The sequence below is a fragment of the Prinia subflava genome, chromosome 2, assembly GCF_021018805.1.
Source record: "Prinia subflava isolate CZ2003 ecotype Zambia chromosome 2, Cam_Psub_1.2, whole genome shotgun sequence".
Lineage (NCBI taxonomy): Eukaryota > Metazoa > Chordata > Aves > Passeriformes > Cisticolidae > Prinia > Prinia subflava.
Genome location: NC_086248.1, coordinates 57,379,852 through 57,502,716, shown reverse-complemented (window position 1 = coordinate 57,502,716; position 122,865 = coordinate 57,379,852). Strand labels below are relative to the sequence as shown.

Sequence of the window (122,865 nt, the reverse complement as noted above, 5' to 3'; positions counted from 1 at the left end):
AGCGTCACAGGACAACAAAAAGGAGTGGAGCAGTTCCATCATCAATCGTTCCTCTGAGAACATCGTGGGTTTCTTCTTTTTGCAGCTGTAGAAGGCAGATTTTTTTTTCTTTCTTCTTTTTTCTTTCCTCACTAGCTTGCAACTTGACCACGTGGGCGCCAGTTATCACCGTGGAGGCCCAACCAGGAACACAGACTGGGGACAGAGATCTGGGTGCAACAACAGCAGCAGGGCAGAAGACCCTGCCCTTAGTTTATTTTTCCATTATATATCTGTGGCAAGGTGACCATGGATTGGAGAAGGGTATCGCCACCTCTCCTGTCACATTGGTCCAGGAGGCTGTCATTCAACCTCCCCTTGTCTTGGAGAAAGTATTCATAACATTGCCAATATTTACAAAACATGGTCCTGTGTTTACAATTCACCAGCGTGAGAAACTGCAGGTTTCTCCTTTAATATGAACGCTCAGCAAACCAGGACAATTCATGGCAACAGTTGCAGACCGTGAAAGACCCCATGCCAGAGCAGAATGCTCTGAAGGAGGCTGTGACCCTGGGGAAGGACGCACTGGAACAGGATCCTGGAAGAAACTTGTACCCATGGGGAGAGAGAGAAGCTCATACTGGAGCAGGTTTGCTGGCAGCACTTGTGACCCAGCCCCAGAACACTGGAGCAGTCTGTTCTTCAAGGATTGTATCCTGTGGAGGGGACCCACTCTGGACCAGTTCTTGCAGCCTGTGGGAAGAATTCACATTGGAGCAGTTAATGGAAGACTGTCTCCTGGGGGAGAGACCCCACACTGGAGCACAGGAGGAGTGTGAGGAGACTTCCTCTAAAAGAGGAAGGAGCAGCAGAAATCACGTGCTGAACTGACCACAGCCTCATTCCCTGTGCTGCAGTGGGGGAGGAGGTAGAGAAAATCTGAGTAAAGTAAGATGATGAAGAAGAGGGGGGTAGGGGGAAGGTGTTTTGATTTTATTTCTCAATACCTTACTCTGATTTGATTTGTAATAAATAAAATAATTTCCCCAAGTCAAGCCTGTTTGCCCATGACTGTAATTGCTGAGTGATCTCTCTCTACTCTCATCTCAACCTGTGAGCCTTTTGCTGTATATTCTCTCCCCTGTCCAGCTGAGGAGGGGAGTGATAGAGTGGCTCTGGTGGGCACCTGGCATCCAGGAGGAGCTGCTAAAATGGACCTCAACAGAAGTAGTGCTGGGCACTTTGTCCATAAAAGTCATAGAATCATTTAGAAAATCATCAGTTTAGAAAAGACCCTTAATATCAAGTTCAACCAAAGTCAAAACACTGACATTGCTATAGAAGAATGGCATGGAAAATACATATTTTCAGATATAACACAAGAAACAAGGCATGCCAGCCCTACAGCTGCCTAAAAAACTTTAGTTACTCCTTGTTTGTTTGCAGCATTCTTTAATGACATATTCTCCTCTTCTTTAGTTTTTGTTTAAATGAGTCTACCAGATGGGCATACAAGAATACTGATCCCACTGACACTCATCTGGCAATTTCATTTAACTTAAGAAGCTTCTCATTTTCTTCTGGCAGGTGTTTTTTTGGTGTGGGTTTATTTATTTATTTGTTTGTTTGTTTTGTTTTTGTGTCTCTACCTAGAAGCTAGATTGGGTAAACACCCCACATATATTCAAGAACACATGCCTGAACCATTTTGTTATTAAAAAACCAGAAATCTTTCTTTTGGTTTAAGCGGGAGGATTAGCAAAACATACAAATGTAAATAATTAAGAGATACATTAAAGAAACTGTTTCCAGGCAAGTAAACCAGAACAAAAGGCAAAATTCAGCAAATAAATTATTGTCTACTTGTGATTTGCCCATAACAAGTATATCTTCTATGCTGTCTTCTTTTTTAAAAATGAGCATTTATTTTACATGATGCAGCTATTTGTGCTTTTACCAACCAATAGGTCACACTAAAATAGGGCAAGCTACAAGGAAAAGGAGTGGTTACCAGGTGCATGTAGTTTTACATTGCTGGAAGGTATTTCCTGGCTCCTTTTCAGCCTCTTTTCTCTCCATTAGTGGCCTCCAACAGAATTGTACACTTCAACTCAAAAGAATTATGTGATTAACATGCTTAAAACTGTTTCTGTTCATTTTGGACTAAAATAGACACTTAGGCTTATGCATTTACATATTCCTTGCATTTTATTTTCGTTGCAGGTTTAGCTTTAAACAGATGCAAAACGTTTACAAGACAAGGGTCTTAGATCATTTAAACAAAATTGTGTGGAACAGTGGTTGCCTTTAGAGTAAGTGATCAGAAACTTTCTTGGCGGTGTTTAATGTGGGATTCCTCCTTTCTTGTGCCTAAGTAAAGCAAATGTCACTGAAATTTAGTAAAAGGCTGCTATGTTTTCACTTGGATCTGAAGCTGTGATTGCAGATTGTGTAAAAGACATTCCACAGCAGATACGGCTTTAGCCAGGGTGCTGAACCCTGCCTGTATGGTAGCCCATGCAGCCATACCTGGGCTGATGCTGGGCTGAATCCTGCTTGTTGTATGCAAGTGAGCTGCAGCCAGTGCTCTAGTGAATTACAGAGGAGAAAAACTCTCTGTACAGAGCCCTTGAAATTGCTCATAAGTATCTGGACAATTTGGCTCACTAAAATTCTTTCTTTATATGTCTCTGTCTGCCTGTGTTTTCCATTTGTGAACCTGCCCCTACAAACTGTTGGGAGCACCATGTCTATCTCGCAGCCTGCAGCTGTCTTTCCTTTGCATCAATGACATTCTAGAAATCAAGAGTCTAGAAGTCAAGAGTCAGTAAGTTTGTTCTTCAAGTGCAAAAAGCTGTTCCATTAGCTGGTATAAATAAAAGAGCTCCACAGAAAATGAAAGGAGGTGGGGCAAGAACTGTGCTAGATTATGCCAGCTGAAGACCTATTGCAGCAGCCCTTGTTAGAGGGTAGAGATGAGCCAAGACACAGACTTCTTGTTTATCACATCATGAAAAGGGTCCTGGTTTATTCCTCTTTACAGTTTAGCCATCCTGACTCCAGCTATTCACTGACTCTGGCTGCAGCAAGCTCCTACTGTAGGTTTCCCATGCAACCTTTGACTGCTGGATATTTCCTGCTGAACTGTGACTGCAGGTATTGGTTTGTAGACTCTGACTGCAGGCTTTTACCTGGCTAGACTGTGACTGCAGGTTCCAACAACAGATAGGTAACACGCAGGACACAAAGGAATCATGATACCAGTGGGGAAATGGCCAGCGTGCTCCTGTGGGCTGTGGGACCCTGAGCAGCTTGGCCAGGAGGGCCAGAGGGGTGAATGGGGCCAGAGTCCCAGAAGCAGGTACATCCAGCAGCAGAGATGTAGCCTGAGACTGTGGAGCCACTCGGTGCCAGTCCTCCATGTACTCAGCCATGGAGCTGTGCAGCAGCATGCCAAAGCCAGTGCCTGGGCAGAAGAGGTGGGGAGCCAGACTCCTGTGCAAAGCATGCCCCTGTTATTTGCCTTCCTTTGATTTGTGCTTTTGTTTGTTGGGTCTGTTTGTTTCTTTGATTTCCCCCAAAAATATGGTGTTTATTTTTTCCAGTATCTTTCTTCTCCCTTCATTGCAGGCAAAACTTTTGTGTCCCTTAGTTTTGTTTTGGTTTTATTTTTGCTTAGTTTCCACAGCAGAGGACCCATTATTAATTGTCCCAGAAATATCCTTCAATTATGCAGCAATGCAGCAAAAAGTAGATGGGGGATATGGGTTGGTGGGTGGTGGGAGAAGCCAGACAAGTCGGACTGCGAAATGCCTGGTAGATCTAACAGGTAGTGCACCTCTCCAGTGCAAGACTACTGAAGCAAAAATCCTGGCCAGATATGGGGTGGAAGTTCAGAAACAAAAAAAGATGATGTGAAGAAGGAAAGACAACCCGATATAGAAAGTTCTGTTTAGTGAACCCTGCGCCCACACAGGACTGAATACCCACCCCAGCTGGGAGCGGGCAGTGCCACAGGGGGAGAAGACAGACGGCAGCACGACGGTGCGTGTAACACGCGTGGGCCAGCTGAAATTCCCCCGGGTGCCGAGGGGCAGCCTCGGAGCTCGCAGTATCTTTGGGGAGATGTTTCCCGGAGGCGCCAGGTGCGCGCACGCCGCGCCAGAGGATGCTGCGGGCAGCGGCCGCCGGGCCGGGCGGGCCGGGGCGCCGGGCGGGCCGCGGGGGGCGGAGGGCCGGTCCCGCCTCCGCGGGGCCGCCCCGCTGCAGTGTCCCGGCAGCCCGGGAGGAGGAGACGGCGGGGCGCGCAGGCAGAGCGGGGCAGCCCCGCCGAGACGATCGCCGGGCGGGCGGCAGCTCCGCGCCCCGCCGCTCCCGCCGCCCGCGCCCCGCGCCCCGCGCCCCCGGCCCCATGGCGGGGCCCGCCGCCCCCCGGGCCGCCCTGCTGCTGCTGCTGCTGGCCGCCCTGCTGCCCGCCGCGCTGCCAGGTACGCGGGGGTGAGGGCTGCCGTCCCACGCGTGTCGCTGCCCGGCGGCGTGGGGCGGGGAGGTGCCGCGGGGTGGTGGACTCAGGGCCGACACGGTGCTTCGGGATGCCCGGCGGCGCCGCTCTCTGCCCCCGCCCGGCACCGGGGACACTCCGGAGCGGGCCCTGCCCCGGCGGAGGCACCTGCCGCTGCCCGCGGTGTGTGCGGGCCCCTCGCCCGGTGCCCCCGGGGACGGAGGGGGACCCGAGCGGGAAGGGGAGCTGCAAAGCCGCGCAAGCCTCGGCACCGGGGGTCACCCGGCTCTCGGAGAGCGGCCGGAACCCTCCGCGGGTTAGCCCGCTGCCGCTCTGCTGCGTTTCGGGCATCCCCGGAGCGCAGGGCTGCAGCCCACAAGGACGCTCGTGGCCAGACGTGAGCAGATGGCACCGCAGGGTGACAGCCTCCCGCTTGTCTTCAGCCCGTGCATGCCTTTCCCCCCTGGAACCGCGTGCTGGTTCCATCGTCCCGCCCGGGCTCTGCTGAGCAGCCCCGCTCGCGTGGTTAGCGGCACTGACAGCGGGCACAGCCCGGCGCTGCATCTCCGCGGGAAGCCGGGAGAGATCCCGCTTTTCTTCCTTCCCGCCGCCCGAGTCCTGAGCGTCGAGCCCCGTGTCAGCCTGGGCGAGGCTGGCGCTGGTGTCAGAGCTCCCCGGGCCCGCAGGCTCAGGTTTAAGCTGCGCTGGAGGTGGCGTTGTGGAAGGCGGTGGCAGATCTGCCCTGTCCTTTCCCTCGTGGGAGCAGCGAGCGATCACTGCAGCCCCCCGGCGCTTTTTGTGCCGCAGGCAGTGCTGAACCGAATCTCGTCAGCTTGTGGTACAAGGTCTGCACCAGAACACGGCTAAAGACAGGCTGTAGACACACACACTGGAGGCATTTTAGCGCCAGATTGTACCTGTTGGGGTTACAGTAGCCAGAGCGGCACAGGGTCACTTGTCCCCAGGCTCCGGATGTGGTGGCTGTCCCATCCCCAGCCCCGTGCTGTAGTCGCAGAGGAGGCAGCCGAGGGCGATGGCATCCTCCCCAGCCCTCCCTGCAGCCCTGGGCTGTGCGGCAGAGCCCGGGACTGCATGTCACCCGTGGCTCCTGGTGAGTTTTACTGTGCAGCCAAACAACCGAACGGAATGATCTGCTTGACCTGGAACTGCCCATCCAGGTTAAGCTTGGGATCACACTCCCGGAAGCGGTTTTATAATAGTGCTCCCTTGTGGCAGTGGTAAATGGAGGGGGAACTGGATCTCTGGGGCTGCCTGCCGGCAAGTGAGAGGAGGAGGGAGGGAGCAGGGGAGTTTGTGTTCTGCTAGCGAGGGAAACATCGTGAGAAATGCCATAGCCTCTGAGGAAAAGTGTTAGCATTGAGTGCATGCAGGCTCTTGCTTCCCTGACTGTGTAATGTCTAAAGTGATTCTTGGAGACTGTGATACCTCACTAAAATTTTGCATGTAATATCCATATAGTCTTTCCTTGTTTTCAGTCCCACACCAATGTACTGTAAAAATTAGGCCAATTTCTGAACAAACCCAAATGTGTTGGCATAGTGCTGCACAGAGCTCTGCGTGCTTCCCAGCTATGGAACTCTGGAGCACACCAAAACCTGCTGGAATGGGAACAACTACGTTGTTAACCCCAGAGTGGCTGGACAGCACTGGATGTGGGCTGCATGTGTGCCCCCTGTCCTTGCTGGTGTGCTGGCCACACTGAGTGGACACCACTTTCCTTCTCCAGTCTAGAGAGTAGTTTATAAGCTACTAAACACAGGCTGTGTCCTGAGCAAGTGTAGTCTCAGGCAGGAGGGCTGGTGTGTTCTGGAGTTCTTTGTCGGGGTGTAAAAGCCACTGCTGAGCATATTTGCTGCCCTTGGTCCTCCTTTCTCACACTCTAGCTTTGTTTGAAATGGTACTGCCGACCACCTTTACTGCATGTGCTCTGTCTGGGGGACCTGTCCCAAACTCACTCTGCACTTTGGAGCCCTTGTCCAAGTACCATGTCTGTGAGACAGGGAGGCTGCCTTGGCTCAGCAGACAGGCTCCAATGAAGTGAAAGAGCCCTTCAAATTTTGTCTGTGGAAAGAAAGGAAAGCTTTTTCCCCAGTAAGGGTCTGGCATTGTGCTGGTGCTGTCATTGCCTATGTTCTGTTTATCAAAATAGAAAGTCAGTGTAGGGCCTGTGCCCAGGATTGTTGTGCCAGTCCTCAGGCTAAGAAAGCATAAGAGAAGGGTTGTGCTGGAGCCAGCTTAGGGGGCAGATCCTATTTGTGTATTGCCGGGAGAGATTTGTTGCTTGCTGCCAGATCCCATGTGTGGAAGAATGGATACTGACTGCAGCAAACAGAAGTTGCCCACCCACCTTATTAGCTTAGACAAACAGTATTCAAGCACCACCTGCAGCCAGTGGGAGAAATTTGGGAGAAACATTAAGAAGGGGTTATGCTCAGCGCAGGAACCTTTCTGACAGCAGCACTCACTCTCATTTTCCTTCCTTGTCTAGACTGTCTGACATAAACAGAGAAAGCAGAAGGGTCTCCAAAGGAATTTTCCACTTCATTTAGCTCTAAGGAATGTATCTTCTCAGTTATTTAGGACAGTGTTGTAATGGTCTTAACTGTATAGCTCTGTACCAGCCTCTGGGTGTGTCAGATGTATGAAAGCTCCTGCGCTGTCCAAGTCTGTGATTCCAGCTCTTCAGACAGCACGTGGACTGATTCTGGCTGGATGTGTGGTTGAGAAGATGCTTGCAGAAGCTGATCTATACAGAAAGAATTTACAGGAGGGGCTGAGTAGATGATGCAGCAAGACAAAGACACGCCAGCAGGGGAATGGGATCTTGTGTCTATGATCTAGTGCACTGAGTGAGCATTCAATTGCCCAAAAATATAGCTCAGACACATGCAGTGATCATATTTCCCATGCAGGACGCTGAAATTTGACATCTGAGCTCTCAAGATAACTTAGGCTGGACTTGATATCTGCTTGATATTGCATGCAGCTGTCTGCAGGTGGGCTGTTGTCTTCTCATGAAGGAAGCATAGCAGTATTTCCACCAGGCTCAGTTTCTGGTGCATGTCTAGGACCCATGGCTTCTCTAGCTGGGAGTTACGTAACACATCTCTGTCTGTCACTGAGGAAGTGCTCAGGAGTGTGGGTAAGTTGGCATTGGAATGTGCTGGCACTAGGCATTAGGTCTCTTAAATTTATGCTGTTGTATAAGTTTAATAGCTGTAGTATAATCAAGATGGGAACCTCTTCCTAACCAGAGACCTCTAGAGTTAACCTGTGTTGAGTAGTCTGGGTGTGATCCCAAATATGCAAAAACTGTAGCCAAATCAACACATTTTTTCCCCCATTAGTTTTGAAGTGTCAGGATCTGCTTATCTTGTTTAACTTGAGTTACCTATCTTCATAAATTAGTATTCCTTTACTCCCCCCTTCGCCTGCCCAAGTGAACCATAGCTAGGTGCATGTATCATGGGAACATTTGCCTTTTGTTGTGCTTTCTGCTGGGAAAGAGGAGGGAGCATGGATGATAGGCGTGTCTCCCACAGACTGCTAATGCACTAAGCAGGAGAAGTGGTCGCTTTTCCAGAGGAAATGGTGTGGACATTGATGTGCCTTCCTCTTGGGAAGCTCCATGCTGCTATTTTCTCACCCCCAAGCTGCAGGTGTACCACACTTTTGTGCAGCCTTGAGAGGGTTCTCCCAGCCCTGCAGACTCTGTACTGATCCTTCAGGCAGGTGCTAGCACTCCCTGTTGTTTTCTTCTAACCCTGAAACTGCCTTGTGTCATTTTTCTTTTACAGCTCCCTAAAGCAGCAATACTTCCACTGGTGTGCTGCACTGTGGGATTGTTTTTATTCCTTTGAATGCACATGAAATTTAATTCACTTGGAACTATTTTCATTATTCCCCAAGATGAGAAAGATGGCTTCACCTCTGCAGCCAGTGTCCCTGCCCAGCATGAGAGGGAGAGATGAACTGTTGGGTTGTGAGGCAGTGAAATCCAGAGGAGAGCAGCAGATACTGAAGCTGGGGAGATCCTGTCCCTCTATCTTGTGAGAAGCCCAAGTATTTTGCTTCCATATGGGTTGAGAATTTGCGTTTTGGCTATGTTTGCACTAACATCATAACTCCTGAGGAGTGGTAAGGCTTACGTTTTCAGGTCAGTAGAGAAGGGTGTCTTGAAGAAATGTGAGGTCGTCTGAAAGATCCTTTGCTGTGCATGACCCAATAGAAAGCCTCTGAAATCATGTTTGAGTTTTCTTATATGTGTTTGCTAGACTGCTGCTTATTCTGCAGCACTGTTGGCTGCAAAACCTATGGTCTGTGTTGAATGTTCAGAAACAGAAGTGCCAAAATGAGCACTGCCAAGATCAAGACAGTGGCTTAAATTGCACAAGATTTAAAGAAAACCAAGATGATCTTCTGCTTTGCTGTCTGTTCTCTTAGTCTTGGGACACACGTTTCTTAACTTTGCTCCACACCCTGAATGCTTAGGGATTTAGAGGAGTGGTGTGCTTTAGTCCTGCATCTGCACTGCTTGCCTGTAGAGGCATTTAGACCAGTGGGGTTTTGCACTGCCCTTGTACCTGGCTACACTGACTATGGACACTGATCCAAGCTCTCACTTTTATTCTTACTTGAGGCAACAGCAGCTTTTGCCTGCAGAACCTCTGTAGTTGGATTAATTTCTTTGGGGGATGTACAAGCACCTGGAAAGTCTGCTTTTCCTGGTTCCTCTTTAAACTTCAGACAAGCTTGTAATGAAAAATAACTTTTTCCACAGTGTACCACATGGTTGAGTGCTCAGCTGCTATACCAGTAGCAGACCAACATCAAACAGTGTTTACACAGCATCCCCTTCATTGTGTGATCTTGATCTGCCTGGGGAGATGAGAGATTGTGCTGGCAGCCTACGTGCTTCTGGTCCCCGGCAAGACCTGTGCAGGCTGCTGAGCTCCCTCTGCCTCCTCTCTGCTGCATGGGACCTGGTACCCACCTCCAGACCTCTTGTCCTGTGTCCTGCCCTCCTAAAGCACATGGCTGCTGGGTCATGTAGCTCTGGAAATGGCAAATTCTTCTCCCCAGTTCCCTGTAAGTGCTGTCTGGGATGTCATATAAGGTCTTTTCTCCTACTCTGAGTTTCTGCAGATGTGAATTTAACTTCAGCATGTTTTTTAGTGTTCACAGCACTTTCAGGGTGGTTAAAAACTCTCTGGGTTAAATTGTACCTTTCTCAAGCAGCAGTCACTGTACGTCACTCTCATTGAGCTTGCAACCTCTGGCCCACTGTTAGCTCTTCATAAGTGACATCTGTGCAGTGGGGCACAGCAGCTTTTCCACACGCCAGGTTGGGTTGTGTACCCTGGCTGTGTCACATCTCTGTGCTGTGGGGAGAGCTGGGCACTCTTCAGTGCCTCTGAAATCAGCCTGCATGTGTCTCCATTTTGGTATAGGTGCTTGCATGTGGCAGGTCTGTATTTAAAGCAAATAATCTTAAAGAGTGGAGAAGCAAGGAAAAGTGGAAGAAAGAACCAGGACATGTAGAAATTGTGTGCTCTAAACAGAGAGCTTTTCCTAAACAAAGAGAAATTGTTAGTTACATCAAATGTAATACTGAAATCCAGTGGTAAGGAAGGCAGTCCAAGCTTCTCCTCATCCTGGAAGAACACATAAAAAGTACATCCAAGTTTAACTATGTACACATTAAAAAGTGGTCTGGAGAAGTGTGCATTTTAAATCACTCCTCTTCAGTGAGTAACTCAGTCATCAAATCAGCTCTTCATTAAACAGAGTAAATTGCTCTTTGAGGACTATGGAGTGTGTTCATATTTCACAGTTCCAGTGCAGCTATTCCACTATTACATAGTTATTAAGTCCTCTTGGGCATCCTGCAATGGTCCTGGTTCCAGCAAATCTTTCCGACTGTTGTATTCTTCCTGCGCTAAACTGATTATTTTTCCATTGGAGGAGTCGGTTGTTCTTAATATATACATTTGCTGTAAAATAAGAGGCCACTCTTCAAATGGTTATTTGTCATGTTTACTGTAGAGTTGACTGCAGTATTTTGGCTGAAACTTCTTTTTGGAAAAAAGTTCAGGACTGCTGCAGCTGGAATGTTAGTGTTCCCTTGTCTCTAAAAAGAGAAACAGAAATAAGAGAAATTGAATAGTCCATGTAATTTGTTCTGGTATTCTGTTATGAAATGCTTAATCCCTTCTTTTAGAGTGGTGTCCTTGGAAGGCTGTACAGAAGGGTTTAGCTGGTATCAGGGAAAAACTACTGAGTGTGCCTTAAAATTCCTGCAATGGAAAGCAGCAGATGTAACTGGCAAAACATGCTGCCATGGCTGAAAGCTTGTGGTACCCAGAGACCAGCCCAAGCTCTTCCACCTGCCTGGCTAGCCCTCTCTGAGCCCCTGGATGCTCCTGCTGCTGAGGGAGGGGACCGTGGGAGCAGCACCCAGTTCCCAATCCTAGCACCCATCCCGCAGCCTGAGAAGCAGCCAGGCCTCATGTTTTCAGCCTCAGGAAGACAGTGTTTAATTTTGCCTTTGCTGCTGAGATCTTGGGGCAGGTCTGAGAGCACTGCAGGACACAGGCTGTAGCCAGATAGATGGAGGGCTGGATTTAGATGCTCTAAGTCCTGCTGGGTAGTGTCCTGCTTCATGCAGCAGCCCCATGGAAGCACCTACAGCATCAGAATCTGCCCGTGCATGAGTAACTGAGCTGCACTTTCACACAGCCTGCATGTCTTTCCCTTTCATCACTTCTGAAGCCATGCCAAGTTTGGTGACACAATTGTGGTCTTTAGCAGGGTGTGTTGCAGATGGCCCTCAGTCACACACCAGGAGCCTACAGCAGTGTGGAGCCAACATCGACCCAGTGACTTGGCAAGGGCTCGCTGCCCTTTGCAGGAGTGGGTACTCTGGGTTATGTGTTTGCAGCCTTGCTGTCTGCATCAGCTGAGCTTCGTGTCAGTCTCTGTCCCAGCTGTGCCATTGGTTTGATGTTTCTGGTCTTCCCAAGCAGAGGTGCCATAAACAATTTAAAACCAAATGGCAGCGATGGAAATGCTCCATTTGGCTTTGCTGGTCTGAGACTTCAGGCTGATTTCAGGTTGCATGTAGTTTTAATATATGTATTTGATAAGTGTCTAAGGTTGTGTTACTGGGGAGGTGGGTTGGGGATCATAAGGCCTGGTTTCATTCAAAAGTGTAAGACAAACTTTGAAAGTGACATCTCACCTTTCCTGAGCTCCACTGACCCTGTTTTAAAAACGAGTTGGATGCTTTTTCCATGCTGCAGTGCTGAAGAACTGCCCAAGCTAAGACCCTACTCTCTTCTACTTGAAATTTTCCAAACAAGAATGACTGATGTCTTGTGAATTGCCCAGTTGCCCAAAGCTGAATGTATGCAGAAGCAAAATTGCTGTTTTTACAAAGAGACAAAGCTAAAAGAAAATTACATAGACCAGAAAAGCTCTTCTGTGATAGCACAGCAACAGTATTGAAAACCTAGAAAGTCTAGATCTTAAACAGCAATATTAGCAAGCCAAATTTCCATGTTAGATGTGTACAGTGATGTATTATTCTGTTTGCAATGCGCTGATTGCTCTGCCAGGGCTCTGAGTTCCTTTTCTTCACTCTTAATGGCTACTGTAAGTCAAACTGGTCCTCCAAGAGCCTGACCACATGCTTAAATGGAGTCAGGGGACTGAATGCTCAGTGGGCACTGTACATGTTTCCATGAAAGCCCTTCTCAGTCAGGTCAGACCTGCTGGGTTTCAGTTGGTGGGCACAGATTTGTTGCCACAAGATGTCTCAGATCATACAGCTCCTCATCTGCCCTCCCAGCAAGTCAGCTCCCAGTGCAGGATGTGCCATGCTCCTTGGAAGTGTTGATTGCTGAAGGGCAGGTCTGCAAACACACTTTCTTTCCTCTGCAGAAACAGCTGTTGAAATTACCCTCAGGGAGGGATGATGAGTGTTATGAGACATTGTGGGATTCTGGTTGTGTTTGGTATCACATCGTGCAGGTCACGCTGGAAACTTGCAGCTGATGATGTGACGTGGGAATGGGAATGAGTGTGAAACCTTGGAGGGTTGGAAACAGATTTCAAACCACTGCTTAAGTGAAATTAAAGGAGAAATGGCTTTTAACTGGCTTAAGTATTTCCTTGTGGTGGTGACAAGCCAGCTGTCCCATGTTATGCTACACAAGGTTGTCACAGGCAGCTTGGTGCGGGCACAGCTGTGCCTGCACAGTGGGAGTGTGTCTGGGAGGGGATGGTGTCCACACTCCCACTGGGAGTGGAGGGAAGGAGCCGTGTGTGTGTCAACAGAGGGAAGGAAAAAGGAAATAAAAGAAAAAACAAGATTCTTCTTCTAACACCAGCAGGGAGAGGGGAAGGATTAAGCCCAGTGGAGAGAGCTGAAGTGAGAGCTCAGATAATTGATGGAGCTCAGGGTCTGGTGGGTTTAAGCGTCAGAGTATCTGATGAGTCAGTATGGATGTTTCTTAAAGAAAGTGATGTGTTTGAAGACAGGGAGTTATTTTTAGCACATGCATACTGTTCTACCTGTTGCTTTCCTTTGGAAGAAGCAAGGCTCTTCTTAGGACTGGACCCTTACAGAACAAGCTGCTAGTAATTGTAGTAAGGGTAGCAGAAACAGACCCTATGACTCCAAACATAAGAGCCTTATAAAATTAGACACAGAGTTTGCAAGATATTTTGCAATATGAAATGAACCATTTGGCTTTTTCAGCAGTTGGACCTTTTGCAAATATATTTTTTCTCTGCTTGTGCTGTACAAATATATTTTTAAAACCCCCAAACTTTTGTTATGCTTGCAAGTAGTCTCTATAAAAACTGAGAAGGCGAATAGTGAGACTTCAAAATGTCTGTAGGAGCTTTTGAGTAATTTGGAGCCCCTTTGTATGGAAGGAAATCACTGTGTTTCAGGAAGATTTGCAGCTTCAGCCAAATGTTTGTGCTACTGAATGGTAGCAGATGGCCAACCCACAGAACGGTAGCAAGTTGCTTAAGCTACTTGTAAAGCAGTGCCTATTTCCTTGCCTTGCTCTTAGCAGCCAGCCTTGGTTTGGGGGATCCAAGCTCGGACCTTGTCCCTGCTGTTGCTGCAGGGCTGCTTCCCCAGCACCGGCTGCATGGAGCACCCAGGTTCAGGCTGCCCCGTAACTCTGTTGGATAACCTGTCCTTGCCATGCAGATCTAGTTAAAGCCCTGTGACAGTAGAGCATACCAGCACTGCCACAGAAGTAGGGGTTGGTTTTCATCAGAAGCTCAGGTTTGAAGAGAGGTGGAATTATTGTTCATCACCACATCCTTCTAGGTCACCAGCAGTGGCGATGGGTGGGTCAGAGCTCACAAGGAAGTGGGCAGTGCTGGGCAGGGTGTTTTGGTATTAGAAACCTTTATTCCTCTGAGCTGCACCAGTGCCAGCTTGGTGTCACAGGTCACTCAGCAGCAGTCAGAGTGGGCTGCAGCAATACACCCTTCCACTGCATCCTTCCTTCCAAATCTCCCACTTTGGGTATTCAAACACCAAACTTGAATAGCATAAAATGAGAGTCCATGTACATTGGTGTATAGCTTTAGCAGGCTATGGCATGTTAAGGGCTCTGGAAGTCCTTCCTGAAACTTGCTCTCATGATTTTTGCAGAAGCTTTGTTAACAGGAAGGTTTGATTTTCATCCCCAGAGGCTCCTCTTGCTGTACATCCCACTGGTCAGGGATATTCTGTGCTCTGTGGGGAGAAGCTGCAAGTCTTGAACCTCAGCATTGAAGACCAAACCAATGTCTTGTGTATTTTCAGTTCTAGATATCCCTGGCCTAACCCAAGGAAGATGGCATAGATTCTCTTGTACAAACCTGCAGAGCTGTGACTGCATCTTTTTTATCTGTTCAGATGCTTTTAAAGGTTATTAATTGGGTAAATCTCTGCCAACTGTCCCAATACTTGACAACTCATGATGAAGCAAATCCAAGTGGCTGCTGCCCTGTGTCTCAGTTGTGTCTGCTCAACTATGATAGAATTGCTTATAAATGTGTGAAACAGCCCAGGGCTTTGCATGAAGACATTGCTTTGAATATGAGTGCAGAAATTTTCTCTTTGGAAAACAAACAAAATAAAAAAGTAATTTATCAGTAATGAAGATCTGTGCCTATCTGAGCCCAGCCTAATACAGGGCTCCTAAGAACAGTGATCACAGTATTCTGTCCATTTCTCTGGCATGCACTTTATCTAGGGTCTATGAGTTTTGCACTTCGGGAGCCTTGGAGGCTTCCCTTTTAAGGGGCAATGCTATATGTGTACTTTTTGAAAGAACTTTTGCAATAATTAATGTGGAATAAAGTTAGAACCAGAGTGGGTATTACTTCAAGACATGAATCATGAACTGTTTTATATTGGAGATAGATAAATAATATTTTAATGGTTTTTATTTGCATTTTCCATTAAGAGGAAGCAACAAAGGCTATATTATTTTAAGGTTTATGTTTTCCAGTCTCTGTAAAGAAACTTAGTCTCTGGGAGCTGCTAATGAAAGCAGAGACTGAAGCTGAGCCTGAGTTTTGTTCTTAGCGAACCTGCACCTTGGGAAACTAACTTTTCTGATTTATAAAAGGCTTTGAAACGTGACATAAAAATGAAGAGTTTTAAATTTTATTTTCCTTCAATGCATGAGGAAGCTTGAATTCCTACTCTCTGACTTTGTAAGTCTGAGGCATTTTTGGCAGTTTCAAATGGAAAGTTGAACATGCACTTCAGCTAGAGATGGAATGGAAAGACTTTACATAAACATATGAATCTCCAGTAGATTAAAAAATCTGTGCTATTTCACGGGGTAAGGGAACAAATTTATCTATATTGAGGGGGTTTTGGAGAGAGGTGTAAATCAACCACCCCAAATGTAAATAGGATGCTTGAGGATGATTTGGTGAAGTCTGTGATTTGCAAAAAGGAATTAACTAAAAGCAGGGCCACAGCATCCAGGTTGCCAACTCTTTGGATTCACACCCAATTTTCATTTCAGAAGTATCTTATGGATCTTATTTATTTATTTATTTATTTATTTATTTATTTAAATACAAAAAAATCAGTTTTCTGAAATTTTCAAAATCCTACATTTCCGAGTAAGAGTTGAAGCCATGAGGTTTTTTTACTAGTTGTGGCTTGGTTAACACTTGTTGCTGTGTCCACAAATGACTGATATAATCCATTTGCTGAGTGTTAAAGTGGCTGAGATTAACAGGTTTTTCAGGGGGGTGAAGGTGATTGAGAGTTGTTGCTTTCCTTCCCCAGTCTGTAACAAACCAATACAGAGTAGGCTGCAGGCTATCATTTGTCTCCTGCTTTGAGGATGGGACATGAAACATCCCAGCAACCAACAGCTGGGAAAAATTTGGAAGAAAATTGGGTGTTTGGATAGAAGTATTTAATTAAGAATAAAATTCTCAGGTAAAGTGAATAATACAGACGAGGCATGCGAAGCTTTGTGCTTTATGGGTGTTGGTAACCACTGCCTGAAGAGGTTGGAGTCAAAGCTGGTGCAGAAAGAGAACTGTGCTTCCTGCTGTGACTTTCCATGAGCCTAGTCCATATCTTCCATCAGGGTAATTACATACAGTGTTTTCTTCAGCTTTTGAAGGAGCAGGGCCTCATTCTTCACTTGGGTGCTTCTATAACATGTCACTGGTTTTAATGAGATTGCGTGGATGTGAAAGGAGAGCAATGGAGTGAAGATTTAGGTTCATAAGAAAAGACCCAGGTGCACAGCATAAAGATGCTGCCACGGTTTAGTAAGCCTCCTAATGAGCAGTGCAATTTTAATAGGTGTGTTTTCCTTACAGGAGATCTATGGCCATAGCTGTGGGAGCAGGACAGAGGTTGGCTCACAGAGGCGCATGCTCTGGCTCTGGCTTGTGTCCCCTGCCAACCCACTTCAAAGCTTCCTCAGGCTGCGGGCACGGGGAGGGAGCAGTGGTGGAAGGGGATGCCTGACAGCCCAGAAACAATACTCTCTCTTTTTTTACTACCTTGCCTGTGGGCATCCTTTGAGGTCCAGCTAGAGGGAAATAAGCTGTCTAATCTGCAAGCCTGGGGGAGGGGGTGATAATAAATATGGGTAAACTGCAATGCAGTAACACACACCCAGGACCCACATCCAGTCTGAGCAGAGCAGCATCATGCAAGTTCTGTGCTGGTATCAGTGCTGGAGAGAAGGGCATTTGTGGGCTTGTAGCCCTGTCATCTTTCCCATCTGGCCGTACCTGTGTGAGCGTCAGCTGTGGTTGGAGTTTCACCTTCAACTTAAAGAAAACTCTGCATGTATTTCCTCATGTGGAAATGAAACATTTCCTTGATGGCAGCTTCACAGAACGTGAGAAAGCCACTGAGGCTAAGTCAGTCTGAGCAAATATTCTGTCTTATTCCAGGTTTTCATGAAACCACCATAAACTTCAGTTAAATGGAACAGTGCTAGCAGCTGATGTTATTTCTTCCTACTGCCATACTTGATTTTACCATGTGCATTTGTACCAGCAGTCAGTTCTTCGTCACAGAAACACACGTAGAGATAGTGTCTCAGAGGTAGCAGCTCTCTGTGTGGGAGTCAGTATACTTTACAAGAGGGATAATAGCCATCCTGGTGCAAGCTTTTTGTTGTCTTCATGCCACCTTCTGCTGTTGTCATGGATAAAATTGCCAGGTTAGAGGAGAATAAGGGTATTGCTGCTCATCATGGGTTGTGCAGCCAAAATCCTGCCTGGATTCCAAGTGGCATTTAGAGTATCCCCATGCCTCTGACAGCCTTTGAAATGTTTGAGGGACAAGCAGTAGACTTGTTAGGGGCGAGCAAAGGGGAGCCCTGCTCTCCAGGAGTTTGCACAGAAGAGCCTATTGAAACCCATGAGTTTGCCCCAGGCATCAGTGGCAGATGGATGTGTGAGTGCCCTTGGATCTGCCCTCAGGAGCCATGGAGTTGCTCAGGGGAACCCTGCTGCCTTTGGAATCTCTCAGGGATTTTTTCTCCTGCCTTCTTGTACAGTCAGAGAGAGCAATATGAACTGTGCTTAAAACCCACTCCTCTCAAGTAAGGAGAGTGTTACCACTTGTGATACCAGTGTGCTTTTTTTAACATTGACTAAGCTGTGTTTCCAGGGACAATGCTGTCAAAGGCCCCAGCCTTTGCAGAGGTGGCTGTGAGGAGTGTAAGGATGGTGCATGCATGCAGGTGGAAGTCAGGGATGTACCAGGGAAGATGTGGCTTCCAAGTGTCCAGGACTGAGTTGTGGGTTTCTCTTCTGTACTGTCCACTTCTCTTAAATGGACAGGGTGTTTTCAATACCTTCTTACAAATACATAGTAACACAAATAACACAAATACACAGTAAAAAGTAGTATGAGTCAGGTGTCCCTAATTTTAAAGATGAAACTAACCAAAATTGTAGGTCTGTTAGCTTTGTGGCAGTGTTATGTTTACTCTTAGCTTTCTTGGCACAGTTTTGATGTAGTGTGTGCTTCATCTCAGACTGTTGGAAACAAAGAAGTTACCACAGTTTGTAGTAAATAAAGAACATGAATATGGTAACAAGAACAAAGTGTAGGTGAAAACAATCTGGTGACTACAGTCCTATGGTGTGGAAAGACATAGACTTTGGAGGGGGGTGTTCTATTCCTGACAGTGTCTGGCCATGGCATGAGTTGCTTGGTGTGGGTTCATGTTCTAATTTTCTCAGGCAGGTTTCCTTCCTGTCACTGAACTTCTGACTAGGGCTAGAGGACAGCCTGCACGAGGATTACCTACAGGAAAACAAGTTCAGTTCTAACTTTATCTTGTGCTTTTGTCATGTCTGTGATTGCAGTCAGATTAAAATCTGACCGCACCATTTAATGCAGCCTCAGGCTCTGATTTATATCAGAAACAGGGCTTAAGATGTTGTAAGTTGGTATTTGTGCTGTTTCTATAATTGAATGTCCAGTGAATCCAAGAAATGTGAGTTTCTTGCACACTAGGAAGAATCTGAGTGTCACAGGAGCTGCCAGCTGAGACAGCCAGGAGTCTCGTGAGGCAGTGTTGTGTCAGCACTGGGAAACCTCAGGTGCATTACAGCACAGAGGCACTAATATTCCCTTTATCCTGCAAATGAGGACTGGATGTATGGATATATTTGGGATCATTTGGGATCAATGGCTTTACCAGATCCATTGACACCTCTAGTTATTCCTCCTTGTTGATTTAAAAGAAATAGGTGAGCTTTGCTATAAACTCGTTTTTCTGTAAAATTAGTGAGCCCCTCTTCTTGCAAATCAAATTTCCAGTAACAGTTTCCTGATAGAGATTTCCACTGAAGTCAGGGAGCTTTGGGTCAAATTGTAATACCACAGGCATCCAGTCCCTCCTTACAGTCTTCCATTTTCAAGTTTAGAAAAGGCTAGACTTGAAGTCAGAAGACAAAGATTGAAAGGATACCTGTATTAACATTTGAAACTTAGTCAAATATTATAGATCTGATTTTTATTTGTTATCAAAAACTTACAGGCTGTAAGCCTAATTCTGCTGACGATACCACCTAATATTCTGCCAGTTTTCTGGACTCTCAAGGACTCTCAAGGACCAGCTGGAGTCAGAATTATGATAGGAAGAAAAATCCTTATGGTATCAGTCATTTTGGCAGTATCTCTGGCTGATACACTTATATGCATGTAAAAGAGAACAATCCACCAGAACCAAAATTATTTTCACCAGATGAAGAACCTTTAAGACTTCAAATGTAAGCAAGCTAATGTTATCGGGACCTTGAAAGGTGCATTGATGAGAATCCCAAAGAAAAATAGACTAATATCAGTGTAAGTATTAGACAGCCAGGTTGAGGAACTGTATCTAGGCAAAGGGGTAGTTTGAGTGACAGGTTTAAAGGCCACCTTTCAGTGCTGGTTTTGGAGTAGTTGGTTTCAAAAACACTTCTGGAATGGGTCTGCCAAACATTCAACTTTTTCTGTATTTTACTTATTAGGGAATTGGGAATAATTAAAGTTTTTATGACATACAAAGTACATTTTTCATAAATGCTACTCCCTTTTTTTAGCGATTGAGGATTTTATTTTAGAAGGGTCACACCCCTACATACTGTGCCTGATTTACAGAGTATGCTATATCCATCCATATCCATCTCAGTGCCTGATGTTCGGAAGCTTTCAGGAGGCCTGCTGCTGGAACAGGTTTTGTGTTTTGCTCTCCCAGAAGTGGCTGCTGAGTTGAGCAGTGGGCTGTATTTCTCCAGGAACAGAAACAGTGGCCTGATGTAAACCATGTGTTCTGGAACCCAGGCCATGCACATTAGTGTGAGTGGCAACAAGGAGCCCCAGCGCCAGAGCTGTGCAGCCAGGAGAGCTTGAACACCACCTGCGCAGTTCTTCTGGACTGTCAAGGGTTTCTGTCCTCTCATTGGACCTAAAGGAGCAGTGACCTGATGCCTCTACCTCTGGAGCAGGAGTAGGTTTTAAAATAAGTTTGTGACAAAGTGTGCTGCTTAGGCTTTAGCTGGGTAGGTTTGAAACTATGAAGGTTTAAGCTGTGACAGCAGTAAAGAGCTTTGAATGCAATCTTGAATCAAAGAACTCAAATGCATGGGGTGAGGGATGTTTTTAAGTGCTCATGAGACTACTTTCAGTCTCCAAGTAACAATAATAAGTGAAAAATGTGTGCTTTAGTGGCACAGCTATGTAAAATAAGCAAGGAGGCAGTTTTTAAGACATAGCTATCCACAGCATCTCTTGAGAAGAATGTGGAAAGAGGAACATGGAGAATGCAAGTTTTAAAATTGTAACAGTGGTGTTCTGGGAGCTGTATGGCACAGAATGGATGGCTTTTGCTGTTACAGCTCTGGGCCCAGTTGGAGGAACTGTTTCCGTAAGTTTTTGTTGCTCGGTTAATACATGCAGCAGAGCACAGCCTACTGAGTCTCAGTTCTCCCTTGCCAAGTGTCATGATTTTACCCGCTTGTCATGCTGGCTGGAGACACTATCCATGTCTCTGTAGTTGTCATTTTAGAGGGAACCACTGGTGGGCCTTAATCCATCGCAGCATTTCTCTGTGTCGTACATTGTTGGCTTTCTCTGGAAGTCTCGACTGACAAACCCTTGCACCTGTGATGCCCGTTCAAGCCAACCAGTCACACCTACAGGGCAGCAGGATTAGAAGACAGCTCTGTCCTCATGGTGACTGACAAGAGGAGGATGTCCTGCCAAGGAATGTGCACAGCCACATACCTGTTGTCTACACCTCACATGTGGTTGCAGTGACTGTGCACTTCATCTGTTTTGATGCTGGAGTTCCTTGTAGTGCCCATCCTTGCCTGGAGAGCAACATGGTCACCGATGATGTCTTGCAGTTTACAGGTTTTGGCTGTATAACTGTGTTAGCAGATGTAGATGAGCAACATCAGGATTAGGGCAAGATACCAAGGGTGCAGTCTTCAGGGAGAACAGATAGACAGTTATAGCCCAATAAGTTAATGGAAAGGAGTCCCCCAGCTCAGCCTCTGGCTGAAGCCTGTAATGATGAGATCAACCCCATACCTTTGCCAGCTGGTTTCACCCTCTCTGTCCCCACAATGAACCCCCAAAGCTGTTGTCACTCCTGTACCGCCTTCTCTCCAACTCAGTGAACAGGCAGGTGTTGGACAAAACCCGGATAGGCACTTGCAGACCGGAGCCATGGCTGCAGTGTGTTCTGACAGCCTTTGTGAGGTTCCTGGGGGCCTTTGCACAGTGGTTTGATCACTGGAGAAGCCCAGATGTGAGGCAGCCAAAGCCAGTGTGGGTGTGAAAGACAGACATAGCCCAGCCTCAGTGGGCTCCCTTCAAAGGTCACTGGTGCAGAAGGAAGCCTGTGTATTGATGTCAATGGGAGAACGTGAAGCCTTCAGTAACTCACTGTTGGTTTTTCCTAAGTCGTAATACACATGTTAATCGTGTACAATTACATTCCTGAGTTTGAAAAATGCCCTGATCCACTGTGCTTAGCATTCAGAGGGCTCTTCAAAGGGAGCAATGGAAACTTCTGTTGACACTGTCAATTTAAAGAATGTCCTCCGGATGCCAGGTAACTCCTCTACAGATGTATAATGAATTGCTTTCCCTAAGTCAGACATTACCGTTGGATACTGGTCCTCTGCCCAAAACTCCTGACCGGAGCCCAGTGAATTATGGCACAGATTCCATTGTGCTTTGCAGGAACTAAAGCGTTCCAGTCCCTGCTTGCTGCGCCAAGCAGAAGTGTGTGGAAATGTGCTAAATGATTTTTTATTTTTTTCTGAAGAAACAAAGGATTTTTATGTCGCTTGCTTCTACTGCTTTAACTGATTAGCTTATTTTCCAGGAGGAGATGGGATGTTGAGTGTATTAAATTAGTGGCATTACAAGAGTTGATCAGCCCACACAGGGAAAAGTTTAACAGTGCATTTTAAAATGCTAGGGGACCTACCAACCCAGTAAGCCTCAGGGTGGATTTGTTTTTCCATTTCAGTCCTACTTTCTCTGGTCACATACTTAGACTTCTACACGTGTTAACTGCTGCAGTACTCTGAAGATCCCCACTAACGCTCCTGTTCTGTTCTCTGCCAGGGCAGGTCTGAGGGAAATCACTGAGCCCCGAGTCTTGTGCTTTTAAAGCAGTCAGCACATCGCAGTTCAGAGGGCCACATCAGCACTGTTTGAGCTGGCTCACCCACTGCAGGAAATATCTTTGCAGAGTGAAATCTTCTTGGGATGGCCCCAATCCAGCCCTCATTGAAGCTGGTGGAATTGCTCACATTTTCTTAACTGAGCTTGGGTCAAACCATCTACTTAAAAAAAATCCAGAAACTCATAGCCAAAGTGACACAGGACATTCATTTTTGGGTGGAAAACAACTTTCTTCCTGTGATATTGTGTTTGTCCTCTTTCTTTCTTTCTTTTCTGTTGATGTGGCTTGGGGATAGCTGTATGGTGACAGGTAACAGTCAGAGTATATCAAGGTGAGGAGGAGAGCAGCCACCCCTGTGTGGATTGCTGCATGAGAAACGTGAGATGTTTTCTTTCCTCTGTGCTTTTCAGTTATGTTAAAAATGACGTTTTTCTTTTCCTGTTCATGAATAATCAACAAAGGTTGAAAGCCTTAAGCTGCACAAAGGACTGCAGAGCTTAGATGCCTGGCTTTGCTGGTAAAGCTCTGCTTTCACCTTGTGAAATACACTGTGTTTCATAATCTGTTTCAAAGCTGGTAAAAAAATGAAATGGTGTATCTGAATTGCCCCACCCTTAAAGCCAATATACAAAGCGATTTGCCTACTGGAAGATGGTAAAGCAGCATGTGGAAAACAGTACCTGTTGGGGGCCTGAAAAAGAAAGAATTGATCATGTTGCAAAGTGTTTTTGAAATCAATAAACCTTTTCCTTGTGACGGTCTCGCCATGGTACAGCCAGTGCATGAACACTGCCACATGAGTGTGAGGCTTTACTCTGACTTCTCGGGTGCTGTCTGCGAGGCTGGCATTCCTCAGTCTTTCTGCACCCTGGGCAGAACCCTGTCTTGGTTTCACAAGGTGCCCAAAAAGGGCACCTGTAGAGTTTCCTTAGGATGTGTTTGCCGTGTGTGTCCTGAGCTTGTGTGTCACCACTCAAGCAGTGGCATTTAGGTGTGGCCAGTACAATAGGTTTTATGAGTACAAATGTTTTACAAAGAGTCTTACCTCACAATTGGAATTAAATTTAGAGTTGCTAGCTGAAGAATTCAAATATAGTGTCTTTTTTTTATGTTCATTAATTAACTATAATTTTTTACTACAACTGACATCTTCATGGAGGTAGGGCTTGGATGCTTAGGGAAATGCATAGAATACAGTCTTGTTTCCCAAAGAAATAGCTCAGAGATCTAAGAATCACATCTGCCTGAGGTACTTTTCTAGTCCTGGTGGTGGTTTTGAGTGGAAAAGTGCAGGGTGTAAACTGAGTTGCTCTGCTCTGAAATTGGATTGCAGATCTGCAAGGTTCTTACTTCAGAGGACAATTGGTTGAGCTTGGGGAGCCGTTAAAGACTTTTTAAGACAGAAATCTACTTTTTGAGAAAGATGAATGAATTGAGCAGTTCAGTACTTTTTCTTTAACCCTTCATACTGTTTTGTCTGGTAAAGTAGTAGTAGTCTCAAGTACAGGGTTCAGAATCAGTCTCATTTGATGCTTAGAACTTAATTTAAAATAATAATAAAAACCCAAACACCACCTTTCCCCTAAAAAAACCCACCAGTTTGCTATTGCAGTGCAGATTCTGATGATTTTTGATCAAGTTGCCCATTGCAGGATTTCATTTACCAGCTACCATTTTTGGCCTTTTCTGATGACTTTGTTATCTCCTAGCAGCTAGAGTTTCTGTCTCCAAGCTATTACTTAGGCCATGGCTGGGTCACTGCACTCAGTCTCCCAGACTTCTGCCTGAAGTGAAAAGAGAATTTGGTAGTTGTTCATAAACTATATGGATGTTGTCTGCTGACTGTGCCAAGTTATGCGTCATCTCTGCAGCAGAACACGTTTTGTAGGCCCAGTTTTCCAGTCCTGAAGTTATGGCACACAAAGTGTAGAAAAGTTTTTGTTGACTGTGGAAGGCAAAAGGAAAAATCTGTACCTAGAGCTGTACATTCAAGTGCCTGATTTTTTTGTGACCTCAGATTTCAACTGCTTTTTTGCTTTTATCTTAATAGGTTTGAGTTGTTTGGTATTTTTTCCCTGCAGTTATAGACTGATTGCTAGGGGTCAGTACTTCCCTTCTTTTTTTTGCAACTATTTTTTGTTTTCCTTTGCTAGATAATTGATGAGAAGTGCTGAAGAATCTGTATGATTTGGCAAGTGCAAGCTGCCTCCTTGTGTGGTATTTCAAAGGATGTTTTACCCTCAGCTTAGACCTTGTGCTTTGGCCTTACATAATTTGTAAATTGCCTTCCTACAGTACTGAGACACAGAGAAGTTTTGGCAATGCTAGTGGACATTTCATCTGTGAAAAGTCAATACCAAGGCTTTAATCAGCCCTGAATCTTTGGGGCCAAGATACTGTACACAGATTCCTGCAGTTTTAAGTAATGTTGGATTTCTAGACTGAGGAGAGTATAAGGGAGTGACTCTTTCTATTTGTTGGAATATAGAAAAGCATTTTATTTTAATGTAATTGCAGGTAGCTCTTTGGGTGCGTTCTGAAGATGATTGCCAGTTGATTTAGTTTGACCAGAGTGGAAGTCCAGAAAGCTGTTAAATCAGTTTTGGGACAAAAGAGAAAAAATACTTAGAGATGTTTACAGGCTAAATAATGGGCAGATGAGGAAGACCCAACCTTGAGTTCAGTCAAGGACTTGCTGGCTAATTCTTTTAAGACTGTTTAAGACTATTGTTCCTGGAGAGTTCAGTATCCCCACGGGAAGGGGCTACATTGGGGGTTGAATGACTTAAATGATGCATGGGATTTATTGCTTCCCATCCCTTCTCTGGTGACTGTAGCTTGTTTAGGACACTGCTGATTTGTGTTGGTGATGATGGTGGTGGTTCTGAGGGATTTTTTCGAATGTGAATGAGCCTGACCAGGAGGACAGAACTCTGGTCTTCAGGATACAGTGAGTTTTTCTAGTTGCTCACTATGTACAGTCCCAGGGTTATCCTCCTTGTGGAAATTCAGGCTTTTTTTTTCAGAGCCAAGATGAGAGCAGGAGACCAGGACAAGGGGATGCTGAGGTGCAGAGGCTGTGACTGCAGCAGACAGTGATGCTGTTGGGGACTTAAGGAGTGTGAAATTTTCTTCTGACTGGGGACATCCGACCCTTTGGCATGGCTAAACCTGGTGGGACAGCAACTTGGTATCTGTGGGGAGGTGTGAACTCAGCCTCATCTTCCCCTGTATGGCTGAGGTCAGGGCTTTCAGCCCTATCCCAGACCAGACTGATGGCTCTTGGGCTGTGGTAAACTCCTGCTGCTGCTCTTCATTTTTAATGAGAAGTCCCTTTCTTGTAAAGCCTGGCACAGACTTCACACAAAAATGCTGGGTTTGATGGATCAGCAGTTATCAGCAATGCCATTTTAACAATTGCTGATAAGTCCATCTTGGGTGCCTTCAGACTTCTGCCGGTCAAACTGTGATGAGGAATGATAAATAGAAACTGGAACTAACTAGTGAAATGGGAACAGTGGGTAGTAGAGTGTGGTACTACTATGAGGAAAGTAATTGAAGCCTTAGAAAGCCGTGGTTTTAAAATCTCAGCTGATCCCCTGCATGCAGCCCTTAGGGTCAAATACTATTCTCCTTGCCTGAAACCACATTTGTTTTAGTTTGAATACTTTCCTTCCATATGGCTCTCTGGCTGGGTTGGTTCTTTTTGTATCCTTCATCCCTTGCAACTCTCTATTTTAATTGCAGATGAAAGCTGCAGCTTTGACTGTGGAAGCTGAGCTGTTGGGCTGCAGTGTTCTTCCCAGAACGTCCACGGCAGCTGAGAGAAAACCAGCACAGTTTGCTTCCACTGCAGCCTGGAAAACTGCAGGCAGCTGGGAGAGCGTGGCTGGTTGAGGGGAGATGTTACTCCCCGTAGCCAGGGCTGGGATGCTCAGGAGAAATGTTGAGATCTGGGGATGCGGTGGCCACCAATAGTGCATGGGCTCCAGTGAGAGCCTAAGGGAGTGGGGCTGGCCCCGTCTGACAAACAGGAGGACAGGGAAACATCTCTCAGCAGCCAGCTATTCCTTGATGAGAAGCTGCAAGAAAGTCACTTCTTGGCGGGAGCAAGGCACATGTAGTTCTGTAACGCTGGACAGCAGCTGCAGGTAGCTGTTTGGGAGGTTTGGGTTGGACATGAGGAGAATGTATGAGAAATAGCATGGCCAGCAGGACCAGGAAAGGGATCATACTCCTGTGCTTGGACTGGTGATAGTCAGCTGCTTTGAGTTCTGTGCCCAGTTTCGGGCCCCTCACCACAAGAAAGACGTTGAGGTGCTGGAGGAAGTCCAGAGAAGGGCAACAAAGCTGGGAAGGATCTGAAACACAGGTCCTATAAAGGAACATTGTGGGAGCTGGAGTTGTTCAGCCTGGAGAAAAGGAGAAAAGGTCTTAGGGGAGACCTTGTTAATCTCTACAACTGCTTGAAAGGAGGTTGTAGTGTGGTGGGACTCAGTCTCTCCTCCCAAGCTGCAAATGACAGAACAAGAGGAAATGGTCTCAAGTTGCCCAAGAGGACGTTTAGATTGGATACTAGGAAATATTTTTTCACTGAAAAAGCTGTCAAGTCTTGCATCAGTGTCACTTCTTAAAAGAACACTGCCCACTTGTCATCAAATGTTAAAAAATATCTAACTTGTATGAAGTACCTTTTACAGTGCTCAAGGGATCATATAATGGGAGTTTGGGAAGTCAGGAGTTGAGGCATGGACAGAACAGACATTTTAGATATGACTCTGTTGGGGAGCAGAACCATTAGAGATGGGTTTAGGAGAAAAGAACTTGCTTTTAACAGTAAAACACTGTTCTGTGCTTCATTTTAAACTGAACTTTAGCTCTTCTCCAAAAAATAATGTACTGGTGTGCCTGGACTAGGGAAAGGGGGTTTAAAAAAAGGAAAAGGAAAAAAATTGAACAGGAAAGCTATAACATCCCCAGTTTCTGGTAGGAGTCCTTGTATTACGATATGTTTTTGTTTTCAAGGTCTTGCACCAGTCTGAAGGGCCTGGGAAAAGACACTGTTGAGTATTGTACATCCTGCTTGGAAAACTTGTTTCTCCAATTTGGGTTTACAGAAAAAGTTAGGAAGCTGTACAATTATGCGCTTTATTCTGATCTTGATAGATGTGCTTGCAACAGACATATGTGGACTGCTGTACGTGTCATGTGCTTCATAGTAACTGTCGTGGGGTTTGTGTGTGTTTGCTTGTTTTGTGAAGAGAAAGACATGCCAAGCAGACCCCTGAGAGTGCGAGCCCAGTCTCCAGATGGCAAGTTACCTTTTCGGTGGAAACCGCCTTATGGAGCAGGCTTGAGAGGTCCACACAGCAGATCCCAAGGTTATCTCCGTGGATATGGAGAGAGCAACCGAAGGATGAGCTTTGCTCCCATGCCGCAAGAGCGACAAAACCAGGAAGCAAGAAAACTAGGTGAGTCAAATTTCCCTGATAGCACCTGGCTTAGCTAGCACACTTCTGTAGTCCCCTGTGGCTGCTAGGTGAGCCCACATCAGATGCTGTCCTGGTTATCAAAACCCCTTCTTCCTATAAATGAAAATACTTGTTACAATTGTGTTCTATATCTTAGAAGGGGGGGGGGTATTACATAGAGATAGGGTAGAAATTGTGGGAGAACTTGATGCTGTGTTAAAAAGACACCATGTGCAAGTTTGTCGTATTAACAGCAGAGGGAAGGAATGGAGAGAAGAACCATAGCTCAGATTCTGCTTGCATGTGGTGGGACCTCTCTGAAATCCATTATTTTTTTTTTAATGAAAAAGGTTACAGGAAACTTTATTTTTTTCCCTGCGTGCACAGCCTCTGAATCAGTACATGTGGTTTCGCTGCCATCACGGAGCTCACAAGGACGGAGCCAACCTGTCTATAGGTCATCTTTAACTAAAAGAAAAGTCACAGGTATGTTTTGTTCACATCTCCTGTCAATGAGTGGAGACAACTGGATGCAAAGAGATAGCTTTGTGATTTTTACACTGGAAGTTGTTTGATGCTGGGGCTACTAGGTTTTTCTCTGTGTGGTAAAGAGCTTGATGGATGTCTCTAATTCTCTAAATCAAGCAGGATTAATAAAATAATACAACTTTGTAACATGGTTGGTTGAGTTTCTTAGGTCCTGTTTGTTTTTGTTTTTTTTTTTTTACTTTAATCTCCTCCTCTCTGTCTACTGACAAATATTATGCATTGCAGTAACTGCATGAGAAGACTTGCTTAAATCAAAGCCGGTATCCCCAAAATACCCGCCTTCTTTTTCACAGATCTATAACCCCTTTTCTGAAGGATTGATTACCAGATGTGTCAGCCTGGTCAGCAGAAGCTTTCACTTTCATTGGAAAGAAGTTATTACCTGCTGCTGCCACGTTTAAAAAGGATGCCTGAGATTCTGAATCATCTCCATGCCAGTGTACTTTTTCACCCCCTCCCACTGTGATGTGAATGGCATAGGAATGGCAAAGTGTTTAGGAGATTTTGATGGTGATGAACACCTATGCCAGAGTTGAGAATTTTATTTGAACTGTATTGAAATCCCATCTCACTCCTTTTCTGGAGAGGTGTTGTTCACCCATTTCTCATGCTCACTTTCTTGCTTCAGGTGCTCCCATTGCAAAACTTTGTAAATAGGCCCCCTAAGCTTCTTATGGTTAGTAGATGGGTCCTCTTGCCCACTTTTGTATAGTAGCTGTTTGGCTTGGAAAACCTGGAACTGTCTGAAAACCCTCTGTGTTAAAAACCTGTTTGGAAGAATGGAAATGTGCCTCCCTGCTGCCTGCCATCTCTGCAGGCAGTGATGGGTTTTGGGCCAATGTGCCATTGGCTGAAGAGAAATTCAATCTCTCACTGAATTTCAGGCATAGATGAGTAAGATCCCTAGGGGATGAGATCATTCTCCAGAGTTTACTGGCTCCTTTCCTTTCATGAGACATCGATATTTTTTCCAATATTACTTGTCTATAAAACTCTGTCTGGAAGGTCATGCCTTGTACATTCTGTGCCTTTGGGAGACTTGGAAATAGTTACTATTACAGCAGTAAGGAAAGTAATAGATCTTTCATTGGCCAGTAGATAGACTAGACTAAAACAACTCTGATGGACAGATAGAAAAGGGAACCTCATCAAAATTAAAAACCTCAAAATATCAAATTGGTTTCACCTAATTTTAAAATATTGTAAATTATTTACAAAAGATACTTTGATATGTCAAAACAGCCCACTTCAATGATTTTTTCATTTTTTTCTTGTATACTATAAAAAAATTAAAGCTGAATTCAAACAACCTGTTTGAAGCACTCAAAAATGTAAAATATACCCTAATTCTCCCTTGTGAAAAGAATTTTGAAGAAGCTTTTATTGTCCTTCAAAATGAAAACTGATTTTAAAATCTCAGAATTTTCTTTAAGACAAAATTTCTGCTCTCCAGGTACCTCTAGCAGTGCATTTTCCAGAGATGGTGAATATCAGTATGTTAATAAAACATTTGCTGTGAATAACAGTTTGGGGATGAATAGAATATTGAAGGACTGTAGAATATATTCGTACTGTCGTCTTGCAGGCACACAGCTAACAAAAAAAAAATAGCGTTTCCATGACATACCATCTGTAATTGATGTAATTAGTTTTCCACTCCCACATTTGCTGTTTTTTATGAGAACTCCAGTATTGTTAATGATAATGCTGTTCTGTTTTGGCATTTCAGAGGAGGAAGAGGTGGAGGTGGCACAAGACATAACTGTTCGAGTTATGTCCTCTCAGTCTGTGCTTGTTACTTGGACAGACCCACTGTATGAAAAGCGCAAGGTCGCAGCAAATAGGTACTTAGCCCTGGGTTTTTTAAATGGGTGCTGAAGGGGAAACTGCTGCCAGTGCTCTACTGAAGGCTTGTGCATTTATTTAATTGCTGTTGGTTATGAGAATAATCTAGCTCACCTCCTAGCGCCCTGCTTGTTAGCTTTTAGTGATCTGTGTGAGTGTTGTGCTACAGGGGTTTACATCCCTTCTGAAACGTTGCCAGCACCAGCTCGGGTATTTGGCTGTTCCAGTGTTGGTATAGCACCACAGCCAGCAAATCCCCAAAGATGCATGGGGAAGGAGGGAATGGGGGACGAGGCACAGCCCACAGAGGTGAGGTGTTGAGTTGTCAAAACAGTCTACAGCTTTGAGATGACCATACTGTGGGTGGAGGAAGCATCACTGCAGTGGGAAAGACACCCATCATTGCACCCTGCGTCCTCTGACCCTCCAAAAGCCCCATGCAGCTGAGGCTGAGCAGGCTGGGGCTCCTGTGAGTGAGAGCTTGGCTTGTGGCAGCGTGCTGCAGCAGTTGGAGACCAAAACAAACAAGGAAATGGGCTGGAAACTGCTGAAGATCTGAAAGCACTGGATTGTGTTGCTCAGCCTGGGAACACTGAAGAGCTGTGCAGACTGGTGCTGAAATACCCTGAGAGTCACAGCAGGAAAACTAGTAACTTTTGATGTTCTCTGTTTTTTAGTGGATGCAGTTATCTAGGCAGAGAGGTGGGAACTGAGCCACTGGTGCTGCTCTGGGAGCAGGGGCCTGCCAGCAATCCTGCCATGCTCATGGCCATGGGGCAGTGAGATGGTGGTGTGGAAACCCCCAGGATACCTGGCTCAGTTCAGGAAATCCTGCAGCTTTCCCCCAGGAAAGAGCGTGTTTTGACTAAGAGTCTTGAAAGAGTGGTCCATTCTTTGGGGTGAAGGTAATCACAAAAAATACGCTGGGCTTTGTTATTGGTACTTTGTTGTTTGCACTTTGGTAGGTTCCTCCCTAAGCCCCAGCAGGCTACTTGAGGGCAAAGCATCCTTGTCCCGCCTTGGTTCTGCTAATGCTAGGCTTCCACTTGCAAACTTTGTTTTTCCTGTGTTCCTGATGCCAGGCAGTACAACGTTCGCTATCGGGAAAAGGGGGAATCGGCGAGGTGGGATTACAAGCAGGTGTCCAACCGGCGGGCACTGGTGGAGAGCCTGGTGCCAGACACTATGTATGAGTTTGCCATCCAGATCTTGGAGGGAGAAAAGGAGGGCAAATGGAGCGTGTCTGTTTACCAGCGGACCCCAGAGGCAGGTATGCATTCAACAGTTCCTTGGGGTTACACAAGTTGTAGGGTTTGAGCTGTGGGATAGGGCTGGCTTGAGGGAAAGCCAGAACAAAACAAGTGACTGCTTGGGACAGCAGAGGGTTGAGAGTGTGGGAAAGGCCTCAGTGCTGCTGCCTGCATCCCTGCAGTAGTGAAGCACAGCAGGGGAGCACACCCAGCTGCTCTTGTGGTGCAAGGAGAACAAGGGGAGGTGGCTCAGGTATTTCTCTGGGACGGGTCAGTGACTTGGACCCCTGCAGCTAGATGTGTCCCTCCCTTTGAGAAGAGCAACCTGGCTTTCATTCCTCTCTTTGAACAGCAAATTTAAATCCTCCCTCCTCCATGGAGATGCTGTCAATCCCCTTTGGTAGAGGGAAGTGGTCCATGATAACCAAATTATCATGTCGTTCCAGCTAAGCCACAATAGCAGTCTTGTGCAGACCTCCTGTTCCTAAAAATGTGGAATAGAATTTCACTATGGCAATCTGAGAGAGAGATGTGACAGAGACAAGCATGGACCTGAGCCATGTGTACTGTTCACATTTATCTTGGAAGTAGCTATATAGGAATCTCTGCTGTGGAGCAAAAGGTGTATGCTGTGTTGATTCTTACTTGCCTCTTCTGCTTATGGCTGTTCCCAGCTCCTGCCAGTGCACCTGAAAATTTGGATGTTTGGCCATTAAAGGGGAAGCCAACCTCTGTAGCAGCATCCTGGGATGCTCTCCCAGAGAGCGAAGGAAAAGTCAAAGGTGAGTCTTCACTTTTGGTTTCTAACTCCCTCAAGAAGCTGATGTTGTCAAAGGCAGACTGCTGCCCTGCAGTAAGCTTGGCTGTGCCAGGAATTCTTTCACTTGATTAAACCCAAACAAGAGTTTCGTGTTTCCAGCCCAGTGTCTCCACAGTGCCACTGAGAAGCCACCGTCACTGTCTGCCTGGGATGTCACACAGGTTCCTGGGGTGTCATGCATGCACATTTTACCTCTTCTTCCGTTAGTAGGCAGGTCAAAATGAGGCTCAAGAAGGAAGTTTTCAGAAAGATTTTTAAGAATTAGTTGAAGAGGAAAAAGTTAGGTAGTTGCCAAGAATGTGAATGAGTTTATGTTGTGTTTTATTTCTAGTTTGTCATTGAAGGAAATCCTCAGTTTAAGACGCAAACACAAATCTGATTTCAGCAGATACCATGCATAAATCTTGTGTACTATAGTGTTATTTTACATAGTCATAAAGGTAATTTGCCAGCTGGCTAAGTTTTTGAATAGAATTAAAGAAAAAGTTCTTTCTGGGATTTTTTTCCTGTTTCCCTCTGAAAATGAGACTGATTTTTTAGCCTCCTGTTCTTCAGTAGTTAACAGGATTGTGTTCTCAAATGACACAAGTTTTTGGAGGACCCTTATCAGCACTACAGCATCTCAGAATTTGAAAAATCATTGGCCTGGAGGGAGGTACACCGTGTCTGCGAGACCTACTTTATGTGTTCTTCAGGGTAGTGGTGGAATTCCTTCCTTTTTTGAAGTCAGTAGAAGTCTGGCCAATTGCTTCAATGGAGCTGCAGTTGTGTCCAAGAATCATTATTTCTGTAAGAAGGGTCATGCAGGGACATTATCTTATATTTCAAGTCTGCTCCTAATTTTGACCAATCTGTAGCCCTTTGTGGAGTTTTCTCTGCATTGTTATTAGGTGATTCATCCTAGGCAATCATTTTAAAGACACCTAATATTCAAGGGTTGAGTGCTTATACTCATCTAATATATCATTTGAGTATGAAGTGTTACAGGAGAGGTCTTATTTTTAACTAAATAAATGGCAAGATATTTTTACTGGCTAACAGAAGTCACTGAATTAGCATGTCATGGTCATTTTGATAGCATGTGGTAATCAGGAATTTCTTTCTTTTGATCCTTTTGTTTTTCAACCCTGTCCTTTTATGTATTTATACCACATATTAAAATAATGACAAAAAATGTTCTCCAGTAGCCATTTGAGAGTTACCAGAAGCTACACCAGTGTCCCTGCTATGAAATCAACTCCTGTGTAAAAAAAAAAGGAAAAAAAGAAACGATTCAAAGAAAAAAGATTCATGCCTTCTGATACCTTGATTTGTTTTTCAGTAGAGCATTAAATATATTTGCATAGAAAATACTTTTTTTTTTCCTTGATTTTGATGAACTTTGCATATGTTTCTTAACACAATGAATGTGGGCTCACTTTCAGAAAAAAAAGATTGTTTTCATGCCATTATGTTTTCTCATTGTGGCATTGTGGCTCCTCAGGTATTATTGTGGGGTTTTATGTAGAGAGAGAAAGCTGGCAGCCCATGAAATATATTCTGAAAATCCCGGTTTTGTCCGATACCTGTGCCTCTTACAGAGGATTTGAAAAGAAAACAGAGCTTGCACGTGTCTGAGATCTCACCTGCACTCCTTGGGAGTATATTGGGAAGATTGCTCTTCATGCCCAGAATTGTTCCTGTAGGGGTGAAATTTCTCTCAGTAGAGAAAGCTAAGACAGAGCACAGATATCACAGTAATTCAAAACTCGAAGGTGAGAGCAGGATGAGCTTCAAAGTGGCAACGAGACCTTGCTTTGCTCTCTCTGCTGTGGTGTTTGGGCCTAGCTCTGGTTAAGCACAGTGTGTCATATATTGATTTTGTTGGACAGATGTGATGTTGCTACCATTTGGCAAATCCGCAGTGCTGATATTTTCTGGTAGAAGTCTCTCTTCTGAATAAGAACAAATGTTCAACTTAACCTACATACATACGTATATCTCTCTCTCATGTCTTTATACTCCAGCTGTTGACTCGGCGTGCATTGCTAGTGTATTAATTTTAGTAATGCACGTTCTAATTCATCCTGCCCATACAGTCTGTCCGCTGGAAACAGGACTGTTTTCAGTTTCCTCCTTCCAACCGTCTGCCAAATCATTTCAGAATACATTCTTTCATACGCCCCGGCTCTCAAGCCATTTGGAGCAAAGTCCATCACCTACTCTGGAGCTACAACATCAGCCATAATAGATGGTCTGCAGGCCGGGGAGCGCTATATTTTCAAAATTCGTGCAGCAAACAGGAGGGGACCGGGTCCTCAGTCAAAAGCCTTCAGTGTGGCCATCCCAGCAGGTGAGCACCGAGCCATGAGCCAATGCTCTGGTTCACCCACTCTTGCCTCAATCCCAGTTGTGTTAATTCTTACTGACACAACTCCTCTGCATGCTGTCTGACCTGTGGGATTTGACTTCCTTAGTATTGTTTCTGCTTGCTCTTTTTATCATTACGTTGTCCAAGTAGGTCTTTGTAACTCTTCAGCATGTAAAAGGACATCTTTATGGACATTTTAGCCTCTTAAATAAATGCATGCCATGATCTATGACAACCTTATGTGCTCTTCTTATCCAGAGGCCAAAGAATGCAATGCTCTGGGTCTTTGGCTGCTCTGTTCCTGACAGCTCCCAATTTTGAAAGGCACCTAGTGTCTTATTGAGATACTACTTCTTGTGTTTGGCTCTTGCCAAAAAATTACTGTTGTAGGAGCAGAATGTTTGCTGGGTTAGCTAAAAAGGTGGGCCACAGCCTTACATGGGGTAACACAGCACCATGCCATCAATGCACCATGCCACCGTGACCAAATTCTGATGATTTGGTTCCCCTAAAAGAGTGTTGCAGTCCCTGATTTGAGTATTTTTGATTTTAATTGGTCTATGTTTTACCCAAGCAAGAGTAATTCCACATAGGTACCTCCCTACAACCCAGGACTTAGTTTGGCTGGACTCCACAGCCTGGTTAATACAGAAAAAATTATTGTCTCATATTCTCATAAGTTGTTTTGTTCTTGCTGCCTGGGTGGTTTCTGCTTTTGCTCAGGTTTTGTGAATCTTCTGTTGTTGTGAATAAACATGTTTCTTTTGCCCCTAGCTGCTCATGAGGATTCAGTTCAGAAAACAAAAATTCAGGATAATTCAGAGGCTAAAAAGACTGGGAACGCTGGCTCATCTCCTTCTCAAAGTTCTTCTGTTTCTTCAAAAGCCCAGCTGTCACCTTCTTCTAAGGAGTTATCTGTTCATTCACCTGGTGTTAGTGATAAAAAGAGTCTTCTTTCTGAATATAAGAACAAAATCTTGACTCGAGGGGCCCTAAGTAAATCTCAGTTACCTTCTAGAAAGGCAGAAGAGCTGGAACCTGACCTCCAGTCCACTGAGGTGACAGATAATCATGATTCCTCCCAGGAAGCTACAGTGTCACCGCCAAAAGCCCAGGACCACAGGAGGAATGTTAAACCCTTGTCCCCTAGCCGGCCAGTGCACCCTGTCCTTGCCTCAGGGAGGATGTCTGTTCGAACCCACACATCTGAGGTGTCAAGCCAGATGAGCACAGAGAAACGTGAGCCACCAGCACTGTTACCGTCGTCAGCACAACATTCTTCTGCCTCATCCGTTCCCACATACACAGATAGTGAAACAAAGCAACTGAGGCAAAGCAACAGCAATGTGCCTTCTAAGACGTCTTCCCATCCTCTGCCCTCCAAAAATAATGGTAATGTGGAAGGGAAGCCTGATCCCATGCTGATGAAAGTGTCTTCTAAAACTTCAGATCCTGGTCGCCAGGTCTTGCCGTCAAATCGGCAATCTGCTGTTTCTCATGAGGGTGTCTTAGGCCATCGCAGTAGGTTTGGCTCTCTAGGTCATTCACAACAACCTGCTTCCAAATCAGCAGATTCCCATGCGCATGACAGCCATAGCGAGTTTGACAGTGAAGAAGCGGAGGACAGAGCAGGACAGCCCAGTTCTAGGTCACAGCAAACAAGACTATCGTCAGCCTCCAGTTCCCGCCCATGGAAGGATTCGAAATCAGCTGCGGCAGCAGTCTCATCGAGGGCTGTTGTTCCTGGTTACACTTCACCTCACTCTCGCTCCTCCACCAGTGCCAAATCCAAGGGAAAGGATGTGGATAAGAATTATAGGGAGGACTCACAAGATGAAAACCCCTTATTTCCTTCTTTGCCCTCTTCCAGGCAGTCTTCTTCAGCAATCCATTCCAAGAGAAGAAATCCTCAGGTTGATTCTGATTCGCACCCCAGAGAGACAAATGGTGAAAAATCACCCCACTCTGACTCAGCAGAACAACAAAGTCAGACAGCTGCTCCAGAAAAACATTCTCTTTTGCAGTCTTCTCTTTCCAAATACAAACCAGAAGAGCAGGGCAATCGAGAGGTAAAAGAAATGCTTGCTCGATCAAAACCAAGCGAGTCTTTGCCTAGAAAGACATTCTCTTCTCGTCTTCCAGTGGAGAAAATCTCCCACTCAGAGCCTCCACAGAGGGCCCAAACCAGTCCTTCCATACTGCATTCAAGGGGCCGGCGCCTCCCATCTCATGTCTCATCCCAAAGTAATGAAGAGTTGCAGGAAGATGATGATGAGGATGGAACAGAGGGCAGTGACAGAGCAAGCAGGCGCTCTGTGTTTCTTAAAGACGTGTCCTCTTCTAGGGGATTATCTGCATCTTTCTCTCAGGGAAGTTCAAGTTCATCTCAATCAAAGCAAGAGCAGCCAGGTTCTCAGGTACCTTCGTACAAACCAAAACAGCCACTCTCCAGTTCTGCCAGTGACACAGCAAAAAGCAACCAGTATAATCAAAGATTGTCACCCACTTTGAGACAAGCTCGTCCTTCGTTACCTACTCGCTCAGGAGTTGCTACAAGAACAGCGTCCCAAACAGGGAAAAAAAATGGCCTGTTGCCCTCAAAAATGTCTAACACTGAACTTCCTCAGAAAGTTCCTTCCCTCTCTTCATCTAAATCTCATCAGTCAGTTTCTAATGAAGAGGATGATTATTACAGTGAATATGATCAAAAAGAACTGGAAGAGAAACCCACATCTTTGGCAGCAAAACGGTCCCCTTCTCTTTCCAGAGGTAACAAAAACGTATATGAAGATACTGCTAGCAATAAAAGAAAATCTATGGACACTCTTCTACCTCACAAAGTAAGTTCTGAAGAAGAAGAGATGGAAAAACCTGCAGTATTAAAAGTGTCTTCTCCTGAATCACCAAGAAGCTCTGCCATGGCATCACAGTCCACTAACAAACACACCCCATCTAAACCAAGCTTTGTCTGGCCACGTTCTTCTGCATCTACCACCACACACACCGTTTCTCCAGCAGTTTCTTCCACTTTGTCTCCTCGTCAGCGGCTACTGAACTCCAGGCTAGGGAGCCCTTCTCAGCGGCAATTTGTCAGACCTCCTTATAGACCAGGTATCCCGCCTTTGATGTATTAATGTCACTAATTGTGTTTTTCTTAAGATCAGCAGTTAGATGAAAAGTCCTCCAGCAGAATGTAGGTTCAATTATTTAGTATAATGTGTTGCCTTTTATTTTGGTGGTTGCTGGGAAGCCCAGTTCTTGAGGACATTGCCTATTTGGTGTAATGTGGTGCCCCAGATGCTTTTTCCTGTAGTCTGATCTTCACAGGATCCCATGAGCCACAGAGAGGGTGACAGAGTTAAGTGCTAAATTAGAAAAGTTCCTTATTGAGCAATGACTTCACTGAATGCTCATTGAAAGCCCATTCGTACTCAGAATGTGACAGCCTCTCAGGAATGAAGCTCTTCATTGTGGATTGCTGAAAGGCCTTTATAGGTTCCATACTATCACCTTGCCCATGCCTAGACAGTGAGACGTTTCCTCATGGTGCCCTGGCATTCCATGTTTTCTTTGATGAGTCTCTAAGCCACTTTCCTCTTTTTTCTAAGTGACAGCTCAGGGTTGCCCGTACCTGTTGAGGACTGAGCCCATCACAGCCAGCCCATCTAATACCTTTGTGGCTGTGATTTACCCTAAAAGTTAGAGACTTGCTTTCTGACAGAATATCTGCTGACCTGGGTAGTGGAATAGAGGGTCCACTACACATCAAGGTATTGGTTCCTCATGTCACCTATGGAAAATCCCTGACAGCCTCAGTGACTTTGCTGGGTAGAAATACCTTTTCTCCCTCCAATGCATGGATATCCAAAACAGTATTTCGTGCCCTTAGTGTTTTAATAAATACCTTCTGTATTATCTGTAGATAGTAATGTTTTGTTTGAAGTGGCCTCACTGTTACACAGTGAGGGCTGTGCAGCTGGGCTGTTGCATCTGATATACTTTAGTCAGACTCAGTGTTGTGTAGAGGTTCACCAGCTTAAAGAGCTTTAAGGTGGGAGTAGACCTTGATTAATACAGGGGATAATGTGGCATGAAAAAAATAACAGATTTCTGTATTGAGGTTATTTAAGGTTAGTACTAGGAATGTAATTGTTAAGTTATAGCAAACAATTGTTCAGTTAATTATTTTTTCCAGTCTATATTTTTTCCCATTATATTTTTCTGGAGGCAAGTCTCTCAGATAAGATGTGAAGATTGCCACCGTTTCAGAGCTGGGGGGCCTACAGCTCAGTGCTACTGCTTCTCCACTTCTGACCTAAGTATGCTTCTGTTTAGGGGGTTTTCAGCTAGAGGAGGATATTCCTTTGTTTTCCAGGTTAAAAAAAAGTAGTTGTAGAGATAATTCCCATGCCCTCTCCTTTCAGTTTGTCAGTACATGTTTGTATAAGGATAGGATTGAACAAGGGGTTGTGTTTCATAATGGTTTCTTTCTTCATCCCACTTCTGAAATGCTTACAAAGATCACACACATTTTAATGACTTTAGTGCCATGAAGAAATATTGCCCTGCTTTCTTTTTTTTAAAAAAAGAAGGAATAGAGAGACCAAATAAACATGATAGAGATGAGCAGTGAGTGTTTAACCTCTTCATAAAAAACAATTTCAGATTCTTGTGTCAGCAGCAAAAATCTGATAGTGTCACAACAGTTGTTCCAAGAGGAAATGGACTGTCTGGTTTGTGGAGTGTGATGAGGTCTTTTTCTGTTCTCATTTATATTCAGATCAGCCAGAAAATGTTTTTACTTGCAATTTAAAATGTGGCTTATAGGTTGCACAGGCTTCTTCAGAACAATGTGTTTTCTTCCCTGTTTCAGGTTATAATGGCAGACCAAATCTTACAATGAAAAATGGAAATGGAAATGGAAATGGAAATGGAAAAGTAATCCCTGGTAATAATGGAAAACCAAGTGGACAGAAAGTAATCAATGGCCCTCAAGGAGCAAAGTGGGTAGGGTGACTTTCTCTCAAAATTCAAGATGTTTTGGCCTTTTATTGTACTTGTATTTTCATTAAGAAAAGACAGGCAAGCAGTGTGCTCAGTCAATGCAGCTGTAAAGTGAAGCTATACTTAGTGGTTTAGTTTCCACTGTCCCACTGAAATCTAATGACAAATTCTGGGTTTTGTTATTTTAACCTTTTAAACGTAAAGCCTGATGGGTTAAATTGTAAACTATAACATTACTCCTATAAAATTTAGAAAAAACATTTTTTCATCAGAGTCAGGGAGATTTGTGCTCCCCAGTGACTCAGGGACTCTTGACACAACAGGCTCTTGTCTGCTGTGCAGTGTGAGTGGAGACTGCCTGGGATAGCTGCTGTGAAAGATGTGTTCAGCAATGCTTGTCCCAGACCCATGCTCCATGTAGAAGCTCCTGAGTAAGACTTTGACATAAAAAGTGACTCCATAACTGTCACGATGCTTTAAATGCACTTATGTAGGTTTTGCCATTCTTACAGCTGTGTTTCCAGAGGTATATGCAGAAGAGCTCAGATGCTATTGATAGGAAAGCCCCACAAGCTGCATGCATGCTCACACCTTGTCTTTTGAAATCCTTTACAATGAGTTTTTAATCAAGGAAAGCAAGGGAAGGAGCTGGTGCTTCCTGCATGTTTTCCCAAGTGCTGAGCAGTAGGAGTCTGTGATCAGCCTCCCTGGCATCAGCAGAGCTGCTTTCACATGGCATGATACAGAAAGACATTTATTTTATGGCCACTTCAATCTTACCATTTTCTTTAGAGGAACATTAAAAAGTGCATCAGGTGTGTCACATTCAAGGGAGGCATTTTGAAAAGCATGCCCAAAGTCCTTCAAATGGACTTCAGAAAGTGGGCTAGAAGGGTCCTTGGAATGCTGTGGGGCATATCTCTGCCTCTTGAGGGGAAGGCGTGGCTGGAAGCAGGAGGAATGCCTTGTAAAGCAAGAGCATCTATGCCAAATCTGGGGCCTGGAGGGCTTCAGAGACTGTTCTCATCATCTGCTGCCCTTCCTGCTGCAGTCTTTACTCAGCACCAGATGTAAGTCTGTCTTGCCAACCTGGAATTGTTGCTTCTGTCCCTCTCCCAGTTTCCTCACAGCATTTAACACCTTTTGCATTTTTGTGTTCTGTGGTTCAGTGTCTGTCACCTCAGGTTAAAGCAGCATACAGTTCAGCTATTTTGGGTTGAAATAGCAACAAGGCCTGAATTTTAACTGCAGGTAGCTCTGGAATTCAGTCCAGGCTCTCAGACATGAGACAAAGGCTTTTCTTCAGTCTCCTACCCCAATTAAAATCTTAGCTACTTTGTTTTCACTGCTGTTTCAATATAAAGTAAGTAGTGTAATATTTAATTTTCTTTTGGTTAGACATAATTCTAAATCCCATTTTCAAAATGACTCAGAGTCATATAGAAATCAGTATTACAGGAATTCACCTTAGGAGTTGCACAGCCCAAGAAAATCAAGGGATTTGCTCATTTCCACACTACAGTAGCTGCAGAGCTACACAGCTACAGTAGGTGGTATGAATATGGCTGTGCAGCTCTGGAGGCCAGTTCCTGGGAATCTGCTTTCTTCAGCAATGATATTTCAGTGATTACTATACACTTAGTTAGTTTTAAAAGTTCAAGTGAGTTGTAGCTATTCCTGAACATCACACTTAGTGTCTGAATTTCCCCAGGATTTCTGTTGCTGTGAGATTTCATTTCACCTCCTCTTGGGTTAGCTAAACTTGAGTCCATCTATTGCTTTTAGATTGTAGATCTTGACCGAGGGCTAGTGTTAAATGCTGAAGGAAAATACCTCCAAGACTCCCAAGGCAATCCTCTCCGAGTGAAATTAGGAGGAGATGGACGTACAATTGTTGGTGAGTTACAACTTCCTTCTTACAGAAAAAAGCAGTTTTTGTACACTTAGGACAAATCTTTGAGCTGTTGAATGCTTCAGGCATCCCCAGGTCCCATGCAAGCCATTGGGAGTTGCTTGTACCTCAAGTCTCCACCAGACAGTCAGCACATCGCAGGACCTGGGGAGGCTTTGAGTCACCCTGTGGGACTGCAGAGTACAAGGCAGAAAGAATCACTCGAGTCCATCTCACTTGTATCAGCATTAGAAAGGACTGCAGAACTGAGCCAGAATAAAAACTGATGATTAGAATTAGGAAGGATGATTGTTTATATCTTTGTATACATAGAAATTATTATTCCCGACTGCTAGCACTGTACCAGCCATATGGATCTGTTTACTTCATTGTTTTTTTCTAGAACTGAGCAAAAATAGTAAGAAACCCTGTTTGTGTTCTCTGAAGACACTGCTGTATGCATGTCAGTCCATCTGTACACATCTCTCGAATACAAATTCAGTGCCTATTGTTAACTTGGCTACCATGAATATTTACAGTACCCAGAATCTGGCACACAAGTTTATCTGCAGTGACAACATCTTGCCATATTTTCCTTGCACTTGTTTGACATTAAGGAGCAGAATATGGATTCATCATACATTTCATCAGCAGTTATGAGAGTGACTTAGATGAAATGTTGTCATTGTCTGTACATTGTGATTCTGAAATGAAACCTCCGTGGAGTCTTTATCAAACAGATGAAAAATGTGAACACCACTGTGGTTTCTCTGAGGTTCTTCAGAACCATTTTCCAGTTTTCTTAGCCATGGCTCTTTCCTAAGTAACACCCTCCTTCTCTGTCAGTTTACTTACAGGAGGCTGTATTCACTGTATTCAGTGCTTTTGTGGCATCTATTGTGATAAAACACAGTAATGCTTAATGCTATAAGCCTGAAGTGGATTAATGGTGAGATTTTTTTTGTTGTTTTGTTCTTCTCTCTTAGATGAAAAAGGTGCTCCAGTGGTGAGTCCTGATGGATTGCCTTTGTTTGGACATAGCAGATTTAGTAAACCTGTAGCAAGTGCACAAGATAAGCCAATAATAAGCCTTGGAGGAAAGCCTCTGATTGGTCTTGAAATGGTTAAGAAAACAACCACTCCCTCAACTACTACAACAACAATACCAACAACAACTACCACGACAACTACCACAACCACTACAACAACTGTTGCTACAACCACCACCACTCCTGAACCCACCACCACTGACCCACCCACCGAGAAACCCGCACCAACCTGTCCTCCAGGCACCTACGGAGAGTATGATGATGAGGGCAACTTGCTCCTGGGATTCGATGGCCTGCCAGAGTGCAACGCAGAAGGTAATTTCCTTTTGTGCTGTTTGGATTTCCATGGCTGTTACACAGATGTGGAACGGTAGGGAATCTACCTCTAAAGATTTTGGTCTGTTTGATAAGGTAGGAACTGAGATGACAGCATATGAAGAAGAGTTTGGGTGTTAAATGGATTTTCACTGAAAAATGCCAACTTCCACCAAAACTGAGGGGTTTTTGTGGAATTGTGTTGTTTTCAGCAAATTTCTTACATTGTGTTGGATCCACTTTTATTGCATATGTTCATTCACAGGGGTTCAAGTATAGGCAGTAGCTTTTCAGTCAAAGCACTTATATCTAAGTTTTTCTCATTCCATTTCAGGACAGCGTAGGACCCAGAGGAGCTATACATTTTGTCTATTTTGTGTTTGCTTATCACAATGAATTCTGAAAAGTCCCTTTTGAGCCCTGTGGAAACAGCATTTGCAAAGTGAGATTCTTGTTCTCTTGCCAGCCCTTAGAGATAGATTGTGTAGCAGGAATGCAGCACAGCACAGATGAAGCTGGTGAAAGGTAACCCAGGTTCTGCACAGATAAGGCAGAGAGTTGTACACTGATTTCTTTAATATCTGAAGATACAAACCAGTTTCAGTGCATGTAATTTTTTCCTGTTGCAGTTATACAAGCTTATGTTGTGGTGCCAAACTGAAATCCAAAGTAAACACATATAGATGCACTACAGTCTTTGGGTGTTGAGCCTGTTCCCTATCACGTTTTGTGCTTTCAACACCTGGATATTGCATTGCAAGTGAGTTAGCTGCTTATTTTGCCAAACCAGATCAAGGAGCACGTGGTAGCCCTTACTCTTCCAATTTGTAGGTAATCCTCAACTCAGTGTACTAATGGACAATAGCAGCACACCATGACTTTACCAGCATGTTGGCAATCAGACATCTGACAACTGCAGCAGCCAATTTTAATGGATAATGAAGCCCCTTTACCTTTCTTCCATACACCTGTATCTCTTAAGTCAAAGTAGGTTTACAAGTAGCTCACAAACCGTGGCCTAGGAAGCTGAGCTATCACTTTGAAAAGGGCAGTTGATGCCTAGAGAGGCTGCCTGGAACAGAGGCTAGACAGAGTTAAAGGAATTAAGTAGGTATTTATTAAAAGGCCTTCCAAGGATACTCCTTGGGCAGTACAAGAGCCTGGCTGTGGCTCTGGCCAAGACGAATTCAAGATGGACAACCAGTCATGAGTTTTCACACTTCTATAAGTTTTGGTTCATTTGCATATTTGGGTTAATTGTCTAATTACAGCTTCAGGTTATGAAGTTCCATCCTCCCAGTTTGCTCTCCTCAATTCACCGTTGTTTGTACCTTTTTGGGCTTGAAGCTGCAACAGTGTCCTTGGTTCTCAGGTTGGAAAAGGATTGTTTTGTCTAACCAAACTGTGAGGAGAGCTTGCTAATACTGAATATGAGGTTTAGAGTTACATTCTAAGGCAGTACAGAATATGAAAAATATGAAAACTAAAACTTAAGGCATGACAGTGATATAGAAAGGTGTGGCTTCAGCGACTCACAGTGAGTCAGTCTAAGGGTGGCATCTTGGGAGAAGATCTCAGAAGCAGAAAACAAAATTCCCTTACCAGCAGCCCTAGGTAACTAATGAGTCAGAGATGCCAGTTCCTTGTACAGGTGAAATGACAATGAGTTGTACTATTAGTATTTGTTAACAATTAGCCACGTTTAGCAGTGCGCAGTTATAGAAGTGTGCTTGTATGTGTAGATATGCACAGATGTGTACACACACAAGCATATGTATGTAAAAATCACTCAATCATTAAGTATTAATATGAAGAGGTTTGCTTTTCCCTGGGGAAAGTTCATAGTTCTGAATTGTACTTACAAAAGTGGTACAAATATTGTTAAATGCTGTCAATCTCATACTTTCAAAATTGCCTAAAGGGAACTATGATTTTTGGTAGTTAGAATCCCTCCCACACCCCCAGCTCCTTTTGCTTATCTTAAATGTTGATTATATCCTGTAATGTTTCCTCTTTTTTGGCCTGTGCTGTTTGGATGACCTCTTCTGAGAATGCACATTGTAGGAACAGTAGAAGTTCATGACATACATCTGGGGTTAAACTGAAAGTAGGCTCCAGAAGCTGAGCAACAAAATCCTTTGCAGTGTTATGTTTAGCAGAGTTGTGGGCTAGGGAATTTTCATGTGATTTTCCGAACACATAAAAAAAATCTGCTTGGATTCTTTGCCTTCTACCAGATGGGCTTGCTGAATCTTTGAATTTGACAGAGGCACAAATGAAAACTAAGTTTTTATTCAGGCTGTGTGTTCATTGAGAATGGCCTTTAAGTAACAAAATGCCTGGCATTTTGACTGTATGTCTGCAAATGCCTTACAGTGGAAGACTAAAAGGACAAAGATGGTGCTGGATTTCTCCTTCTTACCTGGTTCTTAGGGCTTCTTATCTTACAGCTTGAGCAATATTAGTCCCTACCTGGGAATTTTGGAAGCTTCCCTGAAGAGTCTTTTTTTTCCTTAGATTTTTCAAATCCTAGTGACCTGAAGATTAGAGAAACACAGCAAAACAGCCTGCCTGTTCCACAAAGGAACTTGCTTGAAGAGAAAAGATCTTTTTGGTATTTATTTAATGATGCCTGCTATTGTTTATCAAGGGAAGTGTATATTTCAAGAGGGGTAAACAACTACTACTTGAATTATCAAAACAATGCCATTTTCACTTGACCATTTCCAAATTATATTAAATTATATTTTTATCTTGTCTTTGCCTTTAATCTGAGTCTAGAAATTACTCCACATTGTTTAGTGAAATACTTTTTCTGCCAAAGCTTGATATTTGTTGCTAAGTGCTCTATTAACAAACAGATAGGGGCTGCAAGTGCCAAAACCCAGCTCCAAATGTTCTACTTAAGCTTTGGAAAATTCTTTTATCTTTGGCAGGATTTTCTCTCGATCCAGCAGAATTCAGCTTTTCACTAGATTCAGCAGTCTTTAGCTTTCAAGGAGGAGTTTGGCCACACAGGCATGATCTGTCAGTGAAATCAACTAAATTTTATTCATGAACTCACAAAGGAAAAAGCAAGTGGAGACTTAACCACACATTATATGTGATAAAATCAAGTGATGGATTTTGTAAGACAACAAGACTGTCCTTGCAGATGCCAAAAGTCTGTGGCAAGTGGTCACAGAAAGATTTGGCCCCATTTGTTACAGGCAGGGTTTACTCAAGAGCTTCAGCAAAGGGTGATGGAGCAAGGTGAAGAACTGCAGCTGGAGTCTGTACAGAAAATAATAAAACAAGAGGTCTGTTGGGAAGTACTATTACTGTCACCGTGACACAGCTAACACTAAACAAGCACAGACACTGAAATTGAGTACAAAAACAGAAAATGAAATTTGGCTTTGCTGGATTGTGGGTAGGCCAAAGAATTACTAGCTAATAAGCATGGATGAATTGAAATCTGCCCATGAAAGATTTCAAATTTCTGTATATCTGATCCTCTTCATTACTTGGATGTAGGCAGTCAAAGGTATGTGCATACATTATAGATGTTGGCCAGCTGTGGGTAGATCTGCAGAATTCAGTAAAGAATCTACTTTGTGACTGGCTACCCTCAGAAAGGCCAAGTGACTTCCAAGGGGATAATGTCCTGAAGAGTGGCCGCATTTCCTCTACCATGAGGAAATGTCAGATTCTAATATATGAAAGTCAGACAATAGTAAACCCATTTCCTGTGTTTTAAAGCATATTTTGGCATCAAAATTACAGAGTATTTAAAAGAAAATTATTTTAGGAGGAAAAAAGCAGTAATACAGTAATTGTTGGTTCTAAAAAAATTCAGCAAAATGAAAATGTATCATTCAGATTCTATTTGTGAACTATTTAACATTGGCAGTTGAAACTTTGCACTGTTTGCAGTCCTGGTTTAGTAAAAATAACACCATTGCTTCCATATTGAGTGTTACAGGAGCATGACCAATGTATGTGAAGTGTCCTGAGGTTAAAGCTGTCTCTCTCTGTCTTTGTTCACATGCTGGCCACTCTCTAGCCCCAGTATTGCATTGGAGACCTCTGATGGGACCTGCAGTAGGTTACAGCACAGTGCTTTTGCTTTGTTTGCATGGCTTTTTATGACTGTGCTGAGCTTTGTGTACTTTTTGGCTTCCCGGAATAAAGTGGAGAAACGCTTTCCTCAGAGTGTGCAGGAAAGCCTTTGGGATTCAACAGATGAGGTAGTTGATGGTTGATGTATCTGGTGCTGGATTCTTGCTCTGCAGAGGGAATGAGATAATATAAAGGAATAGTCAGCTGGGAAGTCTGTTGGTGCATCTACATTGGATTCTGGGGTGGACCAGTAGAGTGTTTTAGATGCGCACCTCATAATCATCTTGTCCTTGCTGTGCTTTCATTTGCATCCTGGGGCAATCTCACTCTGATGCCTAACTGAATTCATGTTGGATGAAACTAATGCAGAAGCAGTGCTTCAGGATTACACCTGTGTGGCCCAGCCTGTAATGGGCAGCCATTCCATAGCATCAGAGTAGAGCTAGTGCAGAGTAAAACCCCAGAAAATCCAGCACTAATGACTTCATTCTACAAATCCATTCTTTTTGGGCTGCATTCCTTGCAAGACCGTTGACACGGTCTTTAAATGTCATGGCTGTTTGTTTTCATACCTCCACAAAAATATCTGGGTAGAAATATTTAATTGCTTGGTTGGTTTCTTTGACATATAATGCTTTCACATTTGCTGCTTCTGAGACTGTAAAATATTGTCAAATTCAGATGTAATCATTATGTAGTTGCTGGCAGCCTACCTTTGCTTCAGAGAAGCTGGAGGCAGAGCTTCTGGAAGGTGTTTACTCTTTAATTTTGTGCAGCAGCTCTGAATCTGTGTTCCTCCAGCAAAACTCCTGACTACTACACTTAGCTTCTCATCTGTTATTCTCAGTGTGCAGAGCAGACTATCACAGTGTTATTTGGAAACCAGGAAGTTATCTTATTTCTTTACAATTCAACTGGCTAAATATTTTTATTCTAAACTTTATTCCAGAATTATTTTATTGAATTCTTATAGCATTTTTTTCTTTTTCTATCAATAGATACATTCTCAGGACTGGATTCAGATGTGACAGCAACTCCAGAAGCATATGTGATATACGATGATGGTATGGTTTAACTGTAGAAGTCTATTGCAAGTGGCATGTTGCTTTTTTCTCTGTCTTCTTTCTTTGGAACTGAGCTCAAGGAGGCAGATTGGTAAATGGGAGCTTAAGCAAGTGGTGGTGAATGGAAAACAGTTCTGCATTACATGTGATGAAAAAGGGTCCAAAGCCATCTGTTTCTGGACATAAAAGTCCCTTTCTATCAGTCCAGCAATCTAACAGGATCCTACTGGGGAAATAAATTACTTTTCAGAGCTGTGTCATACAGATACTGCTTCAATCCTAAATTCACTTTCTCTGGTACAATTTCTAACTTCAGCCTAGTCAAAGTCAATCACCTCCTCTAAAATAAAAAGTCCAAATAACATTCAAGCCCTGAATAATTGAAATACCTTAGTGAGTTGTTTCTTTAATGTGTAGTCTGCATTAAGACAATTAAGCGTGCTCATACTGAATGAGATCACCTACATATTAAGTAACTAATCTGCTTAATTCATGTGAAATTTAAATCAAAGAGATTTGAAATTCGATGAAAGGAAAGGAGGGAGAGAAATATTTTTTCAGAGTTATATTCATACTATCTTGATACTGTAATCAAGGACATAAAAAACTTAGCTGAAGAGGAAGCGCCAAGTCACAGCATTTTAATTGTAGGTTTGCATAGGGAATGCAAATTCTCAATTACTGGAACTGGAATTCACTTTCTGCCATCAGTGACATCTGGTGTTCTATCCTTTTTAGTCCTCCAATTCCTGCTCCTGCTCCCACATATGGAAGTGGATAAATGCAGACCTCATTTAACAAGAAGTTTTTTAGTAGAATTTATGGCTCTAGAACAATGAAAGTTTTTTTTTATTTGTGGTTGTAGTGCTGGGATCTTAAGTCTAACCAACAACAGCAAAACATTTAGAAAGACTGCAGCAGCTGAGCGGAAGATACTATAGACATTTGTACTTTTAATTCCCATCACTTCGTACTGAAACTGACATTTAGAATGTGGGGAGCAAGGGATGAACTAGAAACTGCACAAGACACACATCCCATATTCCTTACATCTCCATGGATGCAGAATAACCTCCGTGCACAGGTCTTTTTCAGGCCTCCCCTTAAGTACAGATCACCTGCAGAAAACATACACTTCAGCAGTTTAAGCACAAAACACTCAAAGACATGAGTTGAGTTCCCCAGCCTGCATGAGGTCATGGCAGGGATGCCAAATGCTACTTTCCCTTCATTTTGTGTGCCAATCAGGTAGCACAGTGGCTTTTCAAAGAGCACTGAATTTAATAGGACTGAACATAAGGAGATCTGTGTGGGACAGTTTGCCTTCCTTCATGGCCCTGCAGGGACCACAAATGGAAGGTACTGGACCTCACACATCCAGTCGCAGGAGGATTTAAGAGCAGTATGAACCACCTCTAGGCCTTTGGAATTGCAACACAGTTTTCTTAGAAAGCCATTTTTTTCTCTCCCTTCTCTACTTCCTTTGGCATTGGAGGGTTTTGGCCAGGGATTCAATTACTGTGCCATCTTCTCTTGAGGGTTGTGAGAGGAGGTGGCAGATGCACATTCACGATATGGCTGTACAAATACTTTTGTTAATTTTTGTCCTGTTTAACTGTGAGAGTGAGGTCTAAATCAGCAGTGACATGAGTATTCTGGGACAAAGACTGTTCTCCCTGTCAATCAGTTTGGTAGAAATCATTGCAAGGTTGAAGTGCAAGCAGCCTCGACATAAGAGTTCTGTAAGGAGTGTGCAGTGGCCAGGCAGGGTGTTTAACACTTCTTTGGAACTGTGGCTGGTGACAGAATTGTTTCTCTTCTCATAGTTAAGCCAGAATTAGATGAAGCATGCTAACATTTTTCATCTTATGTTTCCTTTGAAGACTATGAATTTTTGGAGAGCACTTTGCTGCCAACTACCACCACTGTCACCACTACCACGGCGTCCACGACAACAGAATTGGAGGTTGTCTATCCGGAGACCAGTGTTGTTGGCACTGGCCCAGTGTCAGAATATGACATTGCTGGGAAGAAACGCTTCACTGGTAAGGATGTCCTTTGGTTTATGTAGCTTACTACTTGTGCTGCAAAGAACTCTCGTTCCAGCAAGGCCAGCCCTTAAGCTGAGGCCATTGCACAAGCACATCCAGTAGATGTGTGTGTGGTCCTTTTAAGGATTGCCACCTTGAAACTTGAACAGCAGTACTTTTTCCTTGCTTCAATGATTGCACGTCTGTGTGTGGGCCCACAATGATTTTGTTGACCCAGTAAAAACCTCTTTGTACTCTTTCAGTGTAAATGCTCTGCTCTGTGTTATGCTTTGTCTTACTAGCTGAAGTTAGTAAGAGAGCAAGGGTGTCTGCACCAGTGCTTAGTGCTTAGTTCAGCTTAACTTCATCTAACTTCACACCAGTAATTCCAGCAGGGCAAGTCACGTAGATGTGAGTCTTTCACTGAGGGACCTGATTATTTTCCACTGATCCATTCAACCCCAGTTGTATTTCATCCACCTTGCACAAGCATGTATGTCAAAAGCATGTATGCTTCAAAGTCAAGGAATGAATGGTATTTTGGAATGAACTTTCCAAAAAATGAATCCAGTAGAGATGAAAATGATTTTGGTACTCGAATGTTTTCTCAGTAGAAGGCATTTGGTGAAGGAGCCCTCATTACATGAGCCATGTCTCCTGTGTACTTGAGCCATTCAAATGTGTAGGTTGGTGTTGCAGCACTGACTTCAGAGCTGCTCTGCTTCTTTGTCAGAGAAGCAGCAGGGAGCCAGAACAGAGGGATTTGGAGACTGTAGGGCACTGCATTCCAGCCTCCACGGCAGGCTAGTGACACCCCTGCAGCCCTTTATGTGTTTCTGGCACTTGAACTGAGGTCAGGTCAGCTTCTGACTCACCTGGCATTTCAGAATAGATTGCAGGGGATGGAGAATCATCTTTGAGATGTCTTGGCTTCCCTTCCAATATCCACAAGCATCGTGTGGCTTAGAGTGGAACTTGGCTTCTAGAGTAAAAGATTTGTTTTTATAGATGCCAAAACTTTTTCCAGTGCATCTTCAGTTTCCCTGTCCAAACAATTTCATGATGTTTCTATTCGGCTCTCTCACTGACAGTGCTTATTGATTCATTTAGCTGGAGAGGCTAAAATTAAATTCATTGCAAGATCTGGAAAAAATTCCTTTAGGCATGAAATCCAGTAAGATAAACCAAGAAGCGCTGGTTTATGAACATTTCAAGGCACAAGGGAAATAATATTACCATCTCAATGAATTGTATTATTGCAACTGAATAAACATTTCCAAAGCAAGTTTAATACTCCTTTCTTTGAATGTTACGGTGACTTTTAAGGCAATAAAAAGATGGCTTAATCTTTTCCTGAACTGAAGTGCAGTTCCAGTCAGTATAAAGCTTTTAAAAATAGAAGTTACAGGTTGGAAGCACATGCCTGGAAGGTAGGGATTCATGGCTCCTGGTCCCTTAGTACATAAGTGACCACAGCAAGCCCTTTAAACTGTTTGAACTTCACCTTGGAATTACTCTTCACATTTCTTTTGTTATTTTGCTCCAGCTTCAGGATGTTTGTGTAAGAACCAAACACTTAGACCTGTAAAGTCTTAGATGATTGAAGGCCCTGGCAGAGATCTGTTCTCATGCTGGAAAGGCAGAATTTGGGTGACATTTTCATCCCACCTTCCAGAGCAGCTGGCGGTAGTGTGCGGAGGGTGCTGCAGTCACACTGCTCTCTTCTGCCTCTTGTAGCAAAGACAGTCCTTCTGTCTTTGCATAATTTGGTACAGTTGTGAGTGTGGGGTAGGTAAGCCTGAATGTTGGCATCCCATTCCCCCTGCTCATCCATCAAATTGGCTGTAAGCCATGCTTTGTTGGCAGCCGTCTCTGGACTGGAAGGTGAGGAAGTTTAAAATGCACCACAAACCTTGACGCTCTTAAGGAAATTGCCAGGCTGTGTGTTACTCTGGGATACCTCGAACTGCTAACTAAACGCTATCCTTCCCTGTCTTTTCTAGCTCCTTACGTGACCTATCTCAATAAGGATCCAGCAGCCCCCTGCTCCTTGACAGAGGCCCTGGAGCATTTCCAAGTGGAGAGCCTTGAGGAAATCATTCCCAATGACTTCAGAGAGAAAGATCAGCGTCCCCTGAAAGCCCCTCACAACATCACAGTGGTGGCAGTTGAAGGCTGTCACTCCTTTGTCATTGTGGACTGGGCCAAACCTGCTCAAGGAGACATGGTAACAGGTACCCTCCTGAGGGTTTCTCTCCTGATGGGAGAGTGGAGAAGGGAAAGGTTTTCCTAAATGACCATTTGTACTAGTGTCTGCACAGTCGGTGTATCACTTAGAACAGTGAATGACAGATTACCTTTGTCAGCTTTTTGCCTTCACTGTTTTTTTTATCGGTTCACAACTGGGTGCTGTCCTCTGATGTAATGCTCCATCATTATTAGCTAATATAGGAAATTCTTACAGGCCAGGATTTTCCAGGAGAGTTAGGCGTGGAATCACTTTCATTTTCAAAGATATTTCAACTCCTTTTAATCCTTAAAATTTACCGTGACACCTGGGGATATCATTTATTTAAAATTTAATTAGAATCCTCACAACTATTTGTCTTTCCTGTTTACAGGCTATCTGGTTTACAGTGCATCCTATGATGACTTTTTAAAGAATAAGTGGTCAACCAGGACTGCAGGGTCTACTCACTTGCCAATTGAGAACCTGAAGCCCAACACACGGTAAGGATTTGATCCACTCCTCTTCAGTTCTGTTAAGGAAATAAAACAAATTTTGAGAATTGTCAGTTGTTTTTCTTGGTCTCAGTATAAATGTTTACATCTGATTTAGATTTTACTCATTCTTTTGGACAACAAGTAGTTCTATAAACTGCACAACAACAACAACAACGTGATATCTTCACCATATTAACCCTGGAGCAATTGGCAGTGTGTACATGTATATATTTTTGTGTGTATGAAAACACATATCAGTAACAAAGAAAGTCTTGTTTTAAAATGCATTTTCTAGTCGTTGGCATAACTGAATCAAATGCTAGGGGGAAAGTATACTAAAATATACTAAAATATGTGATGTGACTTGATGTGATGTGGGCCATTCCAACATATGTGTGGCCAAGATTTGATGCCTCAAGGCTGCTGGGGAAGTGCTGCCCACTGATCTGTTTTTGCTTTCTGTTCACATAAATAGTACTGGAAGAGAAAGCTTGGTGGTATAAAGTGAGGCTGTGGCAATTGCTCAGAAATCAGTTTAGCAGGAGCTTTGGGTCTTTATCTTACAAAAAGTCGGACTGAAATGGCAGAACAGAAATGCGTGCTTCACGTGATACTGGAATAATTTGTGGTGACTGGCGGGAAAGCAAACAGCTACAGAGGAACCACATTCAAATTACTCCTTTAGAGAGATGTTCAGTGTCTCACATACTTGTCTCTCAAATTCTGAGCCTGAAATTCTTCTGGTGCTCCCTTGGGCTAGGCCCTTCACAGGCTGCTGTCTGCAGTCTGTTAGGCACTGGTGGGAGGTGTTGCTCACACAGTGGAGAGATGCACTGTGATTGTGGGCTGGAATTAGCATGCCTTACTTGATGGTGAGCTGCAGATCTGAGGACTGGCTGCTTGGACAAGCACATAGGGTTTGTACTGGGACAACATAGAAGAAGGAAAACAGAGTCAGCCAAAGTACGTTTTCTTTCCAAGACAATTCATAGGCAAAGGGCATTAAAAGTAGTTGACTGAGAACCTCAACCTAGAAAACAGAATTGTTTGAGCATGGCCTTCATCTAAAACTTTAATAGACAAAATGATAAAATAAGAGAAATAAATTATGAAAAGCCAGTGCAGTGTAGCCAGTTGGGTGTCCAGTATGATGAGGCATATTTTTCTGACCACATTATGACACTTCTCCAGACTTCGGCATAGACTCACACAGGTGTGCCCCTGCAGCTGCTCCTGCTGTCGAGGAAACATCCAAGCACCAAGAAATCACAGTATGTTTAAAGAAGGGAGTGCATTCCCCTCTCTCCTGCACAGAGACTTCCTTCCAACCAGAGTTCTGAGGACATGACATCTCCTTGGGAGAGGCAGAACCTGAGCAACTTCAGCAGCAGTTCCTTATGCAGTTGCACAAGGGCCAAGTTCAGCAGGGGACACCTGCAGTGTCAAAGACCTGGAAAATTAGCAGGGGAATACTAATTATGGAGAAGCAGGATAAGCACATTCAGAGCACCCACAGAGTTAAAAGCATAGAAATAAGATGTGACAGGAAAACATCGTCCATTTTATCCTCTCTTGTTCTGTCTACAGTACTGACAATCACACGCTTCATGAGGCATTTTCTTACATATCTAAGAGCTGAAAAAGGCCACTTATTCAAAAGATTGGTAATCTAGACCTTAGTGACAGTCTTTAAGGTTGGTTTATGGTGTGTTAAAATGAAATTACTTCACAGTGGAGAGCTTCAGTGGTACACTCTGCATCTGCTAGCACTCTCCTTATAAAACGTTGTTAAAAATGTGTACAGGGTGGGATGTGGCACAGCTCTCTGTGGGTTTCAACTGTTACAACAAGGTGGAGGAGGTTTGAGATCTCCTATTCCAAGATATTGATGGAAGCAATTGCAGACCATTCTGCCTACAACTACATCCTTGTGACTTGAGGACTCCCTTTCCCTAAACAACTCTCCTCTTGCTGCTAGAACCCATTCCTGCCTCCACGTCCCCAACTCCTCTGTATGCCCAGCCCTTTGCCCCTTCACCAGTATTCATTCCTCCACTCTCACTTTGTCTCCCATGCAGGCCAGGGGGGCATTGCCTTTACACCCCAGCTTCTTCTGGCTGTGGCCATCCCATTTCTTGCTTCTGTGCCATGTCCACCTTCCAGCCGAAGCCCTTCGCCTCTTCGGTCTTTCAGTCAAGTCTCCCTCTCCTGATGCCCAAAGGACAGTGTTGAAGGCCAGAGATAACTCTCTGCTTCTCATACCTGACACCAAAAGGGCTCCAGAACACTAGAAGGTGTGGTTGCAGTGAAAGCTCACAGGAGTTCTGCAGCTTCTGTCCATGCTGTGCCCAGTGCAGGGGAATTGGTGGGAGTTGAGCTGCCAGCATGTCTGAGATGTACATGAACTCCAGACAAAGGTCAGAATTTGTATGTGAATGGAGTTTTATAGGAACAGCAAACTTACAGATTCATGCCTATGAACCTAGTGACTGTCTTGTTGAATTAAAGTTCTGTTTCATGATAGGGAGGTTCAAGCAAGTGCTATTTATTTAAGCATATTGTTTCACCAGCATCTTCCTGAAGATGGTATCGTCCATTGGCCCCTTCTATATGCCCTGTGAAGGCAGTAAAGGCTTCCTGTGAGGTCTGTGGTGGAGAATGAAGGATCTTTATAACAGAGAAATTGTATGTATCAGCCATTCTCATTTACATTCTCCAAACCCACAGACTGAATTGATTGCATACCTTTTGTCCTAAAAATAACTCCCTAACCACTAGAAAAAGATACCATGCTTAAGAAAAATGGCATGAAATCTGAAGTTAGTCTAAAAATTGTGAGTCTGAGTTGTCAGTGCATTTTGTCTGAAATTTGTCTGAGAAATGTCTGATTAAGTCATTCACTGCAAGCAGATGCTGTTGACTACTGAGTGTCCCACAAGGGGCTATGGGTGGTGCAGTTTTGCAGCATGAGCCATATGTGAGAAGCAGGTTGGCATCTTGGCTGAAGTCAGCACCAGAGAAGATTTTAAGATGTCAACATATCCTGGAAAACATCTGCCTGTTATTTAGGTTTTACAAACAAAACAGAAATCCATGCTTAATCCATGTCATAAATTTTCTTCTGAGGCCTGATCTGACTTCCATTTGAGAAGTGGAAGTTTTTCCATTAGTGAAACTCTGGTCAGCTTCAGTGGGCACAGGAGCTGCTTCCTTGTGATGTGTGATTGTAAAAACTATGTAAAAACTATGGTTTAAAAACTTTACACCATATTACATCTTTAAACCAGTAGTTCTGACAAGGTCCCTTCCCTAACTTTAATTCTCAGCTGTCACAGAAGATGATGCAAAGGGCTGGACAGTATCTGCTCAACCACTAAATTCAGTGTTCTGCAATCAGAAACATTATATTCCTTGCCATAAACATTTCAGTCCCCTTCCTGAGCATGGTTAGACATTTTCCTGCATTTTTCAGGAAAGCTGTGTCAATGCCTGATGGGATAAGCTAGTCTAGGTAGTCTCATGATTTAAAACAGCATCCTTCACCCCCATATCTCCATGTCTCCTGAAATCTTATTCTCTGTTCACTTGTTTTTTGTTCCATCTGGGGCTATTTTGATCCCATAGTGCCTGCTACCAATTCCAGTGTTGTACAGAGTATTTCACAGGAGGTTCTTAAACATTTACTCAAGGCTTACAACTGCAAACAGAGCCTGGGTCTTCTGTTTCAGGGGGCCAGATGCACCAAAATTTTCTATTTCCTTTCTATATCTCCATTAAAACCAAGCCACAGTGTGTCCAGCAAGCAGCATCAACCACAGGTGGGTGCTTTGTGGTACCAGGGCCACACTGAAGAGCTAAGATGTCCATGAAACCATTGGACAAGTGTAGACCTGTGTGGAACATACCTGCCTCACACCAGCTCTGTAGGAAGCTCCTCTTCCAGCTTGGTTGTAATGTCTTACTAGAAAATTAGTTGTAAATATTGATGAGGCATGTAGTGGTGGGCTGTTTTACATGGAGGGAGACACTTTGGATTAGCCTGTGAACCTGCAGGTACTGATTTACACGTTTTTCGTATGGAGGAATGGTGTAGTTGTAGGAAGAGGATTTTAGCCCTTGCTGTGGGGGTGCATCCTGCCATCTCAGCTTGCCACTGAACACAGTGCAGGGCTGAGGAGCCATGCAGGCCTGCCTTTGGAAAGTCTGGAAAAAGGAATTTGCAGCTAACTCATTTTTTTTAAAAAAACCCTGCTTCCCTAGTTATCATGCTAAGTGATTATCTCACTTTGTGCTGTGAGTGCCAGCTATTTAATTCCAACAGAAGGGAGATGCCTTGAATTAAGTCAAAGAATAATTTTGTTCCAAATGACAGGTATGTTGAACGATTAGTCATGTAGCCTAAATGAAAAAACATGTTATATATTCAGTGCCCTGTTACAGTTCACTGTGTCCTTTCTTGATACATCACTAGAATTGATATATAAAATCTCAAAGGAAGTTTATTCTTAGGAGGAAAAGCTTTTTTCTTGTCTGTATTGAAAATGAACAACAAATGGTACTGCATCTGTTGTGATTCTTCTGTGCCTAATGGTAACAATTCATACAGTTCTGCCTAAGCAAAGTATAAATCAAATTATGTATTGCAAATTTTGTTCATGTATTTATGTGATGAAAGCCAGTCAAGTTATACTGATTTGAGATTTCCTGGCAAATTCATCAGCTGAAGGATTCTGACTAATCAAAATGTCAGATTCCTGGACCTAGAACGGCTTTGGCAATTTCTTTTTTTATTTTTCATGTCTGAGAAAGAAATATGTCCCGACTGCATTATTTTATTGACGTTCTTAATACAGCAGTCATAGCATTGTCTATGTTTAAATCACAGGTCAGCAAGTCATGAGATCTGGCTCTCTTTCTGGTACAACTAGAGCCTTCTTGTGTATATAAAGGCTTGGGAATCAATTGTCCAATTTAGCGAAGAAAAATGTACTCATGACTTCATCACTTTTTTTTTTTAGACAGTCATGCAGGCAACATGAACGATCGTATGCCCTAGATGGGCTTCTGTGTGTCTAACAGGACAGCTGAATGCAGAGTTGTGCTGATTGCATGGGTAATCAGTTCCTGCGTTATGCATTGGATACAAATCTGCATCCTTTTCCCCACTTGAAGAGGTGCACAAGGTTCTTGGGCTGCTCTCTCTCCTGCTTTAAGGGGGATTATGGCACTCATATATCTGTTGGAAATGCTGTGAGGCTACCATGAATACATGTGTATTAAGTGTATTTCAAGGGTTCCTCAGACAATGCCACTGTGTTGAAAGGTGGTATCTGATTATACCTGTTCGGAGGTGGTGGGAAGTCAGTCATCCATACTTTCTACTATGCTTTGAAGTGTTATGGGAAAGGTGTGGGCTGGAAAACATTTTTCTCCTGCTCTTCTGAAGTACTTACAGCAAACACTGAGCTAAGTCAGGAAAACTTGGTGTTGCCACTCTTTCAGGAACCAGAGTGAGGAATTGCTGCCTTGTGTCCTGTCCCTCTTCATAAAGATCAGTTTGATTTTAAGGCAAAGCAGTTCACCTCACTTGACAAAAGATATTCCTTTTAATGAAAAAACAATCAGCTTTGCCAAAGGGCTTATTCAGCCACATCCTCTCTGCTTTATGGTTGTTAATAGTTTCATGTGTGCTTAGCTGTGCTCAGGCCTTTCAGGAATGACCTCCAGGCCCTGCTATGTGGTTAAGTCCAAGAGGAACAGATACAGCTGATGGTACAGGAAAGTGCACATGGTAAATACCGAGTGCCAGACTAAAACCACCAAAGTCCTTGCAACAGGACTGTGTTGAATTTCCCTGCTGCCTGGTAAAGCACGAGCATCGTGTCTCAGCCCAGTGTAGCCCGTGCAAATGAAGCAGCACTGGCAGGTTCTTGTGCAGGATGAGGAGAGCTTCACCAGGAAGAGCAGCCTGATGTTTTTGATGGAGTAGACTCCCATCAGGCCTGCCATGCAGGTGGGATATGTCATGTGAGGTAATCCAGTGCTTGGTGGCAACCATCCATTCAATAATCACTGGCCCTGTTATGTATGCAGAGCTTTTGGACATGTCTGCTTTTGGATGAGAGGCTAAATCAAGATCCAAATGCTGTGTGGATATTCCAGAGGCACAGTAATTTTATATTTTTTTAATTAATTTCTTTACAAGAATGAAATAGAGCAAGCAGGCAAGAAAGGAAAACCTAAACTCAGGAATTTAAAAAATGCTGTGCTGGAAATTTTTAAGTAATCTTCCATTCTAGTTGGTTTCTGTTGGACTGATACAAACATAAAAGGAAAAGAAGAAAACATTAATCTGGGGAAAAATTTCAGGGTAGGCATCAACTAAAAATCACTGTGTTTGGAAATGAGCTAAAAATGTACTTACATGTATTCTTCTCCAAGAGTGAGGATAAATTTGCTTCTGTTGAGCAAAGAATGGACTTCTAGTGGTGATTCATGTGCTTTGAGTTAAGCATGTGATTTAAATACTTTGGAGGAATCAATAAGACATCATGTGATGCTTTCTTTTTTACTCAAGTATTGTGAGTTTTTACCGAAAGGTCAAAAGTTTAGCTTCTGATCTCATATAAATCAGATGCAGTTTCAGTTTGCAGTTTACACCACTGCTTCCCTAGGAGTTAATGTGGTTTAAAGCTGTTCCTGAAATCAGAATTTGATTTCCTTGCAACTTTTTCTTTTCGTCTTTTGCTATTAGTTGTTTCGTAGAAAGTGGATGTCGTTGTATGTGGTTTTTGGAAGGGAGATGATATATAAATAAGTGTTCCAAAAATATACATGGGAGCAATTGCAAAAAGGAGACATTTGTCTGTAACAGCAAGCTCATACTCTGGCTCAGTATCCAACTCCATTTAATGCAAAGGATACTCAGTGGAATTCTTCTGCTTTGATTCTTACCCTGTTTTAGTATTATTTTTTAATTTAGCCATTGCAGTGAAATCTGTTTCAATATTATTTCCCCTCTCTTCTTGTTTCAGGTATTATTTTAAAGTCCAAGCAAAGAATCCCTTTGGTTATGGACCTGTTAGTTCTTCAGTCTCATTTATCACAGAATCTGGTACGGTTTGCTTTTTATTTTCATCTCAAAACTCATGATAATGGATGTGGCAGGGCAATGACTGAAACCAGCATGCCAATAACAGTGATTATTCTGGACTTGCTGCTTTCGTGTTATAGTGGGGGTTTTTAAACTTTAATTATTTGTTTTCGGTTTAGCTAGGAAAGTAATATGCACTCCAAATGCTACTATGAAAATCTAAGTGATGTTTATGTCAGTTCCAGGGGCACAGGAAGTTGAATTTCAAATACAAAGGTTTACTAATGTTCAACAATACAAAAGCAATGGGAAGTTTAAGGCCTTTGATAGACTGAGCAAACATTTATGAAATTAGTTTCCTAATTATGAACAGCCAAACAGTTGGAAGCAGTTGTCTCTGGAAGAAATACAGAAAGCAATAGTTCCATCAGACAGGCAAAGTTCTCTGTTCTTTTGGTTTTGACAAGGCATGCTGCTCTTTCAGAGGACTAATAGTACATTCAAGAGCAATATCCCCTTCTAAAAATAGTAGGTTAAATGAGCTATTTTTCGCCTGTTTCTTCTTCTACTTCCATCAAGCCAGAGGCCAGTGACTCCACTGAATAATAAAGAACACATTTTTCAGTCTTTACTTGAGTGAAAGGTCTTGTTGTTTCTTTCAAATTTTGCCCTTTTAGTGACATGGGGTTTATGCAGTCTCTGCCCTTGCTCATTTGATTCACTCTGTAGTGCTCACTTCAGAAGCTCCACTAAGAATCATGGAAGTAAATCATCCCAGCAGGAGACAGAAGTGCGAGATAAGTCAATGGTCCTGGATAATGTATTCATATTTTCATTAAATGAATAAGAGGCTCAATTATTAATCCAAGCATAATAATTGACATTGCCCTGGTGGCCAAGAAAGTCAATGGCATCCTGGCCTGGATCAGCAATGGTGTGGGCAGCAGGGCCAGGGCAGTGATTGTGCCCCTGTACTCGGCACTGATGAGGTCGCACCTCGCGTCCTCTGTTCAGCTTTGGGCCCCTCACTACAAGGAAGACTTTGAGGTGCTGGAATGCACTTTGTCTAAAGAAGGGCTGTCAAGCTTTGGAACAGGCTGCCCAGGGAAGTGGTGGAGTCCCCATCCCTGAAGGCTTTCAAAAGACATGTAGATGTGGCACCGAGGGACGTGGTTTAGTGGTGGACTTGGCAATGCTGGGTTGACAGTGGACTCGCTGGTCTTAAAGACCTTTTTCCAGCCTAAACAGTTCCACGATTCTGTGCTGTATCTTGAAGATCATTTTCCTCCTGCCAGCATATTGGCCTGAATGCCTAGTTTTCCCATCCAAAATCATCTCCTTTGTGAGCTTTATTTAACATGTTAAATACACCAAAATTAAAGTTTTGTTTGCAGCACTGATCTTTCATTTGTCATGCCCAAAGGTGGCTTTGTAGCTGGCACAAGTACAAAAAACAGTTACTAAATGCAAGGTATAGTTACAGTGATGGAATAGGTCATAAGAAAAAGAAATTGCTAATTCAGAGTGCTCTTCTAATGCAAGTGTAAGTTTTGAGCTGATGGGAATATTCAATAAAGAGTGCCATCATAGGATGAAGCACCTTATTGAAAATGTTCAATCAGTGAGTCTGTATGTTTCATGTTATAAAACAAGTTTTGGAACAAAATACTAAATTTTCTATGTGTTTTTTCTTCTAGACAATCCTCTTCTCATTGTCAGGCCACCTGGTAAGTCTTAGTCTGTTGTTTTATTCACGAAGTGCATAAAGCCTGTGCAAAAGAGTTAGAATATAGGAACTGGAAACATTTAAGCATGCAGTTTTAGGTGCAGTTTTAAGTGGGAACAGGTAGGAATTAATGGGTCTAATTCATAAAGCATTTTTTTTGTCTTAGGATCCCTTATTCTGTTTTCTGAAAAGAAGTCTTGTAAAGATATGTTCAAGTAAGCACTTGATTTTGGCCCATCTTTTTCCCTGGTACAACAGCTTTAATTGCTGGGTAAAAAGCAGTAAACTATGTTACTTCAGCATCTGTGTCTTTCAGTTGCCTAAGCATAGCTTGAATAGCAAGATCAGGTTTCTCTCTCTAGTTCTGGTGCTCATCTGTATAAATCATCATGTGCTTATAAATGCTAAAAAATTCAAGGATTTGTTACTGACCTGAATAATATGTCACAAAGCTCTTCAGCTTGCTTTGTATTTCCAAATTTGCAATAAGCCAGTTCAGCCCATAGCCAGAAGATCTGAATTCCTGGTGCTAAGACTAACCTTGCTGACAGGAACATTGGTAGTGTAACCCCAGGCAGTACGTGCTCTTAGAAGAGATGCAGGGAAAAAGACCTCATGGTTATTATGCTCCATCAGCTTTCCTAAGGAGTTGAAATGGTTGGTTCTGGATTTTTTGCTATTTTTTTCATGAAAACAGTGTCCAGTATATGCCTTCCTTCTCTGTTTTATTGTGCTCGCTAATCTGGTTTTTTTTGTGTCCTTGGAAGTCTCTGAGGATTGCTGATCAGTGATTGCTTCTCACATACAAGTGTTTGCAGGGTTTGGTCCATGTGCCTAGTGAGAGAAGAATGAATAACAGAAGAAACTTCCAATCTCATTTGTAAACCACCTAGAAATAGTAGAGTAAAAACAGGGCTTTGGGCTGTAGCTGGAGAGCAAAATACCAGTTATCACATTGGAAGCTTTTTGTATGATTCTGTATACATAAATACAACAGCAATTTCAAAATAAATTATATTGTCTTGGTAGTACAAAGCAAATATTTAGATAAGGCAGTAGGAATATTTATTATTTTGCAATACAATTAAGTAGTCTTATCTGCAGCAATGCTGTGAACAGAGTTCCCCAGGAAAGGTCTCACTTGTCTATTATTGGAAACTAATCTTTTTTGATGTAATGTGGGAAAACAAAAGTACAGAAAAGTACATTTGTGATATGATCTTTTAAACCAAATACAAGAAGAGACCTCAAAGGCTGTTGCTCACCACAGAGTTCTCAACATCTGTTCTTCTGTAAAAGGGTTATATTTTATACTCTTAAAACACAAGTTCGTGTCAAACCTAAGATCAGGCTGCATCAAGAGGAGAAACTGTGTAATACTAGGTAAAGAAGTCTTGCTGGAATAATTAAGACTGTTTACTCAAAGCTGTGGTTCAGTACAAGAAATCATATTTTAATAATTTTAATGGTTATTTTTGTCTACTGCCTAGGAGGGATTTAATAAAGTCTCTGACTTTAATGATATTTTTTCTCAAAGTACTGAATATAAAAAAGTCATGCGTTAATATGTTGTAGCATATCTTGTGAAACATACTGTTAGATGTTAAATGCTGCAAAACTTGTACTGAAATGTTAAAGTCTCTCCCTAATGTGGAATTTCCTTTTTCTCCAAGGTGGTGAGCCTATCTGGATCCCATTCACTTTTAAATATGACCCCACCTACTCAGACTGCACTGGCAAGCAGTATGTGAAACGAACTTGGTATCGCAAATTTGTAGGAGTGGTTCTTTGCAACTCCTTAAGATACAAAATTTACCTCAGTGATGACCTGAAAGGTAGGCACCAAGATTAATTTCCTTCTGCATGATTATTTGTCTCTTCATCTTCTGGTTTTCCTCATTTCATGTGTGTCAGAATTGTGTGGCCACTATGTGAGTGTCCTTCTCTCAAGAAGAATTAGCAGTAGCTCTTACACAGGTGCATTGCCTGAGAGATAATGAAAGAAACTTCCCATTTTGTTGAGCTGGTGTGATGGGATCCTCTCAATGGCCTTTCAGACTATGCTAATAATATCCTGTAGTGCCTTCATACAGTTTCAATACAGTGTTTGAATAAAAAGAGATAAAAAGTCCTGTCTGTTTGAGAAAGAGAGCTCCAAAGTTTTTAATTTTCTTTTGAGACTGAAGTCAAACTAATGGTACTGACATATTGAGAGTTTTTTACTTTCACATGATATATTTCAACTAATCCAGTTGAAATTCTCTCTACCTGTCACCTGTGGTGCACTGCCCCATAACTTGCAAAATGGGTACTACTCCTCACTGACCTGTAACCCATTTATTTTCCATAATTTCTGCTTCCATATTGTGAAGGTAGCATTCTCCCTCTTTCCAGTCACTGTTCATTGGTAATACTGTGTGTGTCACTGCAACATTTTTCCTGCTTTCTTCCACACCTACTTTCCTGGTGGTAACGAGTATCCCAAACATAAGTATTGCTGAGTTAAGTAATCTGTCTGTATCACTCTTCAGATACCTTCTACAGCATTGGGGATAGCTGGGGAAGGGGTGAGGACCACTGCCAGTTTGTGGATTCACACCTGGATGGAAGAACAGGACCTCAGTCGTACATTGAAGCCCTGCCCACGATCCGAGGTACAGCAGTGGGGGAGTGGGATGCTGGCCAGGAGCCTGTTATCCCATCTGTAGGATTAAGGAGTAAGGAGCAGAGCACAGAGTGGAGCTCTGTCCACAGCTGCTGGCAGCTCTCCGAGTCGTCCAGCTGATGCAGTAACTGAGAACAGATTATGCAAGTCCCAGACGACTTGTGGGTGCAGAGACAGAGAGACATATGATGCAAGTACTGTGCAGCAACAAAATGCAAAAACAAAAGAAAAAACAATTGTATAGGTCTATGAAACCTTTCCCTTATTGATACGACCTGCTTCATTGAATTGAGATGCAAAACCTCTTCCCTGTGCCTCACGCGACCAGCTACGTCTTTGCAAATACAACTTCTGTGAATAATTTCTATGAGTTCATTCAATGCAAAACACAAAGGAATATGTCTAGTGACTTAAGGTCAGTACTTTTATTCTGGCCTGGTACTTGTCTCAAAGGGAAAATTCTTGTCTTGAAGGAGTTCCTCTGAGCAAATTGCTCACCTCACATAACCAGGTAGAAGACAGGTTGCCTCACAAAGTGAAACCAATCATGGAAGTCAGCCAATCTTTTAAGTAAGTCTGTTGGTTTAGATTTTTCAGTTAGTTTTAGTGGTTTCCATGTTAAATTGTGTGTTAATATTCTTTGCATGGTGGCGTTACCAGGAAGAAACTGAAATAGTCATTGATATTTATATATCACTGTGAAGTACTGCACTTCTTAGCTCAGGAGACAGATGATTAATCCAGATGTGTATATACTAGGTCTAGGAGACAGAGATAGAGAGCACGCAGAAGTTTTATTATTGGCACAAGCCATGGGTGTTTCAGATGTTCCAATGCACGAGCTATGCGGACAAGAATGCTGCACCTCTTCTAATGCTTTAAGCAGTCACATTCTTTCTGCAGATGAATTAAATGGGGAAGGGAGGGCTTAACTCAGTATTTACTGCATGAAATGATACCTTTTTGTTTTGTGAGAAGCTGACTTTTGCTGATAGTCTCTTAAGCCCTGTGAGATAATGTGATTTGATGGTATTTTTTGCCCCAAAGTCCTTCATATATTTAAACTGACTTAGCTTCATAAGCACAGCTGAAATATGCCCACTTTTTGGAGTGAAATGCAGAAGCTCTTTGGCAGACCACAGCATTACACAATAGTTAAAGAGATTTTGAGCAGTAAAACCAATCAAAACTACAAGAAATATGAAGGACCAGAGTTAGATCATTCAAGAAAGGTCTTGGCCAAATACCAGGGCTAGCCAATACCCTTTTGATACAACTCCCTGCCAGGCAGTTTATAAATTTTTGTTTGTGGGATTGGCTCTCACTGCATCTGCTGCTTTTATGAAATGGCTGTGTCTGTGTTCTGAAATACCAATGGGTGTTTTTCTCCTGACAGGGTATTACCGCCAGTACCGCCAGGAGCCCGTATCATTTGGACGCATTGGATACACAACACCCTACTACTATGTGGGCTGGTATGAGTGTGGTGTGCCCATCCCAGGGAAATGGTAGCAGTCTGCTTTCCTGTCTTAGGCAGACCTAAGATGCAGATGCTTTTCAAATTATTTCTACCGGAGGACTGTGAGCAACTGATTTGGAAAAGGAAAAAAAAAGATAAATGGGGCAAACCAGTGAAGACCAGCTGCTCAAGAAACCCTCGTGAAGACAAACATGGACACCTTTTACCAGCCTAAATCTGTGGTGCTACTTGATGTCTGCTTGGAAGCAGGGATAGGATATAAGTTTGGTGTCCTGCCTTCCACTTCTATGTCTTTAAGGCACAAAGAGAAGGTTGCAGTGTGTGCAGCCTGTGAAAATTAGAACTGTATTAGCCATGAAAATTTGGAAGTTTATTATATCTTACAGGAACGACCTAAGCATGCTGTGCTTGCTTGATGGGATGCTAAACTGTCTTTTGCTGCCCAATGGGGCTCCCCTATGCAATCATGCCATGTAACTGGCCACCCACCAAAGGCAATATATTCTCCTGAAGACTTACCTTGTGGGTTCACCCACTGCTGGACTAATCACCAGGTCACAGTGTAAATTCACTTTGAGATATATCTGTATCTATATCTATATAAATACAGTACTGTACATCTGCAGAAATACTTCTTAGAGATGCTGAGATCTTGTTCACTAGATAAATATGTTTGGAATTTTTATGTAGAAGGTGCTGTTAATTCTTTGAAATATTGCTATGCACAATATATTAACCGAGGAAAGAGCTGTATTCTTCTTGAGAGTACTGTTGATGAAAGATTTGAATTATTGATTGAGACCTGTGTCCTACTTCCCTGGCAGCCTTTGGACTGGCTATTCAATGGGATTCTACCCCTCTATCCATGTTAGAGTGGTACTGTAGAGTCCAGCAAAAACACATACTCAGCAGTTCATCAGTTAAGCTTTCTATCCCTTACTATTTAAAAGTTTTAGTGCAACTTTCCTTCAATCCATTCTCATCTTATTTTGTATGTTATTTATTCCTTGTCAGTATCTTTCATATTACTGTGCAGAGAGGCATAGGATGAGTAATCTGGAAATTAGAAACTGCTTTTAACTTATTTGCTCTCCAAAAAGAAGCTCAAACCACCAATACAGGAGTCAGCTGGCAGGAAGCTCATTTGACCATGGGGACAAATTGGGATACACTTCTTTTTAAATACTACCAACAGCTCTTCCAAGCAGACCAGAATGCAGAAAGTGTCATGAATAAAGGGTGTAATGATTGTTTTTTAGAAGGCATTTGGAAGCTTGCAGTAATGTTTCATGGTAACAACTCAACAACCTCTGCTCATGTTAGTAAGACTCATCTGTTCTGGCAGCCTGGGAGAGTAGCAGTAACCTGGGGACAGATCCATTCTCTGGTCCATGTTTCACTCTTGTTCCAGCTTACCTGTAGCGTAGGTCTAACTCCTCTTGAGTTGCTTCCTGTAGTTATTTTAAATTGTATGAGGGCAAAAAAAGGGAATTCAAGTAATTAAAAGAGCATTTTCTTTTTCACGGTGATTTGGGTTTTAACACTTTAATTTTTTCACATATTTTTGCTTAAGTACAGTGCCAAATATATGGTCTTGAAGTATAACTTTTTTCCCTAATAAACCTATGATACATGGTTCCATTTCAATTCCATCCTTTCTGGTCATCTGTGTCAAGTAATCTAAGCAAGAAATTGTTAGCTTTCAAAAAGTCCTCCTTGGGAGAGGACTAAATGCCAGCTTTTTGTAAGAGACTGGAAGCATGTGAATGTGTTGTTCTCTTTCAAAGATGGTTAGCAGCTAGTGTGGTGTTACCCAGGGCAAATCATGCCTGATCATGGTCTTCGTTGAAACGAGTGCTGCCGTGCACAGGGGAGAAAAGGGAATGTCATTGGCTTCCATAAAGCACTTGGCATGGTCTCCCACTATCTGCTTCTAGAGAAAGGGGTGGAATGTGACTTGGAAAGCTGGTCTTTCAGGTGGATGTGAAATTAACTGTGTTGTGAGGCTCAAAAGATTGTGATCAAAAATGGCACTAAGTCCAAATGACATCTGGTTGCAAGCGCCACTCCCAGGGGCCAGTACGGGCTCCAGTACGGTCTGATGACCTGGACAGGGGCATGGAGTGCATGGATGGAGTGCACCATCAGCAAGCTTGCCACTGATACTAAATTGGGCTGGAGAGCTGTTTATGTGCTGAGAGCTGCTCAAGAGAGGGACTTCTGTGGGCTGGAGAAGTGAGATGTCAGGAAACTCATGAAGTTTAGAAAAGGGAAGTGAAAAGTCCCACATGTTGGTCCTCGTGGCAATACAGGCTAGAATGACTGTCCAGAGAGCAGCTTTGCAGAAGAGCTGCATTATACCTTCAGAGAATACATGCAAACTCTGATTTGTTCATCTGAAGAGACATGGTTCCCTCATTCCCTGCTGGAAACAGCTTTGGGGTGGGACAGTCCCATTCAGAGATGTCACTAGGGATGAAGATCTGAGACAGTTGGTTTTTCTGCAGCCTCAGCTGAGGAGGAACTGGGCGGTGCTGGGGTAGGGGTGGAGGGCATTGTGCACTGTTCCCCTCCAGTGTAAATCTTCTCTGAGGCTAAACCAACCAGGGCACAGCCAGCAGTCAGGCACAGCAGGGAAACACATGAAGTACAATGGTATGCAGTCTGTTGCCTTCATTTTGCGGTCTGGATAAGTCCTCTGTGCTGTAGGAGATGATTTGATTGACACATTTGCATCGTTTGCCCTGTGCGTAGGGTAGACATATTATCATGATACTAGGTAGTTTCTTGAAGAGATGATGCTGATGCTGATCTTGCTCTTTGTTCATCTAAGAGGTGGTAGGATTACAGAGGTGACTAAAAGCCATGTAAAGGGTCAGTAAAGCCGTGTCCCAATCCATATCCTCTCTCCACAGCCCTGCCAGTGTCCTGAACACTGGGCAACCCTCCCCTTTGCTTCCCTACTTCCCCACTGTCCCTGTGACACACTGGTCCTGCCATACCAGCGTAGGAGAAGCAGCGCACCCGCTTGGGAGCTAAACTGCCTCTCAAAGCTGTACAGCTTTGTGGCTGCCCTGCATATCAGGGAGTGTCATACGACTTTGGGTGGTGCTAATGGGAGAGGAACGAGTCTTTTTCTCTCTCAGATCTCCTCCCATGCCCCTCTTACTGCCAACACCACATCTGCATCTGGTTTTTAAGTTCTTGGCACCAGCTCAGACAATGCCATGTCCCTTCTGAGGCTCTGAGGGGTGTTGCACCACCCCTGCTTTCTTGTCTAAGTGACCTTGAGGGAACAGGATGGAGGAGAAGGAGGATCCCCACAGAGAGAAAATTCACACAGCTTGGCCCTGCATCGCCTCCGGTCCAAGTCTCTCAGGGGTGGAGGGATGCCAGGGCCCTGCCTAGTGGGGAATTGTACAGAGCTGGAAAAGAAAAGGATAAAAACGCAACAGAGGAAGGGGTGGGGAGGAAAAGACAAGCAAGCTGCTCAAAGCATTGTCTGGCCTGGTCAGTTCCAGATGCTAATCTCTGATCACTGTACCATATTTTTGTGAGAATTGGGATTTCTGCCTCAAAGGCAGCAGGAACAATTGCCAACATGTGACAAATGCCAAGGGTTCTCAGGGGCAGCCAAAGCCCTGCATGTGGACCCAGCATGTGAACAGAGGAACTCTTTGGTAGTGAAGGAAGCAGTGAGTGTCACTTGAAAGATAATAAAAGGCCTTTGTGGGAGGTAATCCAACCCTCTAAACAATGCAAAATGATCCTTGTAGTTCCTCTCTGTGAGGAAATACACAGTTTCCGTCTGCAGAACCCATGTCCCCTTTCCTTACCAGGCAGATAGAGGTTATTCAAGTGAAGAGCTGTCTTCCTCTGGCAGAAGAGAAAGAGGTAAATGCGGAAGAGAATGAGGTCCATGGGACAGTAACCCAGCTCTGCTTCCTACGGCAAAACTGGCATCCATGGATGTTTAAAGTCCCACCCATAGAGCCCTGCCAGCCTGCCTGAGGGCCCCTAGCTGGTAACATTTGAAAACAAAGCCATGCCTTGTACTGCTGCTCCCTTTCTCATCTTGCTTGTGTGTCCCATAAAGCAGGAAGCACTCCCACAGGACTTCTGCCACGTCGCTCTGCTAACTGCATCACAACAGTCAGTGAAATGTATGACCCTGGTGAGAATGAGCACTCAAAGAGGATAACACCGGGATTGTACCTTAGTGCAAAAATCCTGGTGTCAATCACTGGCAAGTCAAGTGTCAAAGCCAACAGCTTGGTACCAGAAGCTGCCATACCTCCTCAGGGCCAGTTGTGTCACCAGTGCCAGTGTCACCCAGCTCCAAACATGGCCCCACCAGCAGAAGAGCTGGACAACCTCCCGATGTCACATGCCAAGGAAGCACATACTTGTGTTAGTGAGGCTGAGCCACAGACAGGGCTGCATGAGCAAGGAGACAGTCAGTGGGCTCAGGGATGTGCTGCTCTCTTCAGCAGAGGACGGCCTGCACATGGAGTACCTTCTGCCCTCCTGTGGAAGGCCGGCTGGAGGACACCAACGAGAGGATGACCACGATGGTTAGGGGACTGATGCACAGGACACACAGGAAAGGCTGAGCACTGGGTTTGTTCAGACTTGGGAAGGGAAGGCTTGGCTGGTGGTGGTTTGATATCTCAAATGCCCTAATGGAATCCTAAAGAAGATGGACCCACCCTTTTGTGAGCAATACACACACCTAAAGGCTGAAGGCTGAAGGCAATGGACACAGACTGCAAAATGAGAAATTCCAAGAAATATTAAGAAAATGTGTGCATCATCAGACATACCAAGTGCAGGGACAGCAGCCCAGAGGGGCAGGGAGAACTCCATCCCTGAAGGTGCTCATAACTGGTCTGGACAGGGCCATGAGTGACCTGATCTAACTTTGATGCTGGCCTTGCTTTGAGGTTCAAGTGTGTTGGATCTGGTTTTCAAAACTTCCTCCAACCCAGAGAATACAAGTCCATGAATGGTACCAACCACTGTATTATGCAGCCAGACAAAACCAGAACCGAAATTTCACAAAAAACAAAGCTCAATCTCCACACATTTTCCATAGTGTATTTATTTATTGGAACAAAATTCATTATAAATTCACAGAATGGCTGAGGTGGGAAGGGACCATCGAGAAACATCTAGTGCAGTCCTGCTGAAAGCCAGGTTAGCTATTGCAAGACCATGTCTTGCATTTTAAAGATCTCTGATGATGTAAACTCCACAGTTTCTCTGCAGCCTGGGTCAGTGTTTAACCACCATCCCACAATAAAAAACATTTTTCTTTTGTTAAATGGATTTTTCTGCATTTGAGTTTGTGCCCATTGATTTCTGTCTGACTGGATACCACTGAGAAGAACCTGGCTCCATCACATCAGGGATATGATTCCACTGTGCTTTCTCTTCTCCAGACTGAAAAGTCACAGGTCTCCCAGCCTTTCCTTATATCAGAAGTGCTCCTGTTCTCTCATCCCCTTCATGGCCTTTCATTGGATTTTCTCCATTATGTCCATATCTGTCTTGAAGTGGAGAATCTGTAATTGAGCACAGAGGACTCCAGGTGTGGAACACTGAATAAAGGGCAAATAAACATATTCAATTAAAAAAAAAAATAAAAAAAAAAAAAAAAAAAAGGAAAAAAACGGTAGGGTTTTTTTCTAAATGGAAGTTGCAAACTGGCTCCCAGATAATACATGACCATTTGTGAGGAGATGAGGGAGTCTCTGAGTGCAAACGCAGGGAAGGAGTGTAGTCTTCTAGACTCCCATGAAGAATTTCAGACCTTGGTTTCTTATTGTGGGTAGTTCTGGCACATGCTTTCCTGATGTGACTTGTGGAAGCTCAGCTGAGCCTAAGGACCAGGTCATGCATGACTGGGCAATACCCTCGTGGTTTTGCAGAAAGCCTCTAGATGGCAGGAGATACTGTTTGGCCAGGCCTTACAGCAGGTCCATGCTGTGCAGCATGAGTGGAGGGGCAGAGAGATGGAGGTTTAGGTTGGATATCAGGGAAAATATTTTTCACCCAGAGGGTGGTTGGGCACTGGAACAGGCTCCCCAGGGCAGTGGTCACTGCACCAAGCCTGACAGAGCTCAAGAAGTGTATGGACAATGATCTCAGGCACATGGTGTGACTCTTGGGGGTACCCTGTTCGAGGCCAGGAGCTGGATTCGATGCTCTTGATGGATTCCTTCCAACTCAGCATATTCCATGATTCTGATCTGTGTGCATTCATCATTTCCCACACACTGTGAGAAAATTCTTTTAATGAAGGCACAGTTTTGGTTCAGGAGGATCAAAGTCTATTCTCAGGTCTTGCAGCCTGCTCTGTCTGAAGCTTTGGAAGATTCTAAGTTGAAACAAGTACAAAAACACTGTTTGATCCTGCTGGGCTTTCATAGGTTTCAACCTTTCCTAAGGTTGCAGGCGGTGTGATTTTCTCAGGAGTACTGTGGGCGACAAGAATCAGTTTATCTTGCAGTAGGAATAAAAGCATTACTGACTATTTCCAGGAGGCTTTCAAAGTCTTCTTAAATGCAATAGCAATAGTGTTTCTGCCCACCCAATTGCTTTCCACTCTTCCATCCTTCCGATGGTCTTTGTTACATGAAGGTCATCTTCATCATTAAGAATATGGGCTGTGTTTAAACTGCTGATAAAATCCCAGAAGCTTTTGCTGATTCTCCATCATTTACTTCTATTTTTCCTTTTCATTTACTTTCTTCCTCTGGTAATTGGAGATTCTTTCTTTGAGCTGAGTGTCTTTCTTGAAGCACTATGTATTGAAAGTATGATCTAAGGTATATCCAAAAATATTCCACAATTTCACTTAGAAGTTGATGTTTCTCCCTGGCACCCATGGGCATGATCTGTATAGTCCCACCCAATATCTGCTAACAGATGTTTAACCTGCCTTGCCTACACATTTCTCTCCTGCATAAACATAGCAGATGCTAATGCCACAAACTCCAAAACAAATATGGCAGAATTTTCCCCTTCCCTCTTGTCAGTAGCACCATGAGGGAACAAAACAGAGGCAATAAAACACAGGAGAGGGCCTGGAGTCAGATCTTCTCTGCTCCTCCCCCTCACCCATCATCCTTATCTTCATGCTGGCCCCTGTCTTGCCTGGTCCAAGCTGCAAAACCTCTCCTATGTGAGCCCTTCTTGTGCTGCCCATGGTTGTCCCCACTGAACAGGAGTGCCTGCATTGCAGGTCTTGCCTGGGGCAAGCTCAGGAGCTGCAGTCAGTCAGCAGTGAGCCACCTTCTCCCAGAATATGCAGACCATTGCACTGGGTGATGAGGATCATTGTGGGTAGCCTTGGAAGGTCAGTATTCAGAGATCAGCTTTGGAGGGGAGGGGAAGGGCTCCTTGAAATGGCTGCTCAGAGTGTTGCAGCAGCCCTGCTCTTCGGTTGGGACAACCTTGAGAAAGGCAGAGGCCATCTGCACAGCTGGACCTGTCACCCTGACAGACATCTGTGGGCAGATAGTGGGAGTCCCTTCCCCCAGAGAAGGGCAAGGTGAGAGCCCAAACCTGTGCCATGGTGACCCATACAGACAGAACTGCCTAAAGGCAAGAGCATACACAGGAGAGGCTGCCCAGAGCACATACACTGTGTATTTTTCCTTCTCTACTGAAACAGCAGAGTATGTAAATACAAGTCAGCTGAGGTCTGTTTTGTTTATGCTGCTAATCACCAGTGAATAAACAAGAGAAAATAGTTCGAAGCTCTGAGTATATTACAATTTCCTCTCCCTAAATGTGAGAAAAAACAAAACCTACCAAATGAATAGTATTGTCAACAACAGCTTTAGGCAGTGTAACCTAAACAAAACAGAGAAGTAACCAACCAGAATGAGGACTTGTCCATTCATTTCAGGTAACATTATTGGTTATTACTACATCTACTCTTCATTTTTTGGTACTCTCCTGCTCTGAAACTTTACCTTGCAAAATTGCACTCTGATGGTCTTTCCACTGTACTGCATCAGCCTGGCTCCTGCACAGATCCCATGTGGTGACCCTGCAGCCCCTTTGCCCTCCTACCAGGTCCTTTGCTGGTCCTCAGCTTGCAAAGGCTCAAAACTGATCTTGCCAACAAACATGGAATGACTTTCAAGATGATGGGGAATCTTCCTCTGACGGGAAGGCTGGTGATTCCTAGCTTTACTGCTTGCTTTTTGCACCAAAATGGTCTAGGTTAGGTCAGGGCTGACCAACTGTTTCACAGTTACCTTTACTACTGCTGCAGCTCTTATTTTGAATTTTAAGGTTATATTCTTTTTCTGGATTTTCAGCTCCCCTACTAGAAATGTGCTTTAAGATCTTTTATTACAAAGAAATGTCTGCTTTGGTTTCTTCCTTTTGAAATTTTCTTCTGAAAATTTTTCTAGAACCATGTGCTGAGAAATCTGCTTGGACTGTTTTTCCTTAAAACACCAAAGGTTCAGGAACCAGAAAAAAACCCTGTGTTGCTCAGAGTAACTGACATGCCATTTATTCATATAGTTAGTGAATTCTTATGTTTATTGTGTAGTATATTATTTCATACATCAATCAATATATCACAAGACATTTGAGTAACCTGTACTGAAAACAGAATTGCTTCAAAGAGACAGCATATAAGATATAGGGACAAAATGTTTTATAAGGATGGTTTGAATTGCATCTGAGGAGAAAAATGTATGGCGCTGAAGGATATAATATGAACAACACATGATATATAGCAAATTCTTAGTGAGTTCTAGTGATATACTGATGTTTTTAACAAGTGGATTATGTAGGTATTAGAAGAATTATGATGTGTATAATTTGGAAAATTCTGAAAACATTTGGAAATCTTTCACTGGTTCACCTTTTGCAGCACTCTCAAGAGCCTGAATGTCCCTTGGTACTGCCAGTTACTCCAAACAGCTTGAGGTTAATTAAGCTGAGTTATCCAAATGTGGTGCACTTTTTGTGATCCCTCAGAATTCTGAGATTCCCAGGCCTTGACGTCCTTTGCAAAAAGAGACAGACCCCAGTCTGCCAATGGAAACATTCTTGGTTCGGGGATTTTAGCTGTGTAGCAAAAGCAAGCTGCTGAAGACAGGTGTCCAGTTTCTCTCTGCTGGAGTATGTTCCTGTCTTCTTGGTGTATAACTGCAGATTTCCTTTCTTGTCATCCCAATTTTCATTTTTACAAACATTCCATTCACCTGAGAGGTCGCAGCTCCAAAGAAGAGCTTCAGGCTTGTGAAAAACATTTTCTTGAAATAATCCTGTAATGTGTTACTTGGGAGGTAAAAATGTTGTGGTGTGGGCTAATATCTGCACCGTGTAGAATGTTGAGATTTCTAGAGCTGTTGCGTAAAACAAGTGAGATTGCCTAATTTTCCTCTCTCCCTTCAAGGCTTTGGTTGTTGGCTTCATTACTCTGGAGGTGAGCATGCTTCTACATGGTGGGCATTCATTTTTCTGTAGCTGTTATCTTCCACCAGCCACATCAAACCCAACCCACTTGTTTTCCAAACAGGAAAAGATGCCAGAATCGGTATGATAGCCTGGTGCCCTCAGAGGTTTTTCTGACTTAGTGAAGTTTCCCTTGTTCATCCCTTGCATGCAACTAAACCGGAGGTCTCCTTACATTAAACACTTCGCCTTTCATTCAATAGCAGTACACCAAACCAATTCCAATTTGTTCCTCTCGATTCTCACTCAGAATAGCAGGAAAGGAGATTGCAAGAATGTCAATGGAACAGTCTCTGAGGGTTTTCCTCTACAAGAAAACCCCCTGATAAATTTTATCATTGTCTTAATGTTGCTTCATGCAATTACGGAAGTATAAAAGGGACTCTTTGGAATCCTCACTGACTCGTGATGCTTCACAGAACTGGACTTCAGATATCTTGGGGATCTCTCAGCATGGGACAAAATTTGATCATGGGTTTCTCCAAGTTTCCCTGCTCCATAGAGACTTGTGCATTGTTTAGGAAGCCCAGTTACAGGAAAAGCCCCTCAGTATGGGGCCTTGTTTTCAATTTGTTTCTGTTGTTGTCACTGAGCCTGAAAAAACTTTGTAAAAAGGCACTTTGGTACAGACTCCACACATTTCACACTTCTTTTCAGGGTCTCAACTAACAGCTGGAATAGCAACTTCCTCCTTCATTTGGGTCATCAGGGTGTGGGTTAGCCAGCTGCCAACAGCTGCAAGGAGACAGTCTGGAGTTGGAGGCTTCAGACCAGATGATTAATCCACACCTCCTTCCCTATATTGCAGTAGAAGAAATTTCACTTCTTGAGAATGCAAAATCTGCCTTCTGAAAAGCTGAGGTTTCCTATTTAAAAAAGGGGCATTAATTAGTAGTTAGTTGACTCAGTACTGGACTGGGGACAAGTTATAGTTACATTTCAATATTCAGCCTCCACAGAAGAACATTTAGAGATCTTGAATTTAAATTGGTATATAAAATTGGACAACTAACCGTTTACAGATGCAATAATTTGAATGCTGTTGTTCGGTCTCACGTTGTAGTTTCTGCCCCCGTGTGTGGGCAGGACAGCAGAGCAGCTGTGACCACCAACTCACACTGTGGGTCAGCAGAGGTGCCTCTGTTGAGCTTCACCTGAGAGGGTCATTACTTTGAGGCTGGAAGTGACTAAAGAGAAATCAATATTTTAGAAAGAATGTACAGTGTCAGGTAAGAGTCTGTTTGCCATTGCCCCCCTTCCTGACTGATTCTAGGCATCTATTTTAATCACACAGCTAATGTGGCTTTCTCTACATGCATACTATTGCTGTGTTGCCCTATTTTATGAGAAATGTTTACTTGGCTACTGTTACGTTGCTTTGTATTTTATGATGTTGAACTGAGAAGTGGTTCTCCTTCTAGATCTAATGGGAAATAATGCATGCCAAAACATGCAGGCATGGTTTGACAGAAAGAGTCAACCCTCAGAAGAATTGCAGTTCTTGCACTTAGGTAGGAAATGGATCCACAGAGAAGCCAACAGAGCAATGCTGGGTTTACTTCTGGCTCTCTTGATGTGCCCATGTTGATGTCTGTCTTGACATGGACAGCTTAACCCACTCCTGAATTCCAGGAAGCCCTCAAGGAATGGTGCATCCACATCTGAGTATCTCCTGCTTACTTAGACTTGTATTCCAGAGCTGTTAACTTTTTCTGCAGAGCCTAAGTAGCCGCATTCAGACACATGAATTTGCTTACCCAGGTTGTCCCTATGAAGCTAGCAGGAGCTAGCCAGCTGTTGAGGGGCTGGGAGCCAGCTACAGAACAGACTCTACTGTTCCTGAAAACAGCCAGTCAATCAATCACATGCTTTTTTCAATGCTGTATGATGAATACTTCATATGAACCAGCTACAGGGGAAACTCCATATAATAAATATTGGCACCACTACATTTCATATTTTCCACTTGCAAATGGACTTTGAAACAAACTGCACTGTGCTTCCAGAGTTTCTGAGCAAACATGCTCAGACAGTAACTATAATCTAGAACTGCATGAAAGGGAAATGGAGGGTAAAAATGCTTTCTCACCCTCCAGAAAATAAAAGGGGTACAAAACAAATTAAGAAGGTGAATGTGAGTGTTAAAAGAGACCTTGTGGAGGTCTGCCATTAACAAAGAAGGAGGGATCTTAGCTAGGGCAGTGCTGGAGTTGTGTCACAGGGAGATGTGGGAGTTACGTGAGACCAATGGACTTTGTTTTACTGTGACATCTCTATGTGCCTGAAACAAGCCAAAAGAGCTGCCAGATGCCAAGACCTCCACCAGAACTTTGCTTCCAGTGGCCAGAGTGTTTCTTTCTGAGCAGGTAGCACAGATGGTAGTAAGAAAAAGGAAGATATTTAGGTATGGTTAAGACTTATTCCCACAGGAGAAATGCAAGGAGATTTGAGTGTCCTTCAATGGCCAGTAAAATTGCGACAGGCCTCTAGCAGACTGCAGTTGTCCCAGGAAAGATTTGGAGGTGAGCAGAACACAGCACAGTCCAAGGACAGGATGATTAAAAATCCGTTGTCCTTCTCTTGAGGTTGGTGTGAAAAAGTAGTAGAAAACTTGGCATCCAGTGTGTGAAAAGCCAACTTCTATGAAAGTGGGAGGAAGAAGAGTTAGTTGCTGAGTGGGAGGGAGGCAGAACTTCACACTGGGAGGTTTTACTTATTTTATGGGGCTTTTTCTGGGCTGTAGAACTTTTATGTGTCTCTGAGGTAACATCTGAGCTAGCTAAAAGTCCTGCTGAGCTGGAAAGAGCCCAAAAGTGCAGTGAGCTGGAGATAAGAAAAAATATTTAACCCAATTTATATTTCCCCTGTTTGTAATCCACACATTATTCATATGCTGATATTTGCTCTTTCCACCCCATCCCCCACTAATAAAGCTTTCAAAACACTGAAGCATCAGAATTTTTTTTCCTAAAGAACATTGAAAAAGTCCTTAATATCTTACACTAAGAAATAATTTTACATTCCTAAACCTTGCCATTTCCAGAATGTTGAGGACAGGGATAAAAATCCCTTAAGAAATGAAAAGTCATCAGCATGGTTTGGGGTTTCAGTGGTTTCACTGTTTACCCTGTGCTGAGAAGGCATTCCAAAATACACAGCTCCTGCTAATGCCAGTGCCAGAACACTACTCCCTCATCCATGTTTTAAACAGTCCTCTCAAATATATGAAATAGGAGAAAGGGCCAAGAGTGGAAAGTGCAAAGCCCTAACAGAACCAGAACATTCTGAGGTGGGTATCTACGTTACAGCCAGACCACGGCTGGCCAGGATAAGTTCGTGTCTGATCTGTACTGCCAGTACAGCACAGAGTGGTGGTATGGGGCAGCTCTAATGTGTGCTTTTCAAGCCAAATCACTTTCCTCTGTGGTTGAGACAACTATTCCAGGTCCAGGCCTCCCTTGCCTCCTGCAAGGCACAGGTAAGTGTGCTGTAGTAAGTTGTTTCTACAACTGAAGTTCATTTTCTGTTTTAGAAATACAATGCTGAAACTAGAATGCTATTGAAATGCAGACCCATGTTAAATATCCTGTTTTGCACTTCAAGGCACTATAACAAGCCCTAATTTGTGGAGGACAGCAATCACCAAAAGAGCCCCAGCACCCCATTTGTATTAAGTCTCACTATGAACCCAGTGATGACAAAGATTTGTTCTGAATTTAGCGTCTTCTGTCAAGGAAATGCTGAGCTATTTGAACACTTTTGAAATGTGATGTTTTCTTCAGAGCAGGGGTGAGGAACATGTTCCTTGCTGAGAGCCAAGTAGACCCAAGCACTCTGGCAGGCCAGGTCCCTTAAGGAAGTCCAGTAATGGAATGGCATGAGGATGGAGGGCAGTCAGACAACTGGGGACCATGGGACTGATGTCACAGACCACAGCTGTTCCCTAGCCAACCTGGTCACCCCTACCTTCCTTCACAAATTAGACCAGAATGTATGGGGGGCTGCTCTCAGGTCTCATTGAAACTCTCTTCTGCAGGCTGAGCAAACCCAGCTCCCTCAGCTTCTACTCACAAGGCAAGTGCTGTAGCCCTGACCATACTGGTGGCCTTCCAAATTTCTCCAGCTTATTGATCTGTTCTTAGTGTTGGGAACTTCACAATTCCACGTGGTATTCTGCATGTGATCTGTTCAGTGCTGAGTGGAAAAAGCAAACACTTCCCTTGATCTGCTGGCTGTGCTTCTGTTCACACAGCCCAGAGAGCTGCTGGCCTTCTCTGTTGCCTTTGGGCAGAAAGGACAAGAGAACAGTCCTGATTTTGCTCATGCTTAAATTAGCCACTAATTTTATCTTGGCAGGCCTGAGAGCAGAATTTGGACCAGAGTAAACAGCTTTCAGTCTCAGTATTTGGCCTTTGTCTCCCATCATGAGCTAAGGAGAGGAGCAACAGGAGGGTGAAGAAACCCATTTTAAAAAAAATACCTTGAACTACAAAACCCAGAGAATCTGTAAACTGCTAACTACTAAAACTTCATGGGATGAATGTAGAGGAAATTGCTGTTTGTCTGATTCACACAATTAAATTCACCTCCCAGCCCTACACCAAGACCATTCTCCCTGTCTAGCGTAAGTCCAAAATCCATGGTGCTGTCAGCCTGAATCTTTAACTGCTCATCCATTTTTCCTACATATCCATGTGACTGCTGCACAAAACACTAGCCATGAGTTTTCCGGGACTTAAGAGACCTGCACCACCTCTCTAGGTTTCCCTCTGCCCTGTGAGGCCCCCATGCTCTTTGCAAGTGTGTCATATACTGAGCTGCATGACTGTACAGAGTCCCTGCTTATAGTGGAGCTGTATCCAGCATTGCAGGACACTAAATTGATACAGAAATTCAGAGAGGTGGTGAAATGCTGGCTTTATGCAGTCAGCGAGAGACAAAGGAAATTGTTTGTATTGCTTCATCAAGCTGAGCTCACTGTTTACATCTGTGACTCCTTCTTCACATACTTTGCCCTTATGGTCATGGTGCTGCTTGGGAAGCACTTGCATGGGCTTGAGCTCAGCTGCTCACAGGATCCTGGAGGCCTGAGGGGACTGTTGCCACCAGCCAGCAGGACAGTGGCATTACTCTGCTCAGAAGCCTGGAGCAGTGACATACTGCATTTCAGAAAACAAGAAGACTGAAGTTACAAATCAGCTGAAGGGTTGGCTGCAATGAACCTGGAAAGGCTGGCCATGTCTGGTAATGTATCATATTCTTTCCATCTGCAACTACAGACTGCAAATTTCAATTTCAGCAAAGTTTGTTTAATTTAATTTCCAGTGTTTTTTTTTCTTCTTCGTGATGCTCTTTGCTCTTCAGGGGTCTGCCTAATAGCAGAAATGTTACAGTTCTTTCCACTTTCTTACTGCTTGTGTTTACAGCCAAGCACTGTCAATCCATGAGGTTTGGGTAAGTATAACCAGCACTTTTCTGACCATTGCTAAAAACATTCTTTTAGGTAAACTATCTGAAACACTTATGCACAAGAGCAAATGCCACAGGTGATTTCTGAGTGGTCTTGGGCATTCAGAGAGGTTCCAGCTGACTGGAAGGTGGTGAAAATTGTCCTGGTTTTTAGGAAGGGAATGAAGGAGGAAGCTGTATGAGGTGTGACTGAGGTCACTTGGTTTGTTCAGCTTGGAGGAGACTGAGGAGAGACCTCATTGTGGTCTTCAACATCCTCACGAGGGGAAGCAGAAGGGCAGTACCGATCTCTTCACTCTCGTGACCAGTGAGAGGACTTGAGCAAACAGCGTGAGCTGAGTCAGAGGAAGTTTAGTACAGGTATCAGGAAGAAGATTTTCATTGAGAGGGTGGTTGGGCACTGGAACAGGCTCCCCAGGGAAGTGGTGACAGCACCAAGCCTGACAGAGTTCAAGAAGCGTTTGAACAATGCTCTCAGTCACAGGCTGTGACTCTTGGGGTGTCCTGTGCAGAGCCAGGAGTTGGACTTGGTGATCCTGATGGCTCCCTTCCAACTCAGCTTATTCCATGATTCTATGATTTGTTTACTTATGGGCATTTGCAGGTTCAGAACATGAAACATTTATATTTAAGAAATTTCCACCTTAAATGGAGGACCTATGTCTTTATGGATCCTGGAAAACGTTTCAGATTATTCAAGATAAAGATTCTGAACTCTTTTCAGGGATGAGAATCCATTCCTGGACAAGGAGACTGCAAGCACATATGAAGTACTCACTTAATTTAGAAGGGAGATTCGAAAGAGTGAAGAGATTAAATAGCCCTTAGCCTTAGAGTGTGCTATTTAAATATTGCAACTCACTCAAAATCACCAAGTGTTAGTCTACTTCTCACCCTAAAGATGTGTAAATTAAACATTTTTTAAACAGCAAATTTAGAGTTCTCTTCATTTACATTCTTGAATTGGATCATTTTGCTCCACAATGTTTCCCACGAGATTGCAAAAACTGAGATCAAGAAACAGAATACCTCTGATACACTTCTGATACTTTGATTTCAGAAGTTAGAGGGCAAGCAGAACACCAAGCACTGCAAGAATTGTCCTCAAAGATAGCAAACTTGTCCCTAAGAGCTGACAGTGCTGCATTTGGGCAGTACTGTGATCTTGCATGACAGCTCCCTCTTCCACTGAACTAACTGCATCTGTCATCCCTGTAAGGGTAGAGATGGGTCAGTGATCACAGAGAGGACAGGGCTGCAGTGTGTTCCCTCTTTGGTGCCTGCTCCTCCAAGCAGGAGTAGTCATATAAATTGCAATTAAAACAAGCCTGAACTACTGACTCCCTGCAAGCTCAGTCCAGATATTAAGTGATTTATGTTTTTACAGGCTGGATGAACTGCAAGCATCCTGGCATGTGTTACTAACATCCCAACAGGTGGCTCTCAGCACCTGAGTGCAAGTTGAGCTGTTGCATTTTTGGCTCAGCTTGTTAGCACTGATTTGGGAGAGCTTGCCGAAAAGGAGCCTTCTCCCTCTCCCTTTCTTAACAATGACAGCTTTATGTTTAACTAGTTGTTAATCACTTCCTATGCACTAATTTCTGTACTCACAGATGTCTTGGAGGGGTTGGATCAGCATAGTTTGTGTGGCTTGTGGAAAAAATAGTTAGAGCTGAATATAGTTAATGTCCTAATAGCAGCCACGTCCAGCCCTGCAAGATAATTTCACTTCTGGTGCCACTGACACTTCCTGAGCAGCGTGGCTGTGCCTAGGAGCACTGTGGTTCTGTAATGGGGGCAAAGAGGGAAGTTACTCTGCTGCCCCTGCATTACAGAAACCTGGGGCTGTGCTGACACCAGCATTCAGTTGCAGCAGGAGTGTGTTTTTGAGGTATCTGCTTTCCCAATGCACAACCTGCAAAGATTTGTGCTGCAGACTGGCCTCAGGGAACTCAGACTGGCAGGTGAAATGAGGCTGAGAGGGATCCCTGGGGGTCCTTGTAAGGATATGCCACATCTTCATGGGCATCTGGACCAGGCGGGAGGAGAGCTGAGTGATGTGAGGTGAGTCCTTAGCACTGACCCACTCCCAGACCTATTCCAGCTGTGCTACGCTGCATGTTGGTGCAAAGTCATGGCCTCCTCAAAAATCCACCTTGAATATTAAGCACAGAGTTCTGAAAATAGCTGAGCATTCCTTGGAGTGATTATGTACTGTTGTTATGATTTTCGTATGGCACAGAAATAACAACATGACTCTCGATATGATGGTAAAGATGAGAGCAAACTTTATTCTTCTATATTCTACTTTTATAGAGTAGTTTGGTACAAAGAACATGATTGGTTATTAGAGTCTACACCCTTTTATAAATATCTTTTGCTAGTAAATATGTTGGAAAAACACCACCTGTGGATGGTTTCTCACTTCCCAAGGTTTGTTTGAATTCCTCCCCAAGATTTTCCCAAGCCAGAATGAGAAAGTTGCTCACCTGCCTTTCACACAGACACTGGCAGAGCCTGAAGCCTAAATTCAGACCAATTGTCAGTACCACAATATACAGTGACAGGAAAGCTAGGAAATAATAACTAAAAAATAATCCTGCACACAGAGAGTGAATCTAGGAAATCTGGTTTGGATAAAGGCAGCACAGCCTCGAACTTTCACCGAGTTTCAAGCGGCAGTCTCACGCAGTTCAGAGAAATGTCTTCACCTTGCCTCCTCTGACCTCCTCCAGAACCACTTCTACTCCTGAGAGCCTCCTGCAGCTTTTTATTGCTCTACTGCTTTAAAATTCCCTTGTAGCATCCCTGTGCAAGCATGTGATCTTTGAGGGTATTTCTACCCCACTTCAAGATCTCAGAGCTACTTGTCTGAATTTTTGCTGTGGTGCCTGATGTAGTCCAGCTAGCAATCATACGCTGGAGAACCAGAGTCCGTGGAAATATTTTCACCACAAAAATTAGGGGTAAAATCTTGCCCTTACTGAAGTTCACAGGAGGCTTTCCATCATTTTTTGGCTGGATGAGGTTTCTGCCTACAGCACTGCTTGCCTTTAACATCACTATGAGGAGTGAATGTGCAGTCACAGAGTTTTCAGCCGACTTCAAAACTAAAATGGGGAAGAAATGCATGCTAGTCAGTATCAAAGAAATTTGTCAACCTGATATTTATTTTAGAACAAACAAAATAATTTCCCTCTGTTCTCCCCAACTTAAATTACTAAAACATTTCCTTGGAAAGTCAATACTTCCAAAGAATTTTGCCACACAAACATGAAGAGCCCTTCAATGTTCACCTGTGTGGTGGTGCTGGTTACAACATTCTCCTAGACAAGGGGTCTCCAGCACCTGCAGCACAGCTGGGTGGATTTCCTGTGCAGTCAAAGAAAAGAAATTGCCAGGTTTTGTGGAAAGACTCAATTCACCCTGAAGTGGGGGAGGGATGTAGCTGTAGGCAAACACCTGAGTGTTGGTGCCTGCTGCTTCCTAGAGTTGGGACTCAGATGTCTAAACCCAGGCCTCTCCCTAAGGTGCAGTAGTGTATTCTGTGTGGTCCCTAGACATGATCATGGAAAAATCACTGTAGATTACCTGCAGGTCTGGTGTTCTACCCCCAGCCCCATCCTTAGGCACCTATATTTAGGCAAGGGAGTGAAGGTGAATGCATGGGGTCTGCAAAGCCAAAATTCTTCCTGGCAGCTCCTTTAACACTCAGGGAATATCACTGTGAAACCTGCAGTTATGGTAGGACCAAAATATTTGTCGTGGCTTCATCACTTTTGGTGTATCAGATGCACAGTGAGCGTAAAGGCAGGGTAATTAGGCAGGTATTTGCCAATAGCCTGGTCAGTGAAACCAAGAGATATCCCAGACTGTTGCTTCCACAGGGTCAGAGAGAGGGTACCACGAATACCTTAGAAATCCCCACTTGTCAGAGGATCACTTTTGAAATAGAGATGTCTTAAAATTAATGCCAAGGACAACAAACACATTCAGGCTAAAGGACAAATTGCTGGATGACTGCAGACACAGGCTTTCTCTTTTATCTCAGAATCCAAATGCCATAAGGTTTGTTACCAGTTTCAGACTTCGGTGATTTTATTTTTTTTTTCTTGACTGGAGAGAAATTATGAAAACCAAGAAATTAGTAATAATGTTCCACATCTGTTTGGCAATCAATTTCTCCTTGCTTTAAGGGTGTTCAGCAGCTCTCCATCTCTGCTGAGTCAAGGATATTTAATGAGCAACAGGTTGAAATATATTAACTTCTAAACAACTCCATTAAAGTTACAATGAGAAAAACAGAGAGAGAAAACTTCAAAATTCTAACTCTTGTATGGCTTGGCATGTTCCCCTTTGTTTATTATCTGTACTGGTATAGTGCCTGCATCAGGGAGCAGTAGCCTGCTGTGCCTTGGAAAGTGGCTAACAAATGTGTCCCTGCTCTGTGGCCCCGAGAAACAAAGTCAGAAAGGGAGTGTAAAATTGATGGCATTCAGGTGACACATAACCGGGAGAAAGATAGCTTTAGGTCAAGCCTGTGGAAGAAAGAGAGAGTAGAATCTTTGTTTTCGAATGACACAGCTGTATGAAATGGAATACAGTGGAAGCTGTTTTCAACACTGATTTTCTTTAAGACATTAAACAATAACTTTTGTTCTCAGCATCTTTTTCTGCTCTGGTGGTGGTTTCCTTTTGGAAGCAAATTGCTCAACTGGTTTATGGTCCAAGGGCCCATTCCTGATATGAATGATGTGTGCACACAAGGGCCGGTGGGAGAGGCTCCTCCAGCCCCATAAGGACTGTCAGGATCTGACATTCTTTTCTGACCAGAAAAGAAGAAAAGTTGAAGTCCTGAGAAAAAAGAAAAATTATACATAACAATTCCAAAGGAAGTGAACACTTCACACTGAGTGACTGGATTCTCTATTTTCCAAATCTTTATTTTGATTTTGACCTTTTAAAAATATTTCCAAATGTTTTTTTCTTCTCAAATAACAAATCTTTCAAAAGCGAATGCCATTTCAAGCGCTAGAAAGGAAATCCTTGGGATACCACAGAATCCAAATGTTCCAACTACTCCCCAGCTTTTCCTTTTGCGCTGAGCCGTACAGCGGTGTGAGGACCTGTGCAGCAGCAGCTCCCTCTCATGATGTGGGGAAGGCTGGAGACAGGGCTTTGCCCATGGCACGGCTCTGGTGGCCAGGCTAGTGCTGGCTGCTCCCACAAAGGCCAGCTTCAGAAGGACCCTCACCCCCAGCCATGCGGCCCCCCACTCCGTGCAGAAGGTAGGTGTGAGCGAGGTTTTGCCCTGAAGCCCTAAGGACTTGCCTTCCTTCCAGCAGCTGTGTCAGCAGTGACAGCTGGAGGCACTTACGGTCCTCAACAGCCCCATTGTGCTCCAGCTCGCTTCTGACCACATCAGCCCCTCTTAAAAGACAGGTGTTGCATCCTGTTCTTTTCAGACATGACCCACATGTTCACTCCCTGTAGAGATGAAGGCTTCTCTGCTCACGCTGGCTGCCACTGTACAGTTTCAGAGAAAATAGGTTCAGAATGGTCTGGCAGCCAGAAGAATCATGTAAAGCTGCTAGGGAAACATCCACAGTTCTTGGGAAAAAGTAGCCACCTGATGGGTTTCAGTGATATGAAAGACTTTCTGAACTGATACTAGAATAGGATTTCTTAGCTTTAGGATTGCATCTCAGAATGATATGTAAAACAATTTCATTATTTTTACCTGCCTACCAGAATCAATGATTCTCCAGCTTGCCTCCTCTGAAGTACAATTCATGACATCTTGAAAGCCCTAAACTGAGTTGCATCGCATTCCCAGCATCTTCCAGGCATCCCAAATCTGAGTTCCCAGAACCTCTCTCCCCGAAATCCTTCCAAGCTGGGTTCCCTTATGCAGTGGTTTTGGCTGCCACGAGGAATTTGTGGCTTGAACTTTGATGGAGTTCTGAGTTCTGCTATCAATCAAAGGAACAGTTTACTGCCACTGTGAAAAAAAAAAAGAAAAATAAAAAGGAGAAATGGAAAAGGAAAGAAAAAAAGAAGATGAAACAGAAAAAGAAAAGGAAAAAAAAAGAGATAACATAAAATTTGGAAAGTCTTGTGACTTGGAATGCAACTGTAGATTGGAGATTTAAGGAAAATCTCACCCAGTTTATGTCACAAGATTTCACCCTTCTGAACTGGAAAGGACAATAATGACAGAATGAATCTTGGAAAGAGCTACTTGAGTGTGAGGTGTTTATTCCCATTTCATCAAACAAGTGAAATACTGGACTGCAGTCATTTCCATTCCAGAAAGTTTATCTCTGCAAGCAAGTGGGAGAAACTCAAGTCCAGCAGAGGGGATGAGTACTTCTGGCAATCAGCAGTTTTGTAGCTCATTATCTCTTTCTTTCAGCTCATAAGATCGTTTTCCCCATAAATATTTCAACATCCAGGAGAATGTGGTGGGAAGCCAGAAGCCCAGCATGCATTCAAACCTGCTGTCATGGACTTGTCTCACACTGCAGTTGTCCTGAAGCCTGACCCAACTGTGAGTATCATCTTACACAAGCTAGAAGATGGGAGGACAGCCTGGCACCCTCAGATGCCCAGTGTAACTGTCTGCCTTAAACAGACAGTCTGATGCACAGAGATGGGGGGTAAACCTGGCTCCCATCCCTCCATCTGGACCACAGAAGTGAAACCAGGCACTTGCCTACTGCCGGTGGTGGTAAGTGGAAATAATGTCACATGCTTTCACATTTTGTCCATGTGGCCACTGAGAAGCAATAGTCCCAGACTACTTCAGATGCTTAGAAACAAGCTCTAGAAGGGGAGAACCAGCATATTTTTGCATAAAAATAAAAAGTAGCTGAGCTTTCTCCCTTTCCTTGCAGTGGATGCCCTGCTCCTGCTCACCACCTCACTCTCCCTCCATTCCTTTCCAAACTTTCATTTTCCACAAATCTATACAAGCAGTGTTAGTCCTTAATCACAAGAACAGTGCAACAAGCAAAAGAACCTCAGTTATGACCAGGCATCCTTCCAAGGAAGAAGAGAATTAACAACTGTGGCTCCAAAATTCTTGGAAGGGCTGTGTTGAACATATGTCTGTGGTAAACAGAAATTTCCAAACCTTAATAAAACACCTTCCTTCTTATAACACAGATGGAATTACTGGGAACTTACTGTGCTTGGTAATTGATCAAGCTGTTTGAAATATTAAGAGAAAACATCAGTTGCAAGGTCAGTGAAAAATACTTGCAAAAGTGCTGATGAATATGATTTTAATCCCATATAAAATTGTGGTGAGAAAAAGGAAATTTCTATTGGATGCTCTCCACAGTAAACCTTAGTTTTTGCTTGGTATTAATCCACCCTGAATAGCTTCTGATCTGACCATATTTTACAATAATGTGGAAAGGCAGACCAGGAAAATCATTCACTGTCCTTTGTTCAGGTAACTTCTCTCATGAAAAGAGAACAGGAAATTAATGCTGGGGGAAAAAAATTATATTGGTGGACTTCCCTGATAATTTTTAACCTACCACAGTCCTACAGGAGAAAGTGGTAACAAATGAGTGGTCCTACACTGGGAGACTGGTATGTTTCACAAGCAAGACCTAGCCCTGCCAAACCCTTGACAGAGGCAGAAATTTCAAAGGATAGTTTAAGATTCTGGTTTGGTTTCTTTTCCTTGGAAAGGTCATGGGGTGTAATTGCAGATTCAGCTGAGTTTTTGCAAAGCTAATGCAGAACTAAATATAACGAAGGAGTAAATTTCAGAAAAGTTTAAGTCTGGCTTCCATTTTTGTTCTCTTAAGTCAGGAAATTTCCGTGGGAACATCTACATAGACCTTGGTTTATTCAGTCTAGAGAAGAGGAGACTGAGGGAAAAATTCATACCAGTCTACAGCTCCCTCACAAGGGGAAGGGGAGGTAGGTCTCCTTCTCTCCAGCCACCAGCTGTAAGACCTGAGGGAATATGAATCTCTGTCAGGGGAGGTTAGGAAAAGTTTCTCCACCCAGAAGGTGGCTGGGCACTGGAAAATCCTCCCCAGGGACATGGTTATAGCACAGACCTGAGAGAGTTTGAGCAGTTTTTCAAGAAGCTCTCAGGAACATGTTGTGATTCTTGGTGCCAGCAACAGCGCAGCCATTGCAGCACGAAGGTTGCCATCAACTGCTTTGGAGATGCCAGGCTCAGCTGGGGTGAAGGTGGCTGTCTCCCCCTTCCCCATAAGCTCTGGGGCAAACATTCTCCACTCCAGTCCCATCAGCCCCTTCCCCAAAAGCAGAGGCTGGGGTGTGGACACCAGACCTTTCCATGTAAAGGTCTCCAGGGAGGGTTGTAATTACAGGATGCAGAGACACGGAGGTCAATTTCTTTGCTGCTGGGACTGTTTTGCCTAGCCCATCTGAACCTTAAAATATTGATCATCAGCTCTCATTTTTTTGTGGAATTCCCACTAGAAACAGCATTGTCGATCTTATTATGTGATGGGTCCCACTTATTTTAATGACATAAAAAGCTCCATTTGCAAGACAATTATGATTTGGGTATCTAAAGCAAAGATGAGAAAGTGCACACACACAAAAAAAAGACGCTCAGCTCTCCCAGATTTAAATTCTTCACATTTTTATGCTCTGGATATAAAAAGAAAACTTGGAGAAGATCAGATTGGAAATGACATTGTTCTTTTGAATTACAAATTACAATTTGTTGCACGGGCACTGGAGAGACATCAGCAGGGTGTCTGTAATTTGTTGACATGTACAACAATTTGGAATTATGTACATTTTAATATAGATGCTTACTTTAATCACAGTATGCTATCAAGGGTTTTCGTGCTGGGATTTGGCTTTTCTGTGTGAGAGTTCTCTGTTCCCTAGTACCAAAATGGCTCATAAACACTTTTAGCTTCCCTCAGGGGTGGAGCTGATGGTTCTGCACAATGGTGGAGGAAAGATCTATGAAAAGGCATGCAGCCCTGGAGCTCTTTGACTCCAGGCACCCCTTTCCCTTCCATTTATTTTTTCACCTATTTGTGCAAAGTTACAGTTTTTCTTTATTACTCATTGGCAACAGCTTTCCTGTAGGGAAACAAGAGTAGGAAAAAATCTCTTTCATACCACCTGTTAGAACATCCTTCTACCATGCAAGCTGTGACCACTTTAAATCCCCAGGACAAAGGATGAAGTTTATCAGGTGAAATCACAGGTGTTTCTCTTGTTATTTAAAGATTAGTTCTTGTAACAGAAGATGAGAGAGAAGGATGTTCAAAGCTGCATCTCAGATTCGGCCTTTTGACTAGCAAACATCTGCAGGGAGTTTTGGTTTCTGTTCTCTGTGGTTGCTTCATATTTTCACACACCACATTCAGCCACATCAGAACTAGTGTTGGAAAGAGCACACATTGAGCCATTTGATAATATGATATGGTTTATCTTCTGCATTTGTGTGACATCCATCAAAATGTGCATTTGGCCTGGGACTGTCCAAGAAGTGGCACTGCAAGAGTTCCAACTCTGCTTCAGGAAGAGAAAAAGATTCAGAAACTAAGTTATGGGACCAGCTCCAGAGTAGTGTGCTCCTGAGGTGGCAATTTGTACTAAATGAAGGTGGTGAAACACAACCAGCCCACATATCTGATCACAAAATCACCAGGAAAAAGCCAAGCAAAGAAATTGGCTCAAGATCATGTCTCATAGAGAAGATTTTCTTAGAGAAATATGTAGGTCAGCATGGGGAAATAGGGAAATTGTCATGAGGAAATTGGGGATTGGGAAATCTATTGGAGGCAGCAAAAATCCCTACCTCAGCTGTCTGTTTGGATAATTGCAAACCAAGCTTCACCATATTCCCTCACTGTGGCAGAAGAGTCTGAAAACAGAGATGAAATCTGAGCATCCCTAAAGTACTTGAAATGTGAAACTGCTTAAGAAGCCATTTCTAAAGAAAGAGGTGGGAGAAAAACAATGCCCCTTATAAAATCGCCTTCTTCTTCCCAAACTGGGATGGCAATAGTCAACTTGATTTGCCTTGCTAAATCTCTGGAGGAGTCTGAAACAATGAAACCCACTTCTGCTCTTATCTGGGACAATTAAGCAATGTTGGGTCAGGAAAAACCTGGGCTTCTGGGTCCTGTCTTTGGGACTGGCTGGTGACCAGGGTGGGTCTGTGTGTGCTGGGATGGGTGGCAGACCCCACATACCAAGTGCTGGTAGCCACAGCATACTGTCCAACACCTTACAGCAAATTTCAGATCTTCAGAAGGTAAAGCCAAAAGCCAGAAATTCATCATATGCCTCAAGAAAGCAGAAGACAAGATCAGGTACTGTCAACATCCTCAGCCCATGTAACAGCAAGAATTTATGAAATTAAAATGAAGATGGGCATTTCACCTTTCTCTAGAGTTGCCATGAAACAACCTGTAAAACATCTGGAGTTACCCTTCTGCCACATCTAAATTTCAAACCTGGAGAAAGCAAGACGTGATAATGATGCTCACCAAGCTGGCCCTACAGTGTCTGTTCAGAAGGGGGCTTGTTTTCCTCTCTTTGCCCCAGACATCAGAAATAGCTGATAGGGCTGTCCTGCAGAGACCAGGAGCAAGACTTAAGTCCACACTGATGTCCCCGGGGGCAGGGGTGACAAACACTGTGAATGTACGCACGTGCCAGACTGTGGCTAGCCAGGTATGGTGCAAATCCACCCACATGCATCTGAGCCTGCTCAGTCTCTCCAGAACTGGAGGGTGGAGATACACACAGGCACAGTCTATCCCAATCTGCTCCCTACGGTTCTCCTCTTGCCAGAGGTATGCTGCCTCTGTATCCCTCGCTGCACTTCATCCTTCCAGGTGCCAGTGAACCGGGAACAGCCACTCCTGCACGCTGCTGGGCGTTGCTGGCTGGCAGCTCCTTGGCCTTCTGCTGTGTGACCTCTGGGTGAAGTCATGCCATTGTCTGCAGCATAGAGGAATTTGAGATACCAGCCCAGCTCTGGGCTGTAAACACATCCATCTTAGTGCTGTCGCCACTCGCATGATCAAAAGGAGGAAAATGGAAAGAGACAAAATGTCTTTGGAAGACCAGCTTGGTGAAAAGGGAAAAAAAGATCAAAAAGGAGTTTGATTAATGGACTTGCATCCAGGCCAAGAGGTACATACACTGAGATGCGCTTTGACTGATCCCTGTCCACTTCCCTTTTTGAGGTATGTTGAGGTGATGCTTGACTGGCTCATGCCACATGCACACTGACACTGTGCCAGCAGTGATGAGGACATTTACACAGACTCATGCTGCCTTGCCATCTCGCTTTCCTTGGCATCTGGACAGGGATAGAAAGCAGACTCTGATAAACTTTGGCATTATGTCTCCATTCCTGTCACACTAGTTTTTCCAGTGTCTTGCACCCCTGAAGTGACTATGGCCCAGGATGAACAGTCAAGACTGCTACAGCAAGTAAAGAAGTGAAAACTTTGCAGTCACTGAAAGCTGCTTCTCACTCACATTTAGGTATGACACTGTCTCTTTCCCAGACTTGGCAGTAGTATGAAAAAATTACATGTCCAACAACATCTCAGCAGTTATGAAAGTGCAGAGCTCTGTGCATTGCTTAGTAAAACCTTCAATTCTGCTGTCCAGGAGAAATTCTCAGCCTTCATTTGGAGAAGATTAGCAAAAGATAATCTCTCACTGTGGACTCTCCTGCCTGCCTGGATATTAACAGCAATGGATAAGGTGTGCTCTTTGTGTGTGAGGTTCACCAAAGACTAAAAGCAATACTGTCAAAAAGCTCCATGGGTAAAACTTGGCTGGACAGTGAAGGAGCGACAATCTTTGTCACAAAAATTTGGCTTCATTCCCTTATAGCTGTTGAATACTTCCCTTTCCAGCTATAAAACGTAAGGTTCTAGTTTTACCAGCTGGAAAATGCTATAGGGTTTTATGCAGGATTATGCTTGCATTTCTGCCTTGTTAAATTTTGATTTGTTTTCTAAGTCAGAAGACCTTGCTCTTATGCAGGCCTAAAGAGCATCTAGGCTATCAGAACTACTCAGAACTATTTTTTCAACTTGACATGTACTGGAAAGACTGACTTCTCCAACCCCTTCCCAGTGCCTGGGGGAATTCTGCTGGTGAGTTAGAACAGAAGAAGGCAGAGTAGCCTTAGAGTGAATGGACAAGCTGTCGACCTACTCTTCTTGCAACATCATATCAGCAATACACTGAGGGCCTGTTTCACTAATTGACTCCAACCCTGGAAGACATCCAGTCATTTCTAAAAAGAGCATGTCATGGCTATTGCTTTTAAGAATTTGCAAATGGTCTGGATGCCCGGAAGAACAGACGCTGAGGCTCATCAGTAGCTTGAAAGCAGGGAGCTACCACTGGCAGGCAGAGCTGTGAGAAGTTAACATAATGGAAAAACAACACATTTTCCATGTAAAATGTCTCTGTTAAGTAGAACATGACTGCATGGATTTTTAAAGCATTAAATAGTCTTCAAGTCTCATTCCATCTCCCAGAAAGGAGGAAATATATACAGACCAAATGCTGGTAAGATGGAGGAGATGGAACTGGTGACTTGCAGTCTGGTTGCAAGGAGACCTTTGTATCAAGGGTGATCAAGATATTGTGTTGAGTACACATGTTGAACTTCTTATCTGGCAGGTACAGGTCATGGAATTGATTTCTGGCTGATGTGAGACTGGCTGAAGCAACCATGTTCATGCCAACATGCAGAACCATGTATTTGTACATGGCAGTTAGCCTTGGCATAGCAAATGTGATCAGTCCTGCCTTCCCCTCCATACCCCAAGGTACATAAAATCTATGTTCTTGTAGGCTGGAACATGTCTGAAGGAATGAACAGGTGAATGAAAGAACGCATCTGAAGGGCATTGAATTGCATTGAATGGCCCAGGCAGTGACACTGTCCAGCTGATGTGACTGAAGGAAGTCACTTGGAGGACAGTTTTCCTTAGGGCAAGAACCAGTTATACAAATGGAGGGTATCTGACATGACCTCATCATGGACCCCTAGGGAAGTATGGCAGTCCCATTTCCTAAAGAGGCAGGAGTAGCAGAAGTGCCTTCCAACTCAGCTGTTCCCAAACTTGCTAGCATGGCAGCTTGTCAATTCCAAGCTGCCACCCACATTGGGGAGAAATCCCCCTGGCTTTGCCTTTCCAATACACACCCCAAGCCTGTTTCCAGAAAGAAATCCCTGCCTGTTGGCTGAGGTTGCCTGCAGTGTGGCTTACACCAGCCTGGGCCCCCGATTCTTTTCCTTAGACGAAAGGGCTTGACAGCTCTTCAATCTGACAGCTCGTTCTTCCATGGCTTTAATGAGGCCTGTAATTGTTATGGCCTGTAATTGTTATGGACTACCGTACTTAATTTTGGACTGTATAAGCAGCCAGTAATTGGATAGGAAAAGAAGGGGTTTTTATATTGCCTGTCAAATTGAACTCCCTCTTCCTCTCCCTCTCTCTTCTCCCACAGCGTCTCAATTGTGACTTTCTTCTGCTTCTCTCCTTATTGTCTCCAGGTACTCATCCTCCTGCAGAGGTCCCCTGCCTCCCCATAATGCCAGATTTCCCCTGCACCCTTTCCTGGTGGTACCAGATGCCATCTCCCTCCCTGCACTCCCCTGCCAGCACAGGTGAGCCCAGGGCACGCAGTGGTAGCTGGCGCTGGTGGTACCATGGCCGATGGTCCTGGTGCAGAGCCAGGGCAGCCAAAGGGGAGACGTCACTCTGAGCAGATTCTGAAACTGTTTTCATTTCTCAATCTGACTGAATTACACAGGCACGGTTCCACAGCAGAGAAGACTTGTGCTCTTAAGCAAGCAACAGTCCAAGGAAGGAAGGCCAGGAGCCTTTCCAAGTGCAAGAAACTGTTTCGGCTCAGCGAAGCCATTATAAAGGTTCTTCAAGTCAGAGAAGTGATTAAGTGCTCTGCTGTGTCAGAGCCTCAAACTCTGCCACTTCATGACAGAAAAGAAAGACATCTCAGCAAAATGGAGCCAACTATCTTTCACAAAACTTGTGATATTCTGGATATAGTCTCACAGAAAAGCTGCCAACCTCAAGGGCATATCTGACTGCATGTTGATTTCAATGTTCTTATACATCAAGCCTATTCCCTCATGGGGTTTGCTCAGCCTGAGACGATTTTTAGAAGTGAGAATTCCTCACAGAAAAGAAAAATTTTAATTCTGCTTGAAGCAGATAATCAGAGAAGAAAAGGTAATTTCCCATGCAGGGTCAACTGCCAAGCTATACTTTATTCTGACCTGGGTTGGCAAAATGAGAAGCAGGCCTGTGTCAAGTTTGGGGTTGTCTTGCATCAAAAGCCCTCAGGAAAACAGCTGGGGCAGAGCTGAGGCATAGCATGGCACAGGCAGAGCTGAGCACAGGGCCCTCCTCTGCCATCAGAGGCCACAAAGCACCCACAGCACTCAGGGTGGGCTGGTGTGCTGCTGGCCATGTTGCTGGTTTCAGTCTGGGAAATGCTGCTTCTGCTCCTCTCCTAGTGGCCTAATACTGCATTTTGCTGGGCGAGACAACATTTTAAGGGACTCTGCAAATTTCTTTGTTCAGTCAGGCCCCGGCAATCTCAGTGCTGAGACCTGTTGATGGTTAGCTTGCTCAGGTACACTGAACTCAGCCATAAAGACTGCAAATGCTCTGAGAGGTCACTGCTTGATATAGATCTTCAGAGACCTCCAGCATGTCCACCAGGCTGAATTAGGCTTGTGCAGGTGCCTAATTTTTATTTTTCCTTCTGAGCCTTTTGTATAATAACAATGTTATTTGTATAATAATTAATAACATAATAATGAAAATATCCCTATAGGGTCCGAGGCCCAGCCAAGATTTTTGCATTACAAGCTCCCACAGTTTCAGAGTGAGGAGCTTGCTCTGGAGGCTTTGAGATGAAAGGTGCCAGCTGAGCTGACATGTGCACAGTTAATGCTGTTCAAGCCCCCAGGACTTCAAAGAACAGAGACAAACTAGGAGTTGAGGAGGAGAGGGAGTGTGGAAAGGGGTTTAACCAGCTGTGTCACTTGGCAAGGCACATTGTGGGCAGCATCACACACAAACCTGGCAGTACAAGGCAGACAGGATTCTGCTCCTGTCCCATGCAGAACTTGTGCAATTGATAGGGTGGCTATTTCTGATGTGTCCTGTTGATGCCCTTTAGGGTTGTGTGGATGAATCCCTGGGCTGGTGCCTCAGTTTGAAGGTGCCAGCCATCCTGCAGACCAGGAACAGAACACATTTCTGGTAACAAGACTTTTCCATGCCTGCCCTGTTCCACTTTGGTGGGTAAAGTGCCCTCTGTCCCCATGTTAAAACCATGAGTTTGCTCTTTGCTTGCACAGCAGTGGAACTGCAGGCTGGAGCTGCCCCATGCAAGGCAGAATTGGACCAAACCCCTGGGCCCTGGTTTTGCCAGCTTGAACAAGCAAGTTTTTAGCAGTTCTCCCTCTGAACAGCTGCCTTGTTATTACTCCCACTGAAACAGAGATGGGGGACACACTGTGAGGGGCAGCAGTGGGTTGCCTCCAGTTTAAATCTGCTACCGGGAAGGTGCTCTGGCACAGGGGTGTGCAGGGGAGAAAAGCCAGCCCCAGCAATCTACTCCTGTGTGCAGGGGCTGAGCTGTGGCTGATGCTGAAGCCCAGTTCAGTGAAATGCTCTGCACTCCCACCTGCCATGGCCAGGGAGCAGCTCAGCTCTGAAGGCTGCATTGCTCCTTGGGCATTATTGCATGGGTGTTATGGGAGACTGTTTTTCCCCTGTTTTTATTTTCCTGACAGGTACATTGTTACCTGTCAGCAGGACTTGTTTCCAAAAGTGTTTGAGTGACTTCTTTTTCCTGCTGGTGTCAGTCATTTCTCACAAAGCACTGTTATTTAGAGTGCTTGCTGCAGAACTCACACTCTCTCAGTGCTGCATGACCGCATGGTTTTCAGTGGCAGTACTGGAGTCAGATCTCTGGTTTCTGAGATAAATCCATGCATGGGTATGTCTGTTTAACCTCTTTTTTTCTCAGCCTAGCTGGTACACAGTAAGCACTTTTCTGCCTTCATCATGTCCTGTCAGCAGATTCATTGATCTCTGTTCTGGAGAGCATAATCGGATTTGATCTGTTACTTTTTCATGGTTGTTTTCCAAACGGCCCAGAGTAGAGTAACGTGACTTCTTCTTCTCCTCACAAGCATTTTTTGTTGGACACATTCAATTATGGGCCATTAATTATCCCAGCAAGACACTCCTGGATCAGAGACATGGGGCTTGGGTTCCTCACTAAAAAAGAATGCTTGTTTTTACAGAGGTGTTTTAGCATGAAGACAATCGTTATCCAGCCTTAACATTGAGGAATGGCTGGTTTCTGGATGAGCATCACTTTTTCCTGTATGCTGTATTCTCATTGCTCCCAAGCAGACAGGAAAATTTGGACTCTGGGAATGGAACATTTTGCTGTGAGGAAAGAAGTGGATTACTAGAGACACATGACATTGGATATCAACATGTGAAGGGTAAAACATTATTTTTTGTTTTAAAAATGTGCTGTTAGAAATTGCTCTCCTAGCAACAAACCACCTTAGTTTGCCAAATGCTGAACCTTAACAACACCGTATTTTTGTTAATTCCATTTGTTTCAGTTCAACACAAGAGTTACTAAGTGAATCAACAGCAAGCAGTACCAGTGTAATCAAAATTATAATATTATTTTCATGTAACCTGACATTTCTTTGAAAAACTGAAATGCAGTGATTGTCCCAAAGTTTCTGGATCATAGGGAAGAAGCACTTGAAGGAGGGGAACACTGGTATGAAGTGTTACTGACTTTATGCTGCTCACTGGTACACTGTTGGACTTAATGCAGCTATAAACCCCCATTTTTATGTATTTCCCCAAAGTCCTGGTTGATGTAAACAGAAGAGGCTGAATAGTTAGATGCACAGAATAAATGTTTTCCTCATCTTTTTACAGTGTTTCTTTAAATAGCTTTGCATCTCTTCTGGCTACATACGTTTTCCTCCAGGAGAAGAGACTGGGCTGGTGGTTTCTAAAGCCTGCAGAAGTAAATATCACTGCAGGTAGCTTCAGCTGTGGGCAAGGCTACATTGCCTACTTCAGTGGGAGCCCACTGCAGCTGAGGGGGATTTGATCTCACCAGAGACAATTCACGTTTCTTTCTTCCATCTTCTTGTAATTTCAATTGCTAATTTAATCTACCAACAAGCAGCTTCTTTTTCTTGTTCTGTAGCGGCTGGTCCCTTCTTAAATTGTAACAGATATTGTTCTGAAAAGAAATGAGGATGGAGCAGGAAGCTGCTTGGTTGTGTAAATTTTAATACTGACCTAGCTTTCCTCTAAGGCTTTGGGTACATCTTTTAATGATTCTGTGTCTGCTGGATGGTTTCTGACACACAAAGGCCTAATGAGGAACATACTGGAAAAAGTTTTGAAAAGAAGTGTCAAGCCTCTGGACAGTTCCATTGAAGACAACAAGGGTCTTCTTCTAGGTCTGCTCTCCCCAGAAGCAGATTTTTCTCCTTGGGGTAAACCCATGGAACCAGAGACACAGTGGTTGAGGGAGATTTTGGGAATTCTTCACTGTGAGGGTGGCGAGGCACTGGAGCAGGTTGTCCAGAGAGGTTGTGGATGCCCCATCCCTGGAAGTGTTCAAGGCCAAATTGGATGGAGCTCTGAGCAACCTGTGGAAGATTGTGGAAGGTGACCCTGCCCATGGCAGGGGGGTTAAAACTAACTGATCACTAAGGTTGCTTCCAACCCAAACCATTCTATGATTCTACGAATTTAGTTTGAGATGCAACACAAAGCACCTCCAGCTGTAGCACACCTTATGTCTGAGCAGCCCTGTGTCAGCATTGTGTGATCAGATAAGAGAGGCAGAAAGTGTCTGAGTGCTTGCAGAGCTGAGGAAGGAAGTGCATGCCTGTGGCATCTCCAGAGGAGCAGATTTCACCGATGGTGTCAATTATAAACTTATGTTGTTATTGTTGTTTGTTTCCTTTTAAAGGATAGTTTACAGGGAGATATTTAGAAGCAGCAGGAAATTATTATAAGCTTAAGAGCTTTGCTTGAAATTGTCAGTCTCCACAAGCAGGTTCAAATATTCCTTCTTCTCTCTTTCCTGTCATTGCCCTTCAGTAAGAAGTGGACATTTTTACACAGAGCTGAGTGTGTGGCCATTTGGTGTGACTAGTCTCACATAAGCAGTAAAAGAACGTGCTGTGATCAAATCTAAACTCTATTCTCTTGTCCTCAGTTAAATTTACTCAAGAAATATTTGTAAAATACACAAAGTCATAAGTCAGGGAATGATTTTCAAGTGTTCACACATTAAATAAAGTGAAGATCCTTAAAAAAGCAATCTTTAAGAAGTATTTTTTTCCATAGGAAGACATGGTTTGGGCTTATTTATTTATTTAGAACAGACATTTAGAAATATACACAGCTGAAAATGTCAAGAGCTTCAGGGCTATGTGGAGTAATGTTGGTCATGGCAGAACCAGTAAACACAGCTCACCCAACAGAAACAGACTGGCATAATAAAATAACCACAGTTATTCTCATTCCAGATGAAGCTCAGTTTAGTCATAATGTTAGCTGTGCCTTCCATCATATGGGTACTAATGTCTCCAAAAGAATATTTGCAGAGAAATAAAGCAGGCAGTGCATTACAAGGAAATTGGTTCATATGTTTTCAAGAGAGCAGAATTTCTGGGCTTGCTCAGCGAGCACTGACTGCAGGTCACCTGGGTTTATATCAGCCTGATTACACGGATTTCCACAAGGAGAACTGCATTTTGTTCCTGCTCTGAAATCCAAAAGCTCTTCAGTAGTGAGCTGAAATGCAACAGACTGTATGCATTTTCCCTCTCTCACATTTCAAATAGCTTTGAGAAAGTTTGTCAGGAGATCTGGTTCAAATGACTGTAATTATTTCTGCCACAGCTTGTTACACAGACAGGGTATTAAGCATATGAAAGGAATAGAGACAAAACTAGTTAAAGGAACCTAATCTAAATTTATTGCCTGGTCTAGAGTGTTTAGTTATATTTGAGACAAATATGAAGATGTAGAAATGGGCTGCAGTCATTTTCAGTGGGAACAGCTTGTCGTGACATACACTGAGGGGCATTGCCCAGCTGTCAATGTGTGACAGCCACAACAGCCAGTGTTACACAGGTGGGATGTAGAACTCTTCCAAAAAAGCATTCCAGCTCTCCGAGCTGGAAAACAACTCTTCCGGATATCAGAAGGCCCTCAAGGCTAGATCCAAAGGGGATTTAAAACAAGTCACACAAGGGCTAAAAACCAACACAGGCTCACATGTTCTTATTAAGGAGTATTTCAGTTTTGTAAGTAATGGGAGCTCTTCTGAGTAGTGGTCTGCACTGACCTGACAACTGTCTCTTTCCCCCAGAACTTCTCAGATTTTAGACACTCTAAACAAATTTTCAGGTGTTTCCCAAACCTATTTCCCACTTTTTCTTGGAATTTCCTTTGTATTTTAAAGCTGTTTCTAAGGAATAATTCCTTCCTGTTTTCTCTCACTTTGTGTCATCACATAGTGATTAAGACCAGTGTCCACAGAGTCCCCTTTCTAGGTCATTTTATAGCCTACATGCTAAACTTCATACCAGCTGAGTTAATAGAGTGCATGTTTTTTCTCTCATGAAGCAGCTCCCAGTAGGTTGTAGGCAAGTATTTGTGTTTCACAGTATGAAGACTTCATAAGCATCCTTTTAATTGAACACTGGTACTCAGCAGAGATCACTCAAGACTGCTCATTTGGGGCTGTGTGGCATTGCAGGAAAAAGTTTTTCATTTATTCCCATCTGTTTCCAAAATTGTTTTTTCTGGAAAAGTGATAGGGGGTTTAATGAAGCCTGTGAAAGGTCAAAAAACAACATCTCTAATTGAATGCACTCTTGGGAATTTACTTGGAAATAATCATCTTCATTTTTTTGTTTCCCTTTCTAGCTGCCAGTGTTGAACCACAGAGTTAATAGCATCCCTCTGAAATAAGCTGGCTTGTGTGTTGGGTCAGCCACAGTCATCTCTCTCTAAACCTCTTCATTTGCTGATACCAGCAAAATAATGGAGGAGAAGCATGCAGCTGAGGTGGAGTGTTAAGATGTGCTGAGGGTGGCCTAGCTGAGTGTAAGAAATGCCTTCCTTTTGGCAATAAGCCCCTGCAGTCCATATCCAAAGGACCCCAGAGTGAAAGGAAAGGGCAGGTGATGGTTGTTTCAGAAGAAAGCTCTGCAATTTGCTCCCCTATCTAGGGCTCTCAGGGTACAGCTTTTCCTCCAGGTGTCCCTGCTGGTCTCAGCTTGAAAAATCTCAGACTGAGGGAGACCAGCATGTGGGGGTCCAAAACCCAAAGCAGGGGGTGACAAGCAGTGCACAGCAATCACCACCTGGCCAGGCAGGAGCAGAGGCACCAGTGTGGTCTCAAAGGGAGGGAACACATGCAGCGCCGTGACTGACTCAGGCTGGGCTCACACTGCCTCTATCAGGAGCAGTCAGCTTGCAGGACTGGTTCAGAGCAGGCTGCCAAATTTGCCAAGAGGCTGCAAAAACAGTAATCAGCATCTCCCCCATAGCTTAGCTTGCAGTGAATGGAAGATGGCCAAATCCCACATGATTTCCTGCAAACCCTCATTTCAACATCTTTGGTGCTCCTCCAGCTGGTGACAGCTACTGAGTGGTCCTCTCGTAACTCCAACTTCATTGAGGAGCTGAGTTCCAGACATGAGGATTTTGTGTCATCTGCTGGCAAGTGCCTTGAGACACCCAGTCACCCATAGGCACAGCCATGGAGACACCATCCTCTTTAAACTTCAAGCTGGCAGACCAGGAAAGAAATGCCATTAAATGAGAGTATTTTAGTGTGCTGCCAAATTTTCTATAAACTTGAATAACTTAGTTCTGAATTAATGAACAAGCATCTTCAGATATCAAAATGGGTTGCATAGTATTTGACACATTCAGGTTCTAAAGAGACCTTATTTTTAACAGGTGAGATTGGCCTGATGTGCTTTCTCCTTCAGCCAGTTGGCTCTCATTTTTAAAAAACCTTTTTGAATATTTTGCTGGCAAACACAGAAAGGCTAATATTAAAGGAGTATTACAACCAGATCCATAAAGGCCCACAAAATGAATTAAACTTTTGTTAATTGTAAGAACACAGGGATTTATATATGTAAAGGCTGCTTTCTTGTGCTGTAAACTTAATGAAATAGATGAAAAATTATCTTCACAGCTTTATTTTTGTTGCTGTAATGATTCAGTTGTGTGGGGTTTTATACTCCACCATTCTTGCAGCATGGGAATGGTTTACCATTAAGAGCAGTAAAATGAGAGTGAGTGGTATTAATTTCTTCTGAGCCACCACAAGCATTTGGCAAGCAGACTTTTTCTGATCAGGAAATAAAGGAATTCTTAGTTTCTACAGAGAGATATAAAGCATCTGTCCTGCATGGCAGAGCTCTTGCCATCCTCCAAGTCACCAAAACTTGCTGTTCCAGAATTTCCTATTTGAGGATGCTGACAGCCCAATGCAGAGACACCATTCCTTCAGAGTGTGATACAGCACTTGGCAGCTACTCAGCCAGGCATCACACACAGAGAATCATGCTATTTGCAGCATTTGTTTTTGGTGTCCCATTGGGAGCTTTCAGAGAGCCAGCACTTGGCACTGCAGCCTGCAGTTGGGCTCTGATCATACAAATGTTCCAGCAGGATTTTATTGAGATAATTCATAATTCACTGAGAAAGAAAGTGGGATAAGTCAGACTCTGGACATTAGTAATGGAGAGCAGCAGTCAAATTCAGATTGCAGCCAAGTGGTTGAGGCTCCATTGTGCATTTTTTCAGTGCTGGGTCTGCCACCTCTGAAGGGATGTGACAGGAGGGGTGGGAATGTAATGGATGTGGGGTAATTGCTTGCCATTCCCTCTCCTTCCCTTTTTCTCACCTATAACAGGCAGGATAAGGTCTCGTGGCTCCAGACCTGTCCCTCCTTCTTATGGCAACCACTTTGAGTTTTCCTCTACTACTAGGAAGCCCAGCACAAGCTTTGACATGAATAGTTCAGCCAGTGAAAACACTGCCTAAACTGATTTGCTCCATCTCTACAGCTGTCCTGAGAAGGTCAGTGGGGTGAGCCAAATGTCCACTTTTATTAATTTCTCTTGAAATGTCAACTAGAAATATACCCAGAGCCATGTATACACATGAACATACCTGTGAAGAATTTCTAAACTAATACAATCATACCTTAATAACAAAAGCTTTTCTCTTTGACCAAAGCACAGATGAAGCATGATTTGTTTGCCTCTGTGCAGGGAGAGATGGGAAATATTGTCTTTTTTCAATAAAATCCAGCTGTTGATTTTATAATACAGTCAATAGCTCTGCAACTTCAAGAGACACATGTCCTCGCTGCAACTGCTGGATCCACAGCTGTTCTCTTAATGTTAACCATTGGAATTTGGGAGTAATTTAGTGCTGGGAGATTAAGCCTGACAGATGTTCATCACATCTGCTTTTCAGAGCTTCCAGGAGACAAGTTCCTACCATCTCTCCATCACAATCTTCTCTCATATTGATCCAAAACCTCCTTTGCCACAAATCAAGTGGATTTCTTCTTGTCCTTCTCTTCAAATTATATAGAGAACTTGTGAAAGATAAAGTGTTATGAGGCAAAAGTGAAAGGCACAGATACAAAGAGGAAAGCATTCAGCCAGGCAAGAATGTAACAGAGAAAGGTCAAATAGCTACACATAATAAAAAATAAAAATTAGTCTAGTGCAATTTTGGTACTGTCTCTCTTTTTTATAAAAATAATTTTAGATTTGTTGCCTGCTCTTGTCTGTCTTGTGAATAAATTTCACAGGAGTTCTCTCTATGCCAAGATCCAAATAGAAAATAGAAAAAGACACAGATCAGACCTTAGGAAGATCAGACCTTTCCTTTTCGAAGATACCTGTTTCATTGGTTCCTTTCACATAGTTCTAAAACTGATTGTGCATAGGTGGTTCACCTGAGACTATTTCACATTTCTCCACAAAAAGAAATCAGAGTTGAGAGTGTAAAAAACTCAAAGCAAGAAAATTCTACTTATTTTCCCTTTATTCCCCAGATGGCTCATCCCTTCAGAGGAAGAAACTAAATTGGTCTGAGGCAGCCAGTTCTTGACAAGGTCATGCTGATGCTTTTGTATCCCGTCATTCTCTTTAAACCCTTATTAATTGTTTTCTTAACAACTGCGGTGCGATGGACATCATGCTGATGTCTGAGTCATGAAAAGAGCATATGATTGTCTGCTTCCCACTGCTGTCCTTTGATGAAGAGGTCTGGGTCCGCTGGGGCTAAGACAACAGATGTTTGTGAAGCACCTGCCAAAAGAGCAGGAGGGGATAGAATGATGCATGTGGTCGTATGCTGCACCAGAAAATTAATAAAACCCAAAGCATGACTGTTCATTACTTCAACAGAAAGCCACAGCTTAAATGAACATCAGAGAGGATCTTAACACATTCTTGTGTGGCATCCCAAGTGTACTGCAAGTGTCCTTCCAGACTGGTGAGTTGTCTCCAGAAGGATGCTGTCTTGGGCAGTGTCTCTCAGTAAACACAACTTTTCATGCCACAGATGACACGTTCTCTGAGTCACCCCAGTACAGCGCACTTATCCAGCTCACCACTAATCCACTGCACTGTACATCCTGATCTGTGAGGAAGGCTCAGCATGCTCGTGGCCCCCACACTAAGAAGGAAGGTGAGGAGCAGCCACTGGCCTCTGCCCTCTCTTTCCAAGCAGTAAGGTTGTCCCTCAGGTGACTTTCCCTTACTATCCCATTGGCATTCCTGGACGAGCTGGGAGGGCAGTGCAGTGCATGTGGATGGGGTTGTGAGAGGACGTCTTTCTGCCCAGGTTCTGCCTGTGCCCTTCTCTCAGACCAAGGGGAGCAGAATAACTACCAGATTTGTAGATGTCCCTTGGCTTGACCACTTGGGGACACTCCAGACTGGAAAGGACTGCTTTCCCATTGAGCACAGAACAAGATGTGAGCAATCTGCAACCCCTTTTTAAAGCCATGCATCAAAAAGCTGTCTTGGTCCTCAGAATTTCCCTGCTTTTGCTCCCTTTTTAAACTCAGTGAGCTCCTTGCCATGAGAGGTTTGGACTCCCAAAAGCTGGAAAATAGTCTCAGTTTCTTGTTTGCTGAGGCTGAACAGTGGAGTTGAATGACTGTCTTTCAGGCTGCCAGCACCTTGGCAAAGCTCTCAGGGGATAAAAACCAGAAATGTTTAATAACTGAAATCCAGACTTTTCAAAATTACTCAGAAGCAACTGCCCTTATGGGTGTGGACAGAATGGGAAGGGGACCTAGAGAAAACAAAAACAAGTCAAAAATATATCTCTAGGAAAGGTGTCAAATTCTGCTACTGGGGGCTTCTGGAGACATGTCTCTGCAGAGTTCTCTAATATTTTCTCAATTTATACATTCTCTGAGGCAGATGCAACTGATCCAGTGTCTTTCCAAGAGGAATATTAAAATGAGAGGCACTTCCAAAATAAAATTGCTTATCTTTCAAACAGTAATTTTATAATGTTCACTCATAATTACCTAGTCATGAAGAAGCTTTAGGTCCAATTTATGCTTGGAGATTTTTAAAACGATTGTCCTGAAAGTGTTGCAATACCTTTGCTCTCAGGTGCTAACATCAGCATATAACAATAAGACCCGGTGCCATCAAGGTACCCAGCCCCCTGATCTGCAAGACAGAGACAAGGAGCAGAATGGAGTCTCCACAATCCAGGAGGGAATGGTCAGTGAACTGCTATGCGACTTAGACCAGCACCAATCCATGGGGCTGCATAGGATTCACCCAAGAGTACTGAGAGAGCTGGCAGAACAGCTCACTAAGCCACTTTCAATCATTTGCCAGTAGTCCTGGTCAACCAGGTGGGTCTCAGGTTGTGGGAAGTGGCAGTGGTCAAATGAGAGGTTTCAGGCTTCAGGCATTAACTTGAGCCTGTGGGAAAGGCAAGTACGTAACTCTCTCACTCTGGCCTGGGAAATCCCGAGGAGGAATCCAAACAGTCCTTGGGAGGTGACAAACCGTTTGCAGGTGGTGTTTTTCTAACTTGTTTACTGGCGAAGATGTTCAGAAGAAGGTGTAGGCTCCAAATGACCAATCCTATTCATTGTACTGAAGTGCTGTATAAAAAGAGTGTGTTTCTAATAAACCTTTGCTGTATGCACTTCGATGAGGATTGGAGTTTTGTGTTGTCATTCTGCTGCCGTCCCTAATCAGACAACACCAGCAACACCAGGTGACTGGAAGCTGGCAAATGTGATGCCCATCTATAGTAGGGATTGGAAGAAGGATCCAGAGAACTACAGGCCTCTCAGCCTGATCTTGATGCCAGGTAAGGTTGTGGAGCAAATCATCTTAAGTGCCATCATGCAACAAGTACAGGACAACCAGGAGGTCAGGCCCAGCCAGCATGGGTTTGTGAAAGGCAGGTCCTGCCAGACTGACCTGCTCTCCTTTTATGGGCAGATGACCCACGTAGTGGAAGGGGGAAAGGATATGTCTACCTGGACTTCATTTAAGTGCTTGACACCATTTCCCACAACATTCTCCTGGAGAGACAGTCTTCCTGTGTTATAGATGGATGCAGTCTTCTCCGGGTGGGTGGATAGCTGGGCTCAGAGACTGATTGTGAATGGAGCTAATCCAGCTGGTGGGCAGTCACCAGTGGGGCTCCCCAAGGCTCTGTATGGGGCCAGTCCTGTTTAACATCTTCACTGATGACCTGGACAAGGGGATTGTGTGCACCCTAAGCGAGATCACAGACAACGCCAAGGTTGGTGGGCGTGCCCATCTGCTGGAGGGTAGGAAATCTCTGCAGAGGGATCTGGAAGGGTGGATCAATGAGCCAGGGCCAATTGTATGAGATTCAATTACACAATAAGCTGAGTCCTGCACTTGGGTCACAGCAGTCCCATGAAGCGCTACAGGCTGGGGGATGAGTAGCTGGAAACCTGCCTGGGGAAAAAGGACCTGGAGGTGCTGGTTGACAGATGGGTAAACACGAGTTAGTGCATGTCCAGGTGGCCAAAAGGCCAATGGTATCCTGGCTTGTGACAGAAATAGTGTGACCAGCAGGACCAGGGCACTGATTGTCCCTCTGTGTTTGGCACTGCTGAGACCACACCTCAACTCCTGTGTCCACTTCTGGCCCCTCACTGGGGCACTGGAGTGAGTCCAGAGCAGAACAACAAAGCTGGGGAGGGGTCTGAAGCACAAGTCTTATGAGGAGTGGCTGAGGGAGCTGGGGTTGTTTAGCCTGGAGAAAAGGAGGCTCAGGGAAGACCTTGTTGTTCTCCACAACTACCTGAAAGGCGTGTGTCAGTCTCTTTACTGAGGCAACTCGTGACAAGACAAGAGGAAATGGCCTCCAGTTGCATCAGGGAGGATATTAGGAAAAGATATTTTGCGAAAAGGATTGTAAAGCATTGGAACAGGGAAGTGGTGGAGTCACCATCCCTGGAAGTGTACAAAAATGAATAGATATGGCACTTAAAGATATGGTTTAATGGTGAATATAAGTTGTGGTACCAGATTGATGGTTGGACTTGTGTGTCTTAAAGGTCTTCTCAAACCTTAATGATTCTTTGATTCTACCTTCTTGAAACAGTTTCTGGGCCAAGTTCTTCTCTGCTTATGTCATTACCTGTTCTATTAACTTTAATGGGTTGGAATGGACACAATTCTGCCCCCTGTAAGCCTAATTAAACTCTTGTTTTCAGAACATAGACTTTGAAGAACAGAGAAATGCCAATCTGTCATATTGGCATTTCCAGCAGTTCAAGAAAACCACCCAAGGGTCCTGTCTGAATAAGTGTATGCCTTATTAACACCATAAGCATGGTAAAACCATGGTAATATTAAGAGGAGGCTGGGAAGCTGGAAAAGCAGATTCCAACATGAAGTTTAAAAAAATCTTTAAAGGTAACATTTAACAACGAAGGAGGTTCAATAGTGCATTTTATAGGTCATGATGTCCTGAGACTTGTGTAATTACTAAAAATTTGTTTTAAGTTTTTAGGCAAACTGGAGTAATATAAACTAACACTATAAAAATGTGGGTGAGGTTTTCAAAAATACTTGAACAGTGTTTAACAGAGTTCTTTCCTGTATTGCATAGCATTTTAATGCAAGACAAGTCAGAGCCAGACAGGGATTTTGAAAAATCCTTCATCTTTTCTTCAGTCTTTACTTTCAGTGCTCTTGTGTAGGAGAATAATACACTCTCTTATCTACAGACTGTAAAATCATGTATTTCAATCATGCTGATTGAAAACAAGCCTCTTTTGGCTGAAAATAAAGGCTGTCTTGCACTTCCTACCACTAAAGCAGATGCTGGACAGAAAAGATGCTCAGATGATAATTACTAAGCATTTTAGTTCAAACTTAAAACATAATTTCTGAAACATAGCTTTATCCCACCCATACTTCAAGATCACAGAGGTTTCATACCTCTGCTCCTTCAGCTTCTGCTTGTGGCACTTGAAAAGACAAGAAAGACAAGTCTCATTCTTCAAAAAGGCCATTATTACAAGGTTGTTCAAGGTGCATTGCTGAAAGCAAATAGATGAGAGGATGCATGTGATATTGGCAAAGGAGGTTAACTAGAGAAAGAATATGTAAAGGCTGGGCCTTAACATATTCTTTTGATCATTATTAAAAAAAAAGAAGTGCAACAGAACATAATTCCCTTTCCTAAATTAAGTCCAAGTTTGCACCTAGTTTGTATGCTGCAAATGAAGATGATCCATGAGTTGGTGGGTAATAGTGCCAGTGAAACTGGATTTGCTTCAAATTGCTCAGGCTCAAACTTGGAGTTTCTGGGCTCTTTCTAGTAAGGGGAGGGCTATACTGAAGTCTTGTCTTTCTTGGTGTCTGTGGGAAATCAAGGCACAGAAAGATCTCAAAACCTTGTGCCTGCAGGCCCAGACACAGAAATGACTACAGGGTTTGATTTAAGACCTTGGAAGAGGCTTCCAGATTTATAGACCAGAAGCAAGAATGTGGATTTGTTGTTTATGTAGAAACATGTTAAGCTAGGTAGTGGAAAGTTTTAAAGTTTTTAAGTTTAACTATAGAAGTAGTTATAAAGGCAGTAAGAAGTTATAAGGTGCAGCAATGTAGGTTTGTGTGGTATTATACGATTGGTCAAGAAGATCTGCAGTGTGGAAAAATGTGTAAAAAAAATATTAATGATTGGTGTAAAGGCACTAATAGACTTTGTGGCAGTAGTTTATTGGCTAATAAATCTTTAAAAGGCATTGTAGCTAGAGATCTTGTGACCTCTGACTTCTGATGTGAAGACGTTCTCACTCTCCCATGAGGCTGAAAGAAGATAAGAGCAATCAATCATCTTTTTAACACATCTCTCAGTGGTCCCATATCCTGATTATCCTAATAGGTGGCACTAATAAATTCAGCAACTCCTGTGCAGTCATGACTTTCCCTGAAACATGAAATTTATGTCTGCATCTCTCCTCTGTCAAATCTGAGAAAAACTGGTTAGGGGATTCAAGACTTATTAGGGATACATATGCAAACATATACACCTGTGTTGGTCTGACTACAGAAGCCTTAGTTCTTTATGGACACAGGTTAAAAGTGTAGCAAATTAGGCTGAAACCAAAGCTGAGTGAAGAATAGTTCTAAGATTTTGGTCAATGCTAAATCTATTATGATCTTACTGTATTTTCTAATATTGCAGTCACTGGTGGCTGAGCTTTAGTTTTTAACAGCGTTTTCTGCAAGCCAATGCTGATTAATCATTTAAATATAATATTTTCAACAAGCATTGGCTGAAAAGACACACAGTGCCATGTGACTTTGGCTAACTACTTGGGTAGCTCAAATATTGGAGCTCAAATACATGGACAAATAGCTGTGGTGAACAACTTGTGAGCCAGTCACAGACAGATGTTTACTTGTGGAAAACTTTCAGCTAATAGTACATATTTCTGGAGAAGTCTGCTTGCAGGCAATTTCTGGCATGAAGGGGCTATATTCATCAATTAAAATGTTTAGTCTGAATTGGTTTCCAGCTCTAACTGAAAGTAAATGAAGAGCTGGCTAATCTGGGTTGCAGCTCTTTTCTTTTAAAAAGTTCCAACACATATGCTTCTTCTTGATGTATTGTCAACTATACATGAGTTTGTTCAACTTTGTCTTTTCTCAAGGGTGTGATAAGCATGCTGCTTTTCTTGATCTTCTGTGCTTGTGGTTGACAGGTTTTTGGTGAAGTATCTCAAAAAAAATGTGAAGGAAATCAGTAAGAGCAGGAAATTGAAGCATGTCCAAATAATGTTAATGATATTGCATAGGTTTTCCAAACTGTGGCAACTCACAGCTGATCACAAAGTGGGTGTCCATTTTGAGTAGGAACATCCTTACCTTGTGCTTTCCATGGAAGCTTCTCTCTTACAGGAGCCTGGCTGTGACTCCTTGGCAGACTGCACCACTTGCTCTGCCAGCAGTAGCTGTTCCCCAGCCATGGAGACCCTACTTTCCCTGGTGCATTTCTCCAGTTTCTGTTGATGCTTTGTGTTGTGAAGGACAAAACTCGTGTAGCCATGTAATAAAAATAATGTAGATGTCAGGATGCTGGTTGACTGCAAAATCACTGTAAATAGAAAAATGTTGATGGCAACAAGAGCCTTAGGGTAGGAGGGCAGACGATTCTGCAGTTCATGGATGTTGCCAAAATTCATGGCCATCCATGAAATGAGAAGCCTTTTGAAAGACCTGCCCTGAAAGAGAAAAAGCATTTGGGCTATGGACCAGAGGTGAGAACACCACCAGGACACTCAGCCCACCACATGGTATTCTTCACTGGAAAAGTCCAAAAGCGCTCCTCAGGTGGGACCAGACTGGGGCAAAATGAATGGGTGCCCCCTCCTTCCTGCTCTTGTTTCCATGCAAGAGGCCTGGGTCAGGTGGGAGACAAACTCTGCACTCTCAAGACAGTTTAGGCCACTTCTCACTTCCCTGCCTGTAGAACAGAGCTATCAAAAATTCACATAGGTTGGTTCAAATTAGTAGCATTGGTGAAACTAACTATTGTGGTTGCTCACTCTTGTGATTTTCCAGGCTTTTGAGAATGCTGGGATAGTCTATAAGGGAAATGTGATGCACTGTTTCTTAGTTTTGCTGTTGTTTTTGGCAACATGGAAGTGTCTTCAGCATGCTCCATTACCCAATACCAGAAGACACACAGCCTTCTCACAGATTATATGTTTTTAAGCTCATTACTGTGTAATGAGCAGGACAGACTTCAAAAATATTACATTTAATGGCAGTTAAACTGTATATACACTCTTTGGAAAACATCAACAGCAAAATTGAAAACAAACACTGGTACTCAAATGTCTCTAAAACCATGCAGCTCATGACTGGAGCCAAGAAGTAAAGCCAGTATTCCCACTCTGTGTGGATTTAAACAGGAGTCATTTGGGATCCACGGGTGTTGACTGGGCTGGTGCAATGATAGAGGGTGCTGGACTAGTCACAGACAAGTTAATGTCTCATAAAATGAAAACTATTTGGTGCTTTTGGGTAAACTTGTTGAAAACTGAAAAGCTGGAAACCTCTTTGTCTTCTTTGCCTTTTGTTTCAGCAGGAAAGCCAGTTGCAGCAAATTAAGCAGGTTTGCTGGGTGCAGATCTCAGAACAAAGGTTTTCCTTTTGGCCAGCTTTATTCATGCCAATGATGACAAATATCAGATGTTTCAGTTGAATAGAAGAATGTGACTAACCTTCTACAAATGTGTCCCTCAACTCCACAATGAAAAATTAATAGAGGAAGCAGCAAGAGCAGTGACTATTGTAGTGTAATATACAATGTAATTTTTTTCAAGACACTGTTCCATGTGAGTGAGGGAATTCTGGCCTAGACCTTCACGAAAAGGTGATCCAGATCAAGGTTAGTACAATACAGTCTCGAAGACTCAAAAACCTTTAGGAAACAAAAGCCACATATATTATTTCTGAATTCCCATCATCTCCTAAACTGATCTGACCTAGGACTTCTGGGCATTTGGGCATGGCTGCAGATCAGAGAAAGAAAGAGGTGGCAGAAGGTGGTTCAGTTCCCTCACTGAAGTTCTAGTGGAGCTGGCTTGGCTGCTAGCACAAACAGAAAGCAAACAACACTCTGAGACCCTGCTGGTAAATGGTGTTGACTTATGCCAGTGGAAAGAGCAGACCTCAGCTCAGTGTACACTTCTGGGTGAAGACAAAAGACAAAAGCCATCCAGGCAGAACTAGTAAACTAAGGAAAGTCAAAGAGGAAATTCTTGTGGGAGTGCTGTCAGCATAACTGTGATGGATGGTGACTGTGGTCCTGGGCATGGGCCCCATACAGCTCAGACACAAACAGCCCTCAGCAAACCCTGTCCAAGTGGTGGTGCCCTGTGCCTCTAGAGAGCCCCAGTGGCTGTCTGTGCAGTGGTTTGCCTCTGCTGGTGTCCCAGTCCAATATCTCCATATCTACTGGTTTGTGTAGCCATAAAAACACTGCTGTAACCCAGAACTGGCCAGGGGTATGGCTGATTGGGAAGCAGGCTGTGAGAGGGCTAGAAGAGTTATCAGTGAAACATCAGCTCTTGGAAACCTGATCAAGATTTCTCAGTATGCTGGCAGCTCTCTGAGAGAAACACAAATTACTGAGCCTCAAAATCTTCTAAATTATATAAAATAATTGTGAGATTGGAGAGTCCTGCCAAAACTAGCTGCACAGAGCTTTTTCCCAGAAAGCTGGAAGTGTGTGGAAGTATGAATGTTAAGAGACTTTTCTCTCCCTCACAGCCCCAACACCTGCTTCCTCCTCAGGCTCGGCAGGCCTGAATTCAGTTCAGGTACAGCCTGTCCTTTAAAGGTATCTCAACACAGGGCATTCCAGGGGAGTGCTGCAGAGCCTTGTGCTCCCATGTGCTTTCCTGTCTGGCACCAAACATCCTCGTTAGTTTGAGCGACAGAGGCTGTGCTGCCAAAAGGAGATAGTTTAATTACTGTTTTCCTCCCTTCTCTCTTATGAAGTGGCTGTAAAACTACTCACTGCTGAACCTGAGCCATCCCAAGGAACTGACTGAGTGAAATATTTAAGAGGGTATTTATTTAGGCGTCAGCTTCACAGGCTCCCTTCATAACTGTCTGTATAACTCTGAAGCTACTGAGTATTTCCACAGCAAATAATATGATTTATGAGGACCGTCTTGGTTCCTGTGCACAAACTCTCTCCACCATGCACAGACGGATGGTGAGAAATGGAGTCAAATACCAGATGAGTTGGTTCAAACCAAGGGACCTCAATATGAGGCCACCCCCAACTGGAAGGCCCTCAGACCTGGGTTTCTGAGCTGCCCCCTCTGGAGCACAACAGCTTGCATGGAATCTTCAAGGGTGGGACAAAATGGGATTGGTTTATTGGGAAATAGGAAGTCAGCTTGCATGTGAGTGCTGGCTTGCTCATAGCATCTATGGATGTTTTTCCTTTCAGTAAAAAGCCACTTTAGCTGTTGCAAGATTGTCATTCCCTTGTGCTCCCTGCCAGCACACAGTATATGGAATATCCTGGTAGCCCTTCAGCTGGGGAGCCCCACAGCAAGGAAATGGGTGTGATTAACAGACAAGCAAAGCAGCAGATGGGAATAGACAGCATGGGATCCACAGACCACCAAAGGAGCTGGTTGTCCAGATAAAAAAATCCGAAGCATTACCACAATGACTTGGGTCAACTTATTGAACTTTGAAGGGGTCTGGTAAAGAAAGTAGAAGGAAAGCACTTTTCCATCTCCTATATGGGATACGTGAGCAATTAATACAGATATCTCAAAGACAATTTCAAACCAATTCTCATCCTTTCAAGGACAGAATGACAGGTCTTGAGAAGAAGGTGAAGCACAGATGTAATACATCATGGCTTTGTAAGGTTTTCTCCCAGCGTGTTGCAAGATATTCTTATAAGACAGCTTGGGAAATAGGAACCAAGGAGTTGCAAAATTGGTTTGGAAGCCATATACAAAGAGTAGCTGTCAGTGGTGCAACACTGCATTAGAAGCTGGGTACAGAAATAGACCCCTCCTGTGGACAGCAGTATTCACTGCTTTCCTCAATGACCAGAAAGACGAAAGAAAAAGCATGCTTATTACATTTAAATCTGGTGCCAACTTTCCAAAATACTGGAAGACAGGGTAAGAGTTCACAATGATCTTGACCACTTGGAGCAGGGGTGTGAACTGATGGAAAAGGGAAACAACTTGGGAAGCAAAATGTAAACTATAGGGATGGACACAAGTCTCTTGTTGCTTCAGGTCTAGCTACAATTAACCAGCACCTTTCTAAATGCCAGGATTCCTGTAGCTCCTAAAAATATTGGAAAGGACTGGCACACATACAGGGCTTGCTGTCCCAAATAGCTGTATGATCTGCTCATTCTCCAACCAACTGCTGCATTTAGCAAAAAGTACCTTCTGGTAAAGCAATTGCTGTAGGAAATTACGTGAGGTGATTTAGGCCTTCAGTACTTTGTTTTGTAAAAGGTGCAGTTTCTTCAGTTTTCCTTGAGGAGGTCCAGAAAACTTTCCGATTTGTGTTTTAAAATTTTCTTTTCAAGCAGATCAGATGTTCTTATCGATCAGCCCTCCACTCAGGATGTTTCCTGTGAAAACTGAACAAGAGGTTCCCCGCTTCAGAAACGAAGAGTGAGTGGGCAGTTCTCTCCATGCAACAAACTGGAGGGCCAACAGAGGCAGGGGCATCCAGGTGACTCTGCCAGGGCACTGTGCCATGGGGACAGACAGCAGGAGGTGCATGGGGTGCAATGCCCTGGGCTCTGCATGCATCCAAAGCATCCCTGAGAGAGGGAAGCAGGAACAGTGTAGATAGCCATAGAAGTCTGAAGGCTGGATGTGATCCTTCTGATGGGAGATCGGCGTATTCAGCTTTTCTGGTGGGGGTGTAACAAAGACCAGTGGCTGGGATTTGGAAGCAGGTCAATTCATACTCAAAATAAAGAAGTCCCACTTTTTGAAGCAGGAAGGTAACTATAGTGAGGATTTTTTATTGCCCAGCTTCTTGAAGGAGAGATTGGGTATTTTTCTAAAAGGTGTGCTTTGATGCAGTCTTGCCGTCTGTGTGTGCAGCTGGTTCAAGCCCAGCTGTTAGCAGTGTCACTGAGCTGCTACAGACCCTCCAAGGGAGGAGTGGCCTTCCTTCACTGATACCTGCCACACTGGCCACCTCTAACCCCATGGGACTTTTTTCCCAGGGCTACTTCAGCTGTGGGATGGGTGTGCAGAGTTTGGAGATAGCATGCCATGGCTGACAACTCCTGATACACAGGCAAATGGTTTCCCAGCCTCCCTGCAACCCATGCCACAGCCAGCAAGGGCCAATTCTGTCCTTCAGTTCCTCACATTTCTAGTTTTTCTCAGAGTATGGACCCTGCTGAAATCATAGCCCTTACTGTGAGACAAATGAGTGAAAGGTAACAAACGGCCCATGACACACGGGAGGACAGCGAGTGTCCCAGCTTTGTCCACTGTGGCTGTGGGTTGTGTCCATTGTGCACCTGGGTTGTGGACAATGCAAAAATATGAGGAATGCCATCTTCTGGCAGACGGGAACAGGGTGTTGGGGATAACCCCGAGAACAGCCAGAGCCCCTGGCACCCTGTACACCTTCTCTGCTCCTCAGTGCTGCAAGGCTGTGCTCACACACCCTGGCTCCCTTTGTGCCACGGCCATGGGTGCCAGTGTCTGGCAGATTGACAGAGGGACAGCATGAGCCTCGAGCCCCTTGCTGCGTTCATGAGCTGGTGCTCCCTGCGGCTGTGTCCTGACAGAGGCGGACAGACAGACAGACAGCCGTGGGGAGCAGGAGCCCTGCTGTGCCAAGAGGCTTGGCTAACGGGGTGATGCACAGGAAGGTGGGGGGGGACGTGCCCAACACCCTACAACACAGGATCCTTACAGCCTGGAATGTGTGGGCAGTGCTTCAGATCTCCTGACTTGGCCAGAGAACTTCTTTACGTTCCTCACTGCTCTGTTTTAGGCCAAAGCAGAAGGGAATTTGAGAGTGTATATGGAGGTGTCTATGTGGTTTCTAATTATTATATAAAATCAAATGATACACAATCTAAATAAATCCATTGTATATTTTTGTTGGTGAAAACCTCAAAAGATAAGAAAATACTGGTCACCAAGTATCAATTTTTTGTGCAGATTCAGAGCTATAATAATACAGTAAACTCTAACTCTTTGACAGGCAGAAGTATTTCTGTGCAGGCGCTTCCAAAACAAATGCCATTGGAATAGCATTCTGTAGGAGGTGTTTGCTAACAGATGTGAGGCTGAGCAGCACTTGGAGGAGTCATTTCTGTTCACTGACAGGATGGTGCTAATCCCACTAAAAAATAAGACAGCCATGTACTATCTATGAGATAAATATATTCAGTGATGGGAGACAAAGCCTAATTATATATAACTTATCAGCTAAAAGAGTTGAAGTGTTGTGTTGACTTAGAGGGGACTAAACTGCAAAACATTTTTTCTGTTAATTATAACATGAACTTATTACCCTTTTTATCTAGCAAGATACTTGTTTCCTTCCTGCCAGTTTTTCAGGGAGTGTTGCTGCTGTGCTTTCTGCCTGGAGATGCTGGAAACTTCTCAGAGAATAAGGATGTGAAATGCATACGAACACCCCTGTTCACAGTTTTCAAGTGAGATGCCTGACTAAGGCATGGCTTCCTTTTCCAGAGCAAGTAATCACTAGTGGAGGTCGGTGACTCCACCAGCACTATAGATTTTTAGACTTTTCTTGCTTCAACTGTGCAATGAGATATAAGATTTAAGACCTAAGTTAAAGAAGGTTGTCAGCCTCAAGAACCTCAGTTTGTCTTGCAACACCCTTTGGGTGTGAATGGGAAAACTCTGAAAAATGAAAACCATGAGCAGTATTTCTACTGTTTGGCTTGAATTCTCACTGGAATGTTTTTTCGACATATTTCAAAACAGAACAAATTGAGCAAACACTTCCTGAATTAAGATCTGCAATGGATCTGCAAAGATGTAATGGACAAAATGTGGAAAAGAGGTTTTTGACCAAGTCTTTCAAAGGCCAGTTTAGTCTTCTGTCATGTTAACATGTTATGGGCAGTACCTGTAAAAACATTGCTGCCACAAACATGTTTGGATACATGGCTTTTGAAGATGCAACAATAAATGAAAACAATAAAAATCTGGAGAGGAAAAAGTCAAGAAGTTATGTATCACCATATCCAGCAGAACCTAGAGCTTAGACCTGAGCTGAGGTCAGTGGAGGTTTTCTCCCCAGACTTGAGTGGGTATCCCATGCAAGTCCATTGAGAAAAGGGATGTGATATAGTACATGCACATTATGCCCCAGTACAGAGCTTGGCTTTGCTCAGGCGGCTAAGCAAGCTCTGTAAATAAAATGTGCTTTACACAGGGGTTGTATCCAAGGGACCACATCTGCACATGAGATCCCAACTGAGAGAGGAAAGGCTGTGAGTGCCCTGTGTCTGTCCTTGCTCTATGTGATCTGTAGTTATGGAAGCATAAGGGATTAAGAGAACAGCTTGCCAGTTGTTAATGTAATAGCCTCTTTCCACCCAATTTATTTATACTTGAAAAGTTAAGAATGTAAACTTCTTTCACAAGATAAATATTTACTGTTTATTTTTAAGATGTGTGTTTTTATGAAAAGTGATCGATTCCCAAGTGAATTTCGTGATTGCTGGTTTTGTTCATGTGGTACATACATGTGCAGCAAAGGCAGATGCCTTGTGAAAGGGACTTAATTCTTTGAGATGAGTTTATAAGCAGCTCAAAGAGAGGAACTCACTGCTTCCAACTGAGGACAGAAAGATCCTAACTATATAGAGTCAATTAAACATAATCTAAATAGATTTATAATTTTTTTAGAGATTATATTTAAACAGAGATGCCTTGTTTATAGCCAAACCTGTTCATTTCAGAGAGACCTGCATCTCGTTTCAGACACCAGTAAGTTTTCCAGAAGTTTTTACTGTTGCTCTTGTGATCTCATGTACTTGAAGTGACACTCAGGTTCCTGCTCCTCCATGCTTAGAATTTTAAATAATAGCATAATAATCTGAAGTGGTTGAGAATAAGAATGAGCAAGTATGCTGGACTGGGTGTTTTTGTAACCCATTTCCTCCCCTTGGAGTCTGCTGGTCGAAAGCAGATGGACTGAATCCAATGTAACATGGATCAGTGTTTGCAAACTCCAGCTACAGTTTTTAGGAGACAGATGTGAAAAGCTGTGCTTCTTGACCTATGTTTGTTCCCCTTTGCCTTAGATGTCCACAGTGCATTTTTCCAGAGCCAATGATCTCTGTTTTAGGAGGAGCTGAGCTGTGTCCATTTGTCTCTGTGTGAAGGCAGCCTGACTAGATTGTTCAGCTCTTTGGTGAGGTGGATCCTACCCTCCCTGGAATGCACCGAAGGCCTCACTCCGGCAACACCAAGCTCCAGGCTTGCTTGGGACTGCTGGCTTTGGACATGCACTAGTCTAGGAGTCCCCATGTCCCAGAGAGGTACCTTTAGTCCAGCTCTCTGCAGAGAAGAGTGAGTTGGGGGGCAGAGCCCGAGGACCCCCCAGAAGGCACAGAGGGTTCAGGCACTTGTAGAGCCTGTGCCAAAAGTCACATTGTCCTTAGCACCCCCCTGCCCCACCAGAGAGCCTGGGAGGCCTGGCTGCACATCCTGCTGGGGCACTTGGGGTGTGGGAAGGCAGTCCAGCCCACACACAGAGAACCCTGCTCTGCACTAACACCACACTGGAGAAGATCTTGCACAGACAAGAGCACCCTGCTGTTCTTGGTCTTGGAAAGGCCTCTTTTACACATCTCTCCCTAGAAGAGGGAAAAACTCTTTGCAGACATATGGCCGACGTTTCTTGGTCCACTCCTCCATTTGCATGTAGATACCCTCTACCCTTCCTCTACCCCTCACACTGTCCTTTTGTTTTTGCAGGAGCAAAATTAGAAGAAGATAGTTTACTTAATTTTGTAATGGATAGCTGAATTTTCTGGGGGGATGAGGAATGTGGGAAAGAAAAGTTTGTTTTTCTTTCAGGATAAATTTTTTGGATCTTGTTACATTTTCTTTCTTTTCCCTATAATTCTTGGCAAAAAAGACTTAAACAAGATGAGGAGGAGAAAAACTCCAGATGAATAAATCTGTGTGAAATGAAAGGATTGTTGATTTCCATTCTATAGAAGCTAATGAATGAGTACATTGGAATTGTCTGTTCATGGAGTCCCCGACTTCTGTTTTCCAGACACTCGACTGAATACTGGATAAGAGCAGAGGATACAGAGGTCCTTTCTTTGAAGACTCCAGTTTTCAAGATAATACGAAAACTGGGAATCCCAAACATGTTATAGCAATCTTCAGCACAATTGCTTTTCCCAGCAGATGTCTGAATGTTTATGATGCACATACGCACTTATGTTGCACATAAGCATCTTCAGCTTACAAAGGGGAAGTTATAACAGATAAAAGGAGAGTTGGCTTGTGGTGCTCCAGCAGTTCTGTGAGCAAACCTGACTCAACCACTTCTGGCTCTGCTATACTGGATAAACTACCTTTAGATGATTCTCTTGAATATAACACTGTTTCTTCACTTAGCTTCAAGAAATGTCATCCAGCCAGAAATGTGGGTTCTAGATCTGCCATATAAAACAAATTTTAGAACCTTAATGAGGAAAAATAAGGAGGCAAAATGTAAGAAAAAATGTAGATTGAGAGAAAAACTCCAAGTATATTTGATAAATGAAGTAAAAATAAAGTCTACATCTGGCTATGTACCAGAACTAGGGAGTTCTGGCAAGCAAAACCCTTAAACAGTCCTGTGTTGACTCTTGGAGATAAAAAGAGGATAATGCTCATTCTTATATCGGAACCACTTGGATGCTGACAAGTCACACAAACAGAACTTGCAGCTAAGCTGCCCTTTAGGCAGAGCAGCATGAGATCAACCATCAGTGATATGCTGGCTGCCTCCCTTCTCAGATGACTCCCTTCTCCAGCTCTTGGGCTCACCCACAGAGAGCAAGGGAGAGCAGCAGACATACGGCTCAAAGCATTGGCACAAACTCTAGGCGGGGGAAATAAAATCCCCTCACTGCAGGTATTGGGAAGGTTCAAGCAGCAGTGCAGAGTCACACAGCGTGAAGATGGAGTGCACAGGTGGTAAATGTTCACACCCTATGAGCAGAGGAATATGGAGCTCCTTAGTGACATGGAAAGGAAATGCAGGGATCAGGATCATGCAGGATTAAATTCAAGTCTTTAAATTAATGTTATTGAGTCGGGATGCATCTCTGCACATGATGGCTGGAACTGACTTTTTCAAACAACCTTGTAAAATTTAACATTACTGGCCTTACCCCTTTTTAGTATTTTTTTTTTCCAGTTTGTTCTCATTTTAACTATATAATTTTTATCATAATTTCCTAATTAATCTTTAAAGCCAAATGAATCAAAAAGCAGCATGTGGTTTAACACTGTCACTGGAGTTACAACTTTCTTTCAGGGTACACGCAGAGCTACTCATGGACCTCTGAATTAATATCAGAAACAGGTACTTGAAAGCAGAATTGGGGGAAAACAGCTTCTGTCTTGAGGTTATTAATTTTTAAGTTCTTGATGAAAGATTAGATTGAAGATCCTACTGACATGAAGTGCCAAGTGAGGAGTTACACTGGAATGAAAGTATTCTGAACTCTCATGCTGCTTGTGTCTGTCCCAGCCACTGACATTGGACACGGGCACGTAATAGTCCATCTGTGTAGGTGAAATTTGGGTCTGATCCAGCAGGTCTACTGATGTTTTTCTACCACAATTTAGAAAAATTTTGGAAAATATTTTATTAACTTCAGACACGTAAAAGTACAGTGGTCTGAGTCACTAAACATCCAAACCTCTAATCCCCCAGGCATTCTTCTACACCCAGTGAAGAAAAATGAGTATCCAGGTGCCTTAAAGGAATGAAGAATTACACCTGAATAAGGCATTTTCTCCCCAGGAGACTTGAGGGGACTGACCCGGGCTGAGATGGCTAATTTTAGGTATATAAGTCAGGTAATAGACTTTTTACCCATCCTATTGCCAGGTGTAGAGAAAGGTCTGGAGGACTTGGAGTAAAGGTTTGAGTAATAACAGCTTTCACTGAGATCACAAGAGCTCTTGGCACCCAATAAAAAGAACAGAGTATGTTTGAATCAAAACCTTCCACTCCTATTCACTTGCTTTTTCATTTTGAAAGTTCCTGCCAGGATCTGAATAATCTACAACATACTGACTGGCATGGTTCCCTCCAGCTGAAAGACAAATGGGGGGGAGAGGGGAGATTACCTCTTTAGCTTGCCAGCAGGTTTGCTTTTTAGACTAAACCACTGTGTTGTTGCAGCTCCTGTAAACTTTTGTGTGTGCAGACAGGGAGGCAGAACTGGTGCACGATATTGGTGCCAGCCCAGCCATAGCCAGATATGCCACTCTCCAGTGAGTAGCAGAGGTGGAGATGCACTGTTTCCTCTGGTCTGCCTGTTCAGCAGGCAGCACACAGCAAACTGGAGTACACTCTAACCACATAGTCAGTGGGATAGTTCACATTATTTAAATAAGCACACGTTTAAGATCTGACAGCCCCACCTTATCCCTGTGAGGGTCAGGATGCTGCTCAGGACTGCACAGCTTTTGAACTCTGAAATGTTCATTGCTCTGCAAACTGATGGTGCTCAACTCTACTGTCCAGGCCACTTCCCTGGAGTAAATGTCTCTGCTTTGCAGTCTCCTCCTGTCTCCAGAGGCCTCAGACAGGATATTCAGTGATCTATATCTTCCTGTGCTCAACTTTGAGCACTCCCATAAATTGATTCTTCTACAACCTGTTGTGATCACTCTCCCAGAGATCACAGTGTACTAGCAAATCCATATCACAAAACTGTCTGTGATAAGGAAGCAAATCCTTATCATAAAACTATGCCAATGAGTTAGCCAGCCCTCTGCTGGCACATCCTCTTGGGTTTTAATGAAAAGCCACACATGCAGTTTCACTGGACCAGAAAGTCTCCTTCAGCCTTTTCTCTTTAAGCCATGCAGTGCTAACAGAGGAATTAAACTCTTAAACCTGCAGTACAGACACGTGTTCTGTATAGGTACACAGAAGGAAAAGCTATTAACTTCAATAATAGCTGTTGCATTTAGTTAGACATCTTTTATCCCCAGAAATATACAGCAATTCAGCATGTCTACCAAGGGTCCTGTCAAGTCTAGAGCAACTGTTCTTGACAGTGTCAGCAATGAATGTCAAGCCAAAAGTGGCAGAATAGACATATGCAACCTTAGGTCAACCCCCATCATTTCCAGGGGTCTCTTCTCTGAAAGGAGATTGGATGGGTCAAACTGTTCTTTGCCCCAGAAGAGCCAGACAGGCTGCCTTCCCAGAGGAGTAGACAAACCTCTCTGCTCAGATCCAGCAAAGTTATTTGGCATCAAGTGGGGAAAAATGCACCCTTCCTGGTAATCTTGGACAATTTCATGTTCTCATGGTTTCATCCAATGTGAGACAGATATTCAAATACAAGCACAAATTTTCAAATTTTTATTTTAATTTTTATATAGTATAAACTACACCACCTTCTTTGCTGGAGGAAAATACTATAACTATGACCTAAGGTATAGAGGTGCTTAGTTTTCCATCATATGAAGGTCCAATGACCTAAGCCAGCCCTTCTGAAAGAGACAAAAATTCATTCATTACAGGTTATGACATTATTCTGTAGGGACTTTAAAATTAAATTCAGTAGGTAAAATAGTATAAATGTATAAAAGACCAACAGGTGGTTTCTTTCCCCCAAGATCAAGATTTCTGGGTATAAATACTAGGAAAATAAGAATATAAATATTAAGAAAAAACCCTGACATCTCTTTCATCAATCAGCATTTCTTAGAGGTGACATAGGAAAAAATACCTAGCTCCAGGTAAGAGCAAGATAAAATCTGAGATGCAGGGCCATATGAAATCTGTAAAAAAAGATTTCTTTAGGGTAGCTGCCTTCAG

The 122,865-nt window shown here is 43.6% G+C and overlaps 1 protein-coding gene across 1 annotated transcript; it reads left to right on the top strand.

The window, feature by feature from the left end:
- Positions 1–4,135: 4,135 nt before the first annotated feature.
- On the top strand, positions 4,136–67,283 carry FNDC1 (fibronectin type III domain containing 1). The gene is made up of 20 exons (XM_063390083.1): positions 4,136–4,469; positions 27,471–27,680; positions 28,068–28,166; positions 29,959–30,073; positions 31,157–31,344; positions 31,999–32,106; positions 34,288–34,476; positions 35,269–37,605; positions 39,368–39,501; positions 41,284–41,395; positions 42,376–42,753; positions 47,853–47,918; positions 49,802–49,963; positions 51,952–52,182; positions 52,570–52,678; positions 59,707–59,786; positions 61,463–61,492; positions 63,165–63,326; positions 64,023–64,145; positions 65,553–67,283. The coding sequence occupies exons 1-20, from the start codon at positions 4,151–4,153 to the stop codon at positions 65,666–65,668; spliced, it is 5,268 nt and encodes a 1,755-aa protein (XP_063246153.1). The 5' UTR covers positions 4,136–4,150; the 3' UTR covers positions 65,669–67,283.
- The last annotated feature ends 55,582 nt before the right edge of the window (positions 67,284–122,865 follow it).

Coding starts and splice junctions, on each gene's coding strand:
- FNDC1 (XM_063390083.1), top strand. CDS start 4,151: ATGCTGCGGGCAGCGGCCGCCGGGCCGGGCGGGCCGGGGCGCCGGGCG. Junction 41,396..42,375: donor AGATGGACGTACAATTGTTG/GTGAGTTACAAC, acceptor CTTCTCTCTTAG/ATGAAAAAGGTGCTCCAGTG. Junction 49,964..51,951: donor TGGGAAGAAACGCTTCACTG/GTAAGGATGTCC, acceptor TGTCTTTTCTAG/CTCCTTACGTGACCTATCTC.